The following is a 127,435-nucleotide window of genomic DNA, read 5'->3' as shown; positions in this document are numbered from 1 at the left end:
TCCTAATTAGGTCATGATTAGATAATAAATTGCTACATTAAAGCTACAGTAAATATGTGCTAATGATAGATTGATTGGTTTTATTAAATTCTTTCGTTGTTTACAGACGAGTTCTGTAATTAGTTTTGTGATTAGTCTATATTTAATATTTCAAATGTATAAAGATTTCATTTTAAAAAATTTACACGATACATCTGAACTAGGCCTAGGCGCACTTCCGTTCTACATTTTGGCAGTACTCCTACGTAGGTACAAGTCAAATAGCCTAGGCGTGCTTTACACATCGGTTGACGCTTGCCTCCGAAACCTTGCAGCTTTTTGGAGAGAAAGAAGAGAGATCGAATTCCAAAAGCTCAAACAGCGAAAGACGATAACTTTCGTGCATATATAGCCAACCGTGTTTGCAGCTGGAGACCACCTCCGATCCATCGTTGCCATTCCTCTATGGACTGCGCGCATCATCAGCCCCGCCCCATACCCGACCCCGAGCCTTCTCCCGGGACGGCGCCGCCCACCGCCGCGCCGCAGGAAGCCACCGGCGATTCGGAGTCTGACTCCGACACCACCGTGTCGGCCCTGTTGGCAGGGGACCACCCCTCGGTGCCAGGCTACGACGACGAGGACGACGCCGAGTCCTGCAGCGGCGGCGACGGCGCCGATGGCGTCTGCGGTGGTGCTACTAGCGCCGCCTGCGGCGACGGCACTGACGCGGACGACGACGTGGGCGGGGAGCGTGACGAGGAAGAAGTCGACAGCAGGATGGCCGTGCCGTGGTGGCGCCGCGTGGCGGTCGAGGACGCGGCGGCGGCGCACGATGGCGGCGGCGGTTGCGCGCTGGCGGCGGAGGGCGGGGCGGTTGCCGGCGCCGGCCGCCATGCGGCCGAGAGCAACGCGCTGTTCTGGGAGGCTTGCATTGCGCACGGCTACTAGCTGCCTGCCGCCATGGATGATGCGACATTAATTGATGCTCGTAGTTGTAGACCAGACCGCCATGGATACTTTCATATTGATTGACGTCCGGCCATAGGAATATTTTGACGCCAGGCATCTGAGGTCAGCTTCCTTCACAGTGCTTTGTAAATCTTAATGCCCATGAGTTATTCAAGAATCCAAATGTATATTCTACTGATGAATAGATATCTGAAACTTAATTTCCTGACTTCCAGTGGGGATCCATCAGTTCATGTTCATGTCAGTTAATGTGTCCACGTCACCTAATCTCGAAATTTCCCAAGCAAGAAGTTAGAAGGCACTGATACCCGCACCAGTTCAGGAGCACCAAGGACATCGAGAAATGATCATGACGGGATCATTCAGTCGGTTCCTGGATATATATGATGGAATTCACAAGACAGGCAGAATCATAGGACACATCTTTAGTTTCTTTGCAAGTAGAACTAATAAAGAGCACGGAGTACATTCATATTTGCTCACTACCGGAAACCCGACATTTGCCGAGTACTGAAGGCGTTGCCGAGAGCAATATATCGAGCACTCGGCAAAGTTACAATTTGCCGAGTGCCTACCGAAAGACACTCGGCAACAAAACGACACTCGGCATCTGAATAAATTTTTGTTATGTCAGAGTGCCAACAGTGCAAAGTGACTAAATGATCTACAAGATGAGTAGATGACCATGTGCTCGCTCCTAGCATAGTGTCCCTTCAATTCAAGCCAGGTGTTGTGGATGTGTATCGGCTCAAAGCCCTCTGCAGTCTCAGGTCGTGACTTCAATCAGATAGGACAGTCAAGCACTATCTCTAGATGAATCCATATGGAAAACCTACCTTCATATTCATAAGGTTTGTGCAACAGCAATACCGAAGATCCCAACTAAGAATAGAAGAGACATTAAACTAGTGAAGCTCAGGTAGATAAAATGGAAAAGTTCAGTTCAGACTTAATACGGATCGAGCAGCCAAGGAAGAACATGAAAATGCATATAGAAAACTAAGATTCTAAATAGCCGGCTATAGCCACCGCTATAGCTTTCGAAAGAGGAGAAAACTAGAATATCCATCTCTTAGCTTTAAAAGGCTAAATCCGCTAATAGCCGACTATATCTCATTATAACTGCTAAATTAAGGTTTATTTAGCCAACTAAATCATATAATTAATCTCTATTTATTGTTAGTTTAGTATTGAACTTCGTCATTTACAAAATTTAGTATTTCGTCAATGATGTAACAAGGGAATGAAGCTCAAGACGTACTTCAGTATATAAAATTTTCTTGATTTCATATTTATATGCAAAATTATTCATAGATTTATAAATGGTGTTGAAGTAGAAATACATAATTATGAGAAGCTTCTAGAAGATTAGAGAGTATACATGAACCATGGTTATAATGCTTCATAGGGAAATATAAAATACTCCAGAAATTTGATATTTGTATGGTTAGATAAGTATGAAAAAAATTCTATAGTTAGATATTTTGTAAAGAAGTGTGTAGAAGATGAACACATGGCAAAATCATATGAGTCATGAAGTCCTATAAATATTGGTGCTTCCCTCCCCTCTTGCCATACCATGGCATAAGAGGTCTCAAGCAGGAGATGGCAAGATTGCTATGTAGTGTGATAGTGTCACGGTATGGTAGCTACATAAAGAGTGCAATAGTTATGTGTTTTATTAAGTTATGGTGAATAAAAAATTGAGTTTTAATATAGAGTTGGTTAGGGTCGCCAATTTTTCCACACATGGTATTTACAGAACAACTAAATGAGTTAGCTAGGTTATATTCCGCTATAGACTTTCTTAGTCTCTACAAACATCAGCCGCTAAATGCCTTAGCCTGCTATTTTAAAAATTGATAGAAACAAAAGAATCTTGGCATGTTACAATTGAAGAAGATGTCGTTCAGTTATATCTCTTTTCTGTTTCTTCAAAACCACGTGCAGCTATATCTGAACAAAATGGCAGCTACTGATACCGAATAACTTACACAATTGGTTTATCATGTGACATCTGCTAAGTCCTACCAGAGATGTCCAAAGTGATCAGAGGCTCCTCTACCAGAGATAAAATTTGAACAAAATTGATTTCTCCCTATCGAACGTGCAAACTGCTCTTCAACCTTAACTCTGAAAATATAATGTTCTATAGAGGTTAAGAACAATTCTGGCACTGATGCATATCACATACCAACACCACACTATTCTTCTACTAGCATTTGAGGACACAAACAATGAAACACCAAAACAATCCTTAGTCAAAATTGCCATATAGGACGACGAACAATCAGCGCCACTTGCGCTTAGTGTGATCTTGCTGTCGGGCCTTCTTTGCCTGCTCCTCATACTGGCGCTTTTCCGCCTCACCAAACAGGGTCGTGCTGCATCTGTAGCGGCAAGTATTTGCATGCTTGAACAGCATCCAGAGGGGGACACGCTCCTCCCAGAGGCAGCGCGGGTATCTGCCCATCAAGAGAGTAGATCCTATAGATGCTCTTGTCTTGAGCTTACTGGGTTGCGCTTGCGCCATAGAGGAGGTGGTGTCGCGCCACGAGTCCTCCTCCACGGCCTGGGCGAAGCTGCTCGCCAACAAGAGGTCGTCGCTTCCCTGCTCGGCGGTGACAGAGGGCTTGAAGGGTTTGGCCCTTGTCCTGTGGATGGCCAAGAATCATAGTCCCCAGCCTTCCCCTTCCCCTCGAGGCCGGAGGGGGAAGGGGAGGGGCGGGAGGAGGGCGCGGGCAGCGATAATCCTGCCGAGGCGCTGTAGAATCCCAATGCCGGTGAGCGCTCATCGCCGAAGAGGGCCCTCACGGTATGGGCGCCAGAGTTGAGGTCGTCGCTCCCTGCTCGGCGGAGCCAGCGGGCTTGGAGGGGTTGCCCCCTGTCCCTATGGATGGACGTAGTCCCCAGCCTTCCCCTTCACCTCGAGGCAGGAAGTGGAAGGGGAGGGGCAGGGGCAGGAGGAGGGCACAGTCAGCGATAATCCCGCCAAGGCGCTGCAGAAGCCTGACATCGGTGAGAGCTCATCGCTGAAGAGGGCCCTCACGATACGGGTGCCGGAGATGAGGCCCGCCCAGCGGAAGCAGGGCGCGCCTTGGCGGCTGTCGAGGTCGCGCTGAGGCTGGGGTCATTGGGATTCTTGTCGGCGCCCCCCTCGTCCCCCTCGCTTGTGGCGAAGCCGCCCGATCCACGGTCCCCAGGCCTCTGCTCGGTGTCGGCGGTGGAGGAGTTCTTGGCTGAGGAGTTCTTGGTTGGGGGCCAAGAACTGCATCAATCCCCAGCCTTCCCATTACCCTTGAGGCCGGAGGGGGAAGGGTAGGGGCTGGCGGCTAGTGCAAGAGGGGACGATCCCGGTGGCGTGGCGGAGAAATCCGCCACAAACATGGACTTGGTCGCCCTCACACCAGCGCCGAAGATGATCTTCGAGATGAGGGAGCCCGGCAGGCGAGCAGCGCCACTAGGACTGCGCGGTTGAGGGTAGCACGCGCACCGCCTTAGGTGCTGCGGACGCCGCCCATGGCGGTGTGGGCGGGATGGCCGGGAGGGGCAGAAGCTGTGACGGAACCGCCAAATTAAAACTCTAAATTAAGCGTAATGACTGTCATTTAAACACATTGGGCGCATTAGCTTAATGGTTTAATTTGACAGTCCTTTCTCAACCCACGGCCCGATCGAAACAACACCGGTAGTCCCACACGAAGGCGGGCACAGATGGTACAAGCACAACGAATACTTGAAAAATATAACAGCGCAACAATAAAGGATAAAATATAATTTTTACAAACCGAGTTCAAATACAATAGTTTTACGATCCAGGTTCAACTACATACATAACTTACAAGTTTTACAACGATCAACTAGAATTTACATCAAGAGACTACTATGCTACGATGCTGTCTGACGCTCTGCCTTGACATACCAGTCATACAGGTTCCCACAACCGGTCAGACCGACCTGCATAGATCCAGCCCAAAGTCCACCAGTCAGACCGGTCCGCTGACCGGTCAAATCGGTCTAAGCAAAACAGAGAGGTTGCACCCTCTGCCCACAAGGGTACAACCCACCAAATTCCTAAGCTAAGGGTCTCTATCCACCACTTCCCACCCCTCTGCATCACGGCGGATAAATTTGACGCAGCAGGGGCAGAAATCCACGTCCGGGTGCCCTGAAATAAAAATATGTGGTAACAAATCCCTGAGTAACTAATACTCAGCAAGACTTACCCGACCAGTGGGTATAACTTAGCCCACATACCTAGACATGCAAGACTTTTGGCTGGTAGTTATTTTTACAGCTAAAGCGGCTAAAGTAATTCCTTACTTTCATTATTTTAGCCCCGAATTCTATATAAATTTACTCTAATCTAATATTTGCATAAATCAACTATAGCAAACATGGTGGTGCAATCAATAATAATTCAATGTATTCAACATTACACACACACATAACTCACATTCTAACATTTTGCTAAGATGCAGCAAATAGATCAAGGCCCTCATAACCGCAAGACACAGCGAATCGATTCGATTTAACCTTGCAAGATGGACCTAACCAACACGGCACGCAAAATCCCCGTCGGACCCCATGCACCAACCTTTCCCCTTCCCGCCTCGAACTACGGGAACCAGCCCAACGACATATGGTCAGCCGAGCTCAATGTGAGACCACCAAAAGTAAACATATGCATCCCCGATTCTCCGCGACTACCCCAGGAGTTGGGTGCAGGTTCCTGTACTTTCGAAGCAAAGCAGTACTCGGCTTACCGGTTTCGACTACCTCCTACTCCCGGTATGCGGTTAGTACAGTTCAATCCCCGATCAGCACTGCTGACAACGACCGGTCCTTAACCGACACAGACGGGACTAAGACAACCAGGAACCCTGTCCTGCTGCCATACCTATGCATCCTCATCATTTCCCGTCCGGTCTCATTTCTTCATTCATTTCATCTCAAATTCACAACTCAAGTACTGGAATACAAATGTATCTTATATCTCGCGAGTAACCGGAAATTACTCAACTTCTAAACATCATATACCTCGCGAGTGACAAGAAATCACTCGTCTTCTACCGGGAACCATTAAGCATAGCAATTCTATCAACCTATACATACTAGTATAACTCAGAGAAACCTAGGGATCATGCAACTAGGGTTCCAAACAACTCCTGAAACGTAATGCACAAGTAATAAATACATACATATTGGTGTTATAATTTAAAATAATAGGACATGCACCGAGGCTTGCCTTGCGTCTGCTGCTCGGTGCTAGGGTCAGCTGGGCCTTGGGCCGTTTCCCCACGAACCTCCTGCGGCGGGGCTTGCCCCTGGCCCCTGCGGTTCCTGTGGCTCCGCAACCACCTCGTACACCACCTCCTCTGCCGCGGCTGCTACACGTATGCATATGCATATGACATAAGAAATGCATGCATGATTTATAAAAATTATAAGTAACCAATAACCAAATTAATTTCTAACTATTTGCACCAACAAACCCTGACTTAACCCTCTCAGCCCTGCTAGCACTGGTCAGACCGGTTCCCCATACCGGTCAGACCGGTCCCATTTAACTCAACCGAGATACCGGTCCCTCCGACCGGTCAGACCAGTCCTACCCAGACCACAAACTGGAATCCAAGTCGCGGCTAAACTAGCCCACAAATTTCAAATCCTTTCTAGGCCCTAGTTCGTAGATGCATATAGATGATCTTGATCCAAGGAAATCGACTAAAACCCTCTAGAAAGATGGATTCACCCAACCCTAGATGAGATACCTTGGATGTGTCAACTAGCCCACAAATTCTAAATCCCTCCTAGGCTTTAGTTCATGGTTACATCTAGAGGTGTTTGACCAAAGGGATTCACCTATAACCACCGAGAAAAGGAGATCACCCAACCCTAGCTTGTTTACCTTGAATGGGCTCCTCCCCCACGAAGAACTCGGACCCACGGCTTCCCAGGGAGGGAATCACGAAGAAGAAGTTCCCCCACGCCGGTTTGATCCTTCCTTGGCCTTGGAATCAAGTGGAAAGGGAGGATTGGGGATTTGGGGCTTGAGGAGAGGGAGAGCTCGGGAGAGGCGAGCTGGGCACGGTGAGGGCGAGGGAGTTGGTGAGGGAGAGAGAGAGGGCAGTTTAAATACTGTGGGGCCCCTCAAAACGGTTGAAACCAGTTCAACCGGTCAGACCAGTCGCCCCGACCGGTCAGACCGGTCCGGCCCAGGCTGACAGAAGAAGCTTTGGTTTCGTGCTTTGTCGTGTGAGGTTGAACTGATGACCTTAATTAATTCTAACTACAGTGGATTAACACCTGAGTGTTACAGGAGCGGGGTGGGGATTGGGGCGTGAACTCGTGCCTCTGCTTGGGTGGCGTCTCGAGCGAGCGACGCATGTATTCTTCCCCTGGCATGGCCCCCCTGTGGTCAGCTTTATAAACAAGGGTAGCCGTTGCCATTGCCGCCTTGCCGGGAGCCAGGGACGCCTCCGAACTGCTCCGATCCTCCTCACACAAACTGAAATTGTGTATTGATCTTTTCTCTTGCTTTTTATCGATATAAATCCAAATCAAACACAACATCAATAGTCTTCAAACAAAATCACATACGACAAACAAAAGCAATGAACAACTTCTGCAACCTAATATGGCCTTGTTTGGGACGGCGTTGACGATGCTTAAACGCAGAAATAATCTCGCCGAACGACTCACGGCGGATGCGTGTTTGCCGAACGCCCCCAACGTAAAACACTGAAGTTTGAACCGGGGGGGGGGGGGGGGGTCGCGTAAGCGACATCCGAGCTGCGTTAGCGTATAAGCGTCACGCTCTTGGTGCTCGTGGTCCCAAACAGGGCCTATGGCAGCCACAACATTTTGGTTCCTATCCTATCCATTTACAATATTGAAGAGCAAATATTCAACATTGAGGAACAACATTTCCAACTTCAGAGAATAATATCGACTACTGTAGCCAAACTCATGCGCTTATATAGTATTGATATGTCAGCAACACATCTACAGTGTAAGAAAAAAATCTCATAAAAATTAACCTGCACACTTTTGTTTGTCTTTGTAAATGTACATTGCTCAAGTGTGGGGACCAGCCACACACTCTTCGTGAACAATAATTTTATAGCTAAGCTACCCTGTGCTATATATGCAACTTTCCAGCTGCATGTGTAATTGTAATTGTATCTCACTGCTTCTAAAAGGATTATGATCTTGATATACAGTGCTCGATCTCTAGTACCACATCATCTGATTTTGCTAAATTGTTTTGGAATAGCGTTCGAACCCATTTTAGTATGGATTATACATAAACTCCATTTCGATCGGATTTGTTTCAGACAATCGGAGTAAATGAGAAGACTATTAGTACTTCTTTTTCCTGGATATGCCTTAATATTTTTTTGTTTTCTATGTCAATCATGATTTTGTGAAATGACATGCATGCTAGAAATACTTAATTTGCATTTTACATGAACAGATTTGATCTCTGGTTCTCCGCACGTACCAGTGCATGATTTGCATGATGGTAAAGATGCTAAACAGGAGTAATGTGCAGCAAACTGTGTGTCAGCACTTGGTGAAGCATGCACTCTACCTATAGCCTCTTTGTCGAACTCACACGAGCTGGGCGCGTCAGTGCCGGTAGCGGCAGGAGTGAGGAGGATGCGGTGCAGCCGGATCCTAGTCGGCGTTGCGCTGGACGACCTGCACGGCCAGCGTCGTGGTGCTTGGAGATCGGGGACGGCGCTGGTGGATCGGAGAGGACAGTCGCAGGGCGTCATGCGTGTGGTTGCAAGGCCCGTCGCGGGCGCGTCCGTTCCGAGCAGCATCTCAAGCGTTGGTCTCGTCGCCTGTCTGCAGCGCATGGCTTGGGCCTGCAGTCTGCTGCAACCTGCAACGAATTGTGGTGGCGACGGCGACTGGCGACTGCTCGTGCTGTGTGCTGCTGTCGGCAGAGCGGCGGCGGAGAGTAGGCTGTTTGTTACAGGCAAGGGAGTCGCGACCTGGCCTGACTAATGCTCGAATTTGGCGATTCCCTCGATTTCGCTCGATTCCTCCATATTGGAAAATGGAAAGGAAAATCGATTGATTTTTCCAAAGAAATTGATTTTGCAGGAGACCGACTCCGACTCCGACTCCGACAGTCCGACTCCGAGACCGCGGCAACCAAGAAGCGCTGACTCGGATCGGATCTGACTCCGACCAGCGACCACGACCAGGAAGATCGACTAGATATATTTAAAGGCACGGCGCTGTGGAGGCTTTGCAGCAACAAGGAGCAGGAGCCTTCGATTGGCCTCGACGCTCCACTCGATCCGATTCCATCCAATGGAGACGAGAGCCATGGCAGCTGCCGCCTCTCCGCCGAGCTCGACGGCGGCGGTGGCGCTCCCGTTGCTGCTGCACGACGTCGGCCCCGAGTACTACGAGCCCCAGGCGCAGTACGGCATCGCCGGGCGATCCCTGGTGAACGCGACCATCGGCCTGCTCCAGGACCACCGTTGCTTCGAGACGCCGCAGGGGTGGGTGCTCGCGCTGGACCCGGCCTCCCTGCGCACCTTCCTGTGGCGCCCGGAGGACGGCGAGCGGATCGCGCTGCCGGACATGGACGAGGACTTCCCAACCGACTGCAAGTGCGTGCTCTCCGACGACCCGCGCGCCGCCTTCTGCGCCGTCATGGTCCTCGACCTGGACAGGGACAAGTTCGAGTACTGGCTGTGCACCGTCGGAGGCACCAAGTGGCGGCGCCGGTGCTACACGGTCACCGTATACAACGCCGACGACCAGCCCGTGGCGAGGCACATGGCCTGGCACAAGGGCATCGCCGCCGTTGGGGGCACGGTCTACTTCGAGCTCAGCGGGTACGAGATGGGATTCGTCGAGTTTGACCCCGTCGACGGCGAGCCGACCTACGGGGCATTCGAAGTCGACATGGTTGACCTTCCTGACAGCACGCCGAGGACGATATGGTCGAGCTACCTCGTCGAGTCCCGCGGCGATCTGTTTCTGGTCGTCGTCATCTTCGACGGCGAGAACGTGCACAAGATCGCCGAGGTCACCGTGCACAGGATGGATTTCTCGGCGCCGGCGTGGTGCCAGGTCGACGGGATTGGTGATCGGGTGTTTCTTCTCGGCGGAGATCGGATCGGGGAGTCCAACTTCGGAGCATCGTGCTCTGCTGGGGAACATGGCCTCCAGGGCAACTGCATATACTTTCTGAATCACTATGCGATCAACGAGAACTTTGTGCATATCATCGACTTGGAGAGGGGGACTGAAGAAGTGCAACGGCCCTCCAGGGAATTCGTGGACCCGCTGCGCCCGCCATTTTGGATGTTGCCTACAGAAGAAGTGGCAGAGGAGGTGGACGACGGCTTGGCAGCAGAATTCCACCACTCTATCTGGAGTATTGCGTGTGACATTTGTTTGGCATATGTTGAACTTGCGTGTAACATTTGTTTGGCATATGTTGGACTTGTTCTCTAGTTTTCACGTTACTTTGTTTGTTCACATCTGCTGCCATTTTCCCGAGCTTGCAGTGTGAGCATGATAATGTCAGTCTTGTTGTATGCCGAAAGAATCGTGTTTCTGCAGTTGCCTTCTTTTTGAGATAAGCTAAATTTTATTCCGGGCCTCTGTATAAGGCACAACCATTCATTAATACAGTCTCACCCAGTGGCTTAGGCATAATGCCGACAAATAGCAAGAGTTTTTGCTCGTTTTGCTCGTTTCTAATTATTATTGGAGGACAAAGTTCAGGATTGTTTTTCACGGTTACTGAGAATATGGTTGTCCATATAACTTTTCTTTTTCTCCATGGATTGTGCTTTGTCCATCTATATATGCTCCATAACAAAGAGTAATGTTTAACAGAGAAACCATTCGGATCTCGTAAAGTATATGTTGCTGGACAGGGTGTCATTTTCACTTCAGGAAACAAAATAATATCTGGGATATACTTCAAGACAGATGATCAACAATTAGGTCTAAATGCATGCCAAAGATGTTACTGTGCAGTGGCCAGAATGTTTACCTTAAATCTGGTTTTTCTGTCTTTTTTTGCAAACTTGTTTTTTTTTTCCTTTGCAGCTATCATAATAAAGAGGGGGAAGAGACCACACTATTTGTTAATCATGTGACAATCCATAACCAATTTTGAGACAAGATCTTCTGATGATTTATGGATATCTTGAACTTGACGAGATAGAATCATTGAATAGTTTTTGTTTTTGACACATGTAATTTCCGAGAGCACCGAGCCCTCTGTCTGGCAGTACATTCTTATTCTATCTGGACTCCTGAGGAAAAAATTGTAATGATAACACTACGTTTACATTGCAGATGATAAAATGATCTAGATGATGAACATGTGCTCACTCCCTGCAGAGTGTTCTTCAAGCCAGGTCTTGTGGATATGTACCAGCTCCAGGCCCTCAGGAATCTCAGGCTGTCAGTTGAAGCAGATAGTAACAGCATAAGATATGGAAACTTATAATGCATCATGTATGTAACTGCAGGACCAAAAAGGATTCTAGTAGGATCGGGAGAATCTACCTTCATATTCAGCTGAAGAGTTGTGTGGCAGCAATACCGAGCATCACCTGAAAATGGAAGAAATATAAATCATGAAGCTGGAGTAAATCAATATTATATAAATGAAGAGTCACATGATGCGAGGGAGCTAGCTAAACCAACTGACAACAATTGGAATTGATAACTACCAAAATTAGTTCAACATGAGAATAGTTCTGAGGCCATACCTTCCATTTCCCAGTTTTCAAACTTAACCAACCAGTTACTAGTACCGATCAGTGATGTAACAAGCCCGTCCACCCATGCCCGGAACTTCTTGCCTCATTTGTTACCATAGCACGAACCAAGTGCATCAATGGATGCATGAAGAGAATGCTCCAATCCAGAAGGATGAATAATTGTTCCATTCAAATGCTAATAAAGGGAAAAAAAGAGAAAGGTTTAAACCTTGTAGGAAGCTCAAGGAAACAGTAATAGGCAGGAAAATGTACATTTTGTCAGGCAAAAAATTACTACGCAATTTGATCAGGTTGGGGAGATGCTGATATGTAATGCATCGTTCATTTTTTGCACACTGCAACTTGAACTGTCTACTTAATAAAGTGATTATAGATAAAAATGATGCCAATGAACTTAAACCAGGTTGCTCTAAGAGATTGTGTGTTATAGCTGCTTTTATCTCTCATTTTTATATATACAAAAAAAGGCAATCTCACTGGGGGATTTTTTCCCCACCGATCTTAGTAAAAAAAAAAAACTTAAACCAGGTTGCTCTAAGAAATCAAACAAAGGAAGTACTTACAGCAATGCTCTTCAAGTACTGTATTACTGATGAGGACTTTTGAACTTCGCCTCTCCGCCACTTCTCATAGAGAACATAGAACTTCACCACAACATCTGCAGGTTTGATGATGTCTAACTTTGGATAAGGGAGTTCAAGATCCCTAGCAGAAACACTAGGTCCTAGTTTGAAGTGTCCAATAGCTTCCATGATACCGGCGGCACATCTCTTCGTTGCATGAATTATCTTGGGATTATATGTTGCATTTTCTTCGTACCACTGAAGAAGCTCCTCTTGGGCATTGCTGACCTGAACATGGTTCCTGTTAGAGTATATTAGGCAACTTCGGATATGGTTAGTTTAGGATTGACTGTAATCACGGATAACCTTCCTTATCTCTAGGAGAGGCTACTTGCCCTCCAAGCCATGTACTCCCATATATTCACCCTAGAGGCTCAATGCAATATATCCCACGCATCATACACAATCTTACAGTTTCAAAAGGCTCTAGTAAGTTTAGTTAATGGGCATTGCTGACCACATTGTAGATACAGAGTTATGGGAGACTAGTAGGCTAGCAGCCATTGTCAGTTACCACCAATGCCCTTGCAACAAATGTCAGCAATGAACTTTAGCAGAGAGTTTTAACAAGAAATTATTGTGCACTGAATTACTAACCATGACGCCATGGATCGATGGGACACTGAATAACTCTGTATCATTTCCAGAGTCACCACAAACAAGAATATTGTTCGGTGCTTTCCCCTGAAAACTGAACTTGTTCAGCAAATATTGAAGAGCCTGCCCTTTTTCCTGCGCCTTGAGGTAACACATCAAGAAGCACACCGTAGCTGAAGATTATTTTTACATGTATCTGGTCACAGAAAAATAAACAGTAAATTCAAAACAATGCTCTACTGGTAAATGCCTCCATATTAATAATAAAATTGATCTTTCCCCACGATTCTGCAACTTCTGAGGGAGAGCATACATCACTTCCTGAGCACATTGCTTGTCAACCAAAAAGGAAACCTTATGGGGACTCTGCTCATTCTTCGGCTGCATCCATACAAACATAAGTTAGATACTCACAGAGAGCATTCAGCTCAGCATCTGCTTTAAAAAAAAACGGCGTCAGCCCCAAAACAAAGAGGCAACGTGACCATGCATGCATCTGGATGGAAATATGCCTGAGGCTTTAGCTGAGGGAACTTTGCAGCCTCCTCGATCACGATATCCCGGTCCCAGTTGCTGTTCAGATACTCCTCCCAGTCAACATCACGAATCATATCTGCATCGTAAGCTATCACAGTTCCCACAGACATGACAGTGATGTCCGGAGTGATCAGAGGCTTCTCTTTCCTCAAATTGTTGTAGCTGATCAGCGATCTCCCAGTCGAGAAGATCAGGAGAGAATCATGGGCAAATTCAGCCTCCCAGAGTGCCCCGAACCTGAGCAAGGATAGGTCTTCTGGATCATCATGATCAACCTGCATGTGAATGTTCCAAAACATTAAGCTCTGATCAACCGTATAGAAGAACACAGCATGGGTCAGCTCCTGAGTCTGGATAGATAAAAAAATTAAAGGTTTACACACCATGGTCTGGTCAAGATCCGAAACTATCAAAAGTCGGGCTGAACCATCGAATTTATCCATCGAAGCTCCTGCGAAGATTGCTGGATAAAGTTGAGTGCTTCTGCTGTTCAGTTCCCTGAATAAACCTGACAAATCACAGCAATGTGCTTCTTATGTATTCTTCACCAACCCTCTGGTCAACCAGGGACGAGGTCTTATTTTATGTTAAAAACGAGGAAGAGAAGGTAAAGATGACTTGTGCCTCAAGGAATTCAGGCCCGTCAACAACGACTGCGCACTGCAGCAGGTTGGACAAATGATCATGGACCAGGGTGATAAGAATTGCAGACAAAATGAAGCTGCAGCTTCTGGAATGACCATGGACCAGGACAACTTGTTTGAGACATTATACTGTCTGTGCTGGGTTAGACCAATTTGCACACACTGTTACTTCTTTTTACTTTTCAAAAAAAAATCTTCTTTTGCAAGGGTCATAATTAATTGTCCTTAAGGGACTCAGCAAAAGAGAACAACAGGTCCCATTACTGAATCATGTGAAATCAACAAACTTTTTCTTTCAAGCAAGAGCTTCAGTTAATTTTGGGATCTCATGGACTTCACAAGACAAAATCATGGAACATGTTTTATTGTACATTACATGGAATTACCAAGCATCGAGTGTACCTGCAAATACATTCTGATTCTATTTGGACTCTTGAAGAAAAATATATGCTATGCCTGTTTGCACTTTGCAAGTGACTAATTGACCTACAAGATGAATGTGTGCTCGCTCCCTGAAGAGTGCCCTTCAACCCAGGTCTTGTGAATGTGTGTCAGCTCCAAGCCCTCTAGAGTCTCAGGCTGTGAGTTAAAGAAGATACAAATAGTTAAAATATACACTATATAGGTGCACGTGACTAAGTAACTGCAGGACAACCAACAATTATCATAGAATCAGGAGAATTTACCTTCATGTTCAGCAGAAGAGTAGTGCGGCAGCAATACCAAGCACCGCCTGAGAACAGCAGGAAATACAGTGAAGCTCAATAATACAAGGACTAAAGAAACAACAAGGAAATAAAGACATGGCATGATAAAATCAAACATGTCATGAAGCTATATGAAAAAGTGGCAACTACTGATAGGTATTAAGGGCCACCATCAGTTTATCATGTGAAGAGGATGAGGGCAGACCTTCTATTTCCCAGTTATCAAACCTCACCAACCAGTTACTTGTACCAATTGGTGATGTAACTAGTCTATCCACCCATACCCGGAACTTGTTGCCTTGTTTGTCACCATAGCAAGAACTTAGAGCTTCAATGGATGCGTGAAGAGAACACTCTGATCCAGAAGGATGAATAATTGTTCCATTCAAATGCTACAAAAGAAAAAGGATCCGTTGAAGAAAAATTTCAAAGAAACAATTTGAGGCAGCAAAATGTGTATTTTCTCAGACAAATGACAAGTAGTGACCAAGACTATGAAATGTGTAATTAATTTCTGTGCTGGCCACTGTATGAAAGTGACCAAGACTAAAACATAACAGATATGAACAAACAAAGGCCAAGTGTACTCTGAGAACTGAAAAAACGAAGTACTTACAGTAATGCTTTTCAAGTACTCCATAACTGATGAAGAATTTGGAAGCTCACCCCTCCGCCACTTCTCATAGAGAACATAGAACTTCACCACCACTTCTGCAGGCTTGATGGTGTCTGCCTTTGGATAAGGGAAATCGAGATCTCTTGCAGAAACATTGGGTCCTAGTTTAAAATGACCGATAGCTTGCATGATACCGGCAGCGCATCTCTCAGTTGCATGAATTATTTCAGGATTATTTTTTGCATTTTCTTCATACCACTGAAGCAGCTCCTCTTGGGCATTACTGACCTGAGCATGATTTAAAAAACGTTTAGTAAGCTAATCGAAGTAACCATTGTAATGAGCGTACATTACTTGACAGTTTCAAGAAACTCCTTGTGCAAAGAACCACTGACCATGACGCCATGTACAGATGGGACACTGAATAATTCTGCATCATTTCCAGAGTCACCACAAACAAGAGTATTATTTGGTGCTTTCCCGTGTGATTTGAGTGTATTCAACAAATATACAAGAGCCTGCCCTTTTCCTGCACCTTGTGGTAAAACATCAAGGGCCTCGCCACTGCTGTAGACTATTTTCACATCTAGCTGGTCACAGTTAAGCAGAAAGTAAAAAACAAGTTTCTTCAGTATTAAAAAATTAAAATAATTGAGGAAAAAACTGAAAGAGAAATCTCGAGGCATGTGCCTTACCCCTCGTTTCTTCAACTTCTGAGGGAGAGAATCCATTACTTCCTGAGCATCCTGCTTACCAACAAAGAAGCTAACCTTATGGGGACCTTGATTCCTCTCTGGCTGCATCAATACAACGAGAAATTACATACACTGCTCTAGTTCAGACATCAAAATGGGACTAACCAGCAAAAAGTAATCATCGTAACAACTAGACATGCCTGAGGCTTTAGCTGAGAGAACTTAGCTGTCTCCTCGACAACGATATTCCTGTCCCACTTGTTGTCCAAATATTCCTCCCAGCCAACATCACGGATCATCTCTTCCCCATATGCGATCACAGTTCCAACAGACATAATAGTGATGTCTGGTGTGATCAGAGGCTTGTCTTTCTGCAAGCCCTTGTAACTGATAGGCGTTCTTCCAGTTGAGAAGACCAGCAGAGAATCTTGGGAGAACTCGGCCTCCCACAGTGCCTCGAACCTAAGCAAGGACAAGTTCTCTCGATCGTCATGATCGATCTGCGAGTAAATTATCCAAAAGATTGGACACTGATCAGCTCTAAAACTGAACAGTATGAGCAAGCTCCTGAATCTGGATTAAACTAAAGGTTTCAATCAAAACACGCGCCATCGTCTGGTCAAGATCGGAGACAATCACAAGACTCGCAGAGCCGTCGAGCTTATCCATCCGTAACAAATCAGCTGAAGAAGCAGCAGCAGCAGCAGAAGTGCTTTTGACTGTACACTTTCCTGGACAAACACGGCAAACACAACAATGTGCTCCTTATTCTTCAGCTGCTACTTGGTCAACAACTGATAAAGTCTTGCTTTATGGGGGAAAAAGAGTTAAAGGATGACTGCATCTACAGGTAGCATCTCCTCCCACCTTAATATACTTACTCCTTAGAAGCAATCAAGCAACCGTAAGTCTATACCAGCAATTGTTATTGACAGGCAGCCATCGACACAGGCTATATGCCTATATACTGATAAGGAGGCGAAGGAGATAAGCCCTGCTGAGTATATATGTTGTCTAGGAAATTATATGCGTCTATCCCAAACCCCCACCACACCCCATGTGAGACAAACAGCAAGACCACCATCTGATGGAGGAATTGGGACAGGCTGCGCAAACTTTGATTTGGCTTTGAGCAGAACAATGCGGCCGTCAGGGACATGCTGCGCCGCAGCCGAACCTGCGCGGCCGTACGGGTCAGATTCACGGGGCGGATGCGAGATTGCGCAATGCATTGGCTGAGCACATGGATCGAAAGTCAAAAGTTTTCAAGAAATCGAACAGTAGCCGCATCCACGCAAGAACATGACGACGGAGGTGAATGGGAAGGAGGCGGGGGTGTCACCTGAGTGCGACGGCAGACGCCCGCGGCTGCGGCTGCGGAGGGGCTTCCGGACGAGGAGAAAAAGAATCGTTGCGCCGCCGGGCGGGGAGCGAGCGAAGTGGCCAAGTGGGCGGCGAAGAACAAACGCTCCTGCCGAGCGCTTTCCGTTATCATATCAAAGGAAAACCCAAATTACAGTCCCAGTGGAGAATTAGAGTAAACTTGATTCTGATTTACCATGCTGGGTGAAGGACACCTTGGCTGTAACTCCCTCGATTTCCATAACATTCACGATTCCCGGAGCACGATTTCCCCTTTGTCAGCCGTACCTAATATTTTATTTCAGAAAGCATTTTAGTTCATTGCGTTTATTTAAAATTATAATCGTCTAGCCTGTTTTTATTAATTTTTTATTGAATGTGATGGAGAAAAAAATTATAATATTTGTGCGTGTACCTATATAATACTTTTCTTTTTTTCTAAAGAGTGGCTCAGTAGGCAACGGATGGTTTCAGCCTAAGGTGGAGCTTGGGTAGAGTTTGAATTGAATAGACAAGGAAGCGTTCTTATTAGATATACTCTCTCTATTCTAAATTATTAGTCGTTTTGAGTTTTCTAACTACATAAATTTAATTACACTTCTAGATATAATATATATATATATATTTAAATGTACAGTAAAAATTATATATTTAGAAATTTAATTTGGGACGAATGGAGTACTACCTAGTCAATAAAAAAGACATTTCATAACCTGTTAGACTTATGGAATTGGTTCCAAAGTTAAATCCATCGCATATTTGGTTGTTCCTTTGTCTTGCGTCATAATCATAAGAACCAAGTGTGAAAAACTAGAGATCCACGTGTAAAACAAATTATCCATACAGTCAGTGGGCATCTTACTGACTTACTAGGTCGCTCTCGATTAATTGTTTGGGTTATCTTGCGTAATAAGAAAATGCCGTTCGTTTAGGTGATTAAAAGAAATAGCACTACTACATGGAGTACGTTGAGTTCGACAGATGGGTGGGCCACACGTCACAATCGAGCATGGACAAACAAGATAGTCGCAGTTTTTATTGAAACGCGGCTCGACCGTCGCTTCTCTGGAAACGCGAGGCTTTTTCCCTCAGAGACCCTCGGCCCCTTCTCCCGCACCCGAGCAGATCTGGATCGGGGGCGCCGCCCCTCTCCCTCCCTACCGCTGGCCGCCGCCCCTCTCCCACCCTAGCGCCGGCCGCCGGCCTCTCCTTCCTCACTGACGCCGGCCCCGCCTCCCCTCCTCCCTGCTGCGCCCACCGGGAGGCGCCGCCGGCCTCCCCTCCTCCCTGCTGCGCCCGCCGGGAGGCGCCGCCGGCCTCCCCTCCTCCCTGCTGTGCCCGCCCGGAGGCGCCGCCGGCCTCCCCTCCTCCCTGCTGCAGCCACCAGGAAGCGCGCCTCCCTCACCAGCAGGCACCACGCAGCGGCTCCCTCCTCAACACTGCTTTAAAGGTTAGCACAACAGGCTCTAGAAAAATTAGGAATTGGTAGAAATTTGTGCAGTAGAAATCTTGTTGCTTCTTTGTGCAGTAGAAATCAAGCCTATAAATATTCATGGTACTAGAAATTCCACCAATCTTGCAATTTATAGATGGAAAAAGTAACAAAGGTTCCAGCTAGATGGGATGCATTTGCAGCCAAAGTGTTCAACGAAATATGTGTAGAAGAAGTCCTTGCCCATAACAGGCCACAACATTGCTTGAATTCCGTGGGTTATGCTAATTTGGTAAAGAAGTTTTTTGACCGAACAAAGAGACCATATTCCCAAAACCAAATGATGAACAGATGGGATGTTCTAAAGAAGAAATACTCTCAGTGGAAGACCTTGAACATGAGAGCCACAGGATTGGGTAGAGATCCTGTTACTGGATGTATTTCAGCCTCGGATGAGTGGTGGGCTGACCAAAATGCGGTTAAGTAGTTGTCATTTCGTGTTTTTTTGTACATGCATTACTTGTTATTTTTTGGTGACATTCTAATTGCTCTAATTTCTGTTTCAGGCCAATAATGGACCAATAATTTGTTTCCAAGAATAATTATGTTGTTTCCCTGCTTTATATGTACCTATTTTATAGGTACTTTTATGACAAGTGAAGATGAGCACATGTAATGCTTCTTGTGAGACTGAGGTGTCAGATGATGATGAGGATTTCATGGTTGCATATATGGCAATGGAATTAATGGGCTCACGTAATGGTGCACGGAAGAAGGTGGTGGATCCCAATATACCAAGGATGACTGGGATCCAGTGGGTTGAACTCACTTTAAATGACCGAGTTGAGTGCCACAACATGTTCAGAATGACAAGGTCAGTGTTCTATTGTCGCCATGATACTTTGGTTCAGAATTATGGCTTGTCTGCAAGTAGAGGTATCTGTACCAAGGAAGGCTTAGCCATGTTTTTGTGGGCATGTGGTCCACCTGAATCATTGAGACAACTCAAGAATAGATTTGGACATTCATTGGAAACTGTCAGTAGAAAGTTCAGTGAGGTGCTTCGCTGCATTTGTAGATTGGCAGTTCACATCATAAGACCTAAGGATCCACAATTTCGTACAATTCATCCAAAACTACAAGAAGCTAGGTTCTGGCCTCATTTCAATGATTGCACAGGCGCCATCGATGGAACACATATACCTGTTACCGTGCCAAAAAGTGAGCTACCAAAATACGTTGGCCGACATCATTATTCTTCACAAAATGTCATGGCGGTTTGTGACTTTGATATGCGGTTCACATTTGTTGTTACTGGTTGGCCTGGATCTGCTCATGACACTCGGGTATTTTTGGATACTTTAGTCACCTACAAGGAAAGCTTTCCACATCCACCTCAAGGCAAGTATTATCTTGTTGATTCCAGGTATCCTAACAGAAAAGGATATCTAGCACCATACAAAGGTCAAAAGGTATCATGTGCCTAAATGGCAGCATGGTCGCCGCCCAGTGGGATTGAAGGAGGTGTTCAACTATCATCATGCATCCCTTAGAAATGTGATTGAGCGCTCATTTGGAGTTCTCAAGATGAAGTGGCCCATTCTCTTGAAAGTACCTAGCTTTCCAGTTAATAAGCAGTCTCAGATTATTGTTGCTTGTATGGCTCTTCATAACTTCATTAGAGAAACTGATATAAATGATGAACATTTCATAACCTATGTGGATGACATTCGTGACGAAGACCCTTCAGAAGACGCTAGCCTAATGGGGGATGATATAGATATGTGTGCCTTCCGTGATGAACTTGCTTCGGCTTTGGTTGGTTGATTTATTGTTGTAATTTTTAGTATTTTGTGGCATTTTCAATGGATCAAATGAGAGTTAATTTGACTTCTATTGTACTCTATATTTTTGTATAACTAGATTTCTATCTCAAACTTCAAAAAAATGTAGAAAATTGCCTTTACATCAGTGTTACAAACAAAAAGTGGTATTATCAGCCTCAGGGGTATAACAGTCATTTTATATACATGACAGATAATCTACCAGCAATAATCAGGACAGCCAAACACCTTACTTATTCTAGACAGTAAATTCTCCAGACCGCAGCTTATCAGATAAACCTGCTCAGCTTATAAGCTGAGTTTCATAAAAACGGTCCCAAACAGGGCCTATGCCTCTCCCACGAACCAGCACATGACCGTGTCATGGTACCGTGTCATGGTAGTGGTACCATTTGACCTGACATCCGTCTCACTGACGCTGGGGCCCACCAATTATTGCGAGATTTGAGTCTGGCCAAAGCGTAGAGACCTCGGAGGGTCAATTCAGACAAGTCAGATCCGACGGCGCTAGTGCTGTTCAAGTGTTGCCATCGCTGCGATCTGGAGCAGCAATTTACTTTGACAGGAGGAAGCTTCAAAGAAACAGCTTTTGTCTTCATCAAATGATTTTCTTCTCCAATAAAGAAAAGTTACGATCAAATGTTCCCTTGACGAACTGTATCTGATGATTATGTGTGCAGAAGAACACTGTAATTTCAGAAAAGGAGAAAATATCTCATCTTTTTTTTATAGAAAACTTGGTAAATCGAATTTCAAACAAATGAGTTGTACTTGGCATCAGATAAGCTTTGCGAAGTGCTCGAGTTCATGCCCTAACAGTAACAAGAAACGAGTCAGTGCCTCTATGCAGGGCGTGGATGTGAGCACGAGCTCTGCACATTTCCTGAATCTATCCCTGCCTCATCGGTATCGAAGGAGCGTCCACCGCGGTGGATATCTTCAGGGAGGGAGATTTGCAGTCTCCTAGCCGCAAATAGGCCCCGTAGTTTCTAAATTTTCTTTCAATATCCGTCACATCGAATGTTTGGACACATACAAAAAATATTAAATACAATTGAAAAATAACTAATTATAAGTCTAACTGATTAGCACGGGATAAATCTTTTAAGTCTAATTAGTCCATATTTAAATATTATTTGTCAAATAACAACGAAATATGCTACGGTACCAAAACAATAACTTTTCACCAACTAAATAGGATGCAGGAGCCGTTTGCGATGATGATGAAGTGGGCGATAACTCAAGAGGGTTTGGTCGACCACTTGATTTCATAATGGTAGTATGGTACCAGATATAATCACTTTGATGTTTTTTATCTCCGGTCCAACTTGTCTAACGTGCCGAAGGAAAGCCACCAAAACCAACAGTAAAATGTGTCTGCGCGAACAGTAGCCTGATGTTTCTTACTGTAGCAGAGCACTGTTGTGATTCAACTGTTTATCAATTCGCTGTAGCATAGGTAGCCATGGATCTCATCCCCATCTGTGGATGAACAGCTAGGAGCACACCAAAAGTTACCGCTACAGTATTTTGCTAACTTGCATTGGGTACTTCAGAGAATCCATGGCGTTTAATCTCGGCACCTGATTTTTACCGTCACCCTCTTCTACAATTAGATTGACTTCAACAGAGGAGACGTAAGCATTTTTGCCTCTTCGCTTGTCACTGTTCACACGAGGGAATTCCTCCAACGGAGGAGGCAAGCGCGGAAGGCAAATTGCCTTCGAGGAGAGAGATGCATCCGCGGGGAGGGAGAGGGAGGGGGCAGGGAGCTCGGCCGGGGCCCGGGGGAGGAGCGAGCTCCGGGCGCAGGGAGGAGGGGCGACGCCAGCTGCGAGGAGGGCGGGAGGGGGCGCACCAGGCTGGGAGCAGAGGCCGGCGATGGCAGCAGTCGATTTGCGCCGGAACGGTCGCTGCCCCCTTCTCCTCTGCCTTCTCCGCCGCCGGCCCCTTCTCTCTCCCTCCCTCCTCTCCATGCCGTCGAGCTCGGCCGCGGCGGAGCTCTGAAGCGCACGCCGGAACTCCAGTACCAGCCGCACCCTTGCTCCTCGTGACGACCGCGCCCTTCCACCTCGTCCACGGAGCTCCGCCACCTAGCCCCCCCCGCTTCACCGGCCCCTCCCTCTCCCCTCGGGCGACGGCGAGCACCGCCTGGGCCACGCTGGCGGGCCACGACGCCCCAGCATTATCGCGGCGGGCGCGGCTTCTCCCTCGATTCGACGCGGCGGCCCGGCCTCCTCCGCACGGGCCACGATGGCGGCGACCTCCTCCGCGCGGAGCCTGCGGTGGTGATGGCCCGCGCGGGGCCATGGCGGCGAACGGTGTAGGCGGACAGGCTCCCCTGCCACCTCCCTGCGGCGGCGAGGCGGAGGCTCCATGGCTGGAGATCCAGACGGGTCCTCCCGGCGCCTTCTCCCGCCGCGTAGCTGGCCCGTCCCGAGCAGAGGAAAAGGAGCAGGGCGATGCCCGGGGCGAGCGGCACGCTGGTCGAGCGCGGGCGGATGGCCGGCAGGGCGAGCGGAGTGCGGGGGCGGCGGCACGCAGGTCGAGCGCTGGCGGAGCTCGGCGGCGGAAGCGGTCACAGCTCGGCAGTGGCCTTTCCTCGAATGCATTTGCCTCTCCAACTGTTGGAGACACCACAAAAAATGCCCTGTTTCAACCACTGTACACACAAGGCAATTTCTATTTGCCTCTTTGTTGTTGGAGTCAGCCTTATGGCGAGCAATTTGATCAGGTGGATGAACAGCTAGGATGAACACTTTTTTTTTTGAGATACGGTACTAGTGGAGAAACAGGAGCGAGAGAGGCAGATCGAGGGTGTCCAGGCCCATAACAAGAAGAATAGCAGGAGAAGGTACTGCCGTCGGCCCGGCCGGGCCCGGCCCAAGAAACTACTTATCACGAAGCCCACCGTATCTTCGCCTCCCTCGGCTCGTCTCCACGCACCCGGCCCGCGGGCACTTCCCCCCCACCTCCCGTGCTCTCCTTCCCGAGGCGGCGGCGGCGCGGGCACCGGCTCCGGCGACTCCATCCAACCCCTGCTGCCCAAGCGCGCGCTCTCTTCTCGCCGCCGCGATGCGGTTCGACCTGGATGGCATGCCGGTGCACTTCCCATACGCGGCGATCTACCCGGAACAGCACGCGTACATGGGGGAGCTCAAGCGCGCCCTCGACGCGCGCGGCCACGCGCTGCTCGAGATGCCCACGGGCACCGGCAAGACGGCGGCGCTCATCTCCCTCATCACCTCCTACTCCCTCGCCAACCCGTCCCGCCCGCTCCGCCTCATCTACTGCACGCGCACCGTGCACGAGATGGAGAAGACCCTCGCCGAGCTCCGCCTCCTCTTCGCCCACCTGCCCCCTGCCGCCTCCCGCTCCCTCCTCGCGCTCGGCCTCTCCTCGCGTAAGAACCTCTGCGTCCACCCGCAGGCATCCGCCGCGGCGGCCCGGGACTCCGTCGACACCGCGTGCCGACGCCTCACGGCCTCCTGGGTCCGCGAGAGGGCCGCATCCGACCCGGAGTCCACGCCGCTGTGCGAGTTCTACGAGACGTTCGACCGCGCCGCCGCCGGAGGGGACCTCGCCTCCCTCATGCCGCCCGGGGTGTACACCCTCGCTGACCTCCGCGCGCTGGGTAGGCAGCGGCGGATCTGCCCCTACTTCCTCGCCAGGCAGATGGTCAAGTACGCCAATGTTGTGGTCTATAGCTACCAGTATCTGCTCGACCCCAAGGTGGCCAGCATTGTGTCAAGGGAGATGCAGAAGGAGTGCGTGGTCGTGTTTGATGAGGCTCACAACATTGACAATGTATGCATTGAGGCACTGAGCGTCAGCATCCGCAAGCAGACGCTGGAAGGCGCTGAGCGGAACCTGCGGCGTATCTCGCAAGAGATTGACAGGTACTATCCTCCATTGTTGGAGAAGCTTCAGTTCAGCCACTAGTAGTTACTGAACAATGAATGTCTTCAAAAGGATCCAACATTGTGATGGGTAATTGAAGCTTGCTTGCTAACTGCTATATTTGGTAGGAAGGTTCAAGGCCACTGATGCCAATAGGCTTCGTGCTGAGTACAACAGACTGGTGGATGGGCTGGCGCAGAGGGGAAATCTACCAAGTGAGTATTGCTTTTCCTCACTACCATTCCTGCATTTAGCACTGTCAATTGTGGCCTTCCGCAGATAACTCACACTAATATGCTTCTTGTGATGAAGTATCGGATGCTTGGCTTGCCAATCCGGCTCTGCCTGATGACATTCTGAAGGAAGCTGTTCCCGGAAACATAAGGAGGGCTGAGCATTTCCTTGCTGTATTGCGGCGGCTTGTGAGATTCCTCGATGGACGACTGGAAACAGAAAACGTTGAGAATGAAATGCCCGTTGCCTTCGTTGCGTCAATCCACTCCCAGGCTGGAATCGACCAGAAAATGCTCAGGTTTTGTTATGACCGGCTACACTCCTTAATGATGACACTAGAGATAACCGATAAAGATGAGTTCATGCACATTCAGACCATCTGCGACTTTGCCACATTGATTGGAACTTACACACGAGGCTTTTCCATAATAATAGAACCATATGACGAAAGAATGCCTGACATTCGTGATCCTGTGATTCAGGTATCCACCCTAATCTTGGTGATCATGATGCCATTGTAACCAAACTGCTTCATTAATGTGCTAATGAGCTTGTATGTGTTGCAGCTAAGCTGTCATGATGCTTCACTCGCAGTAAGACCTGTTTTTGATCGTTTTGAAACAGTTGTGATCACTTCTGGAACTCTCAGCCCAATTGATCTTTATCCTCGTCTCTTGAATTTTAATCCTGTTATAAGCAGAAGTTTCACAATGTCCTTAACAAGGGATTGTATTTGTCCCATGGTCTTGACTCGAGGAAGGTATGAACTGGTCCCACTTGAACTTCATAGTTCATATATCAGAATGTTATGTAGCATGTCTGTTTTATTTCAAAAAAAAATGTAGCATGTCTGATTGTTCATATGCTAGTATTGTCAGCATTTTCCAGTTTTTGTAAATGATACTTTTCATTTCTGAGAATCATATGACGCTTATCGGAGCACTTCAGTTGTTTCTACAATTTCATTGTGCTAATCCTTACATCATTTTCAGTGATCAGCTACCTGTTAGTACAAAGTTTGATATGCGTAGTGATCCTGGTGTGGTGAGGAATTATGGCCGCCTCTTGCTGGAAATGGCTTCTGCTGTTCCAGATGGCATAGTTTGCTTTTTTGTCAGTTACTCCTATATGGATGGTATTGTCAACAGCTGGCACGAAATGGGAATTCTGCAGGTTATTTCTTTCACCTGACATTATTCTTTCATAGAGTTGCTACAATTCAGATAAAAAGTGTACTACAGCTAACTGGCAATGACTCTAATTGTGTAATCGTATGCAGTTCTGCAAGTTTGTGGACTGACTGTCGCGCAGCTCCTCTAGAACACCATGAATTCTAGTAAAATATGTTATGGTTTATAAGTATCTGATGCAATATTTCCAAAACATGTTCTGGATTTTCCATACAACTATGTATTGATACAAGAGTTGAGTTATCCATTGACCTGGGTTCATATTAAACCTAAGTTTTTGACCTGTATTGCACTCATATAGACACCATCTAATTATTTACTGCACCAGCAATATGCATATGGAACTGGATATTGTTGCTTTAGTTATTACATTTGGTGCTAGATATTTAGTTTGTAGATTTTTGACAAAGAATATCCTGATGTATGTGCAACTTTGTTATCTAAAAAAGATATACTAGTCACTTGTGTTGTCCACCAAAGATATGGTAGTCATTTGTTATATAATTTAATAAGGGATGACATGAAATTTTATAGCTTCCACATGGTGTCCTTCTTGATTGCATCCCAAGTCCTTAATATTTTTACTTTGTTCTCAAGGATAATTTTATGATTTCCTATTTTATCCCAGATAATATATATGTGTGAGAGTTCCCAGGAACTAAAACTTGTTGTTACAATGTTGCAGGACATCATGCAACATAAATTAGTATTCATCGAAACTCCAGATGTCGTCGAGACAACTTTGGCTCTTGATAACTACAGAAAGGCGTGTGACTGTGGAAGAGGTGCTGTTTTCTTCTCTGTTGCCAGGTTGGTTCGCAATGTATCATTTTCCAATCAGAAAGTATTATTCAAAATTCGCTGTTTGTTCATGTTGGAGTATATTGAGCCCATGTGTATAGAGGCCCATCTAGAGGCCCATGTATAGGTTCTATATATACCCACCCATCTAGGGTTGGAGGAATACACTAATTATTCCCGTCATTATGGTATCAGAGCACGCTACGGTGTGGACTATGATGAGACTTTCAGCCCGGTCGTGAAGCCCGCTACGGTGCGCACGGTCCTCTCGCTTGCGCTCTCGCGCACTTGGCCTGTGCACCAGCTGGACGTGAAGAATGCTTTTCTTCACGGCACCTTGTCAGAGACTGTTTACTGCTCTCAGCCTGCGGGATTTGTGGACTTGAGTCGTCCAGATATGGTCTGCCGGCTCAACAAGTCTCTCTATGGACTGAAGCAGGCTCCACGGGCTTGGTACTCTCGGTTCGCCACGTTCTTGCTGACACTGGGGTTCACCGAGGCCAAGTCTGACACGTCTCTCTTCATCTACCGCCGTGGGGATGAGACGGCATATCTGCTGCTATATGTCGATGACATTGTGCTCACAGCTTCCAGTCAGCAGTTGCTTCAGAGTGTCATCTTCTCTCTGCAGCAGGAGTTCGCTATGAAGGATTTTGGTCAGCTCCACCACTTCTTGGGCGTCACTGTTGAGCCTCGCCCGTCTGGTCTTCTCCTGCACCAGCGGCAGTACGCCCTCGATATTTTGGAGCTGGCTGGGATGACTGATTGCAAGCCCTGCTCCACTCCAGTCGACACTCAGGCGAAGCTGTCTGCTGATCTGGGTGATCCGGTGGCTGATCCTACAGCCTACCGGAGTCTGGCCGGCGCTTTGCAGTACCTCATCTTCACCAGGCCGGACCTCACCTACGCTGTTCAGCAGGTCTGTCTCCACATGCATGATCCCCGGGAGTCACACCTTGCTGCGCTGAAGCATCTCCTCCGGTACGTCCGTGGCACTGTGGACCTCGGCCTGGTACTTCACCGCTCGTCCACTGCTGAGCTGGTGGTCTACACCGACGCTGACTGGGCTGGCTGCCCGGACACTCGTCGCTCCACCTCCGGCTACGCCGTCTTCCTGGGCGTCAACCTGGTCTCCTGGTCGTCCAAGCGGCAGCCGGTTGTCTCCCGCTCCAGTGCCGAGGCGTAGTACCGGGGTGTCGCTAACGGCGTGGCGGAGGCGTCCTGGCTGCGACAGCTCTTGGCGGAGCTCCACAACCCGCTCACAAAGAGCACGCTCGTCTACTGCGACAACGTCAGCGCCGTGTATCTCTCCACCAACCCCGTCCAGCATCAGCGGACGAAGCACGTGGAGATCGACCTACACTTCGTGCGCGACAGTCGCCATCGGCGATGTTCGGGTACTCCATGTCCCGACTACCTCTCAGTTTGCTGACATCTTCACGAAGGGGCTGCTCTCGTCGACCTTCTCGGAGTTTCGATCCAGCCTCAACGTAGCCGGTGGCTAGTTGTGGCTGCCGGGGGGGGGGGGGGGGTCTTAGCCCTTTTGTGCTCTACTTGTACTCTCATCTTGTCCAGTCTTGAACACCGCTGCGTCGGTTGTTCAGACTGCGGGGGGTGTTAGCTTTCTTGTTGTCCAGTCTTGAACACCGCTGCGCCGGTAGTTCAGACTGCGGGGGGTGTTGGAGTATATTGAGCCCATGTGTATAGAGGCCCATGTATAGGTTCTATATATACCCACCCATCTAGGGTTGGAGGAATACACTAATTATTCCCGTCATTAGTTCATGTTTAATTTCAGCTTGGTGACTATGTAAGAGGTGGCAGAGATTTAAAAAAAAAGTGTTATCACCGCCATTTTAGGCTACTGATTTACTCTTGCTAAAACTTTACTCAATGCAGGGGCAAAGTTGCTGAAGGTATTGATTTTGACCGACACTATGGCAGACTTGTTATCATGTTTGGTGTTCCTTTCCAGTACACACTTAGCCGGTGAGTTTTATTACATCTAATTTCAGTCTTCTGTACCCCTTGATTTTGGTGCCAAGCTATCATCAGTTCATGCCTACAAGTGATTTAGATGCATGTGCACAACAACTCAATATTACCGCTATGCTGCAGTCTGTGGTAACTTTTAACATTTCATAGTAATCGCCTTCGTTTGTCTGTATGTGATTTGCAGGATATTGCTTGCTAGATTGGAGTACCTAAGAGAGACTTTCCAGATAAAAGAGGGCGACTTCCTGACATTTGATGCTTTGGTAAGAGCACTGTTTCTGTCAGGGCCAAGAGAGCCTTTTGATTGGCACCTTTAATTTTTTAATATTTCTAACAAAATTTCTTGAAATTTTGAAATCCCGTGAATGTCAGAGGCAAGCGGCCCAATGTGTTGGCCGTGTGATTCGCTCCAAAGCAGACTATGGGATGATGATATTTGCTGACAAGAGGTACTTAATTTACTGAATCCTAGCTTAGCTGAGCAGCCACATTTATAGTTGCTTATGTTGATGAACTGGCAGCAATCTTGTGGTATCAGTTACCCACCAAATCTACATGTTGATAAAAATGGGTTCCCATTTTCTTGCGTTTGGACATGTAGTGGTCCATTTTGGTTCAAAATTCTTTATTAAAATGTCAACAAAATGGTAGCATCCTTGGGAAGCATATAATGCATGAAGGTGGATTTTCCGACTAAAAATTGTACATTTGATCATTGTGTTTCTGTAAACAATTTTTACTTAATAATCATTGGTTAATTAAATACTCGGGTCCTATGGAATATTTGGCGAAGGTCCATCAAAATTGCATCTTCCTTGACACGTAATGACACTTGCTCTGCCCAATTCCCTGCATTATTAATCACCTGGGTATAATAATGGTTTAATGCGAAATTTCACGTTTGCTAATTACATGGTATTTTTTTCTTACAGGTACAGTCGGCATGATAAACGGTCTAAATTGCCTGGGTGGATACTGTCACACTTGCACGATGCTCACCTAAACCTGAGCACCGATATGGCTCTGCATATAGCTCGAGAGGTATGTTTTGTGGCTCTAGTTTCCATGACTGGTGCTTTGAAGCTTGAATTGCATTGGGCAATTGTAATTTAGAAGTTTTAAAGAACAAATTAGCTGATAAAGATATGTTATTGCTAATGACACTTTCCAGAAACTAGACTGCATGTGAACAAATTACTTGATTCCTTTGTAGCCAACACATGAAATTTTCATAAAACAAATTCCGTGGTTCTCACATGCTTGGATGCAACATGTCACACATGTACACCTTGCTTGCATTGTGGTGTCTCTTTTCCCTTGCATTGCATCGACAATATCTGGTCTGTTGCTTGTTGCATTTCGTTTTTAGTGATTCTAACACTTGCTCTGCAATAGTTTCTCCGGAGGATGGCACAGCCATACGACAAGATGGGGAGCGGCGGGAAGAAGACGCTCCTGACCGAGGAGGACCTGCAGAATATGGCAGAGGACGCAATGGAGATGTGAAACATTGGATGAGATCCAAGAGAGCCGAGAGGGTTATATGTGGTAGATAACTTGCCTGAAGCCACTCTTGTACAAAAATTTTGTAGCAAAAAATCTTGTTGCGGTTGATAGCTTAATTGAAATACGGATACAAATGTCACGACACATGCTAGTGATTACTATTACTCGAGTTCACATGGATTTGACATTCAAACAACACCAAGACAGAATGATAGGCTTTCGGGGAAAAAAAGGACGGAATTATAGAGCTCGCTGCACCGTGATTCATAGTACAATGTATGAACGCTGCGGGTGGTCCAAAAGAGCATGGAGCGATGTATATCGGAATTAGCTTGACGATGATGCTCAAAAACTGGTGGAGATAGCCGTAACTGAAAGGTTGGTATTGTTGGAATGAATGAATTTAAGCAGCAATTTGCAGCTTGGGGACCCTTCATCGTCAAATCTTGTGAGAAATCGTAATGCGAGCCTGAGATTGGATTCAGAATCAGTAGGAAGTGAGTGGCTACCTGATACGGGTGGAAGAAAGGGAAAGTAAGCACCAAGAGGCCAGAGGTGAGAGAAAGGAAGGGCACGCACACACGGGGGGCATGGCGGGGCGAGGTATGGCTGTTGCCCACTGCCATTGACGGTGACGAGCAACAAGCGGCGTCCGAGCGTCCATTGGCGGCGGCGCATCAAAATGACGGGATTGGCGAGGGCGGAGTGTGGGCGAGTAATGGAGGTTTCGGTGTTCCATTAAGAACCTTGCCCGAGTCATTTATCTGGTACTAGTAGTGTATTATAAACTGTATTCCTGATCTGAATTTTCATACTGCTGGTGAAACTTGATGTAGTAGCCATGTTGCAACTTGCGAGATAACACAGAGCTGTTGCAGAGGTGAATCGAAGGGGACAACTGAGAGGTTTTTTTTTAAAATTAAACAACTGAGAGGGTAGAGTGGAGAATCTGAATCTCTGAAATGCTGCTTCAGTGTGATGTTCTTGGGTTTTGAACCCCAGGAAGGCAAATGTGAAGCATATTTGGTACTAGTGTTTTGTTTTCAGCATTCTAGCACGGATGATCAGTTTGTGCACGCAACTCAGCCTACGTCCAATAAAGTGAACTCTGCTTGCCATCTACAACTGTTCTTGCTCTTTTGTCTTCTCTTCGATTTGTCCACCACAATCAGGGTTCTCTGCTTTCCTAGCGTAATCAACTAATCATGCTATCGGAAGCAGTTTTCGCTCGAGAATTAACAGCCCATTTGTATATATTAAAATATATGCACAACTTGAACAACAAAAGCTGGAATAGCTCAGTTGGCCAGAGCGTGTGGCTGTTAACCACAAGGTCGGAGGTTCAAGCCCTCCTTCTAGCGGCGGTTTAATTTTTTCAAACTCATTTTTTTACTTTTTTCTTTCTTATTATTATTAGTTAATGAATTTTTTCTTCTTCTTTTTATTAATTAATGAACATCTTCCCCTACTATTATTAATTAATAAACATCTTTTCCTTGTTTGCTCAATCAACTCACCTTTTTTTTTATTTTTTTCTTTCTTAATTAATGAAAATTTTCTCCTTGTTTGCTCAAAACAAATTTACATTTTGAGAGGAGATTTCAAGATTATTATTAGTTAATGAATTTTTCCTTCTTCTTTTTATTAATTAATGAACATCTTCCCCTATTATTATTAATTAATAAACATCTTCTCCTTGTTTGCTCAATCAACTCACCTTTTTTTTTACTTTTTTCTTTCTTAATTAATGAACATTTTCTCCTTGTTTGCTCAAATCAAATTTACATTTTGAGAGGAGATTTCAAGATAATAGTGTTACGTTTGTTCGTTTTGGTCTCTGTATGGAATTTTGAGAGGAGATTTCAAGATAATAGTGTTACATTTGTTCGTTTTGGTCTCTGTATGGAAAATCAAGTCCATCCCCAACATGAATTCACTCTCCCACACCGTGCAAAGAGGCGAGATCAGTTCAGCACCTTCCATCTGGGTCACTCGAAGCAGTCACTGAATTTGAGCACAACTTAATTAGTTTATTAGTCACACAAAAAAAACTTAATTAGTTTATTACATTGACACCTATGTAAATCCAATCATTAACTTACAACATTCACGCCTCAGAGAGCAGATGAAAAGCCTCAAATCCTAGGCCAATCTAAACTCAGAATCTGGTAAGTTGTATAGCTGTTGCGTTTAAACAGCGCCCTGACACTGGGGCATGGTATACAAACACATTGAAAAAAAGCCTTCTTACACTCTGGAGTAACAACAATCTAGCCATGTACACTACAATTACAGGTGAGCTATTACAGAAAACTACATCAGGCTTGATTATTGTCCATCATATGACTATCGCATTCTTCCTATCCAAACAATGTAGTACAGAAAGACCGAATCAGGTTGGGAAGCATATAATGTATTAATGCCACTTGCCGATGTGAACTGTTATTATGTAGCTTCCCAATGAGGAGATCAAATCAATGGTACCACATCAACTACAGTTAACACCGATGCATCACAATGGACTATCAGGAAACTTTTCACAGTTGTATCCATGACGTCCTGTTGGTTGGTTGATTGTTCTTATATGTACCTTGAAACTGCCAACAAATTTCTGATTACAAACAACAGATCCAGAAGCCTGGGGTGGCTGTGTCATGTATCATATGTAAGCAAGAGAATTCCTGTCACCGGCAGCTTGTGGCCGCCCTCTGGTTGGAGTAGGTGGCCGCTGAATATTAAGTTCCTACAGATAATCAGAATTCCAAGTCTATTGTAAGTTAACCTATTATTAGACCCAACCCGCAACAGAAGACAACAATAGCGTGCCAGAACAGGAATGTAGAGCCTAGTGTTGTTGGTAAAAATATTCTTACTGGCAATCATGCCAATGCTCATATTCCCTCACAAAATATGAAGTAAAGGAGGAATGGATCAATCCTAACCTGCATCCATGTGGCATCCCCACGTTCAGGGGAGGACTCAGGTGAATTAACAGGCGGTGGAAGTGGATGAATTAACTTTGGTACAACAACTAAGCCCCTGCCAACCACAAGTATGGCCCCAGCATTGTTCGCAGTACCTGTTGCAGTAAAGATCTCAGAAAAAAGATACATACTTTTAAAATGGAGCAAGAATGCAAGATACATACCACAATAATTAGTTGCTGAAAACAAAGTGATCAATTGCCCATGAGCAAAACGCTCAAACCCATCCATAACACACTCATGGGCTCTTATGATCAATTGCAATTTGTTTCGCTTACAGAACTCTGTTACTCGATCAGGCTGAAAATTTAACAGGAAACAAGTTTGATCAACAGAGCCAGCGATAAGATTGATTGTTTAAAAAAGAAGAGCCAACATAATATTTAATCTGGCATGGCAAGCACTTGATATAGTAATAAGAAAAGGCAAACATCAGGAATTCTACAGTAACAGAATAATCATGAAGTCGTACCCCAAATGTCACTAAGCCAGGTCCTCGTGCATTTGGTCTCAAACCCTCGACGCTATCATTCTCTGTAGGATCAGACCTGCATTTACACACAAAAAAAAGTGTTCGTAGTCGTGCTATAGAAAAACGTGAAGAACACAATAAAAGGGCCACCAAGTACCATAAGAGGTCCATGAGGATAATGGACCCAACATCCATTGTAATAGGCCTTTCAAGTTTCTCAATTTGCTCCACGGTGTTTATTGACCTTCCAATGCCACCATGCATGCAAATTATTTTCTTTTCTATCATGGCAGCAAGTGGGAGATAATTGAACAGCTGATTGAATCTTGTCCAAGCCCATATCCCGTCACTTTCACCCTACATCAAAGGGTTCGTTCAACTAATGTATCCAATATTTTCATTCAAATAAATACGCGTAGCACTGTTATGCCTACCATTCTCTCAATGCATTCAAGGCGGAAGCCAAAAAGAGCGTTGATGTCAGCAGCTTCATGATTTCCCCTGATCAAGTGCACATTTTCCGGGTACTCAATCTGCAATGTTTCTGAAAAGATAAGAACTAAATTTTATACATAATGGTTCCTGCAATGGCAAAGACATTTCAGGAATTGGTACTAACTTTAAGAGCAAGGAGCAAAGTTATTGTTTCTAAGCTGTGCTGGCCTCGGTCAACATAGTCTCCCAAGAAGAGATAATCAATGTACCTAAAAAGGCAAATTTATTACATAAGAAAAGGACAAGTTACATGGAAGAACACAGCCACAATATACAACACAAAGCCTTTTAGTCACAAAGGAAGTAAGGGACTTAGGGTAGGCTTGGAAACCCAACATGAGCCAGCAACAAAAAAGGAAAAGGAAAAGAAAGAGAAGGGAAAATATAAATATACTTCTCCTGCGCATTCGAGAAAAAAAAATAAATATACAAGGCATCAATAATAGTGATAATATTAGTGGATGGCCAGAAGCCCACACTGTACAATACAAAAACAAAGATAGTGCACAGAAAAATCATAGTTCACTAGCTTCAAATGTACGCTCAAAAGGGATATGAACTTCAGGTGCAACTTACGTTATGTCACCAGCAGTTGATGGGAAACCATATTCATCGAAAAGGCGCATTAGGTCCCCAAACTGCCCATGAAGATCACCAAATACTTTAATTGGTGCTTTTAATTGTAAAACAGTTGGCTCTTGCATAAAAATCTGCTCAGCAGCATAGCATAGCTCGCCAACTTCGTAAGAGTCAAGGAAAAAGGTTCTATCAGCAGGAGCTCTCCAATTCCTTGGCTTAAGTAAGAACGAAATAATCTGCAACAAAAGAGAGTATGAACACATAGACACATAGTTCCCACCATAAACTTGAGAGAAATCAAAATCAGTATATACCTTCTTATGCAAACCTTGTGGCGATCGTTGTCTATTTAATGCTCTCCTCCCTGGATAAGATTGGTCATTGCTTGAAGGGTGCATTCGTCTACTTTCATTCTCAAATTGATCGAGTGAAAGCTGTCTGACCAAGCATCCTAAATCACCTACTGCTTCTTTAGCAACTACAACCTTCAAAAACAAAGGTCAGGAGTTCAGGGTCACCAAATTTTATTGATCAGAAATTAACAAAGCATAAAGCTTATATGAAGAAAACAACTGTATTTGCAAGGAAACAATACAGAAACCTTTGGGTAAAACAGTCAACCATGAATGTAATCTCATTCAAATATTGTTAAAGCTTAGAAAATCGCAGAGGACTATTATATTTGACTGAATTAGTTCCTAATTGAGTAGTTGGCTATTATAATTGAATATTTTGTATTGGCAAAGTTGTGGAAAGAATTTTCATCAGAATACATACTGCTCTAGAATGTAGTTTCACATCAGGTTCTAGGGAGCCCCCATCATCAAAATCTTCAGGCATTGGCGAAGTTTCACTCAGTGGGGACTCAGATCCTATTCCCTCTGAAAGACTGTCTTCTGAAGATGCTGCAGATGCTTCCTTAGCAGCTCGCCATACAGCGCTTACAGCTTCAGCTTCCGCAGTTGAGGCCTCTATCAACATGTCAATCGACTTTTTGTCCGTGCTGAAATCAGTATGAACTCACTTAGCTTTCACAAAGTCAAAAACATGAAACCTCAACAAGCACCAAAGATGTGAGTCAGAAACTTAAAACCAGAATCTGTGTCATGCCTGTTATTTGAAGATTGCTGGACAGGTGAATCCGAGTAATAATTATGATTTCTATTTGGAGATTCCCCCCGTGGGACTCTATCAGCATTGTACATAGATGAAGTGATTTCTGATTGGAAAGGTGCATTCTCAGCAACAAGGAAATCATCAAGGAGGATATCTGTCGCAGAATAATGTTATTAGATTTGAGAGGCACAAAGTTGATGGTAAATTGACCATCACACCAAAAGTTGCATTAGTGATGATCTAGACCTGGTCACTGAAACCTAACAGCACAATTAATTTTTTTTCCTCGAACGTGCAGGAGAACTGCGCATCATTGTATTAAGAAGAAGGGGGGGGGGGGGGGGGGGTTGATCCCCCCCAAAATGTTACAGATGGAAAGGGGCTGTAACTCCCCTAATACATCAACACCGCCTTGTCTTACAAGGGAAAAAACTAGACCAGGACTGGACCAAAAACCTAACTGTCTCTAGGCGTCAGGGCGAGGAGAAAGGAAATTCCTCTAGCCCCAGCCAAGGACCACTGCTGCAGATCTTCAAAGGTGATCGAGATGATGTTCGAGATGCTAGGACCACAGCACAATTAATTGAAACAACAAGCAGATCAATTACTCATCTGCTCAACCATTTGCTATAAAATATCAATGGCTTGCTAAACATAGGAGGTCCTATGATTACCTGATATCAGATATTCAGAAGTTTGCTAATGCTGCAGTAATTCAAATGAAATCTGGCAGGTGCTGTAAGAATCTACCATATTATGAATCTAAGCATCCAAACACTTGTTGGCTGGCTACACTAGTCACTATACACAACAAAGTGACATACCACTACATTAAATTTGAAAACCAAACACCAGCACGCTAACTCGATCTACTGATAACAAAAGGAAAAGGAAACTACAGATCAGACACAATTTCCATGGTGTCAATAGAAAAAGGTCCTCTGAATTTCAGGTGAACCAATACAAAACAAGGTAGAACAGCACCAAAAACAATATCCATGGCTAGTTACCTCCCCTCAGTCCACCATAAATGTATATCTGAGCACCGACAGAGGCAGCTGCATGACGACATCGACGAAGTAGATCCGAAGAAGCATCATGCTCATTAGATGATTTTAAAGTGCGAGAGGTCACAATGCCATTTCTATCCAACCAAACTCCAGCAGCGGTGTCGAGGACTTCAGAAAGTGAGATTTAATCAGACCAAGAGATAAATAGATATATCTGGAGGTAGAAGGAGCAAAAGAATAAGCTCACCTGCTATTGCGCCCTCTCCTTCAATAGCTCTCCCTCCTCTAAGGACACCTCCAGTAACATGCAACCGAGCACCAACAAAAACCTAGAGCTTAAGACAATCAGGAGAAGCAAAGCATACTAGCATGCCAGAATTAAGTGGAGCAAGAAGGAAGGAATCATTGTCAAGAACAAATAAATACACTTTTGAAATGAACAGGTTCTATCAGGATCAAATTCTCCAGATCAGCTGGGCATGGATTTGTCATATACAAAACAAGTAATTGAGCTTGCACTTTTTTTAACAAATAAGCTTGCGCATATGATATAGGTAATAACTTACAGCTGCATGCTGATATCTTGGAGATGGAGATACCCCCGGAGCTAGAGTCCACTCCCACTGGCCATTGGTATGCATCAGTAGTCCATAAGCATCAGAAAGTGGCTGCAAATGCATTGCAATTATCATCAAATAAATCTCAACAGATTTTTTTTTGATAAAAAAATGAAGGGAGTAACTAATTTGATTGAGAAGGTAAAGCCTTCTCCCAAGCGTGAATCCACTGCATTGATGTGCTATTGCGTCCCATTTGAACAGCACAAGCTACACCTAAAATACCACCATGCACTACAAAACTCACTGCAGGCCAAATTCCAAGACAGGGAGTGCAAAACCATTGCTTTACTCACAATTATTTTCCACGATGGTGATGTAATTTAGCAATTGAACTACCTTGCAATGGTATTTCTCTAATTTCAATTCTTTGGCATGTAACTCAGCAAATTTTGCATTCAGTTTCCAAGTGCTTTCTCATCCAAACTCCAATGATAGACCACTACAACAGAAGACTTTACAACTAATGTAATTTGAAGATATGCAGGAAAACTACTGAAGGAATACATCCTTTTTTTATCATATGAAAGCATTGCATAAGCCTTTATTGGGGATCATTGTTTTTACTGTATAAACATATAACTTTCTCAGGTCAGCAGAGCTGAGGTAAATATTGGTTGTTAATATCATAACAAATAAAATAGCCTAAATAACACAATCTTGCAGAATCAGTAACAAAAGAAGAAGGAATGTACCGTTCCAGAAGCATCCCTTCCACCACAAAGTAAAAGCATGCCATCAGAACGTGAACTGGCAGTAGCATACCTGTAGTGATTTAGAAGCAGCTAAAAGTAAGACATGGCATACTTAAACAAGCATTATAGAATTCAATGCAGACATAATGCCTAAAAGGGTAAGATACTAAGTGCCAACATAACATCTACTGCACTGAGCATATGATCCATAGCAATTATTTAGTGCAGATATGACTTTCCTCAACAAGTAACATACAATTCTTTTAGAACGAAATAAGTACCACACTGTCCCCCCCCCCCCTCCACACGAAGTATTAAATGTGGATAAAAACATCGCATCGAATGTTTGGACACATGCATGAAGTATTAAATGTGGATAAAAGAAAAAACCAATTGCACAGTCCGCGCGTAAATTGCGAGACGAATCTTTTGAGCCTAATTGCGCCATGATTTGACAATGTGGTGCTACAGTAAACATTTGCTAATGACGGATTAATTAGGCTTAATGAATTCGTCTCGCAGTTTACAAGTGGAATCTGTAATTTGCTTTGTTATTAGTCTATGTTTAATACTTCAAATGTGTGTCCGTATACTTCAAAAACTTTACGCCAAAAGAACTAAACACACCTTTCTTTCCTTCCCTTTTTTTAGTTGGAGAGGATTCATCTATAATGTTAGAAGTACAGAAAATATTCAACAATCTCCAAAAGGTAGGGGCTGGAAGGTAGATAAGTTTGCACATATTAAGTACAAAATCTGCAATAAGCCAATAACTTGTCCAGTGCAATCTGACTCTTCCAATCATTTAATATTTTGGATGGATAGACTCAGAAGATGTGGCAAAAATGTCAACAAACATTCTAGGAAGAATTCAAAGGAGATAGTATGCATAACAAAGAACATGGAGCTCATCATGCATCTCCGTGAAGTACATGGATCAACTTACATCCTTGCTGAAGGTCTATCGCCCTCAGGGTTAAGTTTCTGCCACCTATATGGTTTCTGTGCAGTATCCAAAGCCCAAGCATCTGATAAGACCAGTTTTCCTGCACAATATGTGACATGGATCAGAAAATTATATAAAAATCCGCTGACCTCGAGACATTAAGAAGCAAGAAATAAGCATTTTAGAATTGTTCAGGATTTCAGGATACATGATAAGTAAAATAGATAACAGAGTAACACTGCTAGGCTGAATTATAAATTTTAATCATGAGTACCAAGTAAATCATAGTTTTATTACTGGCAACCAGAATACAGAAATATCATGTATCTATTTTTTAAGAACCTTCATCTAAAAACACATTACTTAACACATCTTGACTTTTTTCGATTTTAACCATACATCAGTGAATTTTTCGTAGCTAATTTTACATTCTTAGTGCAATTTTGTTCAAAACTGTTGTTATATTGGGAAAATGATGCATGTATTCACATACCCTGGAGAGCAGTAACTGACCAATAGAGGTTAACACTACAATAGAGCATTGCTTGAGATTGGTTGTCTTAATTTACAATACCAGATCTTTTGAAGTATTTTCAAAAAATAATATGGACAATGTTGTAGTTCCGCAATATTACTCTACTTATCTCTTTAATGCAATCCAGGAAAAGATGTCTTGGAAAAAGAAAGTTAAAATGAGTTACTAATCAAATAAAAGGGCCTTAAGAAAATATTAAGTGTAATGCAATCCAGGAAAAGATGTCTTGGAATTATTGCAGAAATATAGTTGAGGGTGATTTGCATGAAAGAGCTAACCATCATTTCCCGAAACGGTGACAATATAACGTTGAGCTACCAAATCCATGCAATGACCATAGCGAGGACCAGGACCAGCCCCCTGAACCACAACCCTGCAGTGAGTGCCAGAAATGGAAACATTAGACCACAATCCGACAAAAAAGCAAAAAAGGAAAGCACATAGAAAAACAAAGGAAAAAATAGCAAATTTAGCTTTAACCTAACCTGTGCCATTTAAACTTGTCGTTTGTGAGGTCAAGGACATAGAGATCATCCGTCGAATGCCCTGCTGGTCCAATGCCACCCTGTACCAACACTGCATCAGTCACACTTCAACTAAACTGGCGCCAAAACGGAATTCGAAGACCCCAAGTTTCTTATACCTGGAAAACAACCATGGTGCCCACAGCGGCTGCAGAATGCGCGGCCCTTGGTGATGGAGGTTCTCCAGCGGGATGCAACCTGCAGAATGTAGAATTTAACCAAAGCATTTGAATCCATTTCGTCCATTTCACAAAGAAAAATATGTTAAGCAAAGTAACAACAGCATGTTGGTAGTTGCAATTGGGCTGAATTCCAGACAGCCAAGCAATAACAAACACCAAACATGAATGCAAACCATACAATTTTATGCAATCGCGAGGAGGATCGAAAATAACAGAGATTTCACTGCACTTAACCCAAAAAACTAACGCATTACGGCCAGAACCCACACATACATACAGAACCCACGAAACTGTCCACCAGGAAGCTCCGAACTAGGAGTAGAACTCGAAATTGAGCTGAATTTCCACCTTCTATGAAACAAGAAGCATAAATTCTAGCACGCAGCATCCGCGCGTACCTTGTCCACCTCCGCTTCTCCACATCGTACGAGTGCACCGAATTTGTCACCCCCGCGAGTCCTTCAGATACAGTCCCAAACAGCGCCGCCATCAGATCACACGCAGAAGACCAGCACAACCAGAATTCGAAACTCAAAGCTTAGCTGATGCGAGGAAGGGAGCACCGAACTGATGCCGGGGAGGCCCGAGGACGCGCCGGCCTCGATGGCGGTGGCGCCGCCGAAGAGGATGAGCCGCGGGCCGTGGCCCTTGGTGGGCGCGACGGCGGTGAGCGAGTGACCGCACCTGAAGCCCGGGGCGTCCTCCCCCACGCCCTCCCACCCCTCCACCTCCCTGTACGCCGGCGCCGGCACCACCCACGCGCCCTTCCCCGCCGTCCCCATCCGCTCCTCCTCCCACCAAAACCCTAGCTACTCCCCGCGCTAAACCCTAAGCCTCAGCCTCCGCCACCGCCGCCGCCGCAGCAGCAGCCGCGTGGGATCCGAGGGAGAGCGAGCAGGGACAGGGAGGAGAGAGAGGGGGGGGGGGCCAGCGCAGCGCAGTGGAATTCGGAATTGGACAGGGGGAGACGACGGCCGCGGGGGGGACAGAGCAGAGTAGGGTGGGGAACGCGGCGGGGCCCGGGTGGCCGTGGCAGGGGGTTAATGTGGTGGGTCCCGGGTGTCGGCGGCGCGCGGGGTAAGCGCGGCTGTGGGTGTCGGGAGTCAATGGGGTTTGCTGTCATGGACAGCTCAGGAGTTCGGGGAGGAGTGAAGGAGTACTCCTCTACTACGTCGGAGCGGAGTAAATGGCGGGCGACGGCCGCCGCCGTGTGGGAACTGGGGCGTGGGCCGGCTTGAGGCTAGAGGCTTCAACTAGCTGCCAGCTTTGACAGGCAGGTGCAGTTCCAAACTTCCAGAAGAGCGGTGTTTCTCTCTTTCGAATCGATTTTCGATCCACACGGCTTTCCCGTTTAGAAGAACAACACACGTGGCGCTATCGTGTTGGAGAGTACTCTTCAAATCCTCGTATGATAGTCATAAGCGTTGTTGTCACTGACCCCATTGTTGCTCGTCGACAATTCATTGTGACTTTCCCGTACCAAAGATGAACAAGAGATTTGTTGCTTTACTCACTGAAACTTCGAGGAGGGTCGCGAGATTAGGAGAAGCTTCCACACAAATGCATGAAAGAAAACCCTAAACCCTAAATTCGAGGAGGGTTTAGCTTTCATAGGCATCGCTCCTAGGACGGTAACAACTTACGCCAACGTTTATTTCATTCGTCGCCGGTACAAGTTTGAGGCCAGTTTTTAGTCTCGCCATTAGCGCATCACGCAAAAAGAAGACATACAATTTATATCACCTGATGAGACACCACACATTATCTTGACCGTTAATATATTATTAGGAGCACTCTCATTCCCCTCAAAAGATTTCTCCAATCATGATGATATTCGACACTTCCTTTTCATGCTTTCATGCAACACTAGCATACCTAAAAAGATCCAGTGTCGCACTCATCGACTGCCAGAGGTTGCCTTTGATATCTATAATGTGCGCCAGCTATCTGCACGTTTTTTCTGGCCTTGTGGACAAGGCAATCACTATTTCGATGTTCCATTGCCCACCACTCCATCACACACACACAAGGTGGAAATTTAAAATTAAGATAATCCTATAAACTCAATGTTGAACTTATTCGTGCTTCCGTGACTTATTTTTCATTGATTTTGGTAGCTGGGGTTTACATTTTGGTTTACATGTTGGTATATGTTTGAAGTCCACAAACCAAAATGGTCCAACGAATAGTCACTTTTTGTCTAATTTGAAAGTTACTCGACTAGTCAAACCGTTCCACTCAATTTCGGTGCTCTTCTTTTATAAGAAAATGGCAGAGATTTAATTGCTGCAGCCAAGAGAAAGTTAGTAAGAAATGGCACTACAAATAAGATTATGAAAAGTTAGTAAGAAATGACACTAAAAATAAGAGTATGAATCCCGTCAAGAAGAATGAAATTGTGAAAATTAGCAAAGACAATCACCGTCACAGGATAGAGGTTGGCTTCTCATTCATGGAAAGTTAAATACTACCTATGGACGTTTAACGTTGATGCTCAAGCAAAGTTTTTAGCTTCTCATTCCTCTGGCTGGCAATGTCAAGTATTCACCACTGTACCGGTCCACCTGAGGGGTATCTAAATAGTATGGGGGCATTCTTAGACTCTGTTTAGCAGGGCTTTTGTAATGGCTCCAGCTCCGGCTCTTGCAGAAGTCCTACCAAAGATTTTGTACGAGAAGATATTTTTAGTAGAAAAAATAGAGTAACGTTGGCTACTCTAAAATGGCTCCAGCTCCTCCAGCGGAGCCCCTTAAAGCGAGGAGAAGGTACATGTATAAATGTATCGGGCTTAGGTAGGGTCATCTACATAGGAATAGCCGCAGGAGATTGCAAGTTAATTTGGGCCTCGTATCTACGGTGGTATATGCAAGTGCCTTTTGGTGTGGAGCACAGATGCTGGATGGATTCAATTCTCATAACGTGTTTGTGCAAACAACGCCAAATGAGAGCTAAGAGGAGTGACCCTGCTAGGGCTAGGATTAGGGGCTGGGCATGTCGACTTTTTTTTTTTTTGAATCGTTGACCATCTTGACGTTGATAGAAACATGCATAAGCAGCGAATTCCGCAATGCTTTTTTTTTCGGGCAGAATTCCATAATGCTTGAAAGGTTTGACTTTAGAGTTATTCTTATGCATGTACTTCTCCCATTTCAAGGTCCGGGGCTCAAACATTTTTTAAGTATGACTTGTATTTTTACTTGCAACTTTATTCGGCCATGAGAAACTCATAAATTGCATATTTCTAAATTCTAAATGCATTTTGGAAGCGGAAGTTGGTCACTCTTCTTGTTTATTTTTGCATAAACCAAGCAAAATGCTGTGGAAGATGGAAACAAAATTCCCAAATGCCAAGCCTCCTCTTGCAGGCTGAATTCGGTCAGGTTCATATACAGGCTGGCCTGCTCGGCCCAGGCCCACCCCATAACACAAACGCACTTGCTCCAAAAAAAAAAACCCGCCAAATCGGATCCCACCCGCCCAAGCCCAGCCCGATCCAACATATATACACCAAGAGCCCGAACGCACTTAAAAAAGAAAGAAAAAAAAACACAAAAATTCCCCATCCGCCGCCCAGCCATCCGCGCGGCGCCCGCCTCCCCGCCCCGATCGATCGAAGCTTCGGCTTCCCCTGACACAGGCCGGCGCGAAAACACCCCATCAAACCCCGCTCAAAACCCAGCAGACCGTTGCCGCGCGCCGATTCGACCCGCCGGGGGAGGAGCCGGCGCCGTCTCGCCCCGCGGAGGCGTCGCGGGGCGAAACCCTAGCGATGGCAGCGTCCGTGGACGCGGCGGTGGCGGTGGCGCCCCCCGCGTCGTCCTCCGCCGTGGACGAGGCCGGGGGCGCGGTGGAGCAGGCTAGGACGCTCATCGGCGCGCTCAACCTGCTCTCCCGCAACCTCCCGCTTCCCCCCGACGTCCTGCGCGCCGTCTCGTCCATCTACCACGACGGGGGTGCCGGCGACGGGGAGGGGGAGGCGGAGAAGGAAGGGGATGAGGAGATGGCGGCCGCGGATGCCGCGGGGGAGGGCTGCGCGGAGGGCGCCGATGAGGTGCGTGCCGGTGGTTCTTCGGTTTGTACGGCGTCCCCCCCCCCTGCTCTTTACGAGATTCCCCTAGGGTCTGTGGAATTCGACGTGATTTACCTTGACTTTCGCTACTCTTCCTAGATTGGAGCGTGCTTCCTGCTGGGGATTGTCGGCTGCAATTGTAGTGATGTTTTTGCGTGCAATTGGCTGTTTCCCTTCGAGTACTATAATGCTTTCATGGTTTGTGTTGTGGTCAGATGTCTCTGTTGGGTGCACTACTGGAATTCATCAGGTGAAATAGTTTGTCAGGACATATTTGCTTGTTTATGCTGGAGTGGACAAAGCTGCTCATAGATTTAGCTGTTTTGAACCCAGATGGGATGACTATGTTGGCTAATGTATGAGTACGATTGAGAATTTAAATTTTCCTGTTGAAATTCTACTGACCTCTGATACTCTGTTTGGATCAGCAATGTATTGCTTGCTCTAGAAAATACAGAATTTTTCTAGAGCCTTTGTCATAAATTTAATTTTTCTTCTTTGCTAAGATGATGTGGTTTGTGCTGTGTATGCATGCTAAAGTAAGCGTGATATGTGATTTTTTGTTCTCTTGAGTGGTGAGATATGTACTCAAGCAGGGCAGGTTTCCCTTTCATTTTTTTTCTTCTCTGGCACAGATTTATGAAATAAATAAATTACACAACTTTCTGATGTTATATAGCAAATAAAGTGGTGTGTCTGATCAACATGCAAATGTTCTGGTACCTTTAAGGCGGCCGGTATTTGTCATTAGGAAATTTGGAGGTGTTGGGGCTTGTGCTCTTGATCTTTTTGCAAACGAGTGGCTAGGGTTTGATTTGTAATGACCCTATGCTTTTGGTGAAGTTTGACTAGGGCTATTTGTTAAGTGTGTTAAGCACTGGTTTGCGTTGGGTAATTTTGTTTGATTCATCCAGTTTCCAGCAGAGCAAAATTTTGTGTGATTAAAAAAAAAATCTGCTTTGAAATTTGACTATCCACTGAAAAAATTATAAAAATAAAATCTGCTTTGAAATTTAACTACTCCCTCCGTCCCAAAATAACTGCAATCCTAGGGTTCAAATTTTATCCCAAAATAAACACTCATGTTGACCCAGGCAAGAAGGTCAGGGTGTAATGAACTAATGATCTAATCTGAACAAACGCAGTGCATGGCTCCTCTAAAAAGAAAAAGAAACAGCAGGAGCCTGTATGCACCGATGTGGAGCACTTCCGTCGACTCATTCATCTTCCAGAATACTCCCGCAAAGGCTAGTTTGCTCAGCATTCTTTTAGCCTTCCCATTCAATCGAGACAATTCTGATCCAGAGCCCAACCTCGTTCAGATCGAACACCATCCTCGGTTGATATTTACAAGGGCATTTTCTTAATTTCACATACATCTTGGTTTGCGTGCCCGGTCCTAGAATTGCAATTTCACATACATTTAGTTGTAAATCATTATATTGTTATCATGATAATTTGACGAAGTGCTCATTTCTTTACCTCCTTTTGGTTTTGTTTGTTGTGAAGTACTTGCTATTTAGCTATTGAATGATCTTCTCTTATTTTTTCACTGACTAAAGCTGTTACCTTACAGGGGGCTACCTTGATTGAAGAGCTTGAAGATGCGATATTTAAGAATCAAAGAATGCCCGTATCCTACTCAGAATTGGCTGCTCTGAAGGAAGGGCGATTCAATGCATCCATCCAGCATCGGCTAGCTGAACTCGAAGGTCTTAGATGGACTCATTTTTGTACTTTGTTTGCTGACTGGTTCTCTGGTTTGCATTGTTTTGAACAAATTTTGATATTTCAATTCCTGGTTTAGTTTTCATGGTCTTTCAAATCTGGTTGTGTTGACTGGATGATTTTTTGGGTCAAAAAGCCTGTACAGCAGTCCCAACCCGATTTGCAAACGTACCACTCCCAAAGCCTTAATTAATATTTAGCATTCATTTCATCCCCATTTTTGCGCCATGTAGCACTCCATCATCTCCAGCGAACTCCTCGTTTGTCTCCGATGATAGCGAATGCGGGCATCTCTGGCCACTGATGACCATGTGCCTGCAGGCCACCTCATCAAGGTCACCGCCACATCCCTTCCAGTTCCGAGCAGCAGAAATAAGACATGGATAGCGAGTACATGCTTGAGGGCCACATCCCTTCCAGTTCCGAGCAGCAGAAATAAGACATGGATAGCGAGTACATGCTTGAGGAGGGGGCCTCGAGTGGCAGGCAGGGAGAGAGAGAGGGGGGGGGGGAGAGGGAGGGAGGGAGGGAGGGAGGGAGGGAGGGAGGGAGGGGGAGAGGGAGTTGACGGCAACTAACAGTAGGAGAGTCCATGTATGATCTGAACCGTCCATGTTATCTGATGGAACAATGGTAGATGAGGGAGGGAGTTGATGGCAGCTAACTGTAGAAGAATCCTACTAATGGTAAGAGAATGTGTATGATCTGAGCCATCCATGTTCATTCTAATGGATCAGACAGGAGTCCAGGACATAACCTACTGCTAAAGAAGTAATAAGCGCTAGGGGAGTTGAATCTCTGCAAAACAATCCGGGCAGAGTTTTATACAGGAAATTTGGCCATTTATGTTTCTGGCCTCCTGTGTCAACAGCACCTCTAGTCTTATGGATATCTTTGGTCTGGCATTGGTCCCAGGTCTTCATTTGGTTATTTGACCTGTCCTGACCTGCGCCCAGGCTTTCTTTTGGCTCTGTTGCGCAGTTTGATTTATGTTGGAAATATTTAATGCGGAATTGAAAGGTGGAAAAAGCAGCAAATTTGGAATGATTTTTTGTGTGTTTTTTATTGTGCAACAGATTCACTTGTTACCGGCTGTTGAGCATTTTCAGATATAGATCGCATGTGCTTGATTTAATTTCCTGGCAGCTGTCACTAGAGCTTCGTTACTGCTTGAATTATTTAAAGAGTTGCATAGTTGTTTGATCATTGTTATTTTTACCTGTTACAGCATCATCACTTGTTTCTTTTTTTTTTGTTTTTGTGCCAGGGTTACCTTCTACTAGGGGTGAAGACTTGCAAATGAAGTGTTTGCTTGAATTGTACGGGCTAAAGGTAACCAGGTTATCTAGAAGACTAGAAGCATAGACTTTACTGTCCTTTCTCCTCGGTGGTTGTTCATTTGATATTGTTTCTGTTGGAGTATATTGAGCCCATGTGTATAGAGGCCCATGTACAGGTATTATATATACCCACCCTTCTAGGGTTGGAGGAATACAAGGATTATTCTCTCCTACAATTTCCTTTTAACCTCTTTGTTTAGATATTAGTTATTTATCACTGTGCTTCCATTATTCATTTTCTATCAAACAATTTTATAATATAGTTAATATTGCATGTTCATGGATTTTTTTCCTACATACATGCAAAATCCTTGATTAGATGTTCTATAGTATAAATTGCTGGCTTCTTAAAGGCAGCATGTCCCAGCACTTAAGTACTGCTGAGATCTGTGTGTTGCTAATTGCGATGGATTTGTGGTCAAGATAGCAGAGCGTGAAATTAGGATATATGTTATATTGTAGGGGGCAGCACATATTGTAGAAAAGCTTCTCCAGCAGCGGTTGAGATACCAGCTATTATCTATTTGTTAGACACCATATCTTTTTGAAACTACCACATATGACTTTCATGTGGCTATATTTAGAAGTATAGTCAACAGTGATTCTTCATAGCAATCCTTGCTGATTGTTCATATACTTGTGCAGTTATTAGACTTACAGAAGAAAGTGCGGTCCGATATCAGCGCAGAATATTGGCTACACAAGAAATGTGCATATCCTGAAAAGCAACTGTTTGACTGGGGGATGATGCGGATACGATATCCTTTTGCCATGTATGGGATAGGAGATAGCTTTTTAATGGATGCTGATGATGTTCATCGCAAAAAGAGATTCACAGAGGTTTGTGTCATATATCTTCTGATAATGTTAATTAGGTTTGCTAGTTTATATACAGCGCAAATAGTGATTACTGTTAAGGGTATGATAGTCAAGGGTAGTATTGTAATATTCTAGTGTAGGGTTTGGGTGCTCTCATGTACTATATGTACCACCATTTGGGGCGGGTCAATGCATCGATCCATTTCAGCTTCTCTTCTTCCTAACAATTACAATGTTGGTACTTTCAAACTTTAGAGGATGTCAAGACTTGAAGAGGAGGAAAAAGTTCAGGCAGATATAAGGAAGAGGAAATTTTTTACAGAAATTCTCAATGCTTATAGGGAACACCAGGTGCAATTGGCAACTACATTCAAACAAAGAAAGCAGCGGAATGATGGAGTTCAGGTATGATTTAGGACCCTATCTATTCATCTATCTATTCAACAATATTTTTATGCTCCTTGAGATTATGAAAGGTGAAGATTTTGATGCAACATATATTCGAATTTTGAGAAGAGAAGTGAAGTATTTAGAAAATAGTGCCCCATCTTTTGTTTCTATTTGTTAGCACATGATTGCATTTCCTTTCAGAGCAAATGCCATTACTATTTTGTAATACGATTTTATCCTAGCGATACTCATGTTGTAGATGTGCAACTTGAACACTTGAGAGCCCTTTTACTTGCTAAATGTAGGCATGGCATGTTCGGGCACGTCAACGTATATCACGGCAAGAGAAAAATAGAATGAATCTTCTGAAAATCGGTGATCAAGAAGCATATATGAGAATGGTTGAGGAGAGCAAGAATGAACGTCTGAAGATGCTCCTTGACAAGACAAATGAACTTCTTGAAGGAATTGGGAAAGCTGTACAGCGACAAAAAGATGCTGAGCATGTTAGTCAGCCAGAAGGAAATGAAGTACCAAAAGGGTCTGAATCTGATTCACAAATCTCAGACATCAAGAATGAATCACATGAGGAGTCTCCTTCAGATGATGATGCAGACCTTCCTGGTTCTGCAAATGAAAGTAAATTCAATGCAGGGCGTAGACTTGATTTTACTGTCCATTCAATTGAAGAGAAGGTAGAAAATTTTTTCACTATCCATTTATTGTACTTTTTTCTGTGCCATGTTGGGTGTATTGGTTCTCAATGTTTACGATGCACACAGATTTATCGACCATCATATTCATAGCCATAATTATTAAACAACTTATGCGTTTGCTGGCAATGTACTTAATTTGGATCTTAAATGATGGTAGGTACTGTTATTTAGGGAAAAGAAAACAGCAAGGGGGAGCATTGCTACTAGCCTACTACTACTAGTAGTAGATAATGCGTGGATTTAAATAAATTATACAGGGAACTATTACCTCCTCATTCAATCTCTTGTAATTGTGGTATATTATATAGGGGATTAATATTTTTGTTTTGCATTATGATTTCGACTGTTTCTTTCTGGTTGTAAAACTAATATTATACTCTCAAAGGAATAAAAATAAAAAACGACAATCGCTAATTGATTCCGGATATGTTTTTCATTGGAATTCAGACTAATCTTGTATACGTTAATTTGTCACCACCCGTAGTACAATCTGTGATGCTGGGTAATTCTGGTGAATCTAATGTTTCTCTCTGTTATTTGCATTTACAGGTAACAGAACAACCATCAGCTCTCGAAGGTGGGGAATTAAGGCCATATCAACTAGAGGGTCTCCAATGGATGCTTTCTTTATTTAACAACAATTTGAATGGCATTCTGGCTGATGAAATGGGTCTGGGAAAGACAATTCAGACCATAGCTTTGATTGCTTATCTGTTGGAAAAGAAAGAGGTCCCAGGGCCACACTTAATAATTGCTCCAAAAGCAGTATTACCAAATTGGTCGAATGAATTCAGAACTTGGGCTCCCAGGTATTGTTTCATTGGAGTCTATCATCAAAATTCGTGATGCATTTTCCATTCCACTTTGTATCGAAGCCACCCTAAAATAACATGCTTGTCTGTTGCAGCATTGCGACAATTCTGTATGATGGTCGTCCAGATGAGCGGAGGGCTCTAAGGGATAAGAATTTTGATGTACATGGACTGCAATTTAATGTTTTACTCACGCATTATGATTTGATACTGAAAGATAAGAAGTTCTTAAAGAAGGTTCACTGGCATTATTTGATAGTTGATGAAGGACATCGTCTGAAAAACCATGAATGTGCTCTTGCTCGCACGCTAGTCTCTGGGTAAAGTCTTTATTCATAATTTTGCTACTGTGTAGCTTCGGTTGACATGTGCTTGTAGGAAGGAATTCAGTGTGTATTCCTCCAAACCCTAGAAGGGTGGGTATATAGTAACTGTACATGGGCCTCTAGATGGGCCTGAACACCTGGGCCATATGGGCCACTCACACATACACCAACACCCCCCCACAGTCTGAACTACCGGCGCAGCGGAGTTCAAGACTGGACAACAAAGAAAGCACACACAGGGCAAACACCCCCCCGCAGCCACAACTAGCCACCTGCTACGTTGAGGCTGGAGCGAAACTCCGAGAAAGTCGAGGAGGGGAGGCCCTTGGTGAAAATGTCCGCAAACTGGGAGGTGGTCGGGACATGGAGGACCCGAACATTTATCTGGGGATGGCTCTGGTTGCCAGTAATGTCTTTTTGATTGTTGATACATTGGCCTATAAACCACTTGAAATACTAGCCACTGAAAATGTGAAGAAACTTCAAGTTTCATATTTAGTACCAGGTCTCATAACCTTGCGATAACAATCATTAAACTAGTTTTCTCGGCCAATTACACATAACACCTTTCTCATATGTCGTGACAATGGGTCTAGCATTTTACAGATGGATTTCAAACATTTTGTCTTTGCCGGTTATCACATGGACATACCTTCTGCCTTCCCTGAAGAAGGTGGTAGCTGAGTGAATAAGTCAATTGTATTGATCAGATAGTGTTCAGAGCCAGCTTATAATTGATTAAATTGTTGGTCCAAAAAATGGCTAAATTGTTATGATGCTTTATGTAAATGCATTGATTTTATCACTAGCTTTATTGCTAATCATTAAATTAGTTTGGTCGTATACAAAATTTACCAAATGTAACTGCAAAGTTTTTGTAGGAGTATAACTAATATGATTGAGACACCTGCTCTCCATCATATTTCAGTACCATTTTCTTTCCATGGATAGGCTCCGGTGCGTAATGGGATCCTTGAGCTAGTCGATAATGTAAAGAGGGGTAGAGGTAGACCTAAACTGACGTGGGATGAGTCGGTTAAGAGAGATCTTAAGGATTGGAACATCTCTAAAGAGATAGCTTTGGATAGGAGCGCTTGGAGACTAGCTATCAATGTGCCTGAACCTTGAACTTATTTCTTTCGGGTTTCATCTCTAGCCTACCCCAACTTGCTTGGGAAAAAAGGCTATGTTGTTGTTGTTGTTGTTGTTGTGGATAGTTGCCTACTTCTATTGTTGCCATTTATGTGTCAACCTTGTTCATTATTTAGTGATGGCCATTGACGTATTTGTTTTTTCCTTAACTATACTAAATTTGGACCTTTTGGAAATTATACTTACATATTGCTGATGCTTTATTTACAGATACCAGATCCGCCGCAGGCTACTTTTAACTGGCACTCCGATCCAAAACAGCCTACAAGAACTGTGGTCTTTGCTAAACTTTATTCTGCCCAATATTTTTAATTCATCCCAGAATTTTGAGGAATGGTTCAATGCACCATTTGCATGTGATGTCAGCCTTAATGATGAGGAACAGCTACTAATCATACATCGTTTACATCAAGTGAGTAGTGCTGCCCTCTATTCATTCCCTCCAGTCATTTAGTTCGTTTAACTCCATACATGTTGCCGCATGATCCTTCACTTGCTTCATCATATTTTTGGTCGAGATCTGGTGAGGTGGTAGCACATAAAGTGTGTGAAAAACTAAATTTGATATTTGGGGAACATTTAAATTTATTCATTGCCCCCTTTGTTTTTACCCAGGTTTTGCGTCCATTTTTGTTGAGGAGGAAGAAAGATGAAGTGGAAAAATATCTCCCTGTGAAAACACAAGTAATTCTAAAGTGTGACATGTCTGCTTGGCAAAAAGCATACTATGAACAAGTCACAAGCAGGGAAAGGGTTGCACTAGGATCTGGTATGCCCTTGTAGTACTACTAATCCTCCCCTCTAGAAAATATATTTCTGAGCAAAACAATTTTTTTTTTAATTTTTGCACGTGATCTTGATGGAGCAGTGCATAAAGCAATTATAATGCTGGTGCAAATTTGGATATATCTGTGTTGCTCGTTGATTTAGTACATAATCTTCATGTTGTGTTGCTCTTGCACTTCCATTTTCATTTTCCTTGTGTTTTGTGTGAGTAACTCATTACTTGTTCATGCTCATGCTTGCAGGGCTCAGATCAAAGGCTCTGCAAAATCTGTCAATGCAGCTTAGGAAGTGTTGCAACCATCCTTATCTATTTGTAGAGCATTATAACATGTATCAGCGGGAGGAAATTGTTAGAGCATCAGGAAAGTTTGAATTGCTTGATCGTCTACTTCCAAAACTGCAGAGAGCTGGTCATAGGGTTCTACTTTTCTCTCAGATGACAAAACTGCTTGATGTTTTAGAAGTGTATTTGCAAATGTACAATTTCAAGTACATGAGGCTTGATGGATCCACAAAGACTGAAGAACGAGGAAGGTTACTGGCAGATTTTAATAAGAAGGATTCAGAATATTTCATGTTCCTCCTCAGCACACGTGCCGGAGGCCTTGGATTAAACTTGCAGACTGCAGACACTGTCATTATCTTTGATAGTGACTGGAACCCTCAAATGGACCAGCAAGCTGAAGACCGTGCCCATCGTATAGGACAAAAGAATGAAGTGCGTGTATTTGTTCTTGTTAGTGTTGGTTCAATTGAAGAAGAGATCTTGGACCGCGCAAAACAGAAGATGGGTATTGATGCAAAAGTTATCCAGGCTGGCCTGTTTAACACAACTTCCACTGGTGAGTTTGAATGCTCCAGTTCCTTTCTTCATGTACACATTGTATTGTAATTTATGATATATTTTCATGTTCATTCCCACTACAGCACAGGACAGGCGAGCCTTGTTGCAGGAGATCCTCAGGAGAGGCACAAGCTCGCTGGGAACTGATATCCCCAGTGAGCGTGAGATAAATCGTTTGGCTGCTCGAAATGATGAAGAGTTTTGGTTGTTCGAGAAGATGGATGAGGAAAGGAGGCAAAGAGAAAACTACAAATCTAGACTTATGGATGGAAATGAGGTTCCAGATTGGGTGTTTGCCAATAATGAAACCACAACCAAGAGGACAGTGGCAGATGAATTCGAGAATATTTCAGTTGGTTCGAAGAGACGAAGGAAGGAGGTTGTCTATTCAGACTCTTTTGGCGATCAGTGGATGAAATCTGATGAAGGATTTGGGGATATTCCTAAGATAACTCCAAGAGCGAAGAGGACCTCTTATTTACCTGACATACCAGAAGTTGATTTTAATGAAAGGAGGAAGAGGCCTAGATCTCTAGAGAACAGCGCAGATGGTTCAAGCAACCCGTCGTGGACACCTGACAAAGGAAGGGCTGGAGTTTCATCATACAGCAAGGAGGAGACTGAAGATGATGGGGAAGATGAAGTCATCACCAGTGGTTTACAGAAGGGAACCAGTTTCACATGGAAGACCCTTGGAAGAAAAAGGTCAAGTCACTTCAATTCATCGTCAGACTCAAAAGGGCGTCCTTCATTCTAATGCCCTTGAAGCGTTTGTCTGATAACTCCATTGAGAATGGAGTATCCCTGTAGACTAGATAGCAGGGTTATGTTATTTGTGGTGCACTGTAGACTAATGAAACCACAACCAAGAGTATCCATTGATAATTCAAGCTTCTGAAGTCTAGGATTAGTAGTATACTGTATGGACTTGTTGGCAAGAATTTGTAACTCCGTCAAACTTAAATTTCGTTATTTATTTAACCTTAAAATGCGGGTTACGATTATGGATATACACTGGTGGTGGTTCTTCCCTTAATTCTGTTATCGTGCCTACATTTTTTTTGGTCGATCAGACTTTAGGCAACGCTTATCCAGGTTCTACTAGTGCACATGATGAACAAAGCCGTTTATGCATTTCCAGGGGTAATTTAGAAGCAATTTAGATTGGCCACACGATTGCACGATACTCTGGTCGGTACTTGAGGCAGTTTTTATTAGAATATATAGTTATTTTACCTAACAGGTCAGCGTGGACATAATTAATCGAGAACTGATCCGAAATTGAAACCGAAATAACTGAAATTGAATTAACCGAATTTTTTCAATTATTTGGTTCCTGCTCTCAAATAACCGAATTACATAAAACTTGCATTTTGTAAGAGTACTTTTAATTTATATGTGATGTATTATTATACTTCAATTACTATGTATTTCTCTTACTATAATGTCATTGTTCCCTTCTCAATTATTATTCTCTAAAATAGATGAAGTATTGTCTAAATTAGCTATTGAACATGTGTGTTTTTCTTATTATCTGGGAAAAAAAATTTGGTTAGAACGAAACTGAACAGAGAACTTGAATACTCGGTTTCTGAAATTTCTAGGAACCGATCTGTTACTATTTTTCGGGAACCGAATTTCTTCAAAAATCGAAAACTGAACCGAACCGAAGATATAGTTTCTGGTAACAGGTATGATATACTACATTACAAGAGAAATTTATGCCTATAGTTTTCATGTTTTCGAATTATATATTTTAAAACTATTAATGGCCACAGTTCAAACGTTTGACCAAATGTTGTAATCAAGTATTTGTGAACAGAGGGAGTAATATGACACTAGAAATTTACAGTCATTGTGTCTCAAAAAAGAAAGTACAGTCAAATCTGTGTTTGATTTGAGGTAATCGTCCGAACGCCAAAAGGAACTCTCTTATTCAAAGAAGTTATGTCATCGCCAACTTGAAATGTAAAATGTGTGTAAATTTGCTTTCAAAAACAAAAATATACTCTTTTACTGTAGTACAACGTCCATTGTATATTTGGGACACAGAAAAAAACCCAACAATACTTGAGTGCTTGGATATAATTTTCAGTTTTTTTTCCTCTTTGAGGGATGCAATTCTGTTTTTTTTTAAAGTTAAGGGATGCCGATTCTGTTGCTTTGCCGGCTGCCGCCTCTGCGGATGCAACATTTGCGTCGTTAAAGAAAAAAAAATGGGCCCCCAACATTGAGGCCCACCTGCCAGTGACCCCACCGAGACCGCAGAAACCCTAGCTCCCCTACCAAAACTCCCTCATCTCCCGAAACCTCCCCCGCCCTCCTCTACCGGCGGCTTCCTTTCTCCACACCGCGTGCGAGTGAACGAGAGCAGCCAGCAGCGGCGGCGATGGGGAAGGCGTCGAAGGGCTCGCGGAAGGGGAAGAAGGCGTGGCGTGCCAACATCAGCACCGACGACATCGACGACTTTTTCGAGAAGCAGACGCGCGACGCCCACGCCGGTGCTGCTGCCATCCCCTCGCTCCCCTCTGATTCCCTTTTCTACGTCGACAAGCCCGCCGCATCCACTTCAGCAACTAGCGCCTCTGACACACCAACCAAAGGTCAGCCCCGTCCCCTTACGCCACCACTGACTTCTTCTCCTCCCGTTTGGTTTCAGGGTCAGGATTATGGTGGTAGTTTCTGATGGAGCAATTTTTTTTGGGGATAACACCGTTAAAGTTTGCTTATTAAAGTAACACACCGGAAATATTCACGACGATGGATTTTAAATCGCTCGGTAGATGTTTATGCCATGATGACGTGCCAATCTTCAAATTTGAGACCCGCGTGTGTAATACTTAGTAACCAGGTCCCTTTGATCTTCATGACCAGGTGGTTCATACCAGTAATGGAATTGGTATGATTGCTTAGGATTGTAATTTAAAGCATATCTAATTGATTACATGTGTCCAAAGTTAGCGTTACTTGCTGTTTCTCTTACTACATATGTAACTTAGTGCTTTTCCTGCTAATGCATTCCCTGGCATAGCTGAAATTCGATTACTGCTCCCAGATATTCCTGCCAAAAGGAAGATTGAGAAGAAGCGAGAGAAGGTTCTTTACCATGAGAGTTTGTTGAAGCGGAACCCATTTGTACAGCCAATCCCATCTTCTGTGGTGGGCAAGAAGGATAAGAAGAAGGCGAAGAAGGAATTGCAGGAGAAACATGGAGAAAAAAGTGTCCCCATGGTATTAACCATTTGAAACGAGTGACTTGTTTTCTGTATTCTGTCCAGCTTGCTTATGGTGGGATTGTCTTTCCACAGGAAGATGATTCTGCTGAAAAGAACCTTGACATATGGGCTGGGGATGGTAATGGAGATACCAAGGCCAAAAAGGTGATGAAAGGCTCCTTCGCTCCTTAATACACTCTAGTGTTTGCATCTGAAAGCATGTGGAATTGCATTTGCGAACTATATGATTTTTTATTAATTATTATGCATACAAAAATCTGTTTTTGAAATGCTGAACTTGGTGGCTTCGGCACATTTTTTGTGGCCCAACTAAGTGTTTGTTTTTCTATTTGTATTTCTACTTACAGAGATCTACTACATCAGTGATTCCTGCTGTTGAAGTTGAGGCCCCAGGATGCTCATTTAATCCTCCATTCGAAGCACATCAAGTATGTGTTACATTTGTCTTGTAAAATTGCAGATACCTTCTTTGATATATCCCATTCCTCAGTAGTTTCTAATTCCCAGTTGATATTTTTTACAATGATGACAGTACAAGAGGACCCTCCACCTTTTAATTAAAAGTGATGAAAAGTCATGTGTCTCATGCAGTTTATGTTGGTATTTGTAGGATGCTCTTGCTCAAGCAGTTGCTGACGAAAGGCACAAAACACTTATGAAAGAGTTAGGGCCCACACCTGTACCACTTATAGTTCCTGGTGAAGCTATAACTGAAGAAGATGTAAGTTTTGTAGTTGAGGCTTATGCAACTCCGTTATGATATGTTGCAATTTAGTCATTGCCCTGTCCTAATAGAGCCTCCCTATCCAGTATCCATGCTTTTAACTGCACGTCTATTATGATTGGATCTGTTGCTTTTTTAATTGATATGCATAAATCCCTATTTATAAAATATCTAAAGTGATTCACCAGGGTCGGAAAATCACATCTATTTGGCATGTAAATGTGTAGGGTTTTCACCTTCTGGGTGCTTCTGTTGCTAGTCTGTTGAACGGCAACTGATATGACATCTCATTAATTACCCGCTTTATATACTTCCTCTGATAGTGTTACATTACAACCTTTTATGTGGCTTGCAGAAATTCTTTCTTGACGCTGATGATGGAGATGAAGATGTCGCAGACGATGATGGAGATCAGGATGCTGATGCTTCGGTTGGACAAAGGTTAGACCTAACAATCTATAGTACTTATGTAACAACTAAGTGTTGTTTGGAATTTTGGCATTGTTAGACGAAAATCTGCACATAATACATCTTGGAACACTGGTTACATTTTAATGTCTACCAAAAGCTTGTAAAGTTGTAATACCACAAAAATCCTTTTCTTGATAGATCAGCTCATATCATCACGATGTGTTTGAAAATATTGGCAGTGTGACTGTGGACATGGGATAAAGTATTGCTTATTTGGACTAATGATGATTGTAAAAAGTTAATATCAGTTTTTCTTTTGTGTAATTTTATATATATAATCTGCAAAGTGAATTATTATATTAGAATATTGGAGATGTTACATATGTATCTCCATTCCTGCCATTTGAAGCTAACAAAGCAAGGCATGCTCTTTTGGTAGTTAACTAAATTATACTAGAAATTGTGTTTAACATTTCTGAAAATGACCATGAAAGCCACATTCCTTTATTTTGGAACAGGATCTGGGAGGGATCATCCTTTTTTGGACAAACATTCTGTCACAACTATTTAAATTTCAAATAGATATTTCATGACACTATATTGGACACATGATGTTTATTGTTAGTGTGATCTGTATTTGAAGATATATTATTGTGTTTTCAATTTTTTGATTTATTCCTTTTCAGGAAGAACAAAACAAAAAGAGTTACAAGAGTGGAAATGAACAAAAGAGCTCGTCGTAAGGAGAGGTTAAGAGCAGAGGCAGAAGCAAAGAAAATGGAAAATATTTCAAAAGAAATAGATAGGTAGCTTTTCTGTTCTGAGATTGTGAACCTTCATATGATGTTTTTTTTTAGCAAAAGCGCACATATTTACTGTTATTTTATGCAGCTTGCCAAATATAATTGATGCGATAGCTAAAGAGGATGAGGAAAAGGAAAAGAGGCGCTTACGGCGAACTGTGGTTAAAGAGGAGAGGCTTAAATCAGGCCCACCTCGTCTGGGCAGACACAAGTACAATTCTAAACTAACTGATTATTTTTCCTTTGGTTATGCTAGTTATTCTTATATTTTAGTTTCACGCAATCCATGCTGAAAGTGGCTATGATATTCTAAGATGCTTTGTAAATCACTAATGTTTTTATATCTTACATTTAATGAAGTGACAGTATATTACAGGGCACATTGAGGCATTGTCCTTAATACATGTAATTGGTTTTTTAGTTTTCTGATTAATAATCACAAAACTTCAAATATAACAGATTTGAACCAGCTCCTGTTCAAGTTCTATTGACTGAAGAGATTAGTGGCTCTCTTAGAAAGCTAAAGGTAACAACCACTTTTCTTGTTATGTTGTTTCTCGCTTATTTTGCAGTAGTTAATGAGAAAGTTTGTGTAGGGGTGTTGTAATCTTGTGAGGGATCGCTACAAGAGCATTGAGAAACGTGGAATACTTGCACCAAGCAAGAAAATAAGGTTTGTCTTGTTTTGCTCTCCAAAAGCGGAGTTATTTTCAAACTCTCTTTCAGCAAGAAATCTTTCATATTGTCTTTTGTACTCCCCTGCTGCATATATTGACAGGTTTGAAATAATATGCTTTGTGCACTTACCACTTAGGCAATCTAGCGACTGATTTTAGCTATCCATTGAACCATCATGTTCAATAAATCCTGATATATTGATGTTCACCTTAATTTGCAGTGCAAGTCATTGTTTTATGGGAAAAAACATCGCTTTAAGAAGTTTTGTTCCCACTGATTTCATGTAACATGTCTTGGGGCTTTTGAAAAGCTAGTCTGTCATATTAAGTCTCTCTTTTCTTGTTAAGTTTTTCTCAGATCACTTGGCATTCACCCTCGGTATAACACTCTGGTTAATAAGATACATAATTCTGCATGATACCCGCGCTAACAAACCCATTCATGCGCAGCAAACGTCGGTAGAGAATCAAGGTCCAATATGATGGATGATAAGGCAATCTTAACCTTGTTTTCTCCTACAATATCGAGGGAATGCACTCCTGATGGATTGAAGAGGCTTACGAAATTGGCTGATAAAAGACGAGAAGATCCAGATATAAGTGAAGAGCCAGTGGGGGCGGTCTTACCCCCGCAGGTCAAGTTTTTTTTTTAAGTGAAGAGCCAGTTTTACCGCATTCTTATTTCCTTTCACATGTTCAGTGTCAACTAGGCAGTCAAATCTTTAGCCCTAGCAATATTTTGTGAGCCTGCGAGGCAAAATTTTGCAGTTGACCTTTGAAGTTAGTGCTTAGCAGATGCGACGTGGTGTAATAGCATATTTGTATCAGTTCTGTTCTAGTAGATGGTAGCGATTGCTATACTATTGCCATGGACGCAAATGTCATGATATGGAAATGGCCAAGCTGAGGTAAGTTGATCAGGTTGCTGACCGAAGAAAATCACGCTTGGATGAAATTAGCTCAAAAAGTAGTACTACAGTTAATTATAAACTTAAAGTAATTGGATGCGTGGGAATCTACCAAACAATATTCACAATCCTATTCCAGGATTTTTTTTACCTTTCCATTTTCTTTCCTATGAAAGGCACCACGTCTTTACCAAGACAACATTATAGCACATTTTTTCCCCTATGGGCACCATTTCTTTACCAAGCTAATATTATTGCATGACTATACTTGTCAAACGGCACTGTACAGTTACACATTACTCAGTTGCGATCCGAAACTACAAAGCAAACGCCATGTACGCTCTTTGCAGAAGACATCTTGCTTCCCAACTCTCAGCACCAAACTTCTCTACATCATGAAGGGATCACCGTATGGCTGGAAGTAAGGGCTTGCCCTCTGCTCATCGGCAAGGCTATTTTCATCACCTGAGGCCTCCCACCGGGCAACATAACCATCCCAGGATGAGGTGACGATCGTTGGGTAGCATGGATGCCAGGTGCAGTCTCTGATGACTGAGCTATGCCATGAGAGCCTCTCAACGGTCTTCCCGCTTACCTGCACGAACATTAGGTTCAGAGCAGCATTCAAACATTCTTTGTGCTGAAAGATCAAATACGTAGATGTATATGGGATATGCAGCTACTGCTGTATGGGCAAAACTAAGTTTATCTGCCACCAAAGACTTTAGACCACAACGTTCTGTATTTTTCCCAACCAAGGAGCCCCAAAACAAACATTTAGTGACTAGATTCTAGTCGTGTGTAGGGCCACAATCGCATCAGGGAACTAGATTCTAAGTCATGCTCTTACTGTTAGCATTTGATACTCGACAGTTAACACAATGCTGATGTAATTGGACAACATACCACATCATAAATATGTACAGACTTGTCACTGGATCCTGTGTATATGTACCTCTGGCCCGTGCTGAAACGAAGAACACAATGAATATAAAGTTTGCAATGTTAGTACATGCCACTTATGCAAATTGAAAAACACAAGGGAAATTAAGAACATGCTTTACATTTCTTTTATTTGCGCTCATGTTATTGCAAAAACCAAATTATAATAATAAAATACTATGCGCCTACAGACTACAGAAACCAAGCTTGCTACAAACTAACAGATGGCCGGATTAAATACTTAGATACGTCAAACATATTTTTCACATTACTGTCTAAAAATTCTGTGTGAACCAAGACATTTCTAAAAATAAATTATGTTAACACATGACATTTTATATTAGCATTTTATTAAGCTGAGCTAAAAATGAACTAGAAGCTGGCTGAAGCCACTTTTTTATTGGCTTCACCGGTTTTGGCTTCACAGGCAGGTGAAGCCGTTATGGGAGAAGCCCTCCCAAATGGGGCTTTTTTTTTCTCGAACGCGCAGGAGAGATGCGCATCAATATGTTAAGAAGGAAAAAAAGGGGGAAAGAGCCCCAAAACCAAAAAGTTACAGGGGTAAAGGGTCTGTAACACACCCTAAACTATAAAACTCTCTCTCTCTCTCTCTCTCTCTTATACAAAAAAACTACTACAATGGACCAGACCACACCACCTGCCTAGTGCTGTAGTGCAGTTAGGAGGTAGGAGCAAGGGCAAGGAGATATGAAACCCCTCGAGCCCCTGCTATAGACCACAGCTGGACCTCTTCTCTAAAGGCTGACATGACCCTGGCTAAATTAGACCCCCCCCCCCCAACCCACCCATCAAACACATAAAAGTTATGGTGCTTCCAAACTAACCAAGACCCCAAGATAATAATGGAATTAACTCCCTTTTTGACGTGACCGGAGAACCTGCTGCTTGCTCCAGCCCACCAGTCAATAAAACAGTGATCTTCTAACTGTGGTGCGATAGCTTGCAGACCAAACTCCTGCAGGATGCTGAACCAAAACTGCCAGGTGAAAACACAAGAGACCAACAGGTGATCAATTGTTTCTTCAACCTGATCACAAAGTGGGCATTTCGGTGGGTGGTTAAAGCCTCTTTTATCAAGTCTATCTGCTGTCCAACACCGATTATGTGCCACAGACCACATGAAGAATTTGCATTTTCCTAGAGCCCAGCTCTTCCAAATTCTTTCCCATGAATCAAACTGAATGGCCCCCAATGAATAATGCTTCATAAGCTGATTTGGTGGGATAAACTCCAGAGGCTGTGAACTTCCAAATATCCACCTCTGGCTGTAGCTCAACATTGGAGAGAAGCTCCCAAATGGGGCTTCACTCTACTAGTATCCAGATTATCTTTTTCTCGAAAGACGCAGGAGAACTGCGCTTCATTATATTAAGAAGAAGAGAGGGAAAAATTCCCAAAAAATACAAGAGAAAACACACTCAGCTCAAGCAGACACACCACCACACGCAACTTAGCACTCACTCACACACACACCCACTAAACCCCAGGATTCCAAAGAAACAGACTCGCCCGTCACAGGAAAGGATGACCTAAAAAACTTTCTTTCTAATCTACGGATGTAGGGGCAGTATCCAGATTATCATTACGTCAATAGTCCAAAAAGATAATATGGTAGATCCCACAATCCAGACTCATTCAATGGTCAACTTTCCACTAACAAATGCAACCTTTTTAAAGCAATTAAAGGAAAATTTCAATACGATGGCAACAATAAAAATAATCTTCTGTTCCCTCCTGACCTGTGCATAGGAGAGAAGTAGCAACGGACAAGTGTTTGCAGAACTGAATGACCTCTGTATGTGGCCAAAGACTGATCATTTGGATGCTTAACATGTTGTGCTTCTGATGGGAATGGCATCCACCTATAGTCCCAGTCCACTATTCTCACTGGGCGACTGTGAAAATAACAGTACCAATTAAAATGTTAGAACTTAGTCAGCATAACATAACAAAGGCTAAAAAGCAAGACCCTACACTTTCACGACAGAAGACATTTTCCTGATGTCCCAAAGTTTGATTCTCTGATCCTTGCAATTGGAGATGAAATACCGCCCATCACCACGGCTATCAATAAATGTAACTCCATCTAAATGACCTGTCAAAATACCGGCTGATTTTTCCCCAGCAAGGCAACGCCTGTCCCACACCTGAGGGTTATAATTCACAAAATATTGTCGGTGAAGGTAAAACTCTAAACATGGATGATTAATGATGAATACGAAGGGATTTTCGTAAAAGAACATAAAGGGATGGTTTACTGAATTTACTTTTGCTGTAGTTTCTCATCATTACCTTCTAAAATCTAGATGTTAAATACTCTATCTTCCCTTTTAAAGTATAAAAACTTGCTTGTTTGCTTCAAAAAGTTTCAAAACCGTACCATAAAGCAATGTGTTAGTTATAACCTATTCAGGTCTATTAGATAAAACAGACAATCCTAACTAATGAAGCAAGAATAAGGATACAAAAAGGAAAACCATCCAAATAATACTAACCTTACAGAGACTATCATCACTCCCAGAGTACAACAAATTGCCGCTTTCATCAGCGAAGGTAACTGCATTGACATCATCCTTACAGAAACAACAGAGAAGAAAATGAGACCACAAAAAATACTTTCCCAATAAACATCTACAACAACAACAACATAGCCTTTCCCAATAAACATCTAGAACAGAAAAAAAAATGTGCTTCTAGACATTCTAACCTAAGGTGCCAAACAGTATAATGAATTTGTGCCAGCCAACTCAAGTATAGTTATGGCAGTTCCATAATCAATCAATATGAACCTTATACTTCTCCATTTTTACAAATTATGCCCGCACCATGATATTTGACAAAGCTGTCTTATAGGAAATCTATTGAATGATTAAGCTGATGGTACAATGGACTGACAGAGGCTTTGGCATGCTTACCTCTAGTCTACTTTAAATCTGTTATGTGTAGAAAGTACTATTAACGCTGTGAACAGTAATAGGGTCCAGATGTTAGGAAAGGTTAGATTAGATTGGTTTGTTATTTCCTTAAATTTAGAGATTGGTTTCTTAAGGGTTAAGTCAGGGTTTCTTAAGGGTCAAGTCAGCCCATCTATATAAGGATGGGATTGTATCTCTTTTAATCAAGCAATGAAGAAAGAACAAACAATCCAAATCCCCCAAATACTCTAGTCTCCCTCCACGCTGACTTTGCCCGGCCATCTTCCTGGCAACGGTTATCCTCCCTATCCCCCAAATGAACTAAGGTTCATAGCAAAATCTATCCCACTTGAAACTAGTGTTGTTTCACTTCGTCCTATTATATTTCCTTCTGAAAGTGTGCTATCACTCTTGCATAAGGTACTAACATTCTATGATATAATGGGAGTACTTCCAATTGAATCCATGTAATTCTCAAGCCACTAAACACTTCTTTTGTTACATGGATAAGGATCCGGTTGTTATGGTAAGTTAGGATCAGTTTTCATCTCTATCTCTAGGATTGCTCGATATCCAAGCCACCAAGTACTCTATAAAAACAGTCCATAGCCCACGAGGCTAAATGCAGACCATCCTCAGTTCGCGTTATATTCAAATTTTCACATCTGTACTTCTACGATGATGCAACACAATAAAGTAGCTGTTTGTATTGTCAATTTATGCATGATTGCTAAAATTAAACACAAAAAACTATTTTTTTCTCTATCATACACGGAAAACAAACACAGCAAAGTAAATCAAACAAGATAGTGTTACTCAGATGGTTCCATACAGTATGAGCACGGATGCGGACTGACACTTTATTTGCTGCAAGGTCATAAACATATATTGATCTTTCATTGTTCCCAATAACAACTTCTTTACCATCTTTGGAGAATTTAACAGAAAATATTCCAAAGTCCTCATAGGCATTTTCATCGCTGGTGAAATGCAATCCCTCATGAATTTCCTGCAGAAAAGGAGAAGAAGGGCATAAACAGGAATTACAAGCATATCAGTGATATTTTACGAACTCAGCATGAGTATGAAGGTAAAAGTTTTTAATAGGTAACAAAAAATTGAAAAGTTTGGGGATAGAGCATACATTAACATTAGCATGTGATTCCTTTCCAGAACTCTGCACATTCACAATGTGAACAATAGGTGACAAACTTGCATAGGCCTGCAAAGTGGTCAAATGCGCTTGATGAAAAAATATGCATCTCACTGAACATGGAATGCAACCTGGTAAAGTTAACAACACAGCTACCGGAAAAGAAGTAAGAAGCGCATATAACAATTGATTCAATATTAGAATTTAAAATGGTAAACTTAAATAACAGTAATACGCCATGAGCACCTAAGTTGCAGTTCTCATGGGTGCCTATTTTCTTAGCAATTCAAAATCACCTAATTATTTTTTCCTAAAATATCATTTCATTAAAGAAGAATAATACAAAAATAGTTCAAACACACATTCCTTGCAACAGAAGCGCCAAGAACAAAAATCAACAATTATTTGGTATTGTTTTTTAAGTAACAAACCTAGATGTTTAATAAGTCTAGAAATAAATTGTTGCATTTTTTCACATAATGACTACTTAGCAGCAAGCTACACACCCTCCACATTTTAAAATTGAATTTATTGAAATAAAATCTTCCTGGACCTGGTGAGGATTAGTAAGAAATGGACTAACTGTTGGCATAGCACAACACAACAATCGTAAGTTATCTTTAAAAAAAACAATCTTAAGTTCGCCCTCAACAGAAAGCATATGATATTGAGGATTGTAGTGAATTCAGTGGGGTCTCCCCTGCTGTATAGCTTTCAAAAAAAGGATGTAGTGAATTTTGAAGAAGGAATACATACCAGGGATAAATAATCATTGACAGATCTAGAATATAAGTTTAAAATAAGAAAGGAAATGGAGAAATATTCAGATATACAAGTAGTCTACTATTAAGACATTTGTTTTGTGATACAGGCATCCAGCTGATATGACCATCCCAGATACACCGAACACATTGAAAGTTTGAGATCCAACTCACAGTATAAACAGATACCATTATGGATAGAATTTGTGAAAGGATGAAGCTCTGTAGTTTTGACACCAAACTTATGCTACAGGAAATGTAGCAGACAAAAATATTCCTTAAAAGAAGGCCTGGGAAATTTAATCATGGAATCTTTTCAAAAAAAAAATCATGGAAGAGGACAAGAGGTTGCATCAAAAGTACGTAGGTAGTAACTTGATTACTTGATACAGTATCTTCTATAAATCGTGGTCTGACTATGACACTGGCGGAGCTTGAACTCGAATTTCAGACAAATGAGGGGGCAACTCTTTGCTACAGTAATGAACAGTGTCCATTTTACTATTCACTTAGTGAGAATTTTCATTGGCCAGGGGGGGCCAAAGCCCCCCGTGGCCCCAATGAAGCTCCGCCCTTGGACTATGAAATACATCACAAAATTCCACAAACACAGCAGTAAAAGGTCCAGGATCCAGTCTTAAAGGAATTCGATGCTCAAGATACTTACAAGGAATTGTTGATCTGGTGAAAGAGCAATATCTGAAACTGTCCACTGCAGACTTCTGCAGCTTATATCCTTATGAATCCTCCACCCTCTATCGGCATTGTAAACTCTGATGCGGCTTCCCTTATCACCACATTTTTGCACACAGAATCGTCAGGCACTAGACAACTTTTGCATGTTCACATTATCTATCATAATAACCACAAAAATCACCTACCCGAAACCCAGCGACGAGCAACGACCCATCAGCAGAGAACTGCGAAACGTAGGCCTCGCTGTCCACTTCGTCGACGATCCACGGCCCTTTCGTCGGGATGTGCCTGCTGCCAACATAGGCGCGATCGGCCAGCGAGAACCCGGCGCCGCCCGTGCGGCCAGACTCCCTCGCCGACATGAGCCCGAAAGTCGAGAAGGGCCTCCTCCCGCGGGCGGAAGCCGCACCGCGAGTCCGGTGGCAGGGCTCCGACCGGGCCCTGGTGAGGTGGAACACCTCGTTGGTCATGGCGAACCGGTCCAACTCGCGGTCTGCCTTCCGGGGCGCCTCCCCGCGAGTACTCCGCCGTACTCCTCGCATCCTCGCTACAGCTGATACTGCTTTGAACTAGCCGAAAATCTAGCTATCAAAGAGCCGGAATTTCCCGGAGATTGATGGAATTCGCGGTGGCAATTACTCTCTGTGACAGCAGGGAGTTCAGAGAACAGAGCAATTTATGCGAATCATACGAATCCTGCATTGAATTGTAGGAAGAGAACAAAGGATTAGGCGGTGTTCTTGAAGCTGGCACAGCCCATGGTTTTCTTGTCCCCGAACACACAACAGAAGGAAAAAATTCTAGAAACTCCAGAAACTGGCAGCAGAGTTAGTTTGCTCGGTATCAGATTACATGGCCGAGAAAGGAATCGAGGCATGGATTCCGGGAGCGGGGATTCCGCGGAGGCCGGAGGGGGTTTTGGCCGCGGCTGCTGGCGCTGGGAAGTGAGAGCAGGGGGTAGCGGGCAAAAAAAAAAAAAAAGAAGAGAGGAAATGATGGACTAAAATTCCTGAACTACAAATAGTGACCGAGCAGAGGGGCGTTTCAGTAAAACCGCGCCCTTCCCCCGTGCTCACTGGCCTGCGGGCCCCACGTGGGCTTCGGCGTTGTGCTCGTGTCTTGCGGCCGGACCGCGCAGTCGTGTACGGGACGGGAGGCCGCCGCCTGGGTGCAGCCGTGCGGGACACCAGCACGTGGCGTGTGCCGTGACGTCACCCAGTGAACTGGGCCCGGGCCTCGCCCGAGTGGGATGGTTCATCTGAACTTGCCTGTGTGCATCTTGGGCTTGGGCCTCGTATAGATGGGCCATGCCCGAAAACGAGATGATGCGTATAGTGTTGGAGGCTTGGAACTAGGATTTTCACTGAACATTCGTTCGGCACGCCGCCGCACAACCGCGGCGATCTCGTCTGCACCGTGCTCCGCCACTGTCCGCCTCCGCTCAGCCCCGGATCTCGGCCGCCTCGCTGCCTCTGCTTCCGGCCACATCCGCGCATCCCCCGCCGCATCCGTAGCCGAGCGGGGCCCTTCCTCTGCTGGTGTTTCCCGCCGCTCGCTGCCCCCATTTCCCAGACGCGGCTAGCGAGGTGAGAGGTTTGAGGTTGGGCGGAGATGGGCGGCGTGCCCTGGAAGCGTGTGGAGCTCGTCGCGCTCGTTCTGTACGCGCTGGGCTTCTACCTCGTCGTGATCCGGAGGTCGCTTCGCCTCTCGCACGGTACGTTGGTGGCACCCAGTTCACGCCCTCTCTCCGCAATTGCGGCTCGTCTCACGGGCTCACCGCTACTTCGTGGTTGTAGATTACTCCGGGAGGCTCTACGGACTACGCGCGGGGTCACTTGCCGGTTATCTGAATGTGGGTAAAATTTCGCCTGTTTTTGTCAGTCACGTGCCTTACCTGAAGTTTGAGGAGCTGCCCGTTTAATTTCCTTAGTCGTCTGTTGCAGGACCTGTCTGATGCACAATGGAGAAACTTCCGTGGGAACCTGCCGATTCTGACTGTTGTAATGGGGGCATTTCTGATTGTGGTCAATACATCGCGATATAGCTATGGCTTGAAGGGCCGAGGGACTGCTTTGATGTGGCTTATACTCTCCTTGAGCTATCTATATTATCTTCATGGCGCTTGGTATGCAACTCACAATACCATGTTATTTAGCCTCTTCATTGTTTTTAATTTTTTTTAACTTGTTTGTCTTCATGGCAGTGTTGTGTTCATTCTTTTAATTTCATTGATTAATTACTCCATAGTGAAGGTCAGTGCTTCCATGTTCCCTCTCAGCTGTTTTAACTTGGAACTGTCTTGCTCTTTGTCCTTAAGTTGTTTGTGTGTATACAAATAATATGGCAAATAAACATTAATGGAAGAATCTGGTCTCAGGGGTAATGAAATAATCACTTAGTGTTTTGTTTTGGAGTTTGTGAACCTGTTTTGGAGAATGTATTAGTTCTGAACATTGTGTCAAAAGAAGGAAATTACTCCCAGTATTGATACACATAATATTGAGTACGTTAAAGTCAAGAGAGAAGGAACATACAACAGATTAAAGAAATAAGCCATCTTGTTATGATTGTCACTAAAAAATAAGTGGCATCAGCAGTTAAAACCATATCGACGGTTGTAGAGTGACTAGATAATGGGCTTTCACTTTTCCTGTTGGATTTTTTATGAATGTCCGTTTCATTCTTTGTTGACCATAGTTCTATATTTTGCAGCTATTTGCTCATTATAAGTATTGCTCAAGCCTTATTTGGAGCTTCAACTTATCTGTGCTTATTCTGAACCGAGTTTATGAAGGCTATTCATTCTCATCATTCGGGTTAGATTCTTTTTGCTGCTGCACTGCATCTTGAAGCTTATCTATTAAGATGTCTTTTCTTATTCGTTTTTTCAGGATTTTAACTTTTGTATCTAAACAGGGAAAATCTGGCTTTTCTAGATAACTATCGGGGTACATTTCGATGGCACATATGCTTCAATTTTGGTATGTTTTACCCTATGTTATCTCATTTATTTATTGAAATCATGTAGAAATTTTGTGCTGTTGCATATTGAAGCTTATTGTAGCTCTTCAAATTGGTTGCTCTTCAAATCCTGGGGAAGTCTTTGAAAGGCTTATATTTAAAGAATTTATTGTTGTTTTTGAAACCTAATAGAAGAGTAGTGTCTTCCCTTTTTTTTTCCAACCTGGGTGTCTTCACTTCTTTTCTAAAGACATGTTCTTAGAGTTGCTGGTTCACAAATTATCAACTGTGGATAATTATTTTCCTAGTTGATATGTGCTGTGAAGTATTAGTGGATTGCCCACCTCTTCCCAATAGCTTATGTTGGACCAAGGATAAAGGCCCCCACCCCTCCCACTATAACACTTGGGTTTTATGGTCGGGTTGGCTAGGTGGGGCGCTCTAACTTGGTACCAGAGCCGAGGTCCTGGGTTCGATCCCTCCCGGTCACGCATTTCCGCTGCGCGATTTCCCCTGCGTCTCTCGTGTGCTGAGACCTGCTGCGGGCTACGCCGGGCTCGCACGCCGTAGGGGGAATGTTGGACCAAGGATAAAGGCCCCCACCCCTCCCACTATAACACCTGGGTTTTATGGTCGGGTTGGCTAGATGGGGCGCTCTAACTGCTTAAGCTTTTGGGTTCATCTGGTTGGTGCATGAAACCTAACATGGTATCAAAGCCAGAGATCTCGAGTTCGAGTCTTGGTAGAGGCATCTTTTAAGTCCTCCTCTCCCTTCTTTATTTCCACATTTGCGCCTTGTTCCGGCTGCATGTGAGTGGGAGTGCTGTGCAGTATTAGTGGATTGCCCACCTCTTCCCAATAGCTTAAGCTTTTGGGTTCATCTGGTTGGTGCATGAAACCTAACAATACGAACATGTTCCAGTTATATTAAAATCCTATGGCTGCATTAAAACTTTAAAACCACTGAGTTAATAAACTGAAGTTACAGATCGGTTCGAGGTACTCTCTTTTGTCAGTCATTGACCACTATTTCATTTTGGCTGATGCTGTGAGGTCAGATTCCATTGAACTGGACTACCTCATTGTGTCAATCATCTTGCATCTTGTCCAATTATTTCAAGTTGCATCAGGCTTGATTCAATTATCACACAACTTTTATTTGTATTTATTTAATCACAAGTATTGCACCAATTTTATACCTTTCTAATTTCCATGCAGTTGTGTTACGGATGATTAGTTTTGGATGTGATTACTGCTGGACAATTCATTCTTCTCACTTTGATCACAAGGTACAATGTTCCCTAATGACGTTTTTTACACATATTAGTTTTGCAGCATGAGATCTTCAATGTTTGAAAAGTTGGTCTGTCTAGTTGACATTCTTGTTTGATTGGAGTGTATTCAGATCATCTGATCACATCGGTATACAAATCATCTTTCAAAACAATGGTTGCAGTTGGTACTATTTTCTAAATAGTTGTCACACATAGTTCCCATGGATGTCAAGAACTCTATATTTTATTTTTAGTTATACCTTTAATGTAGTAATATGAGTATTCTTGGTACAGAAACATATGCAAAGATGTCAGGTTTGTTATTCTGGGAAGACATGCTACTTTGCTTTGCAGGTATTTCATTTTTCCAACTTTTCTTTTAACGGTTGAATGTGGTAAGGTCTACATGATAGACCCAATTAGTTTTACACATGTAAGAGGTTGGTTTTAGTTTCATGAGAACTATATTTTGACATGGAAAATCAAAGCTTGTATTTGTATCTAGATGGGCTAGGTCTTTTTTTTTTGTATGTGCAGAATAACTGGTGTAGAGATTTGCGTGGGGCAAGGAATTAAGCCTCCCATGAGAGGATAAGTGAAGGAAGTCTTATTAAGGAATGACTAGTGTTCTGCTGACACCAGGTTGACTTGTGGGTGAATTCATTATAGATCTTCTAGGTTTTTCGAGAAATATTATAGATCTTCTAGGTTGTCGACTGTAAAGTAGGCCTTAGCATTTTTTATTCATTTGGGTACTATCATTATCCTATTGTTGAATTTTAGCGGATGCAACTATTTGGCTTAAGCAATTCATTTAGAAGCTGAATTATATTTAGTTATTCATAAAGCCTTGCTCTTGGCAGGAGAGAGGACTCAATGTTGACAGATACACATTCCTCATGTATTTATGCTACTTGACATATGCTCCACTCTACATTGCTGGTCCTATTGTTGGGTACAATGCATTTGCTGCTCAGGTTGGTTTTTTCTCTAGGTATTTTTTTTATTGAAGCTGTTTTTTTTAATTAAGTCTTCATGTACTAACCGGTTTTTGATGTAGCGATCTTGCAGTTAGAAGTACCTCAGAAAAATTATTCATTTACACAAATATCTTGGTATGGTCTGAGGTGGATTTTAAGTTTCCTTCTTATGGAAGGCATGACACACTTTTTCCACTACAATTCCTTTGTAGTAAGGTACTTGTTTTTTTCCTCATATTATACGGCTAACTCTTTATTCCTTTCTAATGTTAATACTATATTCTGAAATTTGAATTGATTGAATATTCTGATGACAGCCGATTGTGGCAGAAGTTATCCCCATTTGAGGTCTTCATCATCAGTTATGGGGTATGATTATATTGCACATTCTCACAAAAAGGATTGCATTGTATGATACATATTATATTTCCTGTAAACGTGCTCAGGGCTTCTAGATTGTCACTTGTGGAACTTTATCCCTTTTTAGTCAGGATGCAGCAGTTGATATTTTTCCATTGTTCCCTCTAGATTTTATCAATTGATTGCCCACATGCCGCATATGTTTTTTTTGCACCACCTATTCTGAAATTGCATTTTTTTTATAGTTGCTTGGGTAGGTTTTGTGTCCTACTTTAGATTTCTGTCTCTGCTTTTAGCTAATATATTGTAGCTTATTGACTTTGTTCTTATGGTTGATAATAAATCTCATTGACTTCTCAAACTTTCCAATACAGGTGTTAAACTTTATGTGGTTGAAGTTCTTTCTTATTTGGCGCTACTTCCGGTTTTGGTCACTGGTAATTCAATGTTCAAATTTTGTATCAGCACATGCTTTTATGTAATGTATTGTATGTTTTATCTTGTCTTGGACATTCATTTTATCTAATAGATAGCATCAGTATGAACACAACTTTGTTCTGATCTCAGCATCTGTTTCATATATTCTTGATATGTTTTAAAGCTAAGCACTTCATTGCAGGTTGGGGGAGTCGAGACCCCTGAAAATATGCCTAGGTGTATAAATAATTGCCACGATCTGGAGAGTTTCTGGAAGAGCTGGCATGCTTCTTTTAACAGATGGTTGGTCAGGTCTGGTTTAAATCTCTTCTGTGCTGCCGCATGTCTTGTTTTCTTTGCCACCTTCGATTTTATGCATATGGAAGTTGTAGCAATTTCTTACTTGATATAGTGTTGCATCCATTTACATCGTTTTTTGTATCCCATAAGGCCATAAAATGAAACCTGTATGTAGAGTTGGTACATGTCTATACTAAGTTACATCTGTCTTGCTTTCTTTGACCAGCCACATGATTATTGCAGGTACTTATACATTCCTCTTGGTGGTTCTCGAAGAAAGCTACTGAGTATCTGGGTGATATTCACGTTTGTAGCAGTGTGGCATGATCTGGAATGGTAGCTTCTTCAAAACCCTACAATCGACAGCCTTGCTTACTTGTTTCCAGATCCATTGGTGATGACTTGGATTCTTCTATTTGATTATATAAACAGGAAACTTGTTTCATGGGCATGGTTAACTTGCTTATTTTTCGTTCCAGAGATATTGGTCAAATCTCTGTCCAACAAATTTCAGGTATAGTTTTTCAGACAACTGTGGTTCAGTAGATTTGCTGCGTTGGAAGCTTATCTGCTTTTCTTAGAAGTTAATAGAATCTGGTTTCAAAAGTTTGCAGAACAGTTATGGCAAGATATTAAATTTACTTAAAACCTATCAACTTGTCTTTATTCGAGAAACTTAATCCAATTTGTAAATTTGAGTTAAGGAAGCATATTAATTGACGATCCAAATAACTCCATGCTAGTATGATGTAAAGAAAAGATTGAAGATATCGGCAGGAATGAAGTTTCTAAAATGCTTAAATATTTTGGCATTCCTGCAAGATGCTTCATGGAAATTTAACAAGGCCGCCATCTAATGTGCATTTAAAATATTTATTGGCAGGCAAGTAGCTCCCTTGGGATGCTTGTTCATCGAGAATTTAAAGCAATTGCCGGTGCTGTGACCATCAGCTGTCTTATGGTATGTTCTATATGTATTTCTGAATGCACTGCTAAAAGAATGCAGTTATTTTCTCCTGATAACGGATCAGTAAAAGTATCAAAGATATTGAACAATTGGTATCCAAGAAAAGTACTAAGAGACTACATGAAACCATTTGTCTAGCTGTATTCAATGGAAAATTCAGATGGTCTTGAATGTGCCATGACATTTGCTCAATTGTGGACATAAAGGAATTTCAGCGGTACATTAGATTGGCCATTCATATGTTATGAATGCTATTTCTGAGATGTTTTATGCACACAGGTGGCAAACCTTGTCGGTTACGTCGTGGGTCCATCCGGGATTAAAGTTCTGATCTCAAAAATGGCTGGGAAGGAAGGTGAGTTGCGAAATCATACCCATCACATGTGACGGATTTTATTCAGTCAGGCATAGATGGTCTGAGTCTGATGATCTCTATAGCTGATACATGTTCTCATTTTGCAGCCCTGCCTGCCCTTGCTTTCATATTTACTACATTCTACGTGGGCGTTAAGGTGATTATTGCTTGCAATACAATTTCGCTCAACTTTTGTGCACTTCTGCTCATAGCTGTTGACATTGTGCCCTGCAGCTGATGTTCCATATATGTGAAGCTAGCAGCAGCCAGGGGTGATGGAGCTGGAGATCATGTATCCAGTTTTTACTCACATTTAGGACACACTTAAGGAAACTATTCTTTCTTTTCCTTTTCCTTTTCCTTTTTATTTGTTGTATTTGTTCTAGACACATCACGCATTTGAGAGGCTATTAGTTCCTGTATGCGCTTTAGAATAGAGGCAAGGGCTTACTGATTAGCCTGCTGGCAACTTGCATATGCTAAGTTCTGATCATGATTTCTGTTTGAAAATATATTCACGGTGTGACTCGCTTGGATGATTTGTGAATTTGGTAATGAATGTGTTGTTAAACCAACTCGAAACGAATGTTTCGTGGCTGGAACTTGTGTCAGAACTCGGATGAAATGTACTTGACGACGGTAAAAATATATGCTAGATCTGGAAACAATTCGTTTCTATTTGGTTCCAGATTCCGAAATGTTGCTTTGGTGCGTGGCATGGAGATATTTATACATCATCTGATCAGTTCCTGATCATTTATGTAGTACTCCCTCCATTCTCTTTTGTAGTCCTATTCCATCTTGGTACAATGACCAAGAAGAAATACCTTGCTTATCATCACATTAATTATGATTCCTCGTTTTTTATGTTATCATATACATGTATCAATCTTTTTTCTAGAGAAGTTACTTTGCACAAGATTCGAAGGGGCATCTATACTATTTCCAAGATATCAACTCAAATAGGACTATCAAAAAAGAATAATTTGATTTTTAAAATAGGACTATCAAAAGAGAATGGAGGGAGTAGCAACACACTAACATTTTGTATCATGTGATTAATAAGCCTTGCAGACATAAAACCTCATTACCAAGGAGGCAAGGATAGAGTCAACTGATAGTAGCCAGTTGAGACATGGTTTCCTACCATCCCGTGTTCTAGAGAACTGACTGATTTGCACTATTGGATTACCTACAGTAACCTCTCAAGAAACGAGGGTCCAAAACCATCAAGCAGGAATGCCTGTACGGTACATAGTTCTAACTGCCCATAACATGAAAAGTTAACATTATATGAAGACTTTTTAATCCAAAAGCATTATATGAAGAAGTTTTTAGAAAACTTATTTGAAAATATTGCCAAGAAAATTTATTTAAAGTTCTCCTAAAAATACTTTCTAGAAATCTCCGCAAAGATTCTCTTTAAAATATATACTAGTTGGAAAGTTCTCGTCAAAAGGTATATTTAAGAATTTTTAGGAAAAAATATCCCCAATTGTAGCATAAAAGTTTTTCCAAAATACTTTTGAAAAATTAAAGTTTCTAAAAATGGAATTTTACTCTGAATAAAAGTGAAAAAAGGAAGGCTAGGGAACTTTATTGCTTCTAGCCACAGATTATGCGCCACGTCTTGTGCTCCTAAATGGAAAACTGAAAGTAGGTTATCCGTTCTATTAAAAGAAAAGTAAAAAAAAACTGAAGCTAGCATGAGGGAATCTTGTAGCTTCTTGTCGGGGATCGTACCCTTTAAAGAAAAGTCGGAAAAGGTCGAAGTATCATGAGAGAATTTTGTCGTTCTGATTGGAGATCATGTGTTGCCACTCAATCTATGAAAAGGCGGGTGCTAACGCAAGGGAGTTTTGTCGCTTCTGATTGAAGACCAGTTGTTGTAGCTCATTTTCCGGAACTCGTTTCCCTAAACGGCTAAAGCTAGTTGGAGGGATTTCCGTCGCTTCCGGTTGAAGATCATCCACCACCAAGAATTAACTATTAAGATACAACAATACCAACACCTTCTAGCAAGATTTATATTTATACAATAGATATATACACTTTTAACTACATGAGACAAAATGAATAAATGTCATATCAGAAAGGAGATATGCACACATGATCTCATTAGTTCCCTATCATTTATGGAGTAGAAACACACTAACATCAGATTACAAAGATAAAGATATATATATCATGTGATTAATAAACCTTGTAGATATGAAAACTCATTACCAAGGATAGAGTTAACTGATAGTAGCCAACCCTGGAGATAGACATGCATCCACGTGTCCCTAGAAACAAAACTGGCTAGGCTGCATTGGTGTAAATACGTATCTAAGTAATACTACTTATGTACGTATCCATTATGGCCTGCGAGAGTGTAGTGTTTGTGCTGCCAAGTTTATAATATGCATGTGTGTTATCAGTTATCACACGTGAGAGATGTGCTAGATATATACAATATCTTTGGTATATCAATATGCAAGATTTGATATCTTTAACCTATCATTAAAAAATCATTGTCTGACTATTAAAGTTACTCATATTAATTGAGAGCAGCACAAATAGATTCACTACAAGGCCTATAAATACCTGGTCTTATGCTTGACATTCTCCCCATTCCAACAGCCCTATCATAGTTCTTACTATCAATTATCCCGCAGTAGGCACACAACACCCGGAACCTATGGACCCCAAGTTCAATGGTGAGTGGAGTGCCTCCGAGATCAGGATGGCAAAATCACTCATTGCTAGTCACAATGCCAGCAACAACTCTGCTAATGACATGAACAAGAAACACAATAATATTGTGAATCAACTCCAGGCATGGTTTCCCTCGAAGGAGAGGCATCAGGTAGTTAAATTATATGTTGAGCTTGTGGTGGAGATGATGAGGCAGCCGGGACAGAGTGGAAACCAATCTATGGTGGCAAACAACCTCGTGAACCACAACTATGGAATTCCGGTGGAGGATCCAACCATGAACAACATGAATATGCCGCTTGCCTCACTAACAGGTAAGAAATCAGAGGCCACGAGGGTGGTGGAGGAAGCGCCTCAGAGGCAAGTAATCATTCCTCAGCAAGAGAGGCGGCAAAAGGGGGGGATTTGGACCAAACATGAGCACAGGTTAATATTTTTTAAATATGAGTTGATCCTCAGCGCACACATATTATTCAATTATTTTTGAAAATTCATGGTACATATTTTTTGTGAATTAGAATACTTACTAGCATGTGGTGTGGGGTACAGATTATGATCAAGTGCTGAGATATGATTTTTTTTCACTGATCTTGAGATTATGATGAGATAGATCTAAATTATTATATATCTAACCAGTTTATCCTAACCTGACCTATGTTTGTCACTACAGGCAGTTCCTCTGTGGTTTGTGTGTGTATGGGCGTGGTGATTGGAAAAACATCTCCAGGCACTTCGTCACCACTAGGACACCGGTGCAGGTCTCCAGCCATGCACAAAAGTACTTTCGTAGGCTGGAGCGTACCAACGAGAAACAACGTCACAGTATTAATGATATTGGCCTTTATGATGAACCTCGGGCCCTGAACAACAACTCTTCCGGCTGGAAGCCACTCACCTTTTCTGGTGTGAATAATCCAAATGGCTATGGATCCATCAGCAGCAAGCTTCCCACCATGAACAACCTTGGACACACTTGGTCATCACCCTTCCTGTATAGTGACGGCCAGGCAAGCAGCAGCCAGGCAACTACTTGGACCGGCCAACAGCTGGGGGCTAGTTCTTCTACAGCTCTAGCACCAGAGGGGGCTGGAAATCAGATGGCCTGGACTGGTGATCAGCAGGGATATTTTTATTCCTGAGCAGTGGATGGACTTTGATGATATGCAGTAGTGAGTAGTTGTTATCTATGGTTATGTAGGTTAAGTGTTGTTGGCTTGGTACTATCCTATACAAGGTGTGAATAATTCATTGCGATGCACGATGCAATGAACGAGTATCGATGTTTTCTGAATAAATGTATGACAACTTGTGTTAATTATATTGTGGCTTTTCATCATGTATGTCGTTTATATACCGACCGTCTGTATCAACATTGCAACTATATTATATTTATTGTTATATAATCCTATGTATTCTCATTGCTGTACATGTTTTTTTTCCTGATGTGTGTATGTTTGGGCTGTAAGACATGTCTGATTAATTCACGAGAGGGAGAAATATGGTGGGGCTCGTCAAGATCGGGCCGTGGGGCGGCCGCGGCGGCGACCCGCGTGACATCGTCGCCGCCGGCGTCACGCCGCTCCGCCTCGAGAGCATCGTCATCCGCGGCGAGGGAGCCGTGGACTCCATCTCCTTCACCTACGCTGGCGTCGACGGGGTGCCGCGCAAGGCGGGGCCGTGGGGCGGCTCCGGCGGCCGGAAGTACAAGGTATGTAGGAGTACTACAGTTCTTCCATCTCAAGCCATGTCACGACGTACGCATCATCTTGCAGTTCTTCATTTCACATCGTCTTTGCACACAGCACGCTGCTATGCGCTGTTCATCCACGCACGCCTCATGTCTGAGAATGAAATTTCCTCATGATCAGCAAGTATTTTTTTTTTCTTGGCGTGGCAACAATGCAAACAGGTCATGTTCGGCGCGACGGAGGTCATCAAGGAGGTGTCCGGGACGTACGGTCCGTTCGGCGGCCACGCCTGCGTCGTGAGGTCGCTCACGTTCGTCACCAACCTCGGCAAGAAGCACGGGCCGTTCGGCTAGCCGGGGGGCACTCCCTTCAGCGTCCCGGTGCAGGACGGCGGCCGCGTCGTCGGGTTCTTCGGGAGCTCCGGTTGGCTGCTGGATGCCGTTGGTGTCTACGTGCATCCGTAACAACTAGTGACATACTGACAAACCATTACCTCGCCAGCCAGCCTCCTGGGAAGAGCCTTCGAGCCGAGACGAGTTGCTACCTGATGACGAGTTTAATTTCCAGTTGAGGATGCTGTAACGTGGTTCTCTCTGGTTCGTTGAGTTGTTCCTGAATTGTGCATCTGAAAGAACCTGACGGATGAATGCCATCGCAGAGAACGTGTAGCGCTAGCTAGGATTCATCCTCGATCAGAACGCATGTCGAACGCCGAATCCGCGCGTGGAACTACCAGTGATCTCGATCAGCCCGCCTTTGGGAGCCTTGGCTCCGGAAGCGTCATCATGTGCACGAGGGGTGCCAGTGAGTGACCACGGCCAGCATTTGGGAACCTTGGCTCCGGAAGCGTCGTGCCTAGGTGAGGGGCTGGTGACCTCGACCCGATTTCAAGTGCCTAGTGATCTTGATCCGTCTACGAGAGGGCCTCACTACCGGACTTCAAGACTTTGCCGAGTGTAATACTCGGCAAAACCCACTCGGCAAAGCCCCTGACGGCAAAAGTGGATTTGCCGAGTGTCTAATCTCAGGCACTCGGCAAAGCCGCCACGTGGGGCGACCGGTGCCGGGTAATAGATCTAGGCACTCGGCAAACTTTTAAAGCTTTGCTGAGTGCTACGTGTTTAGCATTCGGCAAAGAAGCTTTGGGAAGGCCAATTTACCGAGTGTTTTGGCTTATGCACTCGGCAAAGTGGCCAAATTTTTTTTTGTTTCAGTTTTCTCTGTTTTTCGATACAAATACAACAGAAATATATCTAAATATATCTAAATACATGGACATTGCAAATAGTTATTATAACAAATATATAATTGATAAATACGACAATAACACCGATACAAATAACACAAGTCCATCACATATATCACAAGTCCGATACATAACACAAGTCCATCACATAGAACGAGTCCGATATGTATAATAAGTCCGATACACAGAATATAGTCCAATACATAGAATAGTCCATCACATATATCACAAGTCCGATACATAACACAAGTCCATCACATAGAATATAGTCCGATACGTATAATAAGTCCAATACACTAGTATTATAAGGCACTCATTGCTCAGGTCCGTGGGACCAAGTTGGCCACTGGGCCGCCGGCGAGTTCTGGTCCGGAGGAGGGTCGTTCGATGCGTTCCACGACTGATTCTGCAAATAGGAACATATAAATTGAAGAAGCATAACAAAAATATAATAATATCTACTAACAAAACATACTCACGGGAGTGCCAGAAGGTCCTGCAGGAGAGTAAGCCTGAGCTGGTAAGGCGAAGGGAGGAGGCGGCGTCGCATAGTTCATCGATGCGCCAAGTCCTTGCATCCAGGTGACCATGCTGTGCAACATAACCGACTGCTCCTCCCTCAGCTTCCGCTCCTGCTCTAGCTTGGCCTCGATCTCCATTCGGCGCCTCCTCTCCTCCTCAAACTTTGCCGAGTGTCAGGTGGATGACACTCGGCGAAACAAGCTTGGCCGAGTGCCGCCTACAGGCACTCGGCGAAGTTTTGTCTTTGCCGAGTGCCGGCCTTGCAGCACTCAGCAAAAGCTAACGGCTGTCAGCCACCCCTGACGGCCGGTGTACGACGGTCGCGCGTGCTGGGCACGTGAGCCGTCTTTGCCGAGTGCTCGCCCGCTGGCACTCGGCAAAGGCGTGCTATGCCGAGTGCCTTTCTTTGCCGACGGCCAGAACTCGGCAAAGTTTTGGCATGCCGTGTGCCACATCTTTGCCGAGTGCCCGTTGTCTGGCACTCGGCAAAGCACATATTTGCCGAGTGCCCGTGGTCTGGCACTCGGCAAAACCGGAGAGACTCGGCATTTGTGCGTTTTACGGTAGTGCCTTGGCTTCGGAAGTGTCATGCGTGTACGGGGGGAGTCACCAACCTCCGCCTGGCCACGAAGCCTTTACATGAGCAATGCATATTAATGCATAAACGAGCACTCTAGCGCATTATAACGCCGGTGCATCTCAAAACCCCAAGATAGCTCAAATAATGCACATAGTAAACATACATGCTTATAGAGATAGTATTTGCGTACGTGCGTTCATAGGGTGAGTGTTTGAGTTGTATTGTGTGCCTGCGTCAAACTCCTGTATTATTTGATCTGAGTAAAACTCTTGTAACATAAGATCCCGATAAACATGAGAGATAACTTAGCCTCAGTTAAAGAAACTTACTTCCGCATAAATGTGGAAAGTAAAGCCGACTCAAAAAAAGTAAAGAAGATAATTTATATTAAAGTTAAAAGAAAGATACAAGAGCTATATCAGACTTTCGATGACTCCTGCGTGAAACTCCTGGTGAGTAAATATACATGCTAAACAAGTATCTGTGTATCTGAGTTGTATTGTGTAATTAAAAAAAATTGAGCTGTTTATTATGATAAGTATTCCGTAGCAAGGGCTTGACCCATTTAGCATTATTCGGCGGTCATATTGAAGAGTTTTGTTAGAAAAAAATGTAGCAAAATGGTTATCCAAAATATAATTAAAAAAGTTTCTAGAAATGGAATGGTGCATTATTGGAGAAAAGTTTCTAGTAACAAAAAAAAAGAAGGCTAGAAAGAGACCGCAGATAGCATGAGGCCACAAATCATGCGCCACCGCTCGTAAAAGAAAAATTAGAAAAGGCCGGATCTAGGATGAAACAATTATGTTGCTTCTCATACGCTGATGCCGCCATTTGTGCTACTAAAAGGGGTAAACAAATGGCTGAAGCTAGCTAGTATAAGAGAATCGTGCTGCTTCTGGTCAGGCATCGTACTCCTAAAGAAAAGTTGGAAAAGGTCGGAGCTACCATGAGAGAATTTTGTCGCTTCTGATTGGAGACCATGCATTTGTCATTGATCATTCTCTGAAAAGGCTGGTGCTAGCGCATGGGAGTTTTGTCACTTCTGATTGAAGATCATAGTGTACATGTACATGAGAAACCCTGAGAAAGAAGAGCCATATCACAGTGGAGATATGCATACATGATCTGGTTAGATCTCGATCATTTATGAATCAGCAAAACACTAACACTAGATTAGAAAGAGATATATATCATGTGATTAATAAGCCTTGTAGATATGTAACCTCATTTATAAGGATAGAGTCAACAGATAGTAGCCAACCTAGACTACCATCCAGTGTGCTAGAGATCTGGCCGATTCCTGCCATTGTTTCTAGGATTGCAAAGAACAACCTCTCAAGAGAGAGAATACCAAAAACCAGCAAGTAGGAATACTTGGACCATAGTATATATACAGTTCTACATATATAGTTATAACTACCCATATATTATGAAAAGTTAATTAACTTCACTTTAAAGCTACATATTATCATAAATAAGACAAAACTAATAAGTACCATATCACATGAAAAGATTTGCATATCTATATAGATTTGAATATAGTGCATGATAATTTATGTAGCATCAACAAATAAACTAATAATACTTTCTATTAGAAAGAGATTTATATCATGTGGCTAAATATTTTAGCTAGTCATGAAATTGCACCACTAAAAATGGATTCAACTACCCAAACTAGTTTTCACAAATCCTATGTGCTCAACAATGGTTGAACCGGTGGTATATCAATGTACATAAACAAATTGACCTTGCAGATAGACATGCATCCATGTGTCTCTAGTCACAAAACCTGGCTAGATACAATATCATTGAGATATGAATATGCATGGGTCGATATCTTTATCTTATCACTAAAATATCATTTTTTTTACTATCTAAGTTACTCATACAATTAATTAAGGCTAGCACAAATAGATTCACCACAAGGCCTACAAATACCCGGTCCTATGGTTGTCATTCTCCCAATTGCAACAGCCCAATTCATAGTTCTTACTTTGTAGTACATAGTCAATCCCCGCAACCCATGGACCCCAAGTTCAATGGCGAATGGAGTGCCTTCGAGATTAAAATGGTGAAATCACTAATTGCTAGTCACAATGCCAACAACAACAATATATGCCGATGACACAAACCAGAAACACAATAGCATTGTGAATCAACTCCAGGCATGGTTTCCATTGAAGGAGAAGCGTCAGGTAGTTAAATTGTATGTTGAGCTCGTGGTGGAGATGACGATGCGGGAAGGACAGATTGGAAACCAATCAGGTAATAGCCTTGTGAACAACAACTATGGAATCCCAAGGGAGGATCCAACCATGGACAACATGGATATGTCACCTGGCTCTCTGAAAGGTAAGCAATCAGAGGCCCCAAGGATGGTGGAGGAAGCGCCTCAGCAGCAAGTAACCATTCCTCATCAAGAGAGGCGGCACAAGAGGTCGTTTTGGACCACAGAAGAGCACAAGTTAATAATTTTAAGATATAAGTTTATCCTTGCATGCACACATTATTCCAATTTTTTTTGAAAAAAAATTCATGACACATATTTTTGTGACTAGAACAATTATTAAGACTAAGGTGTGGGGTATTTATTATGATAAGGTGCACAGATCTGGTTATTGTTTTCAATTTAAGATTATGATGAGATTGATATAAATTATCATTAGATATAATTTTTGTTTATCGTGTTCATTCATTCTAACCTCGTCGATATTTCTTACTACAGGCAGTTCCTCCGTGGTTTGCACATGTACGGCCGTGGCGACTGGAAGAACATCTCTAGGCACTTCGTCACCACTAAGACGCCGGTGCAGGTCTCCAGCCATGCGCAGAAGTACTTCCGTAGGGTGGAGCGCACCACCGAGAAGCAACGCTATAGTATTAATGATGATATAGGCCTCAATGATGCTAAACCTTGGGTACATAATAGCTCTTCGAGCCAGGAGGCGCTCGCCTTTGCCGGTGGTGCATATAATCCAAATGGTCATGGATCCAGCAGCCAGTTTGCCACCATGAACAACCTTGCGCAGGCTTGGTCACCCTTCCTATATAGTGCGTAAAGCAACTTGAGGGCCTTCTCATGCTATGTGTATTCAAGGGCACCAGCAGATCTGTTCGCATTGACCTTGTTCACAATCGACTGAAAACGGCTGAACATCAGGACAATGCTCTCACCCGGCTCCTGTGTGAAGTTCTCGTACTCACGCCGGTGAGTCTCGAACAGTCTGGCCTTCACCTGAGGTGTACCCTCGTGGTAGTTCTCAAGGCACGTCCAAATCTTGTGGGCTTCCTGAAAACTCTGGACTTTTTTTGCCTCTCCATACCTATTTGGGGAGTTGGCAAACAACAAGTTTCGAAAAAAAATATAGAGAACTCTTGGAGATGCTCATGTTGGAAAAATGAGGAAAATTTGGAGCCAAGCCCACTATAACCAGCATCCAAATGATTGGTTCTTCTACTTGATCTGCATAAATATGTTGACCTGCAAAGATTAATTAGCTATGTATATAGTAAATGTCACTTGCAAAATGTGGCCATTGGTAACAGTACTTGTGCTATTGGTAATATAATGTTGATTTTTTCGAATGCCGCCTGGATCCTTCAGCAATGTTTGGAGCACGTAGCCCCCTCTGCTAGTGATCCTGAAACCTACCACCTCGGTTCCCTCCTTCAATATTGCTCAAACTAAAGCCTCCGTCGCACCTCTGTGACTACGCATCTATAGCTAGCATATATATACTAGGAATACCTAGGGTTCAAAACCAAAATTACTTTAATTTTTGGATAATAATTGTGCCTAGCTTGTTATACACTTTGGACAAAGAATGGTTCTTACCAAAAATATATACTTTTATTTTTTTATATATAAAATGCTTCCAGAGGAACTATTAGTTAAAATTTCAGTTTGGAGACTGGAAGCATCGTAAATGATCAATGCCTGTGCGTATAAGAGGGGGAAAAGACAATGGGAAGATCAAACAAAGATGGTATTGCAAGTCTATATTGAGCAATGCATTTAGTTTCGTTTGTGCACACGCGACACAATTTTCTACCAATATCCCAACATCGAGAAGACATGCTGCATCAGAATTGAAGCGTCTGGAATTGAAGTACAGTATATATGGACAAAAAGAAGGTCGCATTAACCCAAAAAGACGGGACGACTGGGTGCTGTATTTGCTACTAGTAGTCGAGTACTGTAGGTCTGTAGCGGCATGCATCGAAAGGGAAGAAAGAACAAGCTGGAAGGCAGTTCGGACCCCTAGGGACCTCCTCAGGAGAAGTGGTGCCGTATCCTGGGGTAGAGATGCTCCGCGTAGCTTAGCCTGGTAATGTACCCTAAGCCTACGTACTTCACTGCCTGTTACAAGTTCCCTAGTATCCGAGGCTACTGTCCCTAGAGGTCCCGGGCTCCTTTCTAGTATAAGGCCTGGTTTCCTACACCTTGCTGCGAGGTCCGGTGGCATAATCCATGGGATTGTCAGCAACGACTCAAGTCCACTCCGGTGGCCCGCTCCGGCGGAGACCGCTCGCCACGGTCGACTCAAGTCCACTCCGGTGGCCCGCTCCGGCGGAGACCGCTCGCCACGGTCGACTCAAGTCCACTCCGGTGCCCTGCTCCGGCGGAGACCGCTCGCCACGGTCGTCTCAAGTCCACTCCGGTGCCCCGCTCCGGCGGAGACCGCTCGCCACGGTCGTCTCAAGTCCACTCCGGTGGCCCGCTCCGGCGGAGACCGCTCGCCACGGTCAGATGGGGGTTAGTTCTTTTGCAGCTCTAACAATAGAGGGGGTCAGAAGCCAGATGGCCTGGACTGGTGATCAGCAGGAAGATTTTGTTCCTGAACAGTCAATTGATATAGATAACGTGTACTAGTGGCTAGTTTTTTTTTCTACGGTTTAGTTTTCCTAAGATGTATGGCGACCTAACTCGCTCCATGAAGATGATATATGAAGGGTTAAGTTTTTCTAGTACTTTTCTATACAGGGCTATGAATGATTCATGTGATACACAATGCAATGAGCAAGTTGGATCTCAGAAATGTGCAGTTTACAAAAATGGCTTTATATTATATTCAGAAAGTGTACATTCTTTGCAGCTCCTAGATTCACATAATTAACAACATTTTGCACCTGACGTGTCGATTATTAACAACTAGTAGCTCTCTAGTTCATATTTAGATCTGCAAGGTCGGAGATCAAGTTCATGAACCACTTCAAATCAAGAAAATTTGTTCACGAAGGCCCCATTGATGCTAGTGAACTTCGGTAGGGCAAATCTTCTACATTAGATTTCATAGTGATTGAATAGCGAGAAGAATTATTGGAAAGCCAACAACTTTGAGTACAATTCTGCAGTCATGACTAGAATGGATAATTAACTTGCAGTATATATTCTTTCAAAATCGCCTTGTTTGTTCAACTAAACACCTATTGATTAAAGATGCAACAAAGCGCGACAGCGCAGAGTGCAGACCAAGTGAAACTATTCTAGTTGGCAATTCAAATAGAAGACATTATATATCTTGAAAACCAATGTATCATCGAGCAGGACCAAACTCTATTAGGAAAGAAACTACATCGATGGAAAGTTCGACAATGGAAATTACAAAAAAAAAAGGTATATCTAAACTTGCATCCTAAAAATAAAGAAAAGTATAAAACAATGAGCAACAAAGTAGCAAAGGAAATTCACTCTATATAGCACTCCAATCAGGCAGGTGGAATTGTGCTACCGTGTCCTCGTTGCATCTATACTATTTCTTCTCTAGATAACATCCAGAATTGTAGATGCAGTGGGTCAATGAAATCTTTTGAAGGACCGTGCAATTCTTCGGTCCTTGTTGTGTATTTTAACGATGCGAAATTAATCCACAAGTGCACGGATACCGTCGTAGCTTTAACCCGTGAGTATTCAAGGGTATCGTATCCACAGGGAACGTGTGTGCACTAACTCCTAACTTAGTCGGTCCAAGGACACACCAAAGATAGGTGGCAAGATTGAGAGGATTCCTGCGGTAGCACTAAGGAAGAGTTAAGGTCGATCTCTCGGGCTAGATACTCGCTTCGGGCACCGGCTTACCCCTGAAATGGTCAGGAGACTCCGGCCAACAGCTCTACGCTATATCCGAACGTGGAGGGCTACTAAAGACCAACAGGGCTGTCACCACCTGTGGCCTACCTCACAGACCGTGGGATATAAGGCAAACAAAGATAATCCTTAGCCTAGACACCACATCTATACTACTAATTACTACCGTAGTCTAACTACGTCTGAATTCCCGTAGCAACATACGGCACTCTGTATAAATACAGAGCGATGAACCCGTGAGTAAGAGAACTGATCTCACTCAAACAAAAGTACTATGCAAGACAGGAATCACAAATACTAACTTTCTCATACTGAAGGAAGCTAGTATCCGTAGAGGTACAAGTTGGAGAAGAGTGCCGACAGGCCTGGCGCTTCCCCGAACTACTTCTCACCCTCCTACTCTAAGCACTAACCTAAGCAGGGCCTCGGCTTTGCAATGGAGCTCTACATCTTCTCTTGTGTGGTGTGTTGTAAGGGGTGAGGGAGGCCCTTTTTATAGCCCAAGGAGGTCGGTTCCCGGGTGAGATAAGGGCAGGAACGCTGATAACCTCCTTTTAGAGGATAAGAACGATATTTCCGCCAAAGATGAGCCTGAACTGCCTCAGTAGGGGGTCGACCGATCCATGGGTTCGGCCAAACCCCGACTGAGGCGGGTTGGGCCCATCTTTGGCCGGTGCACTCTTTGTGGGCCTCTTGTTCAGGATTCACGTGCCCGGCCTTGGTTAGTCTGTTTGCTCTGTCAAATGGGCCTCTTTTGGATGTATTACGCAGGCATCGATGTTCTGTGTATTTCTGTTGTGTCTTCTGCGTGTTTTCATGTTATTCTCGACTTGTGTCCCTGCAATCAATAATTCACCAACACTCGTAGAATTCGTTAGTAATAACTCCTACCACTACTACTGGTGTTCATTCTTTGAGTGTTTATGCAGGAGTTGATGGCATTTAATTTGCACTTAACAGCCGTCAACAACACCCCCACACTTAGCCTTTGCTCGTCCTCAAGTGAAGGAGAAAGGACTAAGGTGGATGCTACTCCTTGGATGTAACCTGCATACAAGTTATTCCAAGCTTCCTCCAGTCTTGTGAACTTTGAAGTGGCTACCATGCTTTTTTCGGTAATTGAAGAATGGAACAAAGCATACTTCAGGTTCCTAGCTCTTCCTACTTAGAAACTTGGGTTTTTATATTTTGAAACAAAAGAATAGTCTTGCTCCTCAAATTAACCTCTTGAATCACTCATTTTGTTTTAGAACCTCACCAAGTCAAAGTTGCTGCCTTCTTTTCTGCTGTCATCTAATTAGGCTTATGTGGAGCTCAGGGTAGGAGTGAAGAGGCATGTTTGCTTTGCTTATGTTGCTAAGTCAAAAACAAGATCCAAACAGAAACGAGTCATACAATTCTGATCAAGAGGTGCAAGTGTGTGGAATATTTTTGGTGGATAGTGGATGAACTCCTTTGTATGATCTATCTCTCTCCTTGTATATATTTTTTTCTTAGACATGGCTATATATTTTTTTCTTCTCTTTCTTTTGACATGTCTTGTGGACATGTGGCATACCTTCTTTGGGTATACGTCTTTTCTCTTTTCTTGGCACTCTCTTTTTTTTCATGCCTTTTGGGCATGTGGCATACCTTCTTTGGGTATGCATCTTTTATTTCTTTTTGTATAGCCCATATCCTTGATGGTAACCTTGGAGGGAGAGTCATCATAGAACTTGGAGTTTTATTTTGTGAGTGGATGGAAATGCATGCTATCTGTGAGTGGACGTGTACGTGATCTTAATCATGAGAGTATGAAAAGTCTCTAACAAGGGTCAAAGAATTTGACAAAACTCAAAGCAAAGTCAAACTGCATATGAAGGTTTGAGCATGAACATCTAACTTTGGTTTTGGTAGGATTTCATTAATTTGAGGAGACAAGCTATTGATGATTTTTTTAAAAAAAAATATCCCAAGTACTTTGCAAGGAAGACCATGGTTCCATTCATCCAATCATATCACATTAGTCAATTACTTAGATAGCATGGGTCCCTATGAGAAAATATGTTCACAAGAACTTGAAAGAATGCAAGGAATAAAGAGTATGCAAGTTTATTCATGGAAGCGCATGGAGTGCACATGGCGAAATGGCATGATTCATTGAGTTTAAATTTAGTGATCAACACAGAAAATCATTAAACTCAAGAAGTTAGGGAGGAGTTTGAGGGTAGGGTTGTGCAAACCATCGTTTGAAGAGGAAGAAGAGGGAACTGAGGGAAATCAGAGGTGATTTGGTCGAACCAGAGGTTCAGCCATCCTCCTCTGGATTCCATCTGTCCTGATCTTCAGCGTGTTGGACCGTCGATGATGTGCAACATGTTGGGAGAGAGATCACGAAAGAGTTTGCAATTGGTGATTTTGAGAGATCTCCCCCACACTTATTCTTGTACCTATTTTTTATTCAAAAGGAAAATAAAGGTGGAAACAACAAGGACTCTACCGATTTTGAACACCGGGGAGTCTAAACTTTATTCAAAAAAATGAGAAGTGCTTGAAGCACTAGTTTTTTTTTAGAATCCGGACTATCTCCCGGCAGTGCTTTGTTTATGGTTGTAAGATCGACCATGGGAATTCATTCAGCAGCTATCAATGGTGATGTAGTTTCCAGCTCCACCACCATTTATTTATTTATCGTCATACAAGCTGCAAGGTTAGTGCACAAATATAACTACGAGCCCTGCAAAGATATTATGATAAGTAAAACCAAATACAACCATCATAAAGGGCGTTAACTCTGAGATGATCGTAAGACTCGCAGCGACTTGGCACAAAAGACCTCGGAGATGTCAAGGAGGAGCATGATCTTTGTGATGAAATTTCATGCTCATGAAGAGAGTGACCTGATCTCCGGAAAGAAAAACTCGAGACTGTTCGTGGCCCCAAAGTGAAAGAGGATGTGTAACTCTGTGGACCGAATGAAGAACTCTGAGTTCGGGTCATGAGGGAAATGAGTTTCTTTCAACTCATCCCCTCCTTAGGTAGGAAGCTTCGCATTTCATCAAAGATGAATGTGGTGGCAAAGCAATCCATCCTAAGCTTCCAATAGAAGTTCATTTGATAGGCAGAGTGAACATAACTTCTATTGGGCATCAATCAAAATCAAGGATTAAGAAATGAACTTTGATTCACTTGATTTGATTGGCATCGATCGATAATTGAGGATACGAATGTAAATTTATTTCACTCGATTCGATCGGTATGGCATGAGGGTGAATCTCGTAGCCGGATGAAGAACTAACTCTAGAGAGGACGGCTCTAAAGACTCACCCCACAGGAACGGAAAGTGTGTACGAGGATAACCTTCCAAGGGTAGCGGGGGTAGAGGTAGAGATAAGAAAAGCAAAAAGATACGAGGATAGAATGGGTAGCAGGGGTGAAGCTAGAGCTAAAAAAAGAGAAAACAGATTTTTTTGTTTTTTTGAAAATATACGAGGACCAACTAGGTTCGAAGTCAGAACAACAATCGTTCCCCGGCAACAGCGCCAGAAAGCTTGTTGGGGATTTTAACGATGCGAAATTAATCCGCAAGCGCACGGATACCATCGTAGCTTTCACACACGAGTATTCAAGGGTATCGTATCCACAAGAAACGTGTGTGCACTAACTCCTAACTTAGTCGGTCCAAGGACACACCAAGGATAGGTGGCAAGACTGAGAGGATTCCTGCGGTAGCACTAAGGAAGAGTTAAGGTCGATCTCTCGGGCTAGATACTCGCTTCAGGCACCGGCTTACCCCTGAAATGGTCAGGAGACTTCAGCCAACAGCTCTACGCTATATCCGAACATGGAGGGCAACTAAGGACCAACAGGGCTGTCACCACCTGCGGCCTACCTCACAGACTGTGGGATATAAGGCAAACAAAGGTAACCCTTAGCCTAGACACCACGTCTATGCTACTGATTACTACCGTAGCATGACTACGCCTGAATTCCTGTAGCAACCTACAGCACTCTGTATAAATACAGAGCGATGAACCCACGAGTAAGAGAACTGATCTCACTCAAACAAAAGTACTATGCAAGACAGGAATCACAAATACTAACTTTCTCATACTGAAGGAAGTCAGTATCCATAGAGGTACAAGTTGGAGAAGAGCAACGACAGGCCCGGTGCTTCCCCGAACTACTCCTCACCCTCCTTCTACTCTAAGCACTAGCCTAAGCAGGGCCTCGGCTTTGCAATGGAGCTCTACATCTTCTCTTGTGTGGTGTGTTGTGAGGGGTGAGGGAGGCCCTTTTTATAGCCCAAGGAGGTTGGTTCCCGAGTGAGATAAGGGCGGGAACGCTGATAACCGCATTTTAGAGGATAAGAACGATCTTCCTGCCAAAGATGAGCCTGAACCGCCTCAGTAGAGGGTCGGCCGATCCATGGGTTCGGCCAAACCCCGACTGAGGCGGTTTGGGCCCATCTTTGGCCGGTGCACTCCTTGTGGGCCTCTTGTTCAGGATTCACGGTGCCCGGCCTTGGTTGATCCGTTTGCTCTGTCAAATGAGCCTCTTTTGGATGTGTTACGCAGGCAGCGATGTTCTGTATATTTCTGTTGTCTTATGCGTGTTTTCATGTTATTCTCGACTTGTGTCCCTGCAATCAACAATTCACCAACACTCGTGAAATTCGTTAGTAATAACTCCTACCACTACTGCTGGTGTTCATTCTTTGAGTGTTTATGCAGGAGTTGACGACATTTAATTTGCACTTAATAGCCGTCAACAGTCCTCTCCATACATGTCAATGACATGCAAAAAGTTTTCGCTGGATGCAATTGATTCACAAACTATGCAACTGACACTCAGCCCATGTTCATTGGCCGATGAACAAAACATTTGAGCAAATTTGCTGCTTGACACTCTTCAATGTTGATCCTTCACACTACTAGATGGCTAAGCTGAACTGACCCATTTGTTCACATGAAACAATTTTCTAGGTCTATGTGTGAAGGACGACCATGATGAGGACTTGCTGGTTGACGTTATCTCGTCAGACAGAGAGGGAGGCACCACAGGCACTAAGCTGCCAGCTCCGAACGCCAGGTTTGAAAACCACTACATCGCAGGGGCAGAGCTAAGACTGATCATCAGGGTCGCCGACCCTGATGAATTTCGAAGAAATCAGTGGAAAATTAATGTATTTATTTCTTAATGGTTCATTATGATGATCCGTCCTCTTATGCATAATACTTGATGCTCTTTAATTTGGTATGGCTTCGCCCCTTACTATGTCATCCCCATGAGAACGAACATCTACCGCTACCATGGGTACCACCATGCAAGCTGATGGCTATGGTAACTATATGGCGCACCCCTTATCCTCCCGCAGCGGAGCCGGCCATGATTCTATGAGAAGAGATGAAGTAGTACTATACTATCTAATGTGGACAATCCCTCCCAACATGTAGAATATATAAGATGATGCGAGAAGGTCGCTCCAGGCACACATTGACACCTACTGGGCATGGCTATGGTTATACTGGATATATGTGACCACTCTATTATCGGTTGCATCATGCATTGTTATCCGGTGTATTTTGGGCATAGAGAAAAATAACTAACTTGTCCATACCATACTTATACCAATATATATGTAATAGTGTTTCCTGCCTTTTTTGGCCTACGATGCAAGTCACTAATAATAAAAAACGGTGAAGGTGTGTGTATCCTTATGTTGCCATGTACCATTTTAGCAAAGAAGATACTACAAGTAATGAAGTCCTTTTTATGATAAGGAAACAAAATCTCTGAAACACCTTGTTTTATTATCGTATATGTGTGGTAATAATGATTTCCAAGAAAATTTATTTAATATCCTAAAATACTTTCTACAAATCTTCTCAAAATTTCTCCTTAAAATGTTTCCTAATTGGAAAGTTCTTGTCAAAAGCAATAGAAGAATTCTTAGGAAAAAATGCCCCAAAATGTAGAGAAAAAATTATCCAAAAATGTTATTGAGAAAGTACCTAAAAATAGAAAGTTGTTATGGAAAAAGTGACAAAAAGGAATGTCAAAAGAGGCTAGATGTATCATTGGACAATTTTATCGCATCCAGTCAGGAATTTTATCGCTCTGCCACTCATGCTCACCAAATAAGAAAGTAGGAAAAGGTTAGAGCTAACATGAGTGATCTTTATGAGAAGTGCTTCTAAAAGGAAAGCTGGAAAAGGCCGGAAGAATGAACGAACTTCGTCGCTTCAAGTCGGAACTCATGTGCTGATGCGGCCATTCATGCTATTCAAATGGAAGTAAAAAAAAAAGGCTAAAGCTAGCATAAGGTCTTGTCGCTTCTGGCCAGGGATAATGCTCTTGAAAGGAAGGTTGGCGCTACCATGGGAAAATCTTGTTGCTTCTGATTGGAGATTATACATTGCCGCTCATTTTCCTAAAAGGCTAGAGCTAGGGCGGGACTTTTTGTCGCTTAAAGTTAAATATCATGTGCCACCGCTTATTTTTCAAAATTCATTTTCCTCAAAATCTAGAAAAAGTTGGAGGAAGTTTTGTTGCTTCTGGTCGAAGATCATGCAGCAACACTATTCTCCTAGCACACATCAATTCCCTAGAATGATCTATTGAGAAACAAGAATACCAAAATCTTCTAGCAAGAATTATAATACATCGTAAATATATACAGTTCTTTTTTTTGCAGGTAAATATATACAGTGCTAACTACCCATTGTCAAGCTGACATTCACTCTCAAGCTCATAGTATACATGTACGGAAGACAAATGAAGTAGCTACACACTACCATTAGATTAGAAAGAGATATATATCATGTGATTAATAACCCTAACAGATATGAAATCTCATTACCAAGGACATAGTCAGCTGTTAGTAGCCAACCGATGATGCTTTTCCACTGCTAGAGAACTGGCTGATTAGTGTCGTTATTCCTTGAATTACCTAGAAAAAAAAACTTTCAAGAAGAGAGAGAATACCAAAACCATCAAGCAGATATTTTCCTCAATATGAGTTTTAACTACCTTATTATGAAAAGTAATTAACTTCACTCTCAATCTACATAATATAAATAAGGCAAAGTAATAAGTGTCATATCACAAGGAAAGATTTGCATATGTATATAGATTTGAATACTGCAGGACCATTTATGTAGCATCAACAGATAAACTAACAATACATTTTTTGAAAAAATATACATATATCATGTGGTTAAACACTTTAGTCTTTAAACTTCACTAACGATGGACTCATCTAGCCAAATCCATTTTGCAGTCCAATGTGCTCAAGTATGGTGGCAAATGGTGTTATATATCTGTGTATATCCACATATTTAATCCTGTATATAGACATGCAGTCACGTGTCCATAGACACAAAAATGGCTAGGCTGCAGTGGTATCAGTATGTAAGTAATACTGCTTACATGTACGTGTCCAACTGTCCATTGTGGCCTGCGAGAGAGCAGTCTTTGTGCTGCCAAATATGCATGTACAATTGTTGCGTGTGCTGCCAACAGATGTGATTCAACAATATGTATCTTTAAGCTATTAATATAAATGACTTTATATCTTTAATTATTTATTATTAAAAAATATTGTCTTAGTCTCAAAGTTATTCATACAATTAATTGGGGACTGAGCAAATGGATACACCACAAGTCCTATAAATATGGGCCTTATGGTTGCCATTCTCCTCCATTCAAACAGCTCTATCATAGTCCTTATTATCAATTATTGTGTAGTGAACATTCCAACAGCCCTTTTGGGGATGGTTGAGGAAGTGTCTCAGGTAGTCATTCCTCAGCAAGAGAGGCGCCATAAGAGGTTGCTTTGGACCATAGAAGAGCACAGGTTAATAATTTTTATGTATAAGTTTATTCTCATGCACACAAACACACATTATTTTCACAAATTTTAAAAATTTATGGCACATAATTTTTTTTGGGTTAAAACACTTTAAGAATGTGGTGTGGGGTACTGATTATGATTGGGTGCAGAGATCTAATTTTTGTTTTCACTGGTCTTGAGATTATGAGATGAGATAGATATAAATTATTGTTAGATCTAATTTTTTTTATCTAACTAGCTCATCCTAACCTCCCCAATATTTCTCAATATAGGCAGTTCCTCCATGGTTTGCAAATGTACGGCCGCGGCAACTGGAAGAACATCTCTAGGCACTTCGTCACCACTAAGACACCAGTGCAGGTCTCCAGCCATGCGCAGAAGTACTTCCGTAGGGTAGAGCGCACCACCGAGAAGCAACGCTACAGTATTAATGATGTCGGCCTCTATGACGCTGAACCTTTGGCACAGAATAACTCTTCCAGTTTGGAGGCGCTCTCCTTTGCTGGTGGCGCAAATAATCAAAACAACTATGGATCCGGCAGCTACCTTGCCACCATGAACAACCTTGCACAGATTTGGTCACCCTTCCTGTACAGGACTGCCCAGGCGAGCAGCAGTCAGGCGACCATACGCATTTGGACTGGCCAGCAGATGGGGTCTAGTCCTTCTGCAACTCTAGCACCAGAGGGACCTAAAATTCAAATGGCCTGGATTGGTAATAGTAACATGTAATAGTAACTAGTTTTTATCTATGCTTTACTTTCCTAAGATGCATGGTGACTTATTAGCTCGCTTGTTGATGACAATATATGCAGGTTAAGTGGTATTGGCCTAGTATTTTCCTATACAAGTTATCAATAATTCATTGCAAACAATGCAATGAACTATTGTTGATGTGTTCATGTTAATTATATTATGGTTTCTCATAATTTAAATCGTTCATATAGTTATGTATTCTCATTGTTGGACGTGTTATTTTCTCCTGGAAGTATGTTTAAGACATGTTTAACTAGTTCATGAGAGGGCTACATCACCAAAGAAATGAACAAAGATGAGAACTACAAGACAACAACTTCACTGACATATGTTTTATGCCGTAAGCCGTTACTAGAAAATGTGTTTATATAAGGATACGCCAATTAGGTTCCAAATTTGTTTCAATCCAAATCTGGACATAAGATTCAGAATTATAAGAATATTTCTAAATACATTCTATTGTAATTAAATTTTCTTACATAATTGTGCTTAGACAGGACTTAGGGCTATTATTGCTGGTGTCTGAACTAATATATGTATGACCAAATATCCCTATTTTTAATGTAAATTTACATAATCATTGACAACAGCTATCTTCATGAGCTCCTCGAGGCAAGGGTCGTCCACCAGGGAATTACTTTCTGCCCAACTGTGTGTAGGTTTTAGTTCCAATCTAGTCCGCCACCAACCATTTCTAGATGTACCTGGTATAACAACCCCAATAGAAAGCTGTTTCCACCTCTGGCTCCCTTCGGCAACCTCTCGCTTATAATCTATGTACTACCTATGTCTCAAAATATAACAAATTTTTAAAAAGTGCAGTACACAAAAAATTGTACTTTTTCTAAAATAATTGCACTTACAAGAAAACATTGGCCCTTCTTGGGCATATTGGAACGCCAGGAAAAAACTCGCAACAAAAAAAGTATAAAAAATATTCATTGACTAGGCATACTTACAATTGCAAAATCCATTGTCAGAAGTTAACTTCTCTCAGGTTACGAGTTGCATGCAACAATAGAATACAATAGTAAAAGAGTGATCACATAGTCCTAAATTTTAGGATTATGCTGCAGTCGCCTTGTGAAACGACCACCTTATTGCCACTCCACGTAAAAAAAAATATCTTACATAGAATCAATTCTGCTTATGATATGGCCTGAGCTAGAGCTTGCACAGACCATCTCGCAACCAGGCTTCGTGAGCTAACAAGCACATGCAGCTTCCACGAGGGCAAGAAACCTAGTCAAAACAATTCTGAAGGCAGGTTCCACATTTCCACTATATCACATATCCTCCACATAATAGAATTTTTCACATGAGTTATTATAAGCGTAAATAAATTGTTCAATATTACAGTTAATTAATAAATTAAAATACAATGGTCCCACTCTCCAATGTTAGAACTCAGAAAGTTGCAGATTACAATGACATGATATCAAGTGTACATGGTTGCAGCTCGTTGTTCCGATCCCCAAATGAACATTCTGCACCTGACGTGTACATGATTAACGGCAACTACTAGCTTTTCAGTTTGGCTCCAGACCTACAAGGTTGAAGTTCACGAACAGCTTCAATCTCGATCTCTGCAGCCAGGTCCACCTGCTGGCAGTGAGTTTCCACCGTCCATCACTGACAAATCTTCACCGGATTTTAGTGGTTGAGCAGCGACAAGTTGAAACCCAGGAACTTCAGGTACAAAGAATCCGGAATTTAGAGAATCTTTTAGTTCTACGATCTTTCAGAATTTAGGCATCAGGACAAAGAATACAAATCTGTACAGGACTACATTTCTGAATTTGTCAGAATGATGTAGCACTTAGCATAAGTAACTGATGCTTATAGCATGTCAGGAAATAGTTTGCTGGTGCACAGTGGAAATCTACCAGTGGCCACCGCGACCATCGACGGTAGCAGGTAACTTGTTTGCTGCGTATGGCTTTGGCTGTCCAGCTTGATTCACGTCCATCCTTTCTGGATCACCTGTCTCGCCCTTGCAGGTCTGATTTCTTCTAGGGTATGAGCTTCCAGAAGGGATATTGTTGGGGGCAATTGCTGGGTGCCTAGCGACCCTTCGTTGGTCATACTGTTCAGCAGCAGATGCTGGACCAGGGTTGTACTGCAGCACTGAACCAACTGCTTTACCAGGTCTCGTGGCAGCACCTGTCAGATGTAAGAGATGAGTAGAGATAGCATTGAATTATACCAGTTAAACAGATGCAAGTAAAGTAGATAGGAACATGGAGATAAATCGATAATAAACCAGAAACTTTCTACTTAACTGATATTTGTTATATGGGTCCATGTTTTTCACTAAATCAAACAAAATGTATTTGTGTAACTAGATTGAGGTACAGTAACAACACATTTGTTTCATAAAGTTAACCACCATGTCCTCTTTGGAGCTGCAGGTGTTTACCATGAGTAACATGGAGTGGAAATTTATTTGCAGCAACTGAAGCAGAATGTTGCTGTGTCTTTTGTGTATTTTCTCTGATTAAACACTTGGAAAGATCCTCCGTGATGTTGGCTGTGCTTTGTTGTCGGTTATCCGAATAGACAACAGAAGGCCTATTATAATACACGAAATAGTCAGGAACAAGATATTCTGTCATGGCTAAAACTGTTCAGTTAATTCGAGACAGAATCACAGGAAGAAAGATTGATATCTTACCGTGGCAATGAGTTATGTTGCCTCTCAGGTGGGGTTCCTGTAGAACCCTTGGCATAATGTTCCTCAAGAAACGCGAACTGCTTTTTAAAATGATCTACTGCACTGAAAACATACCGAGAGAAACTCATTTCAGTTCTACGAATAAATTAGTCTTAATTTATTTAGTAACTGGCCTAATCAAAATTAATTCTTGTTCAATAAAACAAGGAAACACTACTCAATACCAATCTAACAAAACCATTTAATCATGCTTCATGTACCACGAATCAATATTAATAGAGCAGAAAAATGACATGCAAAAAAAATTATATTATTTATTTCAAGAACTAAATTAGGGACATTTCAGTCAAAAGATTGTAAAGAATGAAAGTAGCCTTTGCATAGGTACACACCTTGGGTACATGAAACCACTTGACTCAGTTCCCTCAAGAAATTCTCTCAGCATCTTTGGATGATACTCAAGAATTTCTCTATATATGAGTTCCCTTATGTCATCCTTTGTAACTCTCCGCCTCTCAAACTCAAATTCAAGCTTTGTGACAGCCTGTGCAGAAGGCTCCCTATCCACATTGGCTATATTCTTGAAATAAGGATAAGCAAGAGCCTGCAATGTGTATGAGACATTAGTTGGCGGTGCTGGCACTTCAGGTTACTAGCATGAAAAGTTCATAACACTATAATACAGTACTAACAATTGTGTTCAGTAAAATCACCTCTTCAGCACTTGGCCTGTCTTTTGGCTCAAAAGCTAGCATTCGCTCCAGCAAATTTAGTGCAAGTGGATCCGCATTTGGGAACTTCTGTGTGAACGGTATAGGCTTTTTCCGCCTCATACTGCTCAAGTAGCGCCTAGCCTTCTCATTTCGAATCTACAGCATGATTACATGTAGCTAGAAGCATTAGACAATATTTGTTACAGTGCAATGAACATTTTGATGCCAAACTATACCTACCCTAGATATTGCTTCTGGAGAAGGTGTTCCCAGGAGATCTGTAATTATATCGAGTTGATGTACAACATTTTTCCCAGGGAAAAGAGGTTTTCCAGTTAATAGTTCTGCAAATATACAGCCAATACTCCATATATCTATTGCTGGTGTATACTGCAAAAAGAGGGGGGGAAAAAAGTTCAACAATGCTCCATGTACTGCACAAACTATAACTGTCACAAACAATGGAATCAATGTTAGGCTAGGCGCTAGGCGGTTTCTAGGCGGGGACCCACCGCCTAGAGCCTAGGCGAGCCTAGGCGAGCTTAGGCGTTTCAAGGCGGTTTGCTAGGCGGTGCCATATACATACGTATTTCTTTGTCATATACATCATATATATACCTCTAAAAGAAAAGAAAAAAGAGAACCACTAAACCCTGAGTTGGAAAATAGGCCCATCAAAGCAGCCCAACAGCCCAGCAGCCCAACAACCACCTTATCTCCTCCCTTCCTCTCCTCCCGTTCCCCTTCCCGACGCCCCCTGCCTCTCCTCTGTTCCCAACGCCGCCCCTGCCTCCCCCTCACCTCTGCTTCCACCCTTCCTCCTCTTCCTCCGCGCCTGCCCCTGCCTCCTCCTCCGCCGCCGCCGCCGCTCGTCCCCTGCTTTTTCCTCCCTCGCCAGCACCGCGCGGAGGGGAGCGTCCGGCGGGAGCAGGGATGGCAACGGGGCAATCCCCGTCGGGGATCTACAGAACATTCTACTCCCCGGTGGAGGAAAATCTTCCCGTTCCCATCCCCGTCTCCGCTCGCGGGGAAGGATTTGCCCCCATCCCCGTCCCCGAGCGGGGATTATGTACCCGACGGGGGATTATGTGCCCGATAAAACCACGAAGAACCACAGACGATTGAGGAGGAAGAAGGGGCATCACGGCGGGTCCCTCAGCTGCCATCTCACTGTGGAGCGGCAACGGGCGTGCAGGGCGCGGCGTCGGCAAGCGGCGCTGGCGCGCGCGTCAGCACGCGGCGTAGGCGCACAACATTGGCGTCCGGCCGTCTGGCAACTTGGAGAGGGTGAGATTCGCAGCGGCGGCGGCCGATGCTAGGACTGGGAGAGAAGAAGAGGCCGCGGAGTCAACGTGTCGTGCGTCGCGGCCTCGCGGGAGCAGGCACGAGGCGTTGGCAACCGGTGCCGGGATAGAGAGGATGGCTCGGCGACCAACACCGGGAGAGAGAGACGAGATGCTGGGAGAGTCAGAGTCTCAGAGAAAGGATAAGGCAACGGGAGAGAAGATGAGGCAACGGGAGCCAGACAGCAAGCACGTCACTGTGGACCTGTGGTTGTGAATGGATAAGGGTGGAAGTGGGCTGCTCCATGGGCCAAACTGGACCAAACTGGTATTCTCGACATTGTCTCAGACTTTTAACGGGTCTTGACGGGGATCGGGGACGGGGAGCCGGGGAACGTTCCCGCCCCCGCTCCACCCGACGGGGATCACTTTTGGACCGTTAAGCCCCCCGCGGGGAACAAAGCACCCTCATTTTGATCCCCTAATGGATGAAATCCCCATCGGGGATCGGGGATCGGGCCCCGTTGCCATCCCGGGGCGGGAGCACCAGCCCCGCGCGGAGGGAGACCGGCGGCCCAAAGAATCCAGGGAGGGAGGAGGTAGTGAGCAGAGGAGAGAGGAGCAGGGGAGGGCAGATCTGCGACTGCGAGGGGCGGAGGGGAGCGGCCCCGGCGTGAGTAGTAGCCCGGGGCGGGGGAGACCGGCAGCCCTGTGCGGAGGGAGACCGGCGGAGGTGCTCCGCCCGCCTAGGGGTCCGCCTACCCCCTAGGCGAGGCGGTACCCCGCCGCCTAGCGCATAAGCACGCCTAGGCGAGCGCGGAATAGCGCCTTGTGGAACATTGAATGGAATTTTTGTTTCTCTTTTCTAGTAAATACTCCCTACGTCCCATGAAGAGCGCAATTCTAGGTTTTTTCAGACAGATTAGCGGTAGCGTGAAAAGACTCATGTCCTCATTTGTTTCCCACATGCGGTTAGTTTTGACATGCAATTCAAATCTGACCACTTAATTAGGCAGGTAGTTGAGATCCAACCTCTAGAATTGCACTGTTTGTGGGATTTTTTTTCAAATGCAGAATTGCACTTCTCATGGGACGGAGGGAGTATTTGTATTGCAAAGTGGTCGTACAAGGTGTTTATGTTCCAACTTAAACTGTGGTGAATTAATATGTTGAACTTAAACATCCTAGGCATGAGATTCTATTGTTTTTATTCTCTGTGACGGTTGATCATGACGTTCAAACTCAACTATTGTTTCAGCCAAGTGGAGTTTTATCTTGCAGCCATGTAATGAAATAAATAGGTACCATGAGCACAGCTGGGTAGTCCTTACCGTAATTACATTGAACAGTCTAGGATCCAATGCAAGTGTAGCAGACTCAACAACTATAAATCAATCGTGTAAAACTTGCCTTTAGTTGTCGGACTAGTACTCATTGAGACATCGACACAAAACTAATTATGTCCCTTAATATAAAGCAACTATAATTGAACTACTAAGGAAATGGCATGCATGTTTGTTTCCTGATCCAGAACTGCAGCATTATTGGAAAGTAATTACTAATCACATTAAATTAGATTATACAAATAATAAAACGAAAAATAGTTAATGAATACTTTTGCTGGTATCATGGTTGACATCAAATCAACGCATGTTCAGAAGACCAACCTTGGAGAAAAAAGATCCACACAGCTCAGGTGCTCGGTACCACCTAGTTGCAACATAATCCTAAAAATAGAGTAAAAAATTAACTGATGCTAGAATACTAGACTAGCCACAAGAATTGAACAGCATATTGGAGAAAAGATGGCATACTGTCCAAAAGATGGCAGTTGGAGTATCGTTGAAAGCTACTCTGGCCAGGCCGAAGTCACATATTTTGAGCTTGCAATCAGCATTTGCCAGAATATTTTTTGGTTTCAGATCTCGATGAAATACATTTGCTGCAATAAGCTATTGAAAGATGCATCAGTCATATCAGGCGTGTTAGTACTTACATAAGAATTAAAAAAAATACAAAGCATCTAATCAAGACCAAAAACATTAGGGAAAATTTGCTACGGGACACTGAACTTTGGCGTAATTTGCCGCTAGACACCGCCAACTCGTTTATTGGCCGAGTACCATTATGAATCGCAGTTATTTTGCCAGAACACACCGCAGCCATGTTTTCCGTCATTTGGGAGATAGAACAGGCAGCGAATGGTCGATTTTGCCCCTGGCTCGCTCTGACCCAGCCATTATATGGTTCGGTTGAACCAAGTCGTGTGACCCGCCGGTCCGTCTTCCTCCTCTAGCCGTCCCCAGGCGGTCCACGAAGCTCCCCTCCGCCGCATCCACAAAGCACCGGCGACCACCTAGCTTCCGCCGCCTCTTCCGCCACAGCTCGCACCCGTGGTTTGAGGACGGCCAAGCCAGCGGGGGAGCCGGACGCCGCAGGCAAGGCCGCGGTGCTCGTCGTGAGGGCCAAGGACGCTACGACGGGAGGGGAGGAGAGGAAGAAGCGGCCGGGATCGCAGGAGCCGGCGGCGGCGGCCGAGCAGCCGCTGCCCGTGGTGGTGGTGCCCTCGGCGCCGGTGTGCACGTCAAGCTGTACCAAGGAGGAGGTGGACGCGATCCTCATCCAGTGCGGCCGCCTCAGTAGGAGCTCGTCGGGGGCCGGGAGGGTGGCGTTGAGCGAGGCGGCGGGCGGACACCGCAGGAGGCGCTCGGGGTCCAAGCGCAGCTACGACTTCGACCAGGACGCGAGGTCCGGTGGTGGCGCGGACGAGGATTGGGAGAGGCAGGGGACGGCGGCGGTGTTGAGGCCGTCGCCGCACCGGGGCTCGCTGCAGCGGAAGCGGTCGGGGAGCCGGGAGAGGAGCGGCGGCGGGAGCGGGAGCTGGAGGGCTAGCCGGTCGCCGGGTCGGCGCACGGATGGCGCCGCGGCCTATGCGGCGACGGCGGGCTCGTCCGGCGGCGGGGAGCACGCGAGGCAAAGCCTCAGTCCCTCACCGCTCCGCTGCTCCCCGACGGCCTCTCCGCCGTCTCCGCCTCTCCCAGTTGGCTTGTCTCCTCCGCAGCCGTCGGCCGTCCTTGGCCCCCCGCCGAACCGCCTCCCGAGTCCGAATGCGCCGGCCGCCAGCCCGCGTGGCGTGCATCCGCCTCTCGCCGGCGGCCAGCCCGGCGTTCCTTTCCTGAAGCTCTCCGCGACGTCTCCCGTGTCGCCGGTGGCCGCGGCCAAGAAGGCGAGTCTCCTCGTGTTCGCCGCCGGTTCGGCAGCCCCGCAGCCGTGCCCACCACCTGCTCGACGGAATGCCACGCGGGAGCAAGGCCGCCAGGAGCGCGTCGCCGGCAGGGGCTGGCCGCGGCGGGGACCGGATCAGCGCGCTGCCGGACGCCGTCCTCCAGCACATGCTAGGCTTCCTGCCCGTGCGGGAGGCCGTGCGTGCTCGCCAGGCGCTAGCGCCACCTCTTGCGGTCCCTGCCCTGCCTGCGGGTCGTCGACGTCGAGGTGCTTGGGAGTGTCTACGAGCTGACCAGGTTCGTGAACAGGCTTCTACTGCTTCGCGACCCAGGATCGGCTCTTGATGGTTGCGAATTCGATCTCCGTGGTTTCGAGTACGCGGATCATGTTTACGTCGACCTCTGGATGGTGTCCCTGCCCGCGAGGGAGCAAGGCCGCGCGCCGTCGCCGAGGTCGAGCTCTCCTGCGAGGATGGTGCCGGCGAATGAGAATGCTGGCTGCGGGCCGGTGGTGGGGCCGATGCCAGCGCTGAGCTCTCCCGCGAGGATGGTGCCGGCGAATGAGAACGCTGACTTGTGACATGTGCCTGTGACCGACGCAACCAGGGGCATCGAGCGTCATTTCGAATATGTTCTCTCTCCCAAACGACGAAAATATTAAAATAATGGCTGCGGTGTGTTCTGGCATAATAACTGTGATTCATAATGGTACTCGGCCAATAAACGAGTTGGCAGTGTCCAGCGGCAAATTACACCAAAGTTCAGTGTCCCGTAGCAAATTTTCCCAAAACATTAATGTTTATCAAAGGGAAAACTATTGAAAGATGCATCAGTCATATCATGCATGTTTATAATTTCCCCTACAACTTACTGTTTAACCCTTATTTCCATATTTATATTTTCAGACTACTTCTATACCAAAAACATTGCTATGTGTTTGCTCAAATAGAATTGTCCATTTCATCAAATACAAAGTAATTTGAGATATAATTGTCACTAGATATAGTATAGATGACCAGCCTTCCTATCAGTGAAGAAAATATTCATATCTTTTAGCATATAAGGCAAGTTGCAAAAAATATTATTGACCACAAACATGTCCTTCATGATCACCATAAAATATGGAGCTATCTCTTACACATACATCAAATTCACAAAAACAGTATCGCTGATATTTATATTTTTAAGAATAAAAGACAAGTTGCAAAAAAATATTCTTGATCACAAACATGTTTTTCATGGCCATCGTAAAATGCAGAACTCTCTCTCACACATACAGCAGATTCACAAAAACAGTGTGGCTATGAAAAGCAAAGAATCTTATCTAGGCAGTAAGCAGTCGACCTTTATACTTAACTACTTTAGTATGTCAAGACAAGCAAAGCAATGTTAATTTCTGAATTGAACAGGTAGGCAGGGTCAGATAATGAAGCAGCAAATGCTTACTTTCCTACAACCCACACCATAGCTTGATTTGCATCAAATCATATGCAAGGTCCTATTTCATCATTTATTTAAGATTCAGAAAACCAACAGCAAGAACTGTGCATGGGATACTTCATTACCACAAAGAAAGATCTGCCATTAAGAAAGTAGACAGACTGCTAAATGAATGGTTTTGATGTGTATCAAACTAATCCACAATCTCATGTCAATTTTCGCACAGCTTACATTAGTGTAACAGCTACTAGCACACAGTTTGGATTGATGTCTAGTGACATCTACACCACTCCAGTGGTTATACATTGACCATAGTAAATATGGAATTCCAAACAGCAAGCTACTGGCTATTAGAATATTAAAATAACAAATGCATGTGAATCAATTACCTGTATGTATGTATTTCAATCCTCGAAGCAACTGATACAAGAAAAACTGATAGTGCTCTGGGGTCAAGTCATCATTAGCCTTTATAACTTGGTGCAAATCAGACTCCATGAGTTCAAAAACTACATATATATCCCTGAATTCTCTCCTTGATGGAGGAAGTAGAATATGTTTTATTTCCACAATATCTGGATGTCGCAGTAGTCTAAGCAACTTGATCTCGCGGAGTATCCTTGTCGCATCAGACACATGCTCGAAGATGTCATTTATCTTCTTTATAGCAACCTTTTCGCCAGTATGGGTGTCCATCGCAGAGCAAACCACACCGTAGCTCCCTTTCCCTATGACCTCTTCTATCTTGTACCTGCTGCCCTCACCATATTCCGTGAAAAAATCCATTTCTGAAGGTCCCTGCATCGGCAAAATAGTAAATGACTCAGGCTGTGGACAATGTGACGCTTAGAAGCTTTCTAGTATGACAACGAAGGGAACTGGTGATGCTAAAAAAAGAGAGGCTAAGAATCAAAATTTCGTGGGTGCCAAAGAGCATTTTGCTTTCAAGGAATTAATTTAATTATCCCCAGATCAGAAAAGGAAAAATGGCTACATCTTTTTTGATAAGTCGCCGAGGGTTTCCACTCATACCGGCAGAGCCGAGAGTGGTGCACGCCAATACATGGTCAGGGGCTGGGCACAGACCTAGAGATACAAAGCTAGGGGCGATGTCGCGCAAGAGAGATACAACTCGCGAACAAATCAAAGACACAGCCATGGCTTCGACGTCGAGCAGCACCGCCCTTGCGCTATCTAGGGCTCGCGCGCCTGACGAGACTCTGAGAGCGCGCACCGAGAGAGCCGGCAGATCTGGCGCCGTGGGGGCTGCGCCCACCGACGACATGCCCGCGGCGGCGCACAGCCGAGGCCGCGCGGCTACCGGCGTTGGACCCCCAGCAGCTTGTCGCCGGCCCGTGGACCCAAGCAGCCTGCGGCCGTGAGGGCCGACGCCGCAGGCCTCTACGGTGGAGCAGCAACAGATCCTGCCACTATGCGCACAGATCCAGCCACCGCGCACCTAGATTGGGGGAGAGACAGATAGAAGGGATCTTGGAGGAGGGTGGGGGCTGCGAGGAGAGGGAGAGGTGAGGAGCAGACTCGCAGGGTAGCCACTTAGCACCACCTGCCGGCCGCCGCCGCTGTGGCCGCCGTTGCCGACGGCCAGCCGCCGCGCGCGGTCTGTGGGGAGGAGCGAAGTTCGGCGGCTGGGCGGGTCGCCCTCGAGTCGCCTCGTCGCAAGGGAGACCAAAACGGCTACACCAGACGCTAAACATCATGGAGATTTATATGCAAAACTGGCGTGATCACTAGAACATCCGAAAATCACAGCAAGGAGTCAAGGACGCAGCTAGAAACAAAAAAAAAAAAAGAAACAAAAGCACCAAGATTTGGAGCCGCCAAAACCACGGAATCAGACAGAAGACCCCGACCTTCTTCTTCAGGTCGTGCTGCATCCTCCCAGCGATCTGCACGAACCACCCGAGCGATAGATCTTTGGCCAAAGGGGGCAGGAAAGATCGGATCTTGCAAGCCAGATACAGCAAGAAGGGGGGCAACAAAGGCCGGGGAGGAAAGGAGCTCACTGCTCAGTGCCCCTAGGCGCACAACACAAAAGGGAGCCGAGGCGGGCGACAGCGCAGACCTCCCTGTCCCAGAGCTCGGAGCTGAAAGGAGCCGAGCCGACAAGGGGCGGATCACCAAACCAACAAGCACAGCTGTGATCTAAGCAGAGCTCGAGGCCGCCCACATGGGAAGCGGAAGGGAAGAGAGAGGGGAAGCCAGGAGGGTGGAAGCTGAGGAGTCAAGTGAGAGAGACCGCCACCACGTGGTTTCCCAAATATATCGGGGCTTCAGCTGCCAAGAGCTGTCTGTTTTCCTACGCCCTTTGCTTCTTCCTCTCTTTTTTCCCCTTCACATTTTCGCCAGGGATTCGCTTGGCTGGTATGATCCTGAGGGAGTCTGAGGTTGAGGCAGCAAGGCCCCCGCCGCCCCCGATGGCGAAAGGATCGGGGGGCACATGGAGCCACCTGCAACTGTCGCCGTCGCGCGCAGTTGGGGCGCCGATTTTTACAGTTTTTAGGAGGCGTCTCTCGAGTCTCGACGAGTAAGGGCCTGTTTACTTCATTTTGCAAAATAATTTTGCAAAGAAATCTTGATCATTTGTAAGTACTAAATGAAATCTATTTGTAAATCTTTTTGCATAGATGGGTTGTAAATCGCGAGACGAATCTAATGATGCTAATTAATTCATGATTAATTAATAATTAGCGGATGGTTACTGTAGCATCACTGTTGCAAATCATGAATTAAGTAGACTCATTAGAATCGTCTCGCGATTTACAGTCCATCCATGCAAAAAATTTTATAAATAAATTTTATTTAGTACTTCAAATTAGTAAGATTCCTTTTCACTTTAATGTGTTTACGGCTTTTTTGCGTTTACATGTAAAAAAGGACTAAACTATTTATGGACGGCGCGTTGGGCCTTCGTTGTGGACAGTGATCCTCCCTCGTAAAGCTGGACGTTTCTCTCTCTCTCTCTCTCTTTGCAGGCTAGTGAGCGAGCGAGCGCTTTGGATAGGTCAGATGATTTGGAGCTATTCTGGTTTGGTTTATTACAGAAGAACTCGAGTAGTATTTTGGCTTTATTTCTTTTACCTTCTTAATGTCTTTTGTCGTTAGGGCGTGTAGAATGCAAAGGTGATTAGAGGCAGGGTGCTTATGGAGAGAATATATGTTATTGCATCATTAAGCACCGACATAAAAAGTTTGTACAATGCAAACTAGTCTTTGCCATCAGCAAGTGAATTCATGGCAACCCAAATGTATGAAAAAATGGTCTTGTATTTCTGCCGAGGAAAAATCATGTCCTCTAGCAATGGAAGTTACCGAGTTGAAGAACTAGCTTGAGGTAACCCATGGACCGTGGCAGATGGAAATTTTCTACTACAACACGAGTAAGGGAGTTGAAGAAAGAAACCTTGTCATTTTTAGCAAAGGAGAACAACTGAGGGAAAGATAACTTGAGGAAGCCCAGATCCTGTATATCCTCCCGAAAGAGAACATTTAAGCAAACCGTTGGGATTGAATGGCACATCTGTTTTTGATGGAAAGATACAGATACCTAACAACACTAGTACATTACCCGAGTTAGCAAAACCAACTCAAGCATGACCACAAAAAGCATCTACCTCAATTATTTCCCTATTTCTTCCACTCCATGCTGACCATGGGAATCTGGTGAAAGATTTATTTATGGGCACAGAAGAATTGGGTACGGTTACGGTTATAGTATGAAAAGAGAAGGGTTATGAGCAGACAAGCTTATCCGGATGACAAGTTATGCCATCCTTCAAATCCGCAATACGTCCTCTTTCATGTGTGACCTTGACGAATTTGTCGGATAACATCAATGCAAAAGTGGTCCATGGGGACTACTAACAGCTACTTCCACGCTACCAAATACCAATTGACGCGTAGAGCCGCAGAGGTTACACATATGTTGTGGCAAGGCAACAAACTTGGGGAAATAGAGGTGGTAGCTTTGTACGAGACACACATGTGAGGAGGTGTAAGAAGGGTCATATTCATATCTGATATGAGTGCGCCTTCAATGGACCTTTCAAAAATCAAAGCAAGAATCCAGCTGCACCTGTGTTTTGTAGGAAAGATACTAAGAGCAAGTATACTAATGGGCGAGATACCCGCGAAATCCGATGTGGAAGTGAGAGAAACGGAGAGAGAGAGTTGGGCGGGCGACGTGGGACGCGCCCGCTCTCAGCCGGCGGAGAGGCTTGCGCGCGCTGCTATTGGCTGGCTGCTCAGCGCTACATTAAATAGGAGCCGGGCCTGCCACCATCGCATGGTGCACTGGCACTCTCCCAGCCGGCAGCGGGCTGAGACTACTAGCCATGCTCTAATACATGGTCTTTCAAAAAAAATACTGATACCTGATTATACCTCCCAAGGTCGTAAAAGTGCACGCTTATGAACGCAAAGACATCAATTATCCATATGCTGACCATGAGAATGGGTTACGGTGACGCCGAGATAGATAATTTCTTTGACGAGTCAGACAATTATCTGAACATGGCTATGGCCTATGGGCATATACTCCCGTCTCCCAGCCTCTTCATGTGTAATCAGGGGAATCTGTTGGATCGCATCAGGCATGATTGCAGATGGTGACCATGTGTACTGCTAACAACTACTTCCACCGTTCCACGCTACCACCAATTGACAAACTTGGTATGCAAATACCAAACTATAGGACTGATGACACAATACGGTCTGACAGGGGAAACAGATTAAGCCATTATTAAGGCCACACGCTTTCGTTGGTTGTTTCATTTGCTTTCGTAAGATCTCAAAAGGCAAACTGTGCCGTGCACATCCCCTATTCTCAAGCACCCAACTGCTTGAATCTGTGGTCAACAAGAACAATTTTCTTCGGCATCAACAAACATGGAGTACATATGGAGTCATCAAGACAACGTTAAATGGGGGGACTACATGATCCTGGTTTCATTAGTACATGTAGTAAAGAAAAAGATGGACCTTTTGGCACATGCCCAGGCCACATCAATGGTATTTATCAATTCCGATTATCGATGGTGCTAGGCAATTCTCTTTCCCTTCATCCCTTGATTCCTCCCTTTCCAGAAATTCAGAAGAATCTTAGGCCGAAGCATTCATCTTATAATCTAAGCCTTAGCTTTTACATCTCCAATGCTCACTCTTGCAGGCATTGACTTGTTATTCACATCAGATAAGGTCGATCCGGCCACCCTCGACAAGGCCCTTGATGGACTTGTACCGAAGAACATACAAGTCGTCTGCAACCAAGTCCACGACCTCCTCTCCACTGCATGGAAATAAGCATCACAGGTAAGCAAAGTGTGTAAAGGCGCAAAGCAAGAATTGAAGTGTGCCTGGGGCCTGGGCACTTACATGTCATCTAGCTGGAAGGCTCCAACATCGCTCTTAGTCTTGCAGAAGACAAAGGTGTCAAGCTGAGGCTCTGGCACTGTACAAGGCAATTGAGAACCGAATCAGACGGTCCCTAATGGTCTATCACATAGATATGCCTTCTAAAGCACATCTGTTCCACATCTTAAGCAATAAGAAATCAAAAGCCTTTGCTTTTCAGAAATAGGAAAAGATGCTTTCTTTACCCTTGAACCTTGCCTGAAAGTGAAGCAAAAGGCTTCTAGAATAAGTGAAGCTAAGTTCCTGCTGAAGCTCTGTGTTGGTTGTTTGTGACTGCAGGTAGGTTATTTCTCCTCTTTGTGAAGTTGTTAATTATTAACCCAATGCTTTTTCAAAAATAATCCGTAACCAAATGCATATTTCATTAGAGGATTTTCATCATGCAACAAGCCAACAGCTTTATAGCTAATCTTTGGATGCAATGCACATGAGAACCTAGGTATTATGCTAGAAATATTCAGATGTTTTTAAAGCAGTAAGGCGAGGCGATCCACCACCGCTTTATCACCTTGGCGGGCTAAGGCAGGCTACGGTGACACCTTAAGGCTAGCCGCCACCGCCTTGGCGCCTAGGCGACACCTTGAAAACATATTCATTATCAGCCTGTTCGGCTGGGCTTAACTGGGTGGGCTGGAGCAGCCCAACCAGCCAGCGCCTGTAGCCTCTGCTAGCGTTGTTGAATGCAGCTGGTTTAAGGAGGAGTAGGGCCTGTGGGGGTAGAGAGAGTCAACAGCTTCGCGAGACCAGTGACAGTGCAACCGAACGGCAGGGCTGAGCCAGAACCAGCCCAGCCGCTGATGTTCACACCATCCGAACAGGGCGTATGACATTTGGGCTCGGTTGACTCGGCTATCTCATGCTAATGCAAATTACCATTTTGTGGCAGCACCACAAATTTTCAGTTCATTTCATTCCATTAGACTACTAAAATCAAAGATTATGAGGCATCCAAATGTGGTAAAATCCAATAGAAACGTGTTTCTATGCAGTGATCAAGCATTACTTATGCATCAACAGAAGAGGATAATAAGCAAATTTCAACCTGATTTGGGGCAAGACAGTCTAAAAATTTTAAAAGTAAACAAAATTGTCATGTTTCACGGCAACCTTCTGGGAGCATATTCATAATTTGATCACGGAAGTCTCAAGAAGTGGTATGGAACCAGTACCATAACATGAGGAATGCATGAGGCGTCCTTATACCAGGTCTGCTTATCAATTCGATAACTAAGTTTTGTTATGTAGGCACTAAACTTTTGAGTACAACTAATGATCAGATTCCATGAAGATACACTGTACCACCTTTGTACTGAAATGAAATGGTGAGACTTTCTACCTACTATACACATCTAGCAGCCTATGCAAATATGTAATGACTGAAGCTGCAAACAACAAAAGCAACAGGAACTACAAAATTTGGTAGATCAAGTGAAGGGTATATATACCCATATCATCCTCAGTGCTCGACAAGGACTGCCTGGTAACCGAGTCATAGCCGTACGGTAGCTTCGACAGGACCGACTGCCCGAGATGCTTCTCCATGATCTCAGCGCAACTTGCGAAAGATCAAACACAAGAAGGTCGTGCCCATCAGAACCATCTAGTCTCACAAGTCACAAGGTAGCACAGAAAATTGGGGCAGATGCCTCAGAAGATACCTCTTGGCAAACCGGCGCTCCTGCGGCGACAGCCGGCTGAGGAGGTCGTCAGACCTGGAGATGTGCATCGTGTACTTCTCGATCTGTACCCAGCAATGCGATCAGATTGGCAACAATTCGGTAATTAAAATTGGCCCCTTTTCAGCGGATCGGGTTTCGCTGCGACCGACCTTCTGCAGGCGGAGACGGAGGTAGGAGCGCAGGAGGAAGAGCGTGCGGTCGAGGTCCATCTGGTAGAGCGAGACCACCAGGTCGTCGACGCCGGTGTCGGCGAAGTCGTCCAGCGTCTCCTCCTGGCGGCATCACGGGAGCGAATCCGCATCAGACCCTGAGGAAGCAGCGGAGGGAGAGGAGGAGGGACGGCGAGGAGAGAAGCGGTGGAGGACGCACGAGGAGCTGGATCTGCTCGCGGACGCGGGAGACGAGGGGCGTATCGAAGCGGAGGATCTCCGGCGCGGCCTTCTCGTTGCGCCAGGCCCGCCTCAGCAGCTCCACGTCCGTGGTCGCCGCCTCGGCCGCGGACGCCGCCGCGGACTCGTCGTCGTCCCAGGAAGACATATCCTCCCCTCCTTCCCCTCTCGCACCAGCTCGTGAGGGGAGCGAGCCGACTACTCGGCGGCGGCGGGGAGGCGCCGCTGGAGAACTGCGCGGTTTCTGGCGGGAATTTGGGGCGCGTGGGCGGGGAAACCGCGGGAAACTGGCGAGCGGCGGCGGCAGTGATTGGTTTCTTTCTGTCTGCAGCCTGGCTCGTACCTAGCGAAGCAGGCTCCCGCCGGACAGGCTGTTTAGGGGCAGAGCTGTTTGGCCCTGTTTAGTTCCTATCCTGTAAATGCAAAAACACAAAATTTTGCGAAGTAATTTTGCTAATTTAAAGTACTAAATGAAGTCTATTTATAAAATTTTTGAATGGATGGGCTGTAAATCACGAGACGAATCTAATGAATCTACTTAATCCATGATTTGCAACAGTGATGCTACAGTAACCATCCGCTAATTATTGCTTAATCATGGATTAATTAGCACAGTAACCATCTGTGCAAAAAGTTTTGTAAATAAACTTTATTTAGTATTTCAAATTGGAAAGATTCCTTCGGGAAAAAATTTGCGTTTACAAGCATCAGGAACTAAACAAGGCCTTTGTTTGGGGGTGTTTAGTTGCGCTCCGTAAAATTTTTGAAAATACATCTTTCTACATTTGAAGTACTAAGCATAGACTAATCACAAAAATAATTACAGAATTCGTCTGTAAATCGCGAGATGAATCTAATAAGCTTAATTAATTCGGCATCAGAAGTTGTTTACTGTAGCATTACTGTAGCAATTTAGCGTCTGATTACGGCCTAATTAGGTTCATTAGATTCGTCTCGCCATTTACAGATAGCAATCGCAATGCGTTTTTTATTTCGTCTAGATTTAAGTCTCCACGCAGGTGCCGGAAATTTTTTTGGAATTTTGAATTTTGTACCTAAACACGGGCTTGGTTTCCGGTTTTACCCGGCTAGCGAAATTTGAGGCTGTTCGGCTGATCCAGTAAATAGTGTTGGGCTGGTAGAATAAATAGTATTATGTGAGAGGAGATAAATCGAAATTGGATCAGCCAAACAATCCTTTGTTTGGACACCTGCACAGCTAGCGCGCGCACCTACTTTTTACCTGTCTGCGCGCATGCTGACCGCCCATCCTGCACCGCCCCAGCCATGCTCGCCAGCCACGGCCGATTTTTGCGTTCCTCGGGAGCCAGGCTCGCAAGCGTTTTTTTTTTTTGCATCTGCAGAGCCAGGTTCAGTACCTCGGGCGTGTAACCAAACAGACGAGACTGCACCCCGCGGGCCTGGCTTAAGGCTGATGCGGGAAACCAATCAAGCCCTATAATTCCATATGAACACAGCAGGGTAAGATGGGCTAAATTGGTACTCCCTCCGTCTCAAAAAGAATATGAATCCCGTTTTTTGAGGAATCAAACTATTTTAATTTTGATCAAATTTATTTAAATAATTACTAACATTTGTGTCTCCGTATAGATGTATTATAGAAACATATTATATGATTGATCTAAAGATATTTGTGTTGTAACACAAATATTAATACTATTTTATATAAATTCGGTCAAATTTAAAATTGTTTGACTTGATTTACATTTTTTTGGGACAGAGGGAGTATTACTATTGGGCTTTAATGGGCCTGCTAATCTTTTTTTTTCTGCAATAAAAGCCTGCTGCTATATATAGGCCGGTACATCCCGTGCACGAGAAGTTGAGCACAACAAACTCTCGCGTGCTGTCCCTAAGCTTGCTGAGGTCAGCTCAAAAAAAAAAAAACTCAGTTCAATCCAGTCGCGCCGTCTCCCCAGAGTCACTGTCACAATCTACCCTCTGTGGCTCGCAGCTTGGATGCATGCTATGACTGGCTGTCGAACAAAGCTCAGCCGTCGCGAAGCGTCCGATTCCAGATTCCTCCCGAGCGGCCAGCCAAAGCCGTCGCTCTCGTCACGGCTGGCTACCAGCAGCCAGCGAGCAAAAATTAAATTACTGTAGCTATTGCTGACGGTACCGACAGCTGCAGCCAAAGTGAGCACAACCGAGCACGCTCAAAAATTCAAACCAAGTCCAGCGAGAAACAAAACAGCCCACAGAGAAGGGGCGAGTCATGAGAAGTTATCGGACGTCTGATTTGCAATGGGTGGCCGAGATGGGCCCAGACGACGACGAGGGCCCGTGCCCAGCCACAGGCCAAGCCCAGCCCGGGAGAAATATCAGGCGCCGGGGTGTGGTCCACGGCAGCCGCAGCACGCGGGCCACGCAGTGGGCCCCAGGCGGGGCTCCATCCCTTCCGGAAGATGGATAAAAGATGTACCTATAAAGCCCATGTTACATGGCCCATCAGAAACTCAGCGCAGCGCGATCCTCCACCCCACGGCATCAGGGTGGTGGTGCCCGCCTTGTTCGTTGAATCGTGCAAGCATCTGCAAATGTCACTAGGAAGGTGCTGGTGATGGCAGGAGTTTTTTTTCCTTCCTCAAGTTGCATCAACAATTAATATTTTTACTAAACCACAGTCATCATTTTAAAATACAAAATTCAACATTCCTTCAAAGTTAATGCAACATTTCTTGTAAACTAGTTAAACATTTTATATAAAATGTTGAAATTGTATATACAAAATGTTGAGCATGTATTCTCAAATGCTGCAATAGTATATTATGAATGTTGATTTTTTTAAAAAAATAAAAATAATTAAAATATATGCATATGTGATCTTATTTTGTTGAATTAATTCTAAATAGTATCCTAGTTCAAACGGAATCCAAAAAGCAATTACGGTTTAAGAGAAAAATAAAATTAAAATTTCTAATCTAAACAGAATCTTCGCCTCCACTCATACCCAACATCAACCCACGTGCGCAGTATTGCTGTCCGCTCCAATCACATCCGCTTGATTCAGTCTGCACGAATTTCAAACACTGAATACCAGGTATAAGATTCCTGGCCACAGCTCCCGCGTGTGCTCTGACGACGACTTTTCCCACCCCATCCCCGGCCTCCAGTTCGCGAATCTTCCTCGCGCACCACGCCCAGGCCCAGCCAAAATCCACCGCGATTTCCCCCGCCCCGGCCGGGCAAAATCCCCACGCCCCCGTCGCTCCACGCCGCCTCCACCCGGTAAACGCCCGCTTTTATCCTCGTCTCCTCCACCCCCACCACCCCACGTCCCCACCCCACCCCGGAGCGCCTCGCGCCCGCTGCCCCGTCGCCCCTCCCCCCCCCCCATCTCCTGCCGCCGCTGCCCGCGAGTAGACCAGGGATGGTGGGGGACCTGTCCCTCCTCGCCGTCGCCGCCGCCTCGCCCGTCGTCCTCCCGCCGGCCAAGGTACGCGCCCCTGGTCCCGAGCCTCCCCCCACCCCCGCGGATTTGGGCAATTGGCCACGGGCCGAGCACGATTCAGGTTCAGGCCCGGTGGTCTTATCGGTTCGCCACGGCGTGCGGTGTCTCACGTGCGGGTGTGCGGTGCAGGAGCTCCATGGCGTACTTCCGTTCCAGGGAAAGAGGCAGCAGGACGCCGCCGCGCAGCTCTGCGCGCCGCTGCAGCAGCAGCAGCACCACCACCTCGAGGGTCTGCCCGTGCAGGTGGTGGAGCCCGGCGCCCATCAGGTTCAGGCCCTGCCTGCCGCCTACCAGGCCTTCGCCATGCCCGACGCGGCCACGCTCCTCGACGTGCAAGGTTCGTTTGTGTGTACCGGTTCCTCTGGCGGCTGATGGTGTTTGTCTGCGGTGTCCTGTCGATGTGCTCTTGCGCTTTACTACTGTGCATGTAGGTTCTGCTACCACTATATTTGCACAGTTTAATGTTCTGTTACAGGCAAACACATACAGATATGCGAGCCTGGGTCTTTGAATAAAACACTGCACTTCTCTACGCCAAGCAACTGAAAACTTGAAACAAAAAGGTCATTGCTTGCTCATTCATACAAATATTACATGCATGAGCCTTAGCTAGATATTGACTTACTAATCGATGAATCTTCTTCACCTTGCATAAAGAAGGGTTCTTGTACACTTGTTATTCATGCTATGCCATGATTGACCTTTTTCCACTTGATTCTTTGTAACACGAGAACCAAGTAGCATGTTTAAAATGATCTTGCAGCCTCTTATGATGCTCATCATCTCACGTCTCGTCAATATCTTTGCAACAGATTCTCACCGTGATTCAGTTCGACTTAGCGTTGGGATAGCAGAGCAATGTGCAAGGCAAGAAAAAATCCTCAAATTTCTGATGTCAGGGTCTGATGTGAAAGAACTTGATGAATCCTTGCTAGCTGAATTCACCGGACAACAGACTCTACCAATCAACTTGGGAAATCAACCATATATACCGGATGATAAGTTAACTATCTGTGAGTTTGGGTTGGATTTGGATGATCCCCAACAGTATCTTCCGGAGAAACAACTTCTCATCCCTGATCCTCTTCTGGACTTTGTTCAGTCCCATGGCTCTGCTTTTACCATCGATCAAAATGGCCGGATCCTATTCGCTGGCCATGGAGATGAGATGAGAGATTTATTATCATTTCTTCTAGAGTTCAGCATGTCTCGTTCTAAACGAGAAACAAGTGGCTGCAAGACTGCATTTATAGTTCCATACTTTGGGAGGTATTATTGCGAAGCACTGAATGTTTATTTCTGAACTGCTATTTAAGAATTTGTCTAATGTTGTGAGCGTACATAGTGTCAGTAAGATTGCAAATGCAGAGTGTTCTTGGTGACTTTGCTTCTGATTTGTGGCAAGAATTTTCCCCCCCTTTTTTCTAGCAAGATTTTTTTTCCTTTTCTGTCAAATATATTTTGTGAGAACTATTAACTTGCTACAGTTTGCTCATTAATTATGTCAGGAATCAGGATAGCAAGATGCGGTATCCTAAATCTTCCTTTGTCATCTGCACATGGGTTAATAATTAATATGATGCATAATATATCCATTGTACTCTAATAAGCTCATGGATGAACTAGTATAGAACTGAATATTACTGCATCAATTAACTAGCAAGAAGCATGGACAGTAACAATACATAACTAGGCAGTTTGTTATATTTAAATTTTATGGTTCATTTCTGTACTATTACTGTACCCTCCTTTACTACTACGTTTTCAGTTGTGCCGTTTGCATACAACAACAACAACAACAACAACATAGCCTTTTTTCCCAAGCTCAGTTGTGCCGTTTGCATGACATGCATATTTTTGCATACGCAGGAAAAGGCGTTCTTGGGCTAACAGCCAAGTATCCAATCCAAATTTAGCAAGCACGATGGCCAATGTTTCAAAAAGGTACTGCATTCTTTTTGCTCCCACTTTCCAGATTTCTTTTTTCTTCTCTTCAGTTATAAGCGACTAGGTATTGCTGCTTCTAAATATTGGTAGTTCTGAGTTCTGACATCTTTCATGGTGTTTTCTTGTTTCACTTATTTTATTTTTTTTAAAAGCATAAATTCTGTGTACGTGTTTCTATATGCAGCTTGGCAGCACAGTATAGATCCTAGAGAGTAACTTCTGATTCTAATGATGTGACCTTATCATTTGCAGCATATAGTAGATACAGATAGTATCAGGCATGAATGCTGCATATTAAAAGAGGATATTAAAATTAAGCAAACTTTCTATGAAAATTGGCACTCACCAAAGCAGGGGCCTGTTGCTATTTGAACATTTTTTTAAGAGGTTATAGAGTTAACCAAGTGTTCTAAAGTTTATTCAGCTTTATCTACTACCATTTTACTAACTAGTGCTTTTCTGTTTCATGCATTAACTAGTATGGTGGTTATGCCAGTAGCATGTAAGATACATTGTTTTAGGGCTAGCCAATTGTATGGAAGACCTTAATTGGAATATCATCATTTAACCTTATAAATCTGTAATGTGCAAAATGAATTCTCAAATTTACATACAGGAACTTTTGAACATTTAGCTTTATGCTCTGGTACAATTAAATTTCTGTCTTTACCCTTTTAGACAATAGCAAGATATTAATATGCCTTTTTTGAAAAAAATGCAGCGGTGAGGTGAAGTCAAAATCTTCATCAAAGAAGAAACAGAGAGGGAAAAACATCAAAGAACGTGAACTGTATCAGAGAAACTATATACATGCTAGCGAAGCATTTCTATCCATCTTACTGGACAAGGACAAAAGCAGCTCAACAATTCTCTCATTGAAAAAGGCTGGTCCGGATATTACCGAACTTTTGACACAGTGTTCTATTGGCATAGCTGGAACTGGCTTGGCTGTTCTTCTGTCAGTTATGTGCAAGATGGCTACTGGCATGAGGACTCCTTTTGCTTCTGCTCGACTGTTAAGCACCAGTGTTGGATTTGGGCTCTTTTGGCTCTCCTGGGCAGTCAACAGTTTACGCGACACCATTGCCAGCATTTTCAGAAGCCCAAGTAACATGAATATCGAGGAGGATGTGGTAGCAGTGAGAATACAAAAATGCATGAACGATATTCTTTTCAGAGCCATGACTCTCTTGGCTATAACTGCATTGAAGTTCCAACTTGGTTCAGGAGTAGTGCTTCTGTAGGGCAATAGGGCTAAATTCCAACAGTCCATCCTTAAAAAAAAAGTTCCAACTGTCCAAGTCATGATTCTAGTTTCTCATTGATCGTGTAGAAAGTAAGTCAAGTTGTAAATTGTACAGAATTTTGCAGGGAGCTTGGTGCGTATGAAAGATAATTTTTTCTTGTCTCTGTGAGCAATGAATAATTAATGCCAGAGCTTATTCATATTTCTATCAAGCAGTTTCCTAACTGCTGCATTTCATTTTTCTATTAGCAGTTGTTTTGATGCCTTGTTTTGAAATTCAACAATGAATTCCGTTGTGCAGCATAATTCATAGCGAAAAAACAACTGCACTATTCCATTTCCTTCGACAGTATGGACTCTTGGAAACGAACACTGAGGAAGCATTTGAAATGTAAACGACATGTTTGATCCCTTACAATGGAGTTGGGATGATGAAAATACAATTTTCTTATCAATTCTATGACAATGAAGTAATTTTAAGAAGTTGCACACTTGATCTATCATATGATAGCATATAGGGGAGAAGATTTGAAGGAGCCGCACTGCTGGAAATGTTTATAGCAGACAACTTGGCGTTAGCAGCTGCTTTGGCAAAGCAGTTGAAAGTCTCTGCATTTCGAACAACTGTGGCAATATAAGTGACGGGACCCTCTGTTTGAAATTCATCACCAAATTTTCCTTTGTTTTCCCCTTGTCTTCTGTCTTGCCTTAACAGCATTGAGAGTACTCGAACGAGGTGCGGCACGCAGACTGGATTGTACATTACATCTGCCCCGAGACTGGGAAAAGAGAACGTCAGATGAAAGGAAGGCAGCACAAACAGCAGTGATTGTTCTGTTACCCAATTTACAAGATGATGTTTATATCAGAATAAACAGGCTACTGTAGTTCACACTGTATGCCTCCGTCTCGCAGGAGTTCACAATGTACGGCCTCCCTTTGGAAGGAGTGGATACCAGTAACTCCACAACACAAGATTTGTATGAGTTCAACAGGTACAAAAACCAGTGAAGGGACAACAAACACAAGCGTAAACAAGTTTATGGGATGTTCACCTAATAATAGGAAAATAAAGAGATAGAAACTGAGCTAAGATTAAACAACAACCAAAACATACCCAACTAAAATATGTTTCTACCTAATGCTGGAAAAGGAAGGCATGCCCTTTTAAGTTATTTAGTTCATTCCTTTCTATTGATGTTAAATACTATCAAACATTACAAACTTGTCTAGTATTGATCACAAATTTAGTTACCACTACAACAGTTGTTCGTTGAAATTAGATGATAACATTTTGCAGGTGTCCTAGGGGAAGGCTAAGGCGATATAAACATCTTAATGCAATAAAAACAGCCTAACTACAGCACCAAGTCCGCACCCAAAAGCCCCTGATAAATTCTGTTTGGCACTAATACTGAATTGTATAGTGTGAATCACTAATTATTTTCAGGTGTAAAACTGATACGAAATATTGTTAAAATTTCATATCATAACGAAATAGTTTAATGGAAGCATCCTACAGTAATCTGCTGGGGGAAAGCCCTGAGCGAGAGGTGACTGTGAATTTGGCTGAACTGAGCAGGCCGAATATTGATTTATCGGAACTGGATGCACCTTTTTCTGAAGAAGAAGTGTGGAGGACTATCAAAGCCTTACCTTCCGATAAAGCGCCAGGTCCCGACGGATTTACAGGAAAATTCTATAAAGAGTGCTGGCAGATAATTAAAGTGGAGATTATGGCAGCCGTCTCAGCAGTTTGGAGCAGAAAGTTCGCCCATTTTGAGGCAGTCAATTCAGCTTATATCACGTTACTGCCAAAGAAAGAGGACGCCTCTTGCATTAAGGATTATAGACCCATAAGTCTGGTACATTCCTTCGCCAAACTTGTCACCAAAATTCTCGCTAATAGATTAGCTAGTAAACTGGACAAGCTGGTTTCTTCCAATCAGAGTGCTTTCATAAAAGGGCGGTTCATCCTAGATAACTTTATGTTGGTGTAGCACACCACCAAGTTCCTACATCAGCAAAAACAAGCTCGAATTCTTATGAAACTGGACATCACCAAAGCTTTCGACTCCGTGTCGTGGCCTTTTCTCTTGGAAGTTATGAGAAATTTGGGTTTTGGACCCATCTGGTGTGATATGATCAGTGGACTGCTCGCCTCCTCTTCCACCCAAATTTTGCTGAATGGTTCACCAGGAGAAAGAATTGTACATCAGCGGGGTCTACGGCAAGGCGATCCTTTGTCCCCTATGCTCTTCATCCTGGTCATGGATGTTTTGAGCCACTTGATAACAAAAGCTTCGGATGAACAGCTACTACAGCCTCTTGCGAGAAGCCTTGCAACACCGGATCTCACTATATGCGGATGATGTGGTCATCTTTCTACGACCCTCTGCCAGCGATATTGAAATCACCTTGGATATTTTGCAGCTTTTTGGAGAGGCTTCTGGACTCAAAACCAATGTACAAAAAAGCAGTGTTTTGCCTATACAGTGCACCGAGGAGGATAAATTGGTGTTGCAAGAACACCTACCTTGTCAGATTTCAGAATTCCCTTGCAAGTATCTTGGGGTACCCCTCTCTCCCCTCAAGCTAACTAAGGCACAAATTCAGCCCATCATTGAAAAAATTGGAGACCGGCTGCCAGGTTGGAAAGCTGATCTGCTTACGAAAGCTGGAAGAAAAGTGTTGGTGCAATCTGTACTCACCTCCATGCTGATTTACTTAGTAATGGCACTGGACCTTCCCCAATGGGCCTTAAAGGCAATCGATAAAATTAGAAGAGGGTTCTTGTGGAGAGGAAGAAAGGATGCTAGGGGGGGACATTGCCTACTTGCATGGCCAAAAGTCACCAGACCTCCCAATCTGGGGGGACTTGGCATTTCAAATCTTCAGAACTTGAGTTGGGCATTGAGAATAAGATGGTTGTGGCTGCAAAAAACTGAGCCGGGGAAGCCATGGGCATTTTTCTCCATCCAAGCTCCACCGCAGGTCAAAGCATTCCTCTCTATAGCCATTGTAACAGAAGTTGGAAATGGCAAAAACACCTCTTTCTGGACTGATAGATGGCTGCTGGGCCAAAGCCTTGCGCAAGCATTGCCACACTTATTCAGTTCAGTTGCACCGAGAGCAAGAAAGAGAACAGTTCATGCAGCGCTCTCTGACAGAAGTTGGATTACTGATATAAAAGGGGCACTAACTCTACAGGTCTTGACTGAATACTTACAGCTATGGGATCTCCTTTCAAACTTTCAACTACAGCCGGATGTAGAGGACGTACACATTTGGCAATTTTCAGCTTCAGGCCAATACTCGACAAAATCAGCATATGAAGCACTTTTCATTGGGGCCACTGGGTTTAGACCTTGGGAAAGAATCTGGAGGAGTTGGGCCCCTGGAAAATGTAAATTTTTCATGTGGACAGTGGCTCATAATAGGTGCTGGACTGCAGACCGCCTTGCAAGAAGAGGTCTCCCTCACCCTGCAACTTGTCCTCTTTGTGATCAGGCTGAGGAAACAATTGACCACCTGATGATCTCTTGTGTTTTATCAAGACAATTCTGGTTCAACATTCTGCAACTCTTTGGCTTAGACGTCCTTGCTCCTCAGCCGAATGATTCATGTTTTGATGATTGGTGGGCTAACTCAAGTGACAAGGTAACAGGCCAAGTTAAAAAAGGGCTCAATTCCATCATTATTCTAGGAGCTTGGTCACTATGGATCCATCGCAACCACTGTGTTTTTGATGGCGGCACCCCCAACTTGGCTACCATCGTCTCAGCCTTCAAAGAAGAAGTGCGGCAGTGGGCCTTGGCAGGGGCTCGAGGAGTGTCCCATCTTCTCGCTCTTGCCCCTCCTGTTTCTTAGTTGGATGTGTTGCTGGTCAGGTTTTGGTCAAGCTGGTCAAGCTTTTAGCTTTTATCTTAGAGCGAGTTTTAGCTAGCTTTGTTAAGGGTGGCTACAGACCCTCCAATCTGTAGCTTGGTGTACTGGAGGCTCTTTTTTCCTCCTTTCTTCTTCTTAATATATTGAGGCGCAGCTCTCCTGCGTTTTCGAGAAAAAAAAATTTGATCACAACTTTTACAAAATGCCTCTTCAGATATATGATCTCAACAGCTATTATTTTTTTTACCATATTACCATTACTGAGTACCTTAAACAAGATTATTGTGTGTCAGGGGCTTTATATGAAAAACTGCAGATCTAATTTCAGATGAATATCCTAGCTCCCAGTTCCCATGATTATGATTGTGTTTGTAACCTGGTACAATGAAATATTACAAAAATATGTTTCTATACTCACACTATGTCTGGCTGGTAGCCCCATAAATCATTTTCAGACACATCTTCCCAAGAAAGATATTTGCACTCTACCTGCATGCCACAATGCATTGTCATTAAGCTAACAATGCATTTATTTAATGCTTAACAAGAGCCATCTAATTCAACTGTTTCACGTAAAATTATGTAAGAAAGAAAAGATCTGCACACATTACTCTGAATTATGCAAGGAAAGTAACTAACCTTATTCTTGCATTCTTTTAAGACTTCAGAATCCTCCTGTTCAATGCATAAGTTATTCAATTCCATATTTTCCTTCATGTTTGTGAGTGTAGATGTATCACCATCAGTAAGAATAACCTGCATATTACAATTCCACATGAAATATTTAATTTAAAACTAATAGTTGATTTCTATAAACTTGTGAACATAGTTGGACTGAATAATTCATGCTTTAATCTCATTTTAGCTCCACACAGACATTCAGAATTGAACAATTAAAATTACATATTCACCCCCACTTTACCAATTTAGGAAATAATGCATGATTCACTTTCTGACCCATAGATAATATGATATTTATTATTTTTAACAGAGAGTAGCATTATTACATACCTTAGAGGCACCGACATAGTTAAGACAAATACCCACCAAACCAACACCAGAACCTAGCTGCTTATCATGCAAATATTAGAGCAATAATGCCATTTAAGAAATCATGAGAATACTCAAATGCAGAGAATAACAGCAACAACACTACCTATCTATTTGTGCATAGAAAAATATTTAGATAACTTTGCACAAAAAAGAACAAGTGTCCTATTCATGAAGCTGGCCACTAATATCACATGGCTCGTACTACTATAAAGCATGAAAGGAATAAAAGATTAGTTTCATGAGGATGTATCTTGATTAACACATGTTTAAATAAAGGATTTATATTATGGTGGTGCAAACAGCATATAACGGAACCTATAACAACACTAATACTCCTATTAGCAGCCTGTTCTTCATCAAGTTGCTATAATCATAGCATGGTTTACCATAAGTAAGGACCCAATAAACTTGCATTAATCTTTGATAGAACTTAATTATTTGAAAGGGTATTGTATGCAAGAGCTGAACATTACCTCAAAGCAACACTTTGTGGAGAAAATTTCAGGGTATGAAAGAATAAACTCTGACAAGAATAGACTTGATGGCCAAAGAGAGCACCTGAAAATCCATGGTATCAATCAGTAACAATGAACGCAGCTTGATGCCTTGATAGAATATCTGGAGACGAAATCTGAAGTGTCTAATGACATCATACCCTGTATCACCTTCAAGCATACTAGAAGAACATGATAGTCGACCAACAACACTTATTAACCTTGAGGAAACATTATCATCTACATCTGTAAATAAGATTATTATTATATATCATTATAACTAATTTTATATATTTCTCAAAGAAAAGTAAAGAGTTGGAATTGGTAACTCACGTGTAGAGGAAAGAAAAGATATCTCTTTATAGATATGGTTTGTCTTATTTAACAATGAATCTTTCTGCACACAATATGAATTATCTGAGTATAGTGTCAATGGTTATCAATTATTGGAACATAATACAAAATAAAGTCTACATACTGCTTTGGACAACATACGCTGAGCAAACTCCTCATAAAGTCCATCAATCACAGTCTCCGATGATAATTCAACCTCAGATATGATCCTTTTAAAAATAGTTGTTGTATAAGTAAAGTTTTGGCGCCTGTCTACCTGGATCATTATACAACGGAAATGCCATGATCTGATGTGAAGATATTGATTAATGGGAAACTTTTATAACAACACTATGTTAGTTCTTCCTCAAATAAATTATGGATTTCTTCTCTTATACAAATTATATAAATTTTCCGTGTTGGTAGAGTAAATTTTACAAGACAAGAAGAAAATAATCATTTACATTAGTTCCAGTGCAAATCTCCAAAAGAAAATTTTGGACATGTGGTGTGATAGAGCCTCCCCCAGCTTTTCTGAAAATCAAATAAAACTTACATAAATATGTATCAACACAAAATTTTTGAAAAGAAAAAAGAAACACAAAACTATTTTCCTTTGAACTTGAAGCACATTCATGTGCAGTCATGCCAACGCCATATATATCCCCCCAAATTGTGGTTTGCATGGCATTTTCATGGCCAACAAATTAGTGGCTGCAAGTCACTCCTTTTTTTTTTCTTTGAAAGCAATGGTTGCAAGTCACTCATTGTTGTGGGATTTGAATCTATGCCAAGTTTTCTTCAAAAAAAAAAACTATGCCAAGACGGTGGAGTGCTTAGGGAGCGTGACACTTTTGCTGCTAGAGCTGGAACCATATGATGGCCAATTATAAAGTCAAACACGACTAGCATTGGAGGCCGATTACTAACCAAACTAGCCATCACCTATGACCTGCAGGTCAATTAGATACCCACTACCAGTAGCATATCTTAGCTGCAGATCCACCAAATCTGCGCTGAACAGGCGACGAACGAAAAAGCAGTGTCAGAGCACCAATACTAGCACTGCAGACATCCTTTGCAGGCTGAACCAAACGGCCGTACCAGTTGGCGGTCACTGTTCTCCAAACCACGAATCAATCGGGAGAGGACGCCGCAGAGCCGGGGGGGACCTCTGGGTACCGTTGCGATTTTGACTGGTAAGTGCTAACGGTGGCGCGTACCTGGCGAGCGCGAGGACGCAGGCGGGAGGCTCCCCGGCGAGGTACGCGAGCTTCAGGTAGAGCAGCTGCTCGGCAGCGTCCTGCGCCGCCGCTTCAGCCATCGGCGACTGGATGGGCTTCTGCTGCCTTCTCGAGATGGAAAAAACGCGCGCACAGGAGGAGAACGCGACGGCGGCGGCGGCGGCTTTGCGAAGGACGGGCCGACAGAGGCGTCAAGTTCCGACAGGGCAACGGAAGGCAACACGAAGACGTTGTACGGACCGGGCCGCCCTCGATTGGGCCGATTTGTAGCAGTACGCGCACAGTACCCCGCATGATTTTGCTACGCCTCCTCGTCGATAAATCTGGTCCGTGTATGTATGACATCGCATAAGCTATTGCAAGTCATTTTGTTGCACAGGTTAAAAGAAATAAATCTGAATTTCTTTTATTGTGATAAAATATTTTTTTACTTCTTCCGGCTGGAACAATTTTTGTTCTAAAACATAATAACAATGTTTTTCCTTCTTTCTGTAACAATTTTCCTTTCCAAATTCCAACTTGGAAAAAGCTTCTTCTAATTTTGCAAATGTAAATTACTCACCTATGCCGCTATAAAAATAATATACATAACATCCTAATTTTATATATAAATTATCCAATTATACTATTATTAAAAGTTAAAAGAACTCCTAAATCTTATAATAAATATTAAAGTGTGTCAATATAAAATTAAAAATTACTATTTATATTATTTATATAAAATATCAAACACGATATGTGTCATTGTGTATTTATGTATGATGAAAGAAATAAAAATCCAATTCATAAATAAATAGTTCGATTAAATATATCAAACACACGTGGATGTGTGATGCAAAACAAAATCTATTGCAGCTTAAAGTATGTGTTAGAATACAGATGAAAGGGGCGTGGAATAGATAATTCTAATAATATAAGCTTCTAGAGATCGAGTTAGGTAAATATGGCTCGGTCATAATCTCATGCTAAGTAAAATGCACTTGGCACTTGAATTTATATGCTGATAAGCCCCTCTTAATTAGTAAGTTGGGACAACTTATCACACATATCATGCCACTCACACTTGGGCCACTAGTAGACTCAAATTCGTCCTGAGCGAGGATGT

At 43.7% G+C, this 127,435-nt stretch overlaps 14 protein-coding genes, 1 non-coding gene and 2 pseudogenes across 28 annotated transcripts; 10 read left to right on the top strand and 7 right to left on the bottom strand.

The window, feature by feature from the left end:
- Positions 1-9,239: 9,239 nt before the first annotated feature.
- LOC120701213 lies at positions 9,240-10,611 on the top strand. The gene has a single exon (XM_039985349.1). The coding sequence runs from the start codon at positions 9,283-9,285 to the stop codon at positions 10,438-10,440; it is 1,158 nt and encodes a 385-aa protein (XP_039841283.1). The 5' UTR covers positions 9,240-9,282; the 3' UTR covers positions 10,441-10,611.
- Positions 10,612-11,107: 496 nt separating this feature from the next.
- Positions 11,108-14,666, bottom strand: LOC120697412 (annotated as a pseudogene).
- Positions 14,401-17,618, bottom strand: LOC120697411 (probable sucrose-phosphatase 3). Its single transcript, XM_039980643.1, has 9 exons — positions 17,488-17,618; positions 16,755-16,871; positions 16,346-16,645; positions 16,146-16,247; positions 15,846-16,040; positions 15,451-15,738; positions 15,040-15,226; positions 14,814-14,860; positions 14,401-14,706 (listed from the first exon to the last, which is right to left on the bottom strand). Exons 2-9 carry the CDS (start codon positions 16,812-16,814, stop codon positions 14,614-14,616), a joined length of 1,272 nt encoding a protein of 423 aa, XP_039836577.1. The 5' UTR covers positions 16,815-16,871; positions 17,488-17,618; the 3' UTR covers positions 14,401-14,613.
- Positions 17,619-23,733: 6,115 nt separating this feature from the next.
- On the top strand, positions 23,734-30,596 carry LOC120697410 (general transcription and DNA repair factor IIH helicase subunit XPD-like). The gene is made up of 11 exons (XM_039980642.1): positions 23,734-24,682; positions 24,816-24,898; positions 24,996-25,399; positions 25,484-25,677; positions 25,910-26,090; positions 26,793-26,917; positions 28,808-28,897; positions 29,088-29,166; positions 29,276-29,352; positions 29,836-29,944; positions 30,299-30,596. Exons 1-11 carry the CDS (start codon positions 23,859-23,861, stop codon positions 30,407-30,409), a joined length of 2,277 nt encoding a protein of 758 aa, XP_039836576.1. The 5' UTR covers positions 23,734-23,858; the 3' UTR covers positions 30,410-30,596.
- Positions 30,597-31,696: 1,100 nt separating this feature from the next.
- On the top strand, positions 31,697-31,770 carry TRNAN-GUU. The gene has a single exon. It is a non-coding gene; the product is annotated as a tRNA-Asn (tRNA).
- Positions 31,771-32,434: 664 nt separating this feature from the next.
- Positions 32,435-41,525, bottom strand: LOC120697409 (serine/threonine-protein phosphatase BSL1 homolog). Its single transcript, XM_039980641.1, has 21 exons — positions 41,133-41,525; positions 40,963-41,023; positions 40,502-40,580; positions 40,344-40,423; positions 40,137-40,231; positions 39,324-39,423; positions 38,378-38,447; positions 37,632-37,733; positions 37,313-37,394; positions 37,066-37,233; positions 36,050-36,209; positions 35,717-35,942; positions 35,254-35,424; positions 34,937-35,175; positions 34,485-34,569; positions 34,300-34,398; positions 34,023-34,222; positions 33,866-33,941; positions 33,558-33,693; positions 33,352-33,488; positions 32,435-33,152 (listed from the first exon to the last, which is right to left on the bottom strand). Exons 1-21 carry the CDS (start codon positions 41,344-41,346, stop codon positions 33,069-33,071), a joined length of 2,664 nt encoding a protein of 887 aa, XP_039836575.1. The 5' UTR covers positions 41,347-41,525; the 3' UTR covers positions 32,435-33,068.
- A 2,572-nt stretch (positions 41,526-44,097) lies between these two features.
- On the top strand, positions 44,098-54,556 carry LOC120697408 (probable ATP-dependent DNA helicase CHR12). Of its 2 annotated transcripts, none has more exons than XM_039980640.1 (12): positions 44,098-44,615; positions 46,210-46,345; positions 47,629-47,693; positions 48,347-48,541; positions 48,776-48,925; positions 49,216-49,605; positions 50,176-50,435; positions 50,534-50,758; positions 52,127-52,328; positions 52,532-52,685; positions 52,945-53,544; positions 53,630-54,556. In XM_039980640.1, the coding sequence occupies exons 1-12, from the start codon at positions 44,334-44,336 to the stop codon at positions 54,301-54,303; spliced, it is 3,333 nt and encodes a 1,110-aa protein (XP_039836574.1). In that variant the 5' UTR covers positions 44,098-44,333; the 3' UTR covers positions 54,304-54,556. The 2 variants fall into 2 exon arrangements, with proteins under 2 accessions (XP_039836574.1, XP_039836573.1); XM_039980639.1 differs by having other exon boundaries at positions 44,102-44,636; positions 53,630-54,303.
- A 1,269-nt stretch (positions 54,557-55,825) lies between these two features.
- On the top strand, positions 55,826-60,317 carry LOC120697407 (ribosome biogenesis protein NOP53). Of its 3 annotated transcripts, XR_005684469.1 has the most exons (12): positions 55,826-56,149; positions 56,578-56,777; positions 56,855-56,926; positions 57,130-57,210; positions 57,393-57,503; positions 57,862-57,947; positions 58,604-58,723; positions 58,809-58,931; positions 59,180-59,246; positions 59,317-59,393; positions 59,848-59,997; positions 60,051-60,266. XR_005684469.1 is itself a non-coding variant. In XM_039980636.1 (11 exons), exons 1-11 carry the CDS (start codon positions 55,936-55,938, stop codon positions 59,858-59,860), a joined length of 1,164 nt encoding a protein of 387 aa, XP_039836570.1. In that variant the 5' UTR covers positions 55,826-55,935; the 3' UTR covers positions 59,861-60,317. The 3 variants fall into 3 exon arrangements, 2 of the variants coding, with proteins under 2 accessions (XP_039836570.1, XP_039836572.1); XM_039980636.1 differs by having other exon boundaries at positions 59,848-60,317; XM_039980638.1 differs by having other exon boundaries at positions 55,829-56,149; positions 56,602-56,777; positions 59,848-60,317.
- A 59-nt stretch (positions 60,318-60,376) lies between these two features.
- On the bottom strand, positions 60,377-67,797 carry LOC120697406 (LEC14B homolog). Of its 2 annotated transcripts, XM_039980634.1 has the most exons (10): positions 67,646-67,797; positions 66,979-67,489; positions 66,765-66,884; positions 65,328-65,405; positions 65,016-65,192; positions 63,764-63,841; positions 63,243-63,415; positions 63,008-63,163; positions 61,212-61,272; positions 60,377-60,900 (listed from the first exon to the last, which is right to left on the bottom strand). In XM_039980634.1, exons 2-10 carry the CDS (start codon positions 67,333-67,335, stop codon positions 60,694-60,696), a joined length of 1,407 nt encoding a protein of 468 aa, XP_039836568.1. In that variant the 5' UTR covers positions 67,336-67,489; positions 67,646-67,797; the 3' UTR covers positions 60,377-60,693. The 2 variants fall into 2 exon arrangements, with proteins under 2 accessions (XP_039836568.1, XP_039836569.1); XM_039980635.1 differs by lacking the exon at positions 67,646-67,797 and having other exon boundaries at positions 66,765-66,879; positions 66,979-67,114.
- Positions 67,798-68,118: 321 nt separating this feature from the next.
- LOC120697404 (membrane-bound O-acyltransferase gup1-like) lies at positions 68,119-75,004 on the top strand. Of its 2 annotated transcripts, XM_039980632.1 has the most exons (19): positions 68,119-68,507; positions 68,590-68,645; positions 68,737-68,918; positions 68,997-69,045; positions 69,506-69,609; positions 69,710-69,774; positions 70,973-71,043; positions 71,323-71,382; positions 71,892-72,005; positions 72,100-72,224; positions 72,326-72,377; positions 72,743-72,805; positions 72,988-73,097; positions 73,329-73,421; positions 73,518-73,599; positions 73,969-74,046; positions 74,332-74,407; positions 74,515-74,564; positions 74,642-75,004. In XM_039980632.1, the coding sequence occupies exons 1-19, from the start codon at positions 68,405-68,407 to the stop codon at positions 74,681-74,683; spliced, it is 1,575 nt and encodes a 524-aa protein (XP_039836566.1). In that variant the 5' UTR covers positions 68,119-68,404; the 3' UTR covers positions 74,684-75,004. The 2 variants fall into 2 exon arrangements, with proteins under 2 accessions (XP_039836566.1, XP_039836567.1); XM_039980633.1 differs by lacking the exon at positions 71,323-71,382.
- A 2,083-nt stretch (positions 75,005-77,087) lies between these two features.
- On the top strand, positions 77,088-78,243 carry LOC120700577. The gene is made up of 2 exons (XM_039984829.1): positions 77,088-77,464; positions 77,775-78,243. The coding sequence occupies exons 1-2, from the start codon at positions 77,088-77,090 to the stop codon at positions 78,241-78,243; spliced, it is 846 nt and encodes a 281-aa protein (XP_039840763.1).
- Positions 78,244-78,602: 359 nt separating this feature from the next.
- Positions 78,603-79,256, top strand: LOC120696482 (annotated as a pseudogene).
- Positions 79,257-83,166: 3,910 nt separating this feature from the next.
- On the top strand, positions 83,167-95,797 carry LOC120700576 (transcription factor SRM1-like). Its single transcript, XM_039984828.1, has 3 exons — positions 83,167-83,256; positions 83,402-83,607; positions 95,338-95,797. Exons 1-3 carry the CDS (start codon positions 83,167-83,169, stop codon positions 95,795-95,797), a joined length of 756 nt encoding a protein of 251 aa, XP_039840762.1.
- A 1,308-nt stretch (positions 95,798-97,105) lies between these two features.
- On the bottom strand, positions 97,106-107,478 carry LOC120697402 (mitogen-activated protein kinase 14-like). Of its 5 annotated transcripts, XM_039980627.1 has the most exons (11): positions 107,180-107,406; positions 107,027-107,062; positions 105,545-105,953; positions 102,306-102,433; positions 102,159-102,218; positions 99,449-99,598; positions 99,209-99,364; positions 98,888-99,099; positions 98,496-98,597; positions 98,241-98,392; positions 97,106-97,984 (listed from the first exon to the last, which is right to left on the bottom strand). In XM_039980627.1, the coding sequence occupies exons 2-11, from the start codon at positions 107,048-107,050 to the stop codon at positions 97,704-97,706; spliced, it is 1,674 nt and encodes a 557-aa protein (XP_039836561.1). In that variant the 5' UTR covers positions 107,051-107,062; positions 107,180-107,406; the 3' UTR covers positions 97,106-97,703. The 5 variants fall into 5 exon arrangements, with proteins under 5 accessions (XP_039836561.1, XP_039836563.1, XP_039836560.1 ...); XM_039980629.1 differs by lacking the exon at positions 107,027-107,062 and having other exon boundaries at positions 107,180-107,478; XM_039980626.1 differs by having other exon boundaries at positions 107,027-107,409.
- A 2,543-nt stretch (positions 107,479-110,021) lies between these two features.
- Positions 110,022-112,997, bottom strand: LOC120697403 (DNA replication complex GINS protein SLD5-like). The gene is made up of 6 exons (XM_039980631.1): positions 112,634-112,997; positions 112,414-112,536; positions 112,244-112,326; positions 112,031-112,140; positions 110,547-110,622; positions 110,022-110,460 (listed from the first exon to the last, which is right to left on the bottom strand). Exons 1-6 carry the CDS (start codon positions 112,799-112,801, stop codon positions 110,361-110,363), a joined length of 660 nt encoding a protein of 219 aa, XP_039836565.1. The 5' UTR covers positions 112,802-112,997; the 3' UTR covers positions 110,022-110,360.
- A 2,893-nt stretch (positions 112,998-115,890) lies between these two features.
- On the top strand, positions 115,891-119,526 carry LOC120697400. Its single transcript, XM_039980619.1, has 5 exons — positions 115,891-116,110; positions 116,255-116,462; positions 116,938-117,394; positions 117,995-118,069; positions 118,794-119,526. The coding sequence occupies exons 1-5, from the start codon at positions 116,045-116,047 to the stop codon at positions 119,314-119,316; spliced, it is 1,329 nt and encodes a 442-aa protein (XP_039836553.1). The 5' UTR covers positions 115,891-116,044; the 3' UTR covers positions 119,317-119,526.
- A 109-nt stretch (positions 119,527-119,635) lies between these two features.
- On the bottom strand, positions 119,636-126,622 carry LOC120697401 (putative uncharacterized protein DDB_G0277003). 5 transcript variants are annotated; one of them, XM_039980622.1, is made up of 10 exons: positions 126,310-126,622; positions 125,551-125,620; positions 125,232-125,363; positions 125,087-125,150; positions 124,915-124,999; positions 124,733-124,817; positions 124,218-124,274; positions 123,846-123,962; positions 123,625-123,695; positions 119,636-120,097 (listed from the first exon to the last, which is right to left on the bottom strand). In XM_039980622.1, exons 1-10 carry the CDS (start codon positions 126,408-126,410, stop codon positions 119,776-119,778), a joined length of 1,104 nt encoding a protein of 367 aa, XP_039836556.1. In that variant the 5' UTR covers positions 126,411-126,622; the 3' UTR covers positions 119,636-119,775. The 5 variants fall into 5 exon arrangements, with proteins under 5 accessions (XP_039836556.1, XP_039836557.1, XP_039836555.1 ...); XM_039980623.1 differs by having other exon boundaries at positions 124,915-124,993; positions 126,310-126,563; XM_039980621.1 differs by lacking the exon at positions 126,310-126,622 and having other exon boundaries at positions 124,915-124,993; positions 125,551-126,287.
- Between the last annotated feature and the right edge of the window lie 813 nt (positions 126,623-127,435).

Source organism: Panicum virgatum, chromosome 3K, assembly GCF_016808335.1.
Source record: "Panicum virgatum strain AP13 chromosome 3K, P.virgatum_v5, whole genome shotgun sequence".
NCBI classification, from domain to species: domain Eukaryota; kingdom Viridiplantae; phylum Streptophyta; class Magnoliopsida; order Poales; family Poaceae; genus Panicum; species Panicum virgatum.
Note: the sequence above shows the minus strand (reverse complement) of the source record. Positions and strands in the feature narration are given on the sequence as shown.

Bases quoted from the DNA above. Each gene is read 5' to 3' on its own strand.
- LOC120701213 (XM_039985349.1), top strand. From the start codon at position 9,283: ATGGAGACGAGAGCCATGGCAGCTGCCGCCTCTCCGCCGAGCTCGACG.
- LOC120697411 (XM_039980643.1), bottom strand. From the start codon at position 16,814: ATGGATAAGCTCGACGGCTCTGCGAGTCTTGTGATTGTCTCCGATCTT. The intron at 16,248-16,345 runs GCATGTCTAGTT...GTATTGATGCAG, and splicing joins TCTCTCAGCTAAAGCCTCAG to CCAGAGAGGAATCAAGGTCC. The intron at 14,707-14,813 runs GTAAATTCTCCT...TTTAACTCACAG, and splicing joins CTCTTCTGCTGAACATGAAG to CCTGAGACTCTAGAGGGCTT.
- LOC120697410 (XM_039980642.1), top strand. From the start codon at position 23,859: ATGCGGTTCGACCTGGATGGCATGCCGGTGCACTTCCCATACGCGGCG. The intron at 24,683-24,815 runs GTACTATCCTCC...TTTGGTAGGAAG, and splicing joins ATCTCGCAAGAGATTGACAG to GTTCAAGGCCACTGATGCCA. The intron at 26,091-26,792 runs GTTATTTCTTTC...ACAATGTTGCAG, and splicing joins ACGAAATGGGAATTCTGCAG to GACATCATGCAACATAAATT.
- LOC120697409 (XM_039980641.1), bottom strand. From the start codon at position 41,346: ATGGGGACGGCGGGGAAGGGCGCGTGGGTGGTGCCGGCGCCGGCGTAC. The intron at 36,210-37,065 runs GTAACTAGCCAT...ATTCTGCGACAG, and splicing joins TTATGGTGGACTGAGGGGAG to ATATCCTCCTTGATGATTTC. The intron at 35,176-35,253 runs GTATATACTGAT...CTTTTGTTGCAG, and splicing joins CACAAGGTTTGCATAAGAAG to ATTATTTCGTTCTTACTTAA.
- LOC120697408 (XM_039980639.1), top strand. From the start codon at position 44,334: ATGGCAGCGTCCGTGGACGCGGCGGTGGCGGTGGCGCCCCCCGCGTCG. The intron at 44,637-46,209 runs GTTTGTACGGCG...GTTACCTTACAG, and splicing joins TGCGTGCCGGTGGTTCTTCG to GGGGCTACCTTGATTGAAGA. The intron at 50,436-50,533 runs GTATTGTTTCAT...TGTCTGTTGCAG, and splicing joins TTCAGAACTTGGGCTCCCAG to CATTGCGACAATTCTGTATG.
- LOC120697407 (XM_039980636.1), top strand. From the start codon at position 55,936: ATGGGGAAGGCGTCGAAGGGCTCGCGGAAGGGGAAGAAGGCGTGGCGT. The intron at 57,948-58,603 runs GTTAGACCTAAC...ATTCCTTTTCAG, and splicing joins GATGCTTCGGTTGGACAAAG to GAAGAACAAAACAAAAAGAG. The intron at 59,247-59,316 runs GTAACAACCACT...AAGTTTGTGTAG, and splicing joins GCTCTCTTAGAAAGCTAAAG to GGGTGTTGTAATCTTGTGAG.
- LOC120697406 (XM_039980634.1), bottom strand. From the start codon at position 67,335: ATGCGAGGAGTACGGCGGAGTACTCGCGGGGAGGCGCCCCGGAAGGCA. The intron at 65,193-65,327 runs GTATGCTCTATC...CCTTTTCTGCAG, and splicing joins AATCACATGCTAATGTTAAT to GAAATTCATGAGGGATTGCA. The intron at 63,416-63,763 runs GTTAGTATTATT...TATAACCCTCAG, and splicing joins GTGATGATAGTCTCTGTAAG to GTGTGGGACAGGCGTTGCCT.
- LOC120697404 (XM_039980632.1), top strand. From the start codon at position 68,405: ATGGGCGGCGTGCCCTGGAAGCGTGTGGAGCTCGTCGCGCTCGTTCTG. The intron at 68,919-68,996 runs GTATGCAACTCA...TCTTCATGGCAG, and splicing joins TATTATCTTCATGGCGCTTG to TGTTGTGTTCATTCTTTTAA. The intron at 72,225-72,325 runs GTACTTGTTTTT...TTCTGATGACAG, and splicing joins TACAATTCCTTTGTAGTAAG to CCGATTGTGGCAGAAGTTAT.
- LOC120700577 (XM_039984829.1), top strand. From the start codon at position 77,088: ATGGACCCCAAGTTCAATGGTGAGTGGAGTGCCTCCGAGATCAGGATG. The intron at 77,465-77,774 runs GCAAGTAATCAT...TTGTCACTACAG, and splicing joins GTGGAGGAAGCGCCTCAGAG to GCAGTTCCTCTGTGGTTTGT.
- LOC120700576 (XM_039984828.1), top strand. From the start codon at position 83,167: ATGGACCCCAAGTTCAATGGCGAATGGAGTGCCTTCGAGATTAAAATG. The intron at 83,257-83,401 runs ATATGCCGATGA...CAGATTGGAAAC, and splicing joins ACAATGCCAACAACAACAAT to CAATCAGGTAATAGCCTTGT. The intron at 83,608-95,337 runs GTTAATAATTTT...TTCTCAATATAG, and splicing joins TGGACCACAGAAGAGCACAA to GCAGTTCCTCCATGGTTTGC.
- LOC120697402 (XM_039980626.1), bottom strand. From the start codon at position 107,050: ATGCAGCACGACCTGAAGAAGAAG. The intron at 99,365-99,448 runs GTAGGTATAGTT...ATCATGCTGTAG, and splicing joins CTCCAGAAGCAATATCTAGG to ATTCGAAATGAGAAGGCTAG. The intron at 98,393-98,495 runs GTAAGATATCAA...GTATTATAATAG, and splicing joins CAACATAACTCATTGCCACG to GCCTTCTGTTGTCTATTCGG.
- LOC120697403 (XM_039980631.1), bottom strand. From the start codon at position 112,801: ATGTCTTCCTGGGACGACGACGAGTCCGCGGCGGCGTCCGCGGCCGAG. The intron at 110,623-112,030 runs GTATATATACCC...TGCCTTGTACAG, and splicing joins GAGCACTGAGGATGATATGG to TGCCAGAGCCTCAGCTTGAC. The intron at 110,461-110,546 runs GTAAGTGCCCAG...ATTTCCATGCAG, and splicing joins GCCTTCCAGCTAGATGACAT to TGGAGAGGAGGTCGTGGACT.
- LOC120697400 (XM_039980619.1), top strand. From the start codon at position 116,045: ATGGTGGGGGACCTGTCCCTCCTCGCCGTCGCCGCCGCCTCGCCCGTC. The intron at 116,463-116,937 runs GTTCGTTTGTGT...TCTTTGCAACAG, and splicing joins CACGCTCCTCGACGTGCAAG to ATTCTCACCGTGATTCAGTT. The intron at 117,395-117,994 runs GTATTATTGCGA...TTGCATACGCAG, and splicing joins ATAGTTCCATACTTTGGGAG to GAAAAGGCGTTCTTGGGCTA.
- LOC120697401 (XM_039980620.1), bottom strand. From the start codon at position 125,772: ATGCAAACCACAATTTGGGGGGATATATATGGCGTTGGCATGACTGCA. The intron at 124,818-124,914 runs GTATGATGTCAT...ATGGATTTTCAG, and splicing joins ATGCTTGAAGGTGATACAGG to GTGCTCTCTTTGGCCATCAA. The intron at 124,275-124,732 runs GTAATGTTCAGC...CATGATAAGCAG, and splicing joins CCACAAAGTGTTGCTTTGAG to CTAGGTTCTGGTGTTGGTTT.